At 44.8% G+C, this 144,179-nt stretch overlaps 1 protein-coding gene across 1 annotated transcript; it reads right to left on the bottom strand.

Annotated features, from left to right (window-relative positions):
* Positions 1-29,392: 29,392 nt before the first annotated feature.
* Positions 29,393-119,465, bottom strand: gfra2b (GDNF family receptor alpha 2b). The gene is made up of 10 exons (XM_076029776.1): positions 118,735-119,465; positions 111,031-111,330; positions 81,652-81,729; positions 62,968-63,167; positions 62,253-62,440; positions 46,005-46,114; positions 43,908-44,048; positions 40,579-40,763; positions 30,752-30,799; positions 29,393-29,914 (listed from the first exon to the last, which is right to left on the bottom strand). The coding sequence occupies exons 1-10, from the start codon at positions 118,772-118,774 to the stop codon at positions 29,753-29,755; spliced, it is 1,452 nt and encodes a 483-aa protein (XP_075885891.1). The 5' UTR covers positions 118,775-119,465; the 3' UTR covers positions 29,393-29,752.
* Positions 119,466-144,179: the final 24,714 nt, after the last annotated feature.

The following is a 144,179-nucleotide window of genomic DNA, read 5'->3' as shown; positions in this document are numbered from 1 at the left end:
GAGCAAAGCGTCGGCCGCAATCAGCCGCGGTGCCCTATTTTTGCTCGGGGCCCCACTAACTCAAAGCGGCCCGGCATCAAACGTCCCACGAGTCTGTACACAGCAGAAGAAAATATCAACGACGTCTAGAAAACAGTCTCGCCATGTTGATCCAAAGCTGCACGACTATGCAGACGACATACAACCATCCGCACGTCGATTTGGTCGTACAAATGGAATTATGAATGTGGTGCATGTGTGAGAGTGCCCTGTTGTACATTCACAGTGGCGCTCGTGCGCCTCGGATAACTACGGGCCTTTGTCTGTTTTTATGCTTTGTTTGGAACGAATGAAAAAGGCCTGAGTGAACAGAATGTGTGTAATAACTGTTTAGGTATTAGTCCGCTGGGACTCTCGGGTCAGGAGCAACATTCATCCCTCAGCCATTTTTTTTCTGCTGAGCCGTAACATCCTTGACACACACACATGCACGCACGCACACACATAACACACGCACACGCACACACACACACACACACACGCTAACAGACAAACAAGCTCTGTCTGGGCTTTAGCTTTGAAACGCTCGCCTTACACACTAAAATCCCACATTAAACAGCAACTGAAAAAGCTGCATTAATACACGCTGTCATCCGGAAGAAAGAGAAGCAGGGAGAATGTTCCGTTGCCTGAACATTCACCTCAGAAAGTCTGAAGAAGCAGAAAGATAACGTTTCCCAAGCTGCAGTTTTCCTTCATGTCACTCTTTGCCACCCCCCCCCGGCACAGATTTCCCTCATGCGGCTGTGAAGAGGAGTCACTGCGCTTGCAGCAGCGTTTTATCCACCTTTAAAAAAAAAAATGGACTCTTCGGACATGCGTTATTACAGCTTCATGTGTACACTCTGATCTGTTTATCTTTTGATTGAGAAAAAAAAAGTGGGAAAGTGTAAGACAGTCAAATCCACATCCTGAAGTGTTTTCTCTAACAATGGAAGTTCTTCAAAGACGGGGGTTACATCTGTATCAATCTCACCTATTGTAATTAACTAACATGATTTACATGTCGCGGGAAAGGAACCCCCGAGGACCAAAAGGTATCTCCTTGGGTTTGTTGTTTTTGCATACAGGGACTGTCTCGGCCATTTGTTTAGAACTTTCCTTTGAAATGTTGTAAGTGTCAGTGCGAGAGGTATGAAGGTCTTGGTGATTTATTGTTGCTGTGGAAAATTGCCCCTGATGACCAAAAGGTTCCCGAGTAGGAAGAGTTGATCTGATTTGAATCTTTTAAATATGCATTTTAGCAGTGTCTCTGTTCTGGGAGGATATTTAAGGGAAGGAACAAGAATCTGAAGCTCTCTTTTTCCTCTCCTTTTCTGGGACCCACTCTCTCTCTTGATTCTCTTTTTCACTCTCTCTCTTTCTCTCTCTCCCTCTCTCTCTTCTTCTTCTTTTTCTTTGACTTCTTGATTTGCTTACCATCATTTTTACACAACCGGTCTGTTACATTTTTGCTGCATTTTTACTCTGGACATCGCAATAAACTGGTATGTTATCCATTCCCCTTCAATATCAACTTGTTGAGACTTTTGTTCTGTGTTGAGAATAATCTGACATTAGATATTGATTAAGACTCCAGTTATATGGTAGATTTATCTGAGTAATGCTTGTACTCCTTACCTCTGAGTTGAATAGAAAAGATTGGGTATCATGTTCAATAACCTCTGAATACTCCAACCCAGACATCAAGGCTATTCTTCCATGTTTAATGAACAAACTGAATAGTTTTGTTAATGTATATAAGCTATCCCTGAGCTGAAGACTAATGTCGGATCACGAGAATTTAATTATTATTGAGTCTATATTGTTAATTGTTAATCAAGTCTTTCTCTCAATCAAGATATAAAAGTAAAGTTATTATTATCAAATGGAGTCAGATTAAATTCATTATTGTGTACTTTACTTTGAAATCCTCATCTTAACTCCGGAACGACGGAATACGTATTGGGGAGATATTACTATTTGTGTCTAGATATTTCCTCCCCTACAAAAGAAAGGAACTGGGAAAGATGCAAGAAGAGATTGTTTTGCAAAATCTTTCCAGTGGAAAAAAAGGAGGACAGGCCGACGTAATGGATGGATTTAAACACTGTCATTTCCAGGAAGCGCAGTTTACCATGTGATGTGTTTGCATATAAAAAAAAAAAAAAACTGAAAGAGAAGAAATTACACGTTTGCTGCCATTACCACGTCACACACGGCAGGTCTGCCTGAACCCATGTTGAGATTACGACTGTCATTCCAGAACTCATCCAATCGCGTTTCCCCCGCCCTGCACCATATCCATTTTAATACTTGGCTGTGTGACAGAAATAATGTGCAGGAGTTATTCATTTATTTATTTTTTTGGATGGCGGCGGGGGTGGGGGTGGGGGTGGGTGGTGGCTGAGGAAGCTATTCAGGTGCGCTGCAGGAAACTGAACAGTGGAGCTGATGTAACAGAGATTTAACACGGCGCATCCGGTCGATGCAGCGAACCGCTGATCAGATTTGGCAAACAACGCGCTGTGCACGCGACGGTGCCTAATGCGCGCAGATACGCCGGCGTCGCGCGGCATTTGTCCGTCGTTACATCTGCATTAAAGTCATGGACCCGTGGCCGCTTCCTCATTACGGCAGAAATGCCCAAACATGCAGTACACGTGGGCAAACTATTTCCCGCTCGCGAACATATTCAACTAATTAACGTTGTTTGCCCACCTAATTTCCCAGGGTGCCCTCCTTGCAGATGGTCAGCATAAAAGCGTTGTTGTCTCAGCTGTTCGCCATCGTTGGAACGCGCCGTGCACATCGATGCCGCCCTCCCCCTCCCCAACTCCCGCCTACTTCGGCTAAAGTTCCACACAACAATGAGGAATACCATGTGAGAAGTGTAGGTGTGTATGTCGGTATGGCTTTTTTATGGACAGACTACTACTCGGGTGTAATAACTGCCATCCTAAAGTCAGAGTCAGATGAAAAGAATAAAATAAATGAATAACACTTTGGGGATAAAAAAAAGTGCGAGACGTCTCCGGATTTGAAACTCTAGGAGGTGGCAACCCTACCTCAGCCCCAACGAAGGAGATCCTGTTACCCAATGGACCTCCAACAGCAAAGTGTCAAGCTGGTGAGAACATTTCTCTCTATGTATTGCCATTCCACAGCAGGAAGGAGGGGGAAAAAAAGAAGTAAGGTTTGTGGGTGTTAGTCCCACGCCACTCTATAATCATCTTAAAGAGCACAGTGGCACAGAAAGGCACGGTAAGTGCTGTTTGAATTGTCCACATGATAAGGGAAAGTGCTTTCCGCTTGAGATAAGATGGATCTGGGACCACCTCCACAAAGGGAGAAGAGGTAATCACGCTCTACTTCTTGCCTCGGCGAGGTACAGCACGCTTGCACAGCGCCCGTAAAGCCGATTCACTTTGAGGCACTTTAAAAGGCTCAAGTCTTGAAAATGCACGCAAGGCTGTTTACGAACCTGAAATGATACCGAATGGAATTCCTGGAAGGTGGACCGATCCAATGCTATTTTCACAGGTTCGTGCTCACCCACAGAAAATATTAACTTTTACCCATTTGTTTTGGTCTGTGTCACATATATTTGTTAACGTTTTAGCCCACTGGAGTAGTGTCGTGTTTCTTTAGCTGCATTTCCATTACCCCTAGAATTGCGCAAAACCTAAATATTGCAATAAAAAAACTGGTAATGGAAATACCTACATTTCGAGATGTATCAGTATAAAGGTATATCGCAAAAGTGTCATGGAAACACCTTTATCACATTTACGCGTTGCCGGACGTGACCAGTTCACTTCAAGTGAATATTGCGCGTTATAATTGGACGGAGGAGGAGACGAAATATTTTTTCTACAAGTAATCAAAGAGAAAAATATAACAACCATTCTTGACAGCAAAGAAACATAACAAACAAACAAAGAAAAGCAATCGTAATTGTCGTAAATCTCACGGGACAAGATTTTATGAGAATTGCGGCTAATGCGCTTCACACCGTTTAATGGAAACACCTGCAAATCGCAAATTGTACTTTGTCGAAATTTTGGAGATATCGTTTTTATATTTCGCAAAAAAAACTGTAATTGAAACGCAGCTAATGACTCCTCAGTCTCTGCCAAAAGGAAAAAGAGGGGAGCTACGTGTGCAAAATGGGTACACAACAACCACACAAGTCGTTGTTTGCCTTCCTCGCTCTCAACCAACGATACGGTTAGAAAACACGGCTTGTCAGGGAAAATAACATGTCGGATGTCAAAAACCAGAAGGTGCGCTGAGGTACGTGGGGTTTCGGATGGAACGGACCCCACCAAGAACCGCCTCCGTTTTGGTGCAAGGCCAAGCGCGGCAGCTGTACTCACACTGGCCCTAACACACCACGCTCAGTGCCCGGAGTTCATTTTGAACCGCTCCGGACGAGGCCAGTTTGAAAACGGGCAAACACAACCATTAGCAGAAGTGAGCCTCCATGAAGTTCTAGCATCTCGACTTTTTACCAGAGCGGATGGCAAATGACGGAAAAATCCAGTCACTTTAGGTCTGGGAAAGAAATGCAGGTTACACTCAACATGCTTCGGGAACCGTCACATGATCCATGGGGTGCGTGAATTAAATCAGCACACAGAAAAATATTCAGGACATACAGGAGTTTTTTTGTTTTTTTTTTACACCTGCACATTCCCTTCTGGTGAGTAATCTATTCGGAAATGCAAAGTGTCGAAAGAAGATGAGTAGATGTTCCCTCACATTGGAACCCACACGTCACTGCTAAAGCACAGGGGTCTTTTCCACCTTAAAATGCAATTGACATTCCTTGTAAGCCTGATAATATTTTGAAATGCTATTATTTTAATCATGATTTTGTTGGTGTCTGCGTGCGCTGTTCAAAGCTGTTTACTTCTCTTGTTTGCCACATGCTCCTTTTCCAGGTTAGAAACCAAAGACCATGCAACTTCAGTGTCCGGGCTTCAGTATAAAAGGTATAACAACAGATATCAGGTATGGGTCACCTTTTCAAAGAAAATGAGATAAGACCCCTTTAAAAAAAAAAAAAAGAAAAAAAGGATGTCAGCAATAAATCACAATTGGGCGTCCGGGTTCAAGTAATTCAAAGTTCAGAGTTACCAGTTCACCTAAATACTTTCCAGCAAACTGTGGATGGAAGTTGTAGTGGCCTCAGAGTAAGACAGGTGCTGGGAGAACAAACCCAGACCTCACAAACCGGCACCAGCAAGGAAGTAATTCCAAACCAAGGTCTCTCTTGCTGCCGAGTGTCAGAGCCGTCCTCGACAACACAGTTCCGACGTTACAGATGGTCTTTTTTTTTTTTTTTCAAATGCCTCAAAGACAATTTCTGACAGATGCTCACCTGCTCTTTTTCTTGTCCGTCCACCTGAGCTCTACATTTTCGAATCCTCTCGAATTGACAGGTGTAATCTCTTGACCTTACGCGTGCGCTAAACGCCCTTGATAAAGTCACGCGTTTCAGTGGCCTTTCCGAGCTCGAACGGCCCGCGTCAAACCACACATCAAGGGCAGATGGGACACGGCGTACGCAAGATGGGCCCTGGTCCAACCTCCCCCACGACGTAAAGGCCGCCGTGGTTCAGCAAATTCGTGGCGGGATTCGCTCAGTACTTTCTAAGAGCTTATAAATTCTACATCGCGTCTTCCCCTGACATCATGACATTTTTCATTCAGGGGTCAAAGAGAAGTCAGCTGCGATGGAATGTAACGTGATGTAATTTTATTTAACTATTTAACCGCAGCCTCTTCTCTCCAACCAGAGTGAAGATCCCCCCCCGGTGCTGCGCTGTTGACCACAGTCACGCCTTGTCTGCTGATTGCTGGAATTTCACTCCGGCAAAATTCCATTTGTGACTCACCGCGATGTGGATGGTGGCATTTTTCAGCACACGTAACTCTTCTGGAGTTTCACAGAGGGATAGAATTCCAGTCAGCGGGAAAACAGTGGAATGTGGTTATGTACTCAAACGAAAAAAAACAAGAAAAACAAAAAAAACATGTTTCCATGCGGCTTGCGTGTTGTCACCGTTTTTCTCGCCAGGTGGAATTCTTTTGGTTGACGTGGAACAGAAAATGTCACATTGACGAAACTCAATTTGGCCGTATTTCACTTCAAGCCTTGTTTTGCTTCTGCGTTTTGTGTTCAGACTTTGCTCCAAATCAGAAGAATCCCAGCTGAAAAAAAAACGCCTTAAACTACCATCTCATTAGTCAGTTTATTATCTTTTGCAAAAACATTTCAGACAGCTCTCACATTTGTTTGTTTTTTGTTTATCTGCCACTCGAGGACATCCTGACGCGTCGGCTCAAAGGCGGCGACACAATCGCTTGCAATTCAACCTTTACAAAGAAGGGGCTGTGCACCAAGGCCCAGATATTCAGAGATTCTTTTTTTTTTGCTTTTTTCTAAACTCCTCTAAATCCTCGGCTCTCCTTCCCACTAACAGCTCCCCTTCCCATCTTTGTCCTCTGGGTAACCGGAGGCATTACTGTTCTCTTTCTGGGCTATTTCTGGAGCGGCGGCGTCATGTTACTGAGCTTTTATATCCCAACAGCAGCCTTCAGTAAGACACATGCTTTATTTGAAGGCGCGCTGTGTATTTAATAGGACACCGGGTGCAGCCGGCTGGTAATCTAGCCCTGCAGCCCAGGCACCGCGGGCTCTGATCGCGATGATACGCCGTCGCCCTCTCCGGCGGGAGAGCCACGTCAACGGCCCTCGACGCAGTTCGCGGATTCATTTCACACTGATTATCGCAGAAGTGCGTTTTAAAACAACGCGGCCCGCGACGAATAAGTCGGAGTTCAGCCACGATTCAGCACGGGTCAGAGGCAGCGATGGAGACACGAACGCAGGCAGCACGAGCGCAGTTTCTTCTTCCCTTTTTTTTTTTTTTTTTTTTTGCACAACAAACTTACATTTAAAATGATTCACTGTTATGACTCAGAGCGGAGAATATACTGCTGCTGACTCACAGCAACACAAACGCAACACAATCTTCGTAACGAGAGCACGCACGCCGCTGTTTACGGCTCAAACTCTGCCAACGCAACACGTCACGAGCTTAAATCACGTCGCGTCGAGCGTCAAATGAAAGGTTTTTGGCTTTTGTTTTTTTCTCACCGAGACCAAAATTGCTTCCTTCTGCACGTTCACAAAACAAGTTTTTTACAAGTGAGTGTAATTTTGAAAAAAAAAAAAAAATCATTTGGGGAGAGAACATTGCACAGAGGGAAGCGAGTCGATAAAAGTGGAATCCAAAAAAAAAAACCCTTTCAGCAATGTTGAATGGGATGGACAGAAAATTATACCTCATCAATAACTTAAATATTTATTAAATGTATGTACACAAACAACGTAGCTGAGCTACGCACGCACACGCACAGAGCACTATATGTAAGGGAATCTTTTTTCATAGCAGCTAATTTCCTTGTTGTGACAATGCTGAACCCTCAATTTTCCTTCCAATGGTGCCACACTTGTAAGGAACACACATCTGCTGGATAAGCAGCACAGCAGAGGACGTAGATGTGCCCATTAAAAATTGACTGAAGCGTCACCGCCAGTGCCAAACAGCTGACTGTACCACTGCCAAGTTTGAATTGTATTATTCAATGTTGCGTCACATTTAAAATTGCGTCCTCATTGTCTATCAGGCATTTGTCGCTTGTCAGATTCAGCTCCTCTATTTATCCGACAAAACGTATGTTTCTTGAAAATGTGGCACCGCTTGAAAGGATAGCGAAACAGACTTTCCCACATTATAACATTCCTTGCCAAGAAGAAGAAATATTGTTTCTGACAACGAAATCTATCAAAGACAGATTTTCAAACTTTTTCTGCCAAGTAACCACAATGGCATCCAATCTGAACAGGAAGTCGTGTAGAATGTAAATTCAGTCAATGGGAGATACAGTAGAAACCTGCCTTGCTGCAGAGCGCTGTGTCATAAAATGACCTTAAAAAAAGGGCACGAGTAAAAGTTGTGTATTTTTTTCCCCAGTCCATTACACCCCCTGCCTGCGTGCGCCTGTGTGTACCTCCGCCAGGATACAAATAGCAACATCAGGCAAAAAAAACCAAAAGAGAACGTGTATAAGTGAAGGAAATAAATGACCAGAAGTAGAAACAAAGACAGTGGGTGAAGAGGGAGCTGACTCTAATCTGCACAAAATAAATTGCTCGTGTCTGGTACGCTGGCAAAGGCTGACACTCTGACACTGGTAAGTAGGTTGCTCTAAAACTGGTGGGCCCTGAAGGAAAGCGGCTCCACTCCCCGCTGCTCCCCGTCGGAAGGAGGAAATGAAGGAGAGTCCACCGAGATCGTCAATGAGCGACAGAACCTAATTGGCCGACTGGTAGTGTTTATTAGAGAAGTGAAAAGGCTCATGTGCGAACTGAGGCGGAACACATGCAGAAAAGATATAATGGGTGCCGTCAGTTGGAAGGAAAAAAAAATATATCTGTTATATTTCCTCTTTAACTGCCAGCCACTGGAGTTTACATTTGGAGGAGAGCACAAAAAGAAACCAACTTCCTCTGATAAAGTTGTGTTCAGAGGGCTGTGGGGGGCGAGGGGGATCCTTGTGTGGGCAACTTGGACGTATTATATTACATATATATGTGTGTGCGTTTATATTGTTTGTATTAGTTTATTACGGATCCCCATTAGTCACTGCCTTAACAGCGACTATTCTACCTGGGTTCCGAAATCACATGTTAAAAAGTTTCTCCACGTATGAACGTTCACACATAAATGCATGAATATACAAATACTCCACACATTATTCAAACATTTCACAAAGACAATTATCCAAAAGCAACAAACAACTACAAATACGCAACACACCAAGCAAACGAGAGAAAAAATAAATAAATAAATTTGGTCCGACAAAATCTCTTTCGGTTTGGCACTATTTTGTGACAGTTTCTTTTTCCCGGAAAGCAACTTTACTGGTGATAGAAACTAGGTTTTTTGAGTAAGTGATCACCCAAAACATCACAGTTTTTTTTTTTTAAAGCATCTAATCTCGGATTAGGGAGGCTTAAAACACCTCTCAAGGCCTGTCTAGTGCCATGGCTGTGACTGTCGCTAGCTAGCACCGACTGAGAATAAAGACAGGTAGGCTTCATGGATGTATAGATGTTAAAAAAACAAAACAAAACAAAAAAAAACATTTAGCAGTGAAATGCTAATCTGATTTAGCTGAATTTTGTTTAATATATGTTTATGGCAAAAAAATAAAATAAAAAGATTGTTCAGTGATTGCAATGTGGACCAATCCATCAAACTATGGACCTAATGCGTGTGTGTATGTTCATAATAGTGTACAAATGTCCCAAATTGAAGAAAAAAAAAGTCCTAAAAGCACAATTTCAAGGGTTTGTGGAAGTTTCCTCAATATTTTCTTGCAGGTTGTGGTTCTTCTAAGCATGTACAGTATGTCGGCCTGCTGCTGCGTTGGGTGATCCAAAATTAAAAACATAAATTAACCTGTGGTTGCCTTTGGAGAAATTTCATTAACCCATTACACCATCAACACACCAGTTGCACGTTTGCGAGCGAGCACCCGCCCTCAACCTTGGCTGCTCTTCCCCTTGGCGCACGCTGGCATGAAGGTCGCGCTGAATCGCCGCTCCTCCTCCTCCTCCTCCTCCTCCTCTTCCTCAGGAAAACGCCTCGCTCCGAGCCACACGGAGGATCTCTGTGACACACAAAGGAAGGATGGCGGAGGGGGATTTATAATCACCAGCTGTCTCGGTGGAAGCTCACTTCAAGCTCTTCCGGTGTGTGTCATCTTCAACTCCTCGGGCTCGGGGGACAACATCACAAGCAGTCATGTGAATGTGACAACCGAGTATTTATGTTGAGAAGATCTGCTCTGGCCACACGGAGTGATTTATTTGTGCGTGTGTGTGCATGTGAGCGTCCGCTTGTGTTAAAATGTATAGCCGTATATATATTCTTGTGACTGACTGTAAATGATCCCATTAAACTACTTACCGTTGGAAATAAAGTTCATGACGTGGTGTCCTGTTTTCCATAAGTCGCCTTTTCCTCAGAATGTCAGGGGTTAAAATTAGACCAATAAAAATGCAATTTTTAAGTGACGTCCACTTTGTATCACACGTGGACAAATCCTACACTCCATTATTAACTTATTAACATGAATGAATCAAGGGGTTATTGTGTGGGCCTCAATGAGTCATCAGCACTCAATGGTGTCCCCCGTGGAAACTTGTGATCACGAGCAGGAGCCCTACGCCATCCTTGATTTGATCCACATGAAAGGCCCAGAAATCAAAAAAATCAGGCCCAGAAATAAAAAAAAAAAAAAAATCTGTTGTCCTAAAATATTAGTCAGGTGGTATGGGGGTGTTGCGTATATGACAAGTGCAAAAACCAAATCTATTGCTGGTCGAATGATATGCGAACATGGGCTCATGTACAGCATGCAGCTTGAAGCTGTAAATTAAAAAAAAATCCCAGCTGTAAGGTTCTACGTTGTATGTCTGTGTATTTCTGTTACTATTTTTTTTTTTTTTATCTGTCTTCCTGTTCTTAGTGTTTTTATTTACTTCCTGTTCCCTAATGAGTTTCACTTGTTGATCCCTGTGGACTTGTTGTCCACCTGTGTCTTGTTTCCCTGCCCTAGTGTGTATAGTCTTATGTAACAACATTATTATATACAAATAAATGCTGTTAGTAGCCTGTTAAGCAAACAAAGTTAAATGCAACTTAACTTGCCAAGGGCAGAAGTCGAACAACAACAACAAAAAACACATTTCCCACTAACTTTTGTTCTGTTGTTTGTTTTAATACAAAAATGCGGCTATTGCCACAGAAATTAGTCTTTTTCATCTTTTTATCCAGCTGTACAAATAAGATCTGAAAACTAGCCACCTTCATACACACTGTTTAGACACGAACCTTAGATAATAACAATGACTAATGCAATCAAATATATTGATTCATGATATTGATACATCGGTAGCTATTCAAAGAAGGTAAAATATATTTTGTGGAACTTTTTTTGTGGAACAATTTTCTGGCCTGTGTGTCCGCATGTGTGTGCGTGCGTGCGTGTGTGTGTGTGTGTGTGGGGTGGGATCAGATAAAGCGGCTTGGTGGAATTGCTCTCTCTGTTCATTTCCGGAAACAGAAACAGGAGTGTAATGTGTTTACAGAGAGGGAACAATGTCAGAACTTCTCATTTCTCTTTACTCTCATTGTGATCTTCTGCTTCTTGCAACTTTTTTTTTTCCCCCCCTTGTAGCAAAGCACTCTGCTGTTACGTTGTTGAGAGGCAACGGAGCATAATGTCAGGTGGCCTGTTTGTTTATTTCAAGCAGAATCTAATGAGGTTAAAGCACAAAGGTTGAAGAGAAAAGATGCATCGTTTTAATGTATTATTAAAACTCAGCATAAATAATTGAATGAGATTAAAGAAAAGAATTGATGTGGTATCCACGTGGCTTCCCTCTGAAGTCTTTGTTTTCCTGTGGATTTTTTTCTTGGCATTTGAAATATCTTCAGAGCTAACGCGAGAGGACCACACAAAATAGTCTTCTTTTAACTGAATAGAAATGGAAAATCTGCTTATATTAATACAAAAATCAAAGAACTCAACCAAAAAGAAGGGCATGGTGCCAGATCAATCACAACACAAACCAGTACCAATAAGAGAAAACCTAAGACTGGTTTACAAGGGAGGGAAACACAGCAGTGGCAGGCAGTTCTTTTCACGCTTTGGCCCTCAGTGACGTCCAACTTAGTCCTACACAAATTAATACCCCTCGTAATGCCAAAAATATATGACACCTCAAGAATACATACAAATTTAAGCTGCAAGCAGCGTTTGTGGGACTGAGCCTATGTGGCGGCCGCCTGCCGACGATGTCCGCCAACGGCCTACAGCCCGCCAACGCCTGCTGATTCCCTCCGACACCTGCCGATGCCCCGATGTTTATGCCCCAATGTTGAGCCTATTTTGCGTGATTTTGAGTGTACTGTGACTTTAAAGGGCTATAAAATGAAAATGGTTGGAATCTCAAAAAGTTACTTGATAATCTTGTCTATGTCATACTCCATTTTCAAGCCAAAAGCACTTACAGTATCTTTGTAGAGGGTGCAAACGCAATTGAAGTTGTGTAGGGGACACTATAGAGCAGATTTGTACAGTGTTTTGATATATAAAATTTGTGGGCAGGTCAGACCTGCTCGCCAAATTTGGGGAGTTTTGGACTACGGGAAGGGGGTTAAAAAAGGGGCTCAAAGTTACCTAGTGGTCGATTTTGAGTGTACTGCGACTTTACAAGGCCGTAAAATGAAAAGAATTGGGATCTCAAAAGTTTCCTTGATAACTGTAGGTCATGAAGGTCTCGTCTACGTCATACTCCGATTTCAAGCTAGTCGCACTCACGGTTTCTGAGCCTTGTGTTTTAGATTTTTTCAAACAAGTGAAGTGCTTCATCACAAACTATTCATTCAAACTGAACAACAACAGTGGTGTTATACCACAACAGAAAGTTTAAGTTGGAATGCCAAGAAGGTCTTAGAGTTGCATTTGCGTTATTAAATTCAAAAGATGCTTGTCTAGTCATCCTCGCCATTCCAATTTTCTTACGACAAAATTTTCATACATAGATGTGTAAAATTAGATTTAGCTTTCATCCAATAACATCTGTGCAGACTTGAAGACGATCCACCCAGCACATGTTAAGTAGAAACCCTTTGCTTGCTCTCTGAGAGTTAAACACAAGTTCCGAGCAGTGACAGATGGTGTTGTAGTGAGAACAAAGACTTACTCGGGACAAATAATTCTTCCTTTCTAATTGATTTGTTCTTGTTGTTGCATTTTTGCCTCAGCCGTGGTGAAAACAAACATACAAAGTAGAATCTGTAGCGACGAGTGAGACAGAGAGACGAGTCTTTGTGAGAACGTCTTAATTGGAAAAATATACAAATTCAGTTTTGAGCTCTGGTGCCGTTGAGACAATGTTTGACTCACTCAGACAAACACACATTTTCCCCCGCTGTGGACTCCCCACCTCCCTCCCCCTGAGTTGCTCTGCCATTATCCGGTAGATATGTATCACAAGGGTGACGGATGCTCCCATTCTTCCTCTGCAATACCAGAGATGAGGCCGATACGGCACCTTTAACACAGCACTTATCGCCCGACAAAGCCACTCAAAGGGCAAGCAGCTGTGCTCTGAATGTACGAGGATGTGCGATTGCAAACCTGGCAACGCGAGATGAGCAAACCTGTCCCTTTGAACAATGGTGGAAAATGTCACCTTGTTTGGCCAAGTGGTGCTGAAGCACTGGCCTTGATGTTTGCAGCCGAGCCAAAAGCCAAACATGGGAAGATTGGAAGAATAAAGGGGAGCAAAATGAAACCTGTGTTGCTGTTTCCCAAGGAATGAGTACAGACTCAGCCCCACGCAAGCATCAGGTTTCCTGGATACACCGCACAGGGATTTTAGTGTGTCTGGAACAACTCGGGGAAAACATTGGATTTGGTGCGTCCACTTGCACTCGCAGTGCGGATGATGATCAACTGAAGATGAAAACGCACAAGGAAACCGACTGAGCACGACTGAGATTGACAAGAAGACAGAAAGAGCAAATCCACTGATGGTGGTGGTGGTGGGGGGGAAACAGTCACGTAAGCAGTCAATTTATCAGGATCCAAGAGCGTGTAGCCTCAGCCGCAATGAACTGATGGGATTAAAAAATGTTTCTGGAGGTGTTTCTGGATTCATCCTTTCAAATGTTTAAACCATCAGGCATGAACGCATGTAACATCAAACGCGTCGCGGTTCAGAACGTGCACTTTTCTTCTGGCCAACATTAAAAGCGTGCAGGTTCAGGGACTCGACGAGGCCTTTGCGATAATTCCTGTCGACCGATTAGACACAATTAGCAATTATCTGCATGTTTGATGTTGATTAGCCAAGGGGTCAACGACTGAAGCGACGCAAACTAGTAGTTTTATACATTGTATATATACAGAAATTATACTTTCAAAATAATCCATTGACTGTCCATTGACTTCTAACAGGCAGACATGCAGCTCTACCAGGATTTCTTTTCGTATATTGGCTGCCTGCTGAGATGTAATTTGTTTGTTTTTGCGTCATTTTTTTCTTTTTGTGGTCAGAGAAGCCAATCTAATAATAATACATCAAATTCTGACACATCTGTTTGATGTAAATCTGTTTTAATGGACGGAATCCTCCAACGTAGAGATTACCCATACCAAGGAGTTGCTAAAGTAACACTTCCGTTCAGTGGATGACGAAGATTTCCATTGTGAAATCTCTCACTTCTATCTTCAAAAGTTCCCATCTGAGGCATTTTCCATTGGCCTTTAAGTGTCCTTGGAGTTTTCACCAAAGCGAGCTGCCAAGGCAAGAAGAAGAACAAGAGCTCAGCCAAGATTAACGTGGAGTCTTCCTTCCTAAACTGATGGCATTTTCAGATTAAAAGAGTAACAAAGAACGACACAGAAGACCACTTGCTGGTAAAGATATTTTAGCCTTGATCCCCAGGAGTTCGGTCAAAACCGCTGTGAGTCCTTTGGACTTGACTCTATGTCAACCACCATGTCTTATGGCCAAAAGGAAGTATCAAACTGTTACTAACTAATTATGTCTTGTTTGCACTGCATGCAATGAACTGCGGTGTTATATTTCCTGCTGAGGGATTGGTCCCTCACTCCAAAGACATGCATGTCATTCTGTTTGAAAAAGCTTCAATTGTGTATTTTTGCGAGCGTGGCTATAAATGGTTATTGCCCTGCGATAAACTAGTGACTCACTCAGGATTTAACCCGGCTTCATCCAAAGACACTGTATGTATGCGTGATTGAATGAGCAGTCGCTGCCTACAGCAGGTTATTCTTTTATTGCAGCTTCGGTACTGGAGAACACGCCACACACTTCCGACTTCGCTAGCCTTAGCGTACCCGGCATTCCCCCGTGCCGCTGACGTCACACTGTAGCCGGAACTATGGCAACCGTCAACTTCGTCAACACGCCCACAGACACCGAGGATGGGTTTCAGCAACCGCACAACCTGGAGCGCAAGATGGTCGAAAGTGGATGGATGGATGGATGGATGGATAAATGGAGAGATTCTTTCTTCTTGCTTATTAGATTATTAGTACAGTTTGTTTTATTTGCAACTTTTTCATTATGTAAAGGACAACAGCTACTTGAATAATAAGACCTCCCACACTGTCTGGTCGTTAAAGTGAGGAAGAAAAAATAAAACTCCATAGTTAGTGACCTAGGCTGTCCGTGTTAATGCAAATCATCTCCTGATGGTCTCGGACCGTCTTGATGACGCCTGAGCAATTCTGTTGACCTTGCGTCCCACTCAGCGGTGATTACAGCTGGCCTCCCTCCAGCCTCGCCAACATACAACACATCAGCCTTTTTTAGCGCCCCCCTGTTGAATTTATAATTTTTCTTATTTTCTTTATTATTATATGACTATTTTTAGACGCCTCGCCCACACCTCTGTTCTCACTGGGGGAGCGAGCGTGCGCCGCTCCAACACGTACGTCCTTATTGCGCCGTTGCCAGACGCATAAATCACGACTCCTCGCGCTGCCACCCTCTTCCCTCCGCCGTGATCACTGTTGTTTCGGCTGAGCCTGAGAAACACATTAATGTTTCAGCTGTTTGTGTGTGCGCGCGCTCTCACATCTTCTGTCAGTGAATGCATCATGGATGAGGTGATTGCTGTTGAAATCGCCGCCGCCTTGTCACTTACTGTGTGCACGAGTCACATATGGCAGGATATCACAAAAAAGTCAAACCGCATCCCAATTAGCATCCCTCCCCAGTCTACCACGTCACCTCAGTCCCATATGTATGCATGTACATCCAAGTGTTGTTATTTGTTCTTGTTATTCCAGTCACTAGCTATGTTTACATTCGAAAATTTCTCCAATCCGATTTAAACCTTGGTTGATCGTACATTCCAAATCCACTGTTTACGTGGACACGAAATAAAATGACCCGATCATGCGTATACATGCACCAAGCGTTTAATCAGAATAAATCATTTGGGAATGCGCAGAGTTGTCTAATTTTCCGGAAATAGTAGTGTTGTGAACAAACACTGCGTTGTCTGCACGTTCTAGGCTTATTCACTCTTTGTGCCCCTCACATTTTATTTTCTTCCCCTCTGGGGAGGAAAACTACATTGTCTGTTAATGTAGTAATGTAGTTATTCATTTATTTTTATTATGGACCAGTTTTGCTTCCCTCCCGCCATGTTTTCTGCTCGCTGAAAAACAACCAGCTATCGCAAAGGCGGAAACGCGTCACGCTGACGCAGCACGCATGTGCAGTGGAGATAATTTGACCCCAACCAGAAAGACAGGATCCGAATGGACGTGAATATGGACACCATTCGGAATAATGATCGGCATAAACCACCTCTCTCTTTCAGAAACATATTGAAATTTCTTTCCAAATGGACCGGGTCGGATCAGAATCTTCCCATTGACGTGTTTACATTTTAATCTGATTGGGCCTTTAGCCCGTATATTTGTGTCCATGTAAACATAGCTAATGAGTCTATCCTGTGTGCTTGACAGTTCAGCTGAGCAATGTCTGTGTGGTTGCGCCATGTGTGTCCAGTTTTGGCTTCTGGTGCATAACGAACTGACAGCGAGAGCAAAATCCTCCGTCTAGTTCGCTATGAGCATAAATGAGTCTGATGGCAACGCATATAGCTCATATTATAACCCCTAACGACTCCACGCTGCATGCGGTGATTTGAGTGAAAGCACAAGTGATGAATTTTTTTTTTTTTTCGTGAGGGAAATACAAGTGCTTTAAAGTTCACACTATACCCGGCAAAGAAATAAAAAAGTTATGCACAAAGCATCTTAGCGCTTAAGAGAGCTCCGGAGGTGAAAAACTTTAAAGAGGCTTAAGAGTTTCTTCTGCAGTGACAAAATGGCAGCGAGACAAAGAGGTAGAAGGGACAGACTTCAAACTGAATTGTAATGAGTTCGTGGGGGGAAACAAAACAGAGTCCGCTCTTAATAACGGGTGTCGCGCAATGAACTTGGGGGGGGGGTGGCGTGACCCTCGCGCACGGCTACGCGTTTGGCGGCCTGCGCTGTGCGAGAACGCGGCGGCGCTGACCTGATTCTGTCCTCTCGCTAGCACGCGCGGCGATTATACAAACACTTCCATTCTCCCTTCATTAGATTGCAGCTCGTACATCCCTCCCCACCTTAGCTCACAACCAGAGGGAACGGGGCTTATCTGGTGCGCCGCGTTCTCCCACACCTGCCTCTTGGCTGACTTAAAACCGCGGCTGAGCGTTCCGCATAAAACGTCTCTCGGATTAAGTGCTAAAATTACCAACGCGCTGAATGGAATTACAACAAATGTGTGAAAATATTATTAATAATAGTAATCACGGGGAAATATAAATGAATGGAAAAATGATGTCTGTCTAACATCTTTGCGCCGCTCGCCTCGTTCGGCGTCAGTTCGGGCGAGTTAATTACACGCATCCGTCTGGCCCAAAGGTGACACTTGTAGTCACTTTCCTACTTTAAATAAAAACACAGAAGGTGACTGGATGACCCTTCCGGTTGTAACATTCAAAGCAAGCCAATCAGTTTTTTTTTTTTCCCCCAACTGTCAAGCCACGTAGCAACAGCTACAGGCTTTGCGTTGCTGCAAAACAGTAACAGCCTCCGGGCAACCGCCAAAGTCTTCAACTAAACTCAGGCCAAAGCCGGCGGGGAGTAAAGGGAAAACATCTTCTCGGCAGGGCGAAAACCTCCGGTGCCCTCCTTTGTTTCTCTTTTAATGAGAGAAAACCATCCAGTTTTGATGATACTCCCACCACTGCGGCGTCTGCGCTAATCTGTTTAGCCGCAGCTTTGGCTCGCGTGAGCCTCTTCTTCCTTTCTCAGCTGTGGCTCCGTGGCGTTCAAGGGCGGCTCGCAGCTCTTGCTGCCTGCTTGCGTCACGCCCGCGCCGATGTTGACTGGTGTCAGGGCACGACTGGTGACTGACCGAAGACCTTTAGGCGAGGTTCAATGATCAGATTCTATCGTGAAGTGACGTCATTCCAAGGCAAAGCTAAGACGGATGCCTGTCTTCCCTTTTTTCTCCTTTGGGCTCCTCCCAGAAGGATGGTCACAGCCAATCATGTGCCTCCATCTTACCTTGTCATCTGCATACTCCTCACTTTTACTCCTGTTTTTTTTTTTAAGTGATTTTCACCTCTGCTATATAATAATATAATAAGCTGCATTTCCCCCTTTATTTAGGAAATGATTTTGCCTGCCATCCTGTCCCATTCGATCTTCTTGTGCTTGAATTGCTGTGTTGATTTCGGCATCTGGCGACACAGATGTCCTGTGTGCTTTGACTTGATTCTGGTACATCGCAATATACGAGTATTTTACGGGTAAGACCGGGTGCGGAACAACTGGAACCGACGAAACATGTTCTCTGAGATGAAAAAGTTGCCGCCATCCCCCTTTCCGGGAGTTGCTCTGAATCACTTCTAAGCTCAGATTCCTTTAGGCTAATTTAGGAGCTGTTTGTTGACACGGCCCCCGGGCGAGTGAAGAGGAGCCTCTCTGCTCCGTGCTGGAAAAGGCAAGGCAAACGAGTGGCCAATTTTCTCCTGTGCACCCTTCAAACGGGACAAAAACCCCTTGGTTTAAACAGCCTTGGAATCCAACGCGCCTTCACCGCGGCTCTATATTTACATGTGTGCGCGAGAGCGGCGGGGAGGCTTTTCTTCATGCTGTCAATTTCTGCAAATTTGCATCCCCGGGCTTTTGATTGCCCGTGTGATTGGCACAATGCAGCCGCGCAGGGTGCAGGGGACGCCAAGCGCACAGACGGACGGACGGGCGACGCCAGACTGAGGATAAATGAGCGGGAGCCAGCGATGATGTTGGTTTCAATGCTTCAGATCTTCTCCTGGCTGCCTTATCAATTTACTTTTATTTTATTTTTCTATCACGTCAGTCTATTTAAGCGCCTCTGCCCTCGCTTTTTTGTCTCTCTTTTGAAAACGATAACCCCCGACACTTGTTGCTATAGTGACAGAAAGAGGCAGAGTGCCCCTTTAGTCATGGCCGTTATCCGTGCGGCACGCATGCCGTCAAGCGTTACCACACGCTGGAACGCGGCTCTCCATTGAACAACGCCACAGGTTCCAGTCCCCGATTTTATCTTTCGCAATTTCCTTTTTCCAACAAAATTCTCCGTCTTGTAGACACGTGTAATTGCGTCAGACTGTATTTTCAAATAATCCGTCACCACCGAGTGTGTTCCAACGTTTACATGTTCCGCCAGCCCCTGAGCCGAGGGATCGAGAGGGAGGACGTGTGGCAATTGTGCTCGCGGCACGCTCGCTTGGCGCCTCGCTTGTAAACGGCAGCTATTTGGCAAATATGCTTTGCTTTGATTTTTCTTATTCACCACTGTTTCCAAAGGATCAAAATGCATCCTTCACCCAAATAAAAGTGCGCCGCGCACGCCGAGACGGCGTGTCAGGTTTAGATGGGCGCGCGGCGCGGATGTCGCCGCTGCTCGCATCTTTCGGGACTATTCACAATCGTGAAACAACATCTTGAGAGTCATTCACATGATGCCCGCACCAAAAAGAAAAAAAAAAAAAAAGATTTGTTTACTCCTGTGATTTATAGGTAATATGAAAAACAATTCCAGGTTGTATTTGTACCATCACAGAGAGGTGGCCAAGGGGTAGGTGTAGACACAGATGTAATGATGACTTCCAGAGAGGAAAAACTTAAAGCTTGGATTGCCGTCACTGAAAGTTAACAGATTCGGAGTAATTCTTACTGTATTCATCGGGTAAATATCACGGGTCCATTTTGGAACTAAGACTGCAGACAACAATTTCAAAGGAAGGTCCTCTTTAAGGAAGAAAAAACAAAAACAATGGTGGGGATGATACCACTTTCCAGAAGGCTCAAGTGGCAATGCTAGATTCCTGTCATCATTCCACAATGTGCTGAGATGCATGTGACACCCTCTACTTTCATCGCCTTCTCATGATGGATCGTCAGCAGTTAGGTCTCAATATAGACACGACAGTTCACACGTCGAGCAGGGGACAGGGCAAGAGCAGGCCACGTGTCCGTGAAGACTGTTCTGATGTCATGCCTCAATTTGTCGTATACTGAGTGTATATCACGGTTGCTCTCGAGCCGTCAACACCCAACACGTGCTTTTTGACCTGAGTGACGTTGACTTGTAATGAAAACTCTTAGTGAGAGGTGGAAACAGGTAAAGCCGCGATTACAAAAACACTAATGTAAAGTAACAAACCCTACATAGAAGATGAAGACTCTTCAAGCCTTCAAGTGAAAGAAACAGCGAAGACACGTTAAAAAAAAAAAAAAAACCTCATGGAGATGTGAACAGGAATTGTTTATCTCCTTGGAAACCCGGGGGTGGACAACAGTCCAGTTGGGATTACGCCACAAAAGTACGACTGATAACTGATTACTCCTTTCAAAGTAATCTAATTACTTTGTTAACTACTTTGTTTAATAAGTAATCAATTACTAATGACTTTAGTTAAAAAAAAGATAAAGTAACAGCTGCGATCAGTGCTTTGGAATGAACTTTATGAAAGTGCAAATTTTGCAATTCCAAAAATTGGCTCTGTCCTCTTAACATGAATTAACACAATCTGCACATTTCACAGAACAAACCCATGTACAGCACTGTTGACTTTTGCACAGCCCATATTGGTAAAATAATTAGAAGCACAGAAGTTAAAAGATTTCTACTGTGCAGTGAGTGTGAGTACTGCTGACTTACTTGTAAACATGGCTTTCAACAATTGAGCAGGGCTGTTTAGTTCCATAACACAAACCTGTACATTTTATAAAACATGTACAGCTGCCTTCAGATTTAACTTTGGCACAGTCACTGACGTTAAGCTGCATCACCAGTCTGCGACATCGTTGTTTTAGTTTGTTTTTCTGAATTTCAGACATTTTGTGGATAATGAGACATTTTTAGCTTGCAAAATATGTCGGAAAAGTGACGCAATCATTAATTGATCAAGTAATTATGATATAATTACCAGTTTTGCCACAGTAATCCTGTACATTACTCCAAAGCAGTTTAATTACAGTAGTGGATTACTTAGTAATAGATTACTCACCAACACTTGTGGACAATATAGTGTCACTAGGCTAAAAACACTGAAAAGAAATCAACAACAACCAACCCCTAAGTGCATAAATAAAGTCAGATTAGGGGAGGTGGCCCCTGACATTGTTCTGGTTTGCCAAGTTTTACATTCCCACTGGTTATTAAAACAGGCCGGGTAGTTACTTGGTCCAAATTGATCTAAACTTCAACAGATCACTCTGAACTGAACCGACTATGCGACTGTGTAAGACTGGTACTGCAAGTGGGAAGCCCCACCTCTGTGTGCCGAGGTTGCTGAAGTGCGACTGCTGCTCCAGTTTTCAGGTATAAAGGAAGCCTCACGTCGCTGCACCAGCTGGATCCCCTGACGAGTTCAAGTCGGGGGCGGACCAACGGGGGTGGGGCCACAGTGAAATGCAAGGAGCTCGTATTGAAAAGAGGAAGGCGTTATTAATTTTTGTCGCTCCACTTTTAAAAAAAAAATATATAAATAAATCAAATAAAATGAATAAAAAAGCATCACTGCGCTCTTAGTCGCAACGGCACAAATTTAACCTTTGGACTGTCATGAATGCATGTCATATTCTGAGAAAGCGCTTTCAGTTGCGACGGCCCCGCAGTCTCGTAATCGCCTCCTCCCAGACGCATCCTCTCCCAAAAAGGAAGCGCGCTTTAATGTGCGAGCGCAAAAGGCTATCAGCCGAGCCGCGGGGCTCGGGTAGTCACTCACTACATGAGTCACTGATGAGGTCTTTACCGACGCAGGCTCTATTTTCACACGCATTTACACTTCATTATTCCGTTTGGAGGTGGGCCGTTCGGCGGGTGTGTCAGCTCTCATTAAGCAGCGGACCAGACTTCCTCCCTCCCCGGAGCCTCACCCGCACTCACCTAACCCCCGTCTGGTGGCTAAATTATGGCTCCCCTCCCCCCCGGTCGCCGCTCCCGCCTGCTCCTGTCCTGATGGAAATGAGGTGGAGCAGCAACACTGTCGCTGCAAGCCCAGCTGACATTAATCATTACAGTGAAATGTCCAACACAGTTAGGCTCTCACCTTGTGTGGCACCCAACCTGCTCGCCACGGCTGCTGTTGCTGCTGCTGCAGGAAGGGAGGGAATGCACAAGGAAGAGGGAAGGAAAAGAAAGACCCAACAAAATCCTTCTCAGCCACAAACCCCCCAGAGGGACATGGATTAAAAATTTGAGGTGAATTGAAAAAATGAGGACTAGCTTGTGCACTCCAAAAAAAAAAAAAAAAAAACTTGCCAAGTTCTGATGTGCTCTTATTTTTTTATGGATGCCAATGACAGCACACCGAACGTTGTAAAGACATGTATTTTTGGGCCCCCAAAAAAACAACTTTGTTCCATTTGAGGGAAATCATGTTGTCTCACAGTTTTAGAATGTTCATCTTGTTTTTTTGTTTTTTGTTTTTTTTTACCGGTAGCAAAACAGAACCAGCAGAAACAAAGATATCCTCAATACTAATGGCTGTTTTGACAGAGGGCAAATTAAATGCTCCGTCAGTGAGCTTTTAACAGGCGTATCCAGGGCTGCCGCCAACTGAAGCCTCGTTCAGCCGTGACACGAGCGCAACTGTGCGCCAGATGAATCTCCAAATGAGGCAGGAGCTGGTCCACAACACGTCGCGTCGCCGAGAGCACAAACCAAAGCCGACCAAACTCCGACGAGTGCGCAATCTCATCGCCAGGTGGTTATAGGGGAGGTCAGCCCGCGGAGAAACATTGTAATAACATAGAAACGGCAACATCTGTTAGCCCCTCTAATATTCTGTTGGAAAACAACAGTAACGTGTTACGGGGTACGACAGCTGCAGAGTAAATGATCTCCTGGTTGCGACACAGACAGCGGCAACGTATCCAAATGACGGCAGCTGTGCTGTTTTTTTGGTTTTTTTTGTTTTTTTTGTTTTTTTCAGAAGCTGTAATGACTTTTAAATTGACTTATTACAGGAAATAAGTTAGGTGTCTCTTCACCACCGTCGCCAGCTGCTGATCAGCCAACAAACCGCCTGCTCGGTGTTCACCTGCACCGAGGAGCGTAAACATGTCATGTGTTCACGTTAACAAGCGTTCATGGCGAGCGGCTCAGCCGATTAGATGAATGAATAAATCCTAGTTTGTGAGTCACGCCATTCCGTCAGCGGCGCTACTTAGGAGCCTATACCGACGTGTTTATTTAAAGAAATAAAATGAATCAAGAGAAATGAGAAATGAGAAATGAGTCTATAGTCCACTGAGGTTTGTCTCCTTCAACTAAAGACACGTTGAACAGCACCGACTAAAGAGTGATTCACTAAAAAGGCGAGTCATGTTTGGGTTTTTTTCATTCCAAATAGAACAAAGCAATACAAATACTTTTCGACTAACACTAAACTTGTTGATTAAGGCAATTTAAAAAAAAAATGTCAATTCCAAATCATAGCTGTACAATAAAACTTCATCACATATTAATATTTCTAATATTAATAAATTCTCACTGGCAAAAAAACAACAACAAAAAAAAAAAAACATGGAGGAGGATAACTGATACTTCATCACGAGAATCGATCCAGTCGCATACACCGATGCTGTCAGGTATCATATGCATCAATACTTGAGTATATGCACCTCTTGAGTAATGCTCTTCTTTCCGGGGATCCGTGGGACCATATGTTTCCCACTCCCATCTGTCAGCAGGCTGCCAGCTGGACCGGAGACTGACAAGTGACCTTGTTGTCTTCCATCAGTCAGTGCAACACGAGCCTCATTGATAAGACCAGGTATGTCCTTTACCCCCTCGGCTGTCGACCTGTGTTTTGAACAGGAAGGCTTGCAGCAGTCGTTTCCTACCATCGCCACTGGAATAGTGCTGATTGGTTACAAAATTCTAAGGATTTCACACCTTTTCAAAGTAGTGTTTTGCAAGATTTCAGAGCTGAAATTCCTTTTTCCTTTTGCATTGCAAGGTTGGGAATTACGCTTTCAGAATTTAAGCTAGTAGCGCAGCAGGAAGCATGAAAAAGACTGAAAATTGCAGTGAAACTGTATAATTTTTCTTAAACTCTGGATGCCTCTAAAGGAAATCCGGTTGCTGAGTGAGTCAGAATAGAATAATCAGTGTGGGGATAAGAGATGGCTCTTACAAAAGGGAGATGCTAAGAAGGATAAAGCAGATGTGACAGAGGGATTCGCCATGAGATGGGAGTAAAATAGAGATGGACGGATGGAGTTCCACCTGCTATAAGTATCGTCTGAAGAATGAGGATTTGGCGGAGGGAATGCCGGGGTGGGGACGTACAGGAATGATGGGTTGCGAAAGCCGTGAGAAACAGAAAGATAAGAGCCGCGGAAGGCAGACGCACGCCCACGCACACAAACATCTACGGTCAGGCTTATTCTTTCTCATTTAAACACTCTTTTGATGCAAGACTGTCAAAAAGGAAGGAAAAAAACAAAAAAAACAAAACAGCTGTGCCTGTCACAATTTCCAGTTTGCCCGTCTTTTCAGTCTCCCCGCTAATCTGCTTGAGGGTGATTCAGTGCGAGAGTGCATTGGTGTAAATACCACCTCATATTGATGGCAACAGTTCATGAATGACAGCATTATTTTTTTAATTATTATTAAGAGCTCTGTTTTTCTCATTCTGCGCAGGTGACGAGAATGTGTTTACAATTAATGAAACTTATTTACTGAATTAATGAGCTACTTTTTTTTTGTCTCGTATTTAAATGCTCTGCTTTTAATGGGATGATTAAGTTGTCAATTCAGGGAAAAAAGCAGAGTGGATTTTTTTTTTCTCTCCTTCAAGTAAATGCAATAGACTTCTGTACATGTTCAAAAAGACAATTTGTCTCCTCAGCTGACCACTGCTGCCTCTTTACCTCCATACTGCACAGCATTGTTGGCTTTGTTTAGACACAGGTGCCTAAACCCAGTGTCAGACAACACCAGCGTGTTCCTCGTGGCACTTAAAAAGATGCCCCTTTTTCTTGTTGAGGACCAGGTCTGTCAGGGTCTGTCGTAAAAGAAAAAAATAAATAAAATCTAATACAAATCTAAAATACCCACAAGGCTTGGAACTGGCCCTGAAACAACATTTGTAAGTACAGAGGCACAAATGCATCTGAGTTTAAACCCACAGAAATCCATAGTATCAGATAGTTTGTTCTTATAAAAGCATTACTACAATGTGTCTAGACTTAAAGATTGTACTTTCAAATGTTTTTAAATTACATTGATTTGTAACAACTGGTTGGAATGGCAGCCAATGCAACTGGCACGATGTGGCTGGTTGTCGTGATAGAGGATGATAGCATAGCCAGGACCTTCTCCTGAAAAGACCCCCTAGCTTAATGGTACATCACTCAACAGCGTAAATACTTTTGCATGTTAATGTCAGAAATTAAAAATTATAAAAAATATACACCTAAGTTCAGTTAATTGGCAAATTACATTACAAATTGACAGAATACCAATATATGTTTACACTGCAACCTGGCTCATTAAGCTAGCACAGGATATGAACGTGAGAGACAGAAAAGATGCAGCATTTTTTTTTTTGTTACAGTTATTACTTTTATTTAGATCTCCAGACACATATTTCACACTGCCGTAGCTGTTAAAGTTGACAAATATATCAGCAAATTTACAACCTCCTTCAAACCGCGGTCCGCAGCTGATCCACTTGTTTCTCAGTTCCCCCACGTGATCATTAAGTCTGACACCCCAGTAGAGGCCTCTGTGTTTGTTACAGCAAAAATACCAATCAAAATAATATTAATCATCATAGTAACGAGAATTGTGCTGAAAGAAAAATATATTGATGGCCTTTTCTGTAAAACATAAAACATTGGTGGGATGTGTAATGCTGCTTTTTAAAACTGTAGCTCTGTCCCATTCATCATAACACCATTTTATGTTAGAGCTTTCAAAAGAGTTACTTCTCTTGGTCAGAATTATTTCACTTCTGGATTATTTATTTGTACACACCTATCAGGGTTGGTCACTATTAACATCTCAATAAACCGATCAAGTCTAACCTAATTATGGTACATCCCTCATATTCTCTATGGCATTTGAGACTTTAAACTAGATTCTTTTGCCTGCTACTTTTTGCTGATGACACTGTGTTCTTTCTCGAAGAATTTTGTGTTCTACTCGCAGACCATGGCTTGCTTGTTAGAAGAATGTCCCTGTGCAAAAGCTAATCTTTGGATCTGTATTGTGTCATTCATGTTTAGCCCCTCCCCCCCGCCCAAGCAGCCAAAGACGGAGCCAGCAATTCTTATTTTTGCTAAAATTTGAAATTTTTTGCTGTGATAAAATTCTTTTGTGTTTTTGATGAATGAAATATGTATATGTATATATATTAAAAAAAAAACAAAAAACAGTCATGTGAGTTTAATGTCTTTCATCTCAGCAATTATAAAGTGACAAAACTGGGTCTATATTTTACTTAAATGTCTACATGATGCCCAGGGTGGATTTTGTTGTTTCCCTTTCAGGCCAGTGACCGCAGAACAAGACCTTCTCTCGGAACTTTCGTATGAAAAAAAAAAGCCACATCTTAGTCACAGACTTCCACCTATCATTTTTTCCAACTGATGGAGGGCGGGAGGTGAGAACTTCCTTGTGACGATGGCAATCACGTTTCTAAGCCTCGTTAGCCTCTACAAATTGTAAAAACAGCCCACAGAGAGTTCAAGGAAAAAGGAACATTGAAGATCTCACACACTCTGGCGAAACACACCGACGCAGTTATAAGGAGCTGTTTAAAATTTGGATACATGTAATCATTTAGAGTGCACAGAATACCAAATTCATATCCAATTCTTTGTTGTAAATTGACTCATCTTTCTAGTTGCCAGTCAGACACTTTTAGTTTCCATCAACCTAACAGAGATTTGAGTTGTGTTTGGTAATATCATTGTAATAAATCAAGTTTAAAGTTGGACTTTAGCAACTGAATTTCAGTTTGAAATAAACAAAGGTGAGAGGGGTTTTCTCTATGTTCTTTTTGGAAGTAAGAGTTCTTGGATAAGGAGTAAACACGTTTCGGTAAGTGCCAACTATTGGGAATTAGAAACTGAAGCCACACCTCTTAGACACCCCCAAAATTCAACACTATCAAGAAAGACCTTCTTGGATGTGATTGGACACAACTCCAACAGTTGGCTAACACTCATCTTGCATGTCCAAAACCTATAACCCCAAACTTCAAATTTAAATTTTGAAACTGCATTTAGAGCGATTCTAAACTAATGCAAATGTTATGCCTCACAGTGGTTAAACATTTGACCTGGTGAAATTGAAGCCTCATGAGGCATGGATTACCATGCTTTAAGGCCAACGCCAGTTTTGATTGGCCTTTTCATTTAAATATCTTCAACAAATAGAGACACTTTTCTTGACTTTTATCTGGTAGCTAAAAAGTGAGTCAGAAAACAATAAATTGTCAAAAACAAAAAATGTGTAAATGGAACCAAAGGATTAAAGAGAAATACATTTGAAATAAGCACATTCATTTACTAAGCACAGTATTATTCAACATTTAGAGGCAAGTCATAGTAGAAGTAGATGTTATGGTTGAAAAAATACCGATGATGTGTTTTCCCTCTTTGTACCAGGTTTCCTTTTTCTGCTTTTTATTCACCTTTCATCCTCCCCTGAGTGTTCTCTCATCCTGGTTGGTCAAACCAACTGCTGATCTGCTGTGGAAGCCCAAGTAGCTCAGCAGCACCTTGTGCAACACTCAGACCAGCAGCCCGCATGGTTCCAACAACCATGTCATGTTCAAAGTCACATCAATCCCCTTTTCTTCCCCATTCTGGTGCTGGCTTCCAGCTTTAGCAGGTCGTCTTCGCTGAGACTTGCCCAAATGCGTTCACATTCTGCCTCGCCATTGGCTGATTGGCCTTGAACAAATCCCCTAATAAAGTGGCCAGTGAATGTATTTCAATGTATTTGCAAGGTAACTTAAAGTTAGAGTGAAACCAAACAAACAAACAAACAAACAAACAAACAAAAAAAACCACCACCTGTTCAATCTCTGACTAGCTTTCAATTTCCGTGGAACATTCATCATTTGAAAACGATTTTCCCGGCAATTCCAGACGATCCCCTTTGCCAAAGTAACATGTCACGATTACACACAGGACAAAATTTCAGTTCCATCAATTTTGGTGATATTTCAAAATGCCGACACGCAAAGTACTCAGCAGTGTTTACAGGCTCACGCGGTGATATCCAGTTGCTTATGAGACCCAGACGTCGCGCTGCTCCTCGTCGCCCACGGGCGCACGCACGCGACGCGCACGTCCTAACGCAAAACGTACCGAAAGAGAGACGACAGAACGCACACGCACTTGCACTCACAAAACTATACACTTAACGGTAGGTGAACTGTACACTCTCCGTTGAGGTTCCGGTATTATATATATATATTTTTTTTCCCTCCATGATTCCACATTGACTGCAGTGTGTACAGAATGCCGACAACAAAACTGAGATGAGGGCCTGCAAAAAAAATAAAATGTAAAAGTAACAGTAATGGGAAAGCACACTGCCGCACAGCATAAGTGTTTGTGTCCGTGTGGGGACCCTGTTTGCCCGCTGACGAGTTGTAAGGGTGTGTGTGTGTGTGTGTGTGTGTGTGTGTTTGTGTGTGCGTGTGTTGGCGTATGTATGAAGTCTAGATTCCTTGCCACCAGAGACATCCAGGGGAGTTTACGCGAGCGAAGGATCTGGACAGGCTCTATCGCCGCGCTGTCGCGCTCTTCATTTTTTTTGTTTTCTTTTTTTCCGAATGGTCCGAGAGTGTGTTGTCCCTTTTTCTTTTGGAGGGGAAGGGGACGGGCGGGGGAGCTTTAGGGGAGGGGTGGGCCGGGCGAGGCGGTCTGTGTGTGGTGTCGCGCCAGTGCCAAAGTCTTCTGCCTTTTTAGCCCAGCTGTCTCAGTTCCATGAGAGGGCCGCGGGGAGGTAGGCAGCGCCGCGACAAAAGTGGCTCACAGAGTCCCCGCGAGGGAGGCGTCGGAAATGTAGTCGCTCTGATCCCAACTCCCCGAGAAAGCGTCTCTCCTCTCTCTATCTCTCTTTCTCTCTCTCTCTCTCTCTCTCTCTCTCTCTCTCTCTCTCTCTCTCTCTCTCTCTCTCTCTCTCCCTCGCCTCTGCCTTTCTTGGCTGCGCGGATTCTGTCTCTCGGTGAAGTGCGCGGCGGTCCTCGGCTCCTCCGGTTTCGGGATGAGCCGGAGTGAAACCTTCCTTTTGCGGAGGGAGCGTCTTCTTTCGGAAAAAGGCAGCTGCTGATGTGTGCGGTGTTGATGTGCGTCGTCGGCCGTCGTCCGTTCTGCTGGAGCCGTCTTCGGTGTCTCCACGTGTATGCGTTGTTTTGCGAGTGTCGGTGGGCGAGAAGGTTGTTTGTGTGTGTGTGTGCGCGCGTGTGTGTGTGTGCGCGTGTGTGCGTGTGGTATGTACTGTGTGCGCGCGTTGTTTTTAGACGAAGAGAAGAAGAAGCGTTGGAAGCAGGGACACACACACAGTCACAGAGAAGCGATGCAGGCGTGGGGCCCACTGCCGGCTGTTGATGCTGCTGCCGCCGCTGCTCTTCGGCCCCCCAGGGTCCTGAGAGTCTATTGACCCCTGGGCCAAAAGAGCCTGGAGAGGGAAAAGAGGAGGAGGAGGAAGAGGAAGAGGAACATGGGGAGAGGTGGGCAGAGAGGAGCGGAAATAAAAGTGTGTTAGTTACAGAGGAAGCGGACGGCAGGAGGGGAAACCGGTCTCGAAAAATGTCTTGCAGCACTCCGGTTTGGGAACCGAATGGGGAAAAAAAAAAAATAACTGGCACAAAATCAGACGTGAGCCGGACGTGAAAGCCGCGATTGGGTTGGAATTCCGAGAACCACGGGCTTTTATACCAAACGAGCCTCACACTGAGGGGAGCAGGGCAATTGCATTTAAAATTGTGTGACTGCACCGAAATGACCACACGCAGAAATCCTCGAGTCCTCAGAAAAAAATCATTCCTGGAATTGTGCAGAACTACGGAACTGTAGCATTCGCCCTCAAAAACCCGGCCGATGGGAGAGAAGCGGAAACTAAACGCACCTTATTGAACACTAGTGGGCCTTTCACCTTCTAAAAAAGAAGTAGAAATAACAAGGACCTGAGGTTGCATGCACGGCTGCATCATCAATCTGCGACATCGTTGTTTTTGGTTGTTTTTCAAAATTTCAGACATTTTGTGGATAATAAGACATTTTATTCTTGCAAAAAATTTTAGAAAAGTAACGGAATCATTACTTGATAGAGTAATTATGATATAATTACCAGTTTTGCCACAGTAATCCCATTACATTACTCTGTTACTCAAAAAGTACTTTAATTACAGTAGTGGATTGAAGTAATAGATTACTCTGCAACACTGGTCGGGTGCGTGCGATTGCACTGACTGAACCATGAACCACGTAGCATGCCATGTTGAAGGCTCCTCACCTCTTCGCACTCGAAGTCGTCAGAGGGGATGCACTTTTGGCCCCCGTCCTGGAAAGAAGAGGAGCGCAAGTAGGAAAAAGGTCTCACAAATGGTGCAGCCACATTTCCTCAGCATTCAGACACATATCACTATTGGTCAGATTGCAGTTCGTGTCCAGAGTCCTGCTTAAAATGTCAATTAGACCTACTAGCTTTCTGTGCGTGCTCCACATGCTAAGACAGCTGTTAAGATGATCATGATGATTATGGTGCAAGACACATTGGTATGAAATAGAAAGGGAACTCAATATTGAATGGCAGCGAAGATGCCCATGCAGGAATACTGGGATAATAAGTAATTTAATGAACAAACAATAAAAAAGGGGATCGGAGCTCCGAGGCACAAAACACAGTAAAATGGGAGTGCGAGTGCGAGGAGGAAAGGAGGAAGAAGGTCTCTTATACACTGGACTGGGAGGGGAAGAGATAAGGAAGGGAAGAAGAGGAAAACAAAGCACAGAGAATCAGCACAAGCTGACACTTTTACAGCCTCCTCTGGTGGACCACGAGGAGAATGTCTCGAGAAGGTTATACTATGAACGTCCTACTAGTGATCATATGACACAGAATACAACAGAATAAAGAATAACCCAAGAATACATATTTTCCATTACAGCAGTTAATAATAAAAACTAGAATGTGTTGAATTTCCTGGTCCAAGTAAGAGGCAACTAGTCAAAGGAAAGCGGCCACCTTCTATCTACTGCGGCCGAGGAATGAAACGCACAGCTTGTTCTCCTTCTGTTGCCCCCCCGCCCCCACCCGAGCTGATCTGAAACTACTCAGCAATTACACTGAAAGGGTCAAACATGCGACAGGAAGGCTAAAGCCAACAAGGCAAACTGCCCGTGCAGCCCCGACCGGCTAGCAAACTACCGCGAGAGCCCACATTTCAAAATAATCACGCTTTTAGTGGTGCCAGTCGTTGCATCACCCACAGGGTTCGAATTACCCCGTGATCTTTGCTGGAGACCATTTTGAAGCGCAGCCGCCTGAGCGTGCAAACCGTATCCCTGTGTGTCAATAACAGGGTTACGGCAAAAAAAGGAAAATAAATAAAAAATAAATAAAAAAAAAAAAACCTCTGCTGTTGCTGCTGTTGGCTGTTAATGCCTTTGGCAGCTTTTCCACGTGAGAAACACACAGAACAGTGTGCAAACGGCAAACGGGACACAAAGCGGAGGCACAACATGTACCCTTTTTCTCCTTCTCGTTAAAAAAGAAAAAAAAAATCTATTTCAAATGATCCCCCCCCCAAAAAAAGAAGGTTATTAAAGAGAAAACAAAGACACTCTAATTGTTGGAGAGGTTGATATCTAAGCACCGTACATTCAAACCCCACTCTTATTTTAACCTACAGCCAGGGCCATAAATATTGGGACATGGACACAATTCTCATCTTTTTGGCTCTAAACACCACCACAATGGATCTGAAATGAAACAAACAAGATGTGCTTCAACCGCAGACTGTCAGCTTTAATTTAAGGCTATTTACAAAAGCAGCAGGATGAGTTCTGAAGTATTTCAGGCAATATTATCTGCTCCTATTCAGCCAAATGCTTCAGAACTCATTGGACGGCGCTTCACAGTGCAGATGGACAATGACCCGAAGCATACTGCCAAAGCAACCAAAGAGTTTTTTCAGGCAAAGAAGTGGAAATGCTATGCAATCACCTGACCTGAATCTGATTGAGCGTGCATTTCACTTGCTGAAAACAAAACTGAAGGGAAAATGCCCCAAGAACAATCAGGAAGTGAAAATGGTTGCAGCAGAGGCCTGGCAGAGCATCTATGCCTTCCAATCTTCAGGCTGTAATTGACTGCAAAGGATTTGCAACCAAGCATTAAAAAGTAGAAGTTTGATTTATGTTTGTTAATTTGTCCCATCACTTTTGGTCCCTGGGAGGCACATATACAAACTGTTGTAATTCCTGCACCGTTCGCCTGATTTGGATGCAAATAACCTCAAATTAAAGCTGACAGTCTGCAGTTAAAGCACATCGTGTTCATTTCAAATCCATTGTGGTGGATTTTCTCTGTCGATGTCCCAATATTTATGGACCTGACTGTACATTGGAAAAACAAGTTTTCACTTGTTTTTTCACAGTCATAAAATTAATATTAAAGGTAATTGAACAGACTGACTGGGCAAACTTAATATTATGTAGAGGATTATTCTGTATATGTATAGAACATATAGACACACAAACACATGTATTTATTACACATTGGAGAAGATAGAGGAGGAAATCAGAAACAGCAGCAATGTGTCACAGTTTGTATGCAGAGTATGAGGAGTTTCTAGGCTGAAAGATGGACACACACACACACACACACACACACACAGGTCCTCTTATTTCCACCAGGCTCTTTGTCAGCGCCTTATTAGCATATCTCCTCCTGATACGTGGACAGGAGAGCCAATCAGATCTTATCGCTCGTCGGGGAGGAAGAGAGCCCTTTTGAGCGGCCGGGATTCATTGAGAGCAGCAAAGAAAAGACGGGACGCGCCTCACATTGAATCCTTATCGTCGCTCATACATTACATTACATTCTGCCGCTCATACGTAGCTGCAGATAGGCGTCCGCGGCGCGCGCGTGCGTGCTGCGAGAGTTGATAATTAAACCACAGGGGTGAATCGCGCTCGCATCGACTATTACTTCAGACAGCTCTGCTCGCCTCTTCTCCAACAAACTGGCGACGCGGCACCGCTGGCAGAAAAATGAATGTGCCACAGGGAGTGAGAGAGAGAGAGAGAGAGAGAGAGAAGGAGAGGAAGAGAGAAAACATGACACAACTCAGAGGAGATATTCCCAGCAGCATGTGCAGGTAATTCAGAGGGATCCAGAGGGACGCCGGTGTTGCTGCATCTTTGCTTTACGCCGTGTCTCCGCTTCCCATCTGTTTCCCATCTGCTTCGCTCCCTCTCTGTCTCTTCTCCGCTCCGTCCCCGGGGGGGGCAGGTGTGAGTGAATTAGCCGGAAATGAACACCGAGATATTAGGGAAACCACCTCCAAAGCGGATGCTTAGTGCACTGATATGTGCAGGTGTGTGTGAGAGGTGGACAAGCGGTAAACTGAAGCGTTAAAGGCGCTGTTTGAAACATTCGAAGGGAGCTGGTGGCATGAAAGAAAATTAAAATACACCCTGGATCATCTTCAGACACTGGGCTGCACTTGATCTTCCCGGGAAAGTTGTGTAAAGTCCCACATTCAACCGCAACCCCCCCACCCCCACCCTTTTTTATCTTCTTTTAAAATGCATGCACCCACTTTGAGTTGTTGATACTTTTGTCAATAAGTTTAATCTCAAGAATTAATGTGAGAGTCAGGATCCAGTCAATGTTTCTGCTTTTAAGAAAGTTTTCTTATTTGACTCACACTGTCGGCTCGGGGTTTGCTCTTGGTGGGAACAACTGGCTGCAAGAGTGTGATCAAACGGACTCAACATGGAGAGTGTTGGGATTCAGGTCTCCGAACTCTTTCGGTTTGTTTCAGGTCAGAGACAGGAGGGGGCGTGGCTTCACTCTGCTGCAGCGGCTGACAAGGCACACCTGATTCCTATTCTCCTGATTAGAACCCCTCGTTATACTCTGATTTCTCTTCACTCAATGCCAGAGTACAGAAGCGCATTGCTGCCATCCTACAAAAAAGTAAAATAGGGCTCAGTGTCACGTTATAACGTGATAGTTTCACGTTTTTACGTGATAATTTTCACGCTATAACATGAAACTATCACGTTTTTACGTGATCATTTTTCACGTTATAACGTGATACTGAGGGAACATCAAAAAACGCTTAAAGAGCTAAACGTAGCTTAATGACCGAAAACAGCGATCAATCAATGCCAAATTTCGTGTGGACATCTCTAGTCATGCCCACTTCCATCACTCCACCAAAAACCAAAAAAACAAAACAATAACTCCCATTTTATGGATACTCTCCATGTTAAGGCACTAAGCTACAATAAAGGCTTAACGTAGCTTAATGTCTGAAAACAGACATTACACAGAAAAAATCAACTATAACCAAATTTCACATGGGTTATACAGGATTTAAAAAAAAAAATGCAAATCCTAAATTTCCCAATATGGTGAAATATGTTGATGATTGATCGCTGTTTTCGGTCATTAAGCTACGTGAAGCTCTTTAAGCGTTTTTGAATGTCCCTTCAGTATCACGTTATAACGTGAAAATTAATACGTAAAAATGTGTTAGTTTCACATTTACAATGACAATCTATCACAAAATGTGACAGTTTCATGTTTTTACGTTGTAATTATTACAAAATAACGCGAAAACTATCGCTTTTAACGTGATGATTATCATGGAATAACGTGATTGATTCACGTTATAACGTGAAAATTATCACGAAAAAACGTGAATCGATCACGTTATTCGTTAATCAATCACGAAATAACGTGATAATTATCATGTAAAAAGTGATTATAACGTGATACTGAGTCTTTTTTTCCTAGGGTGGCAGCAATTTGTTTCCGTACCAGAGTGTTCCACGTGCTCCCCTATTATGTTGCTGCTGTCCGTGCAGCAATATTTTTTAGTTTGATACTTTGCCTTGAGGTTTTTCCCCCTGCCTCTTTGGACCTGTTTTTGCCAGAAAAAATATTATGACTTTTAATCAAGACTTTTATCGCACATTATTCTGTTGGAGGACCTCTTTCTTTGCTCCGAGATCATCCTTAACCGAAGGTTACCGACAAATAACTTACACCTATTCAAGTCAAGCTGAATTTGAATGTAATTGGATGGGACACTAAAATGCGCATAGCGATGCCAGCAATCTGCAATCATGTCACCCTGTAAAAGTTCATTTCTTCCCTCTACCAAAACATGGTTGTTTTTTCTGTCTTTGAAAGAGTGAGGGTAGAGAGAGGAGGAAAAGAAACTGCGAGTTTCTCTGAGTCATAACATAACAACATAACTCATTCGGATATGAAAATTATCTGGGGAATAATGCATGGATGTCTGGCTGCTCAGACTTGGCAGAGGTATTGCTCTTCCGAGTACCGGATGGCCGTTGGTCCGTCTGTGAATCCAGTGCAAACAGCAAAGAGCAAATTAATGCACTGAACTCATTGCCAGTGACGGCGCCGTTTAAAAAGGGACAGAACTCAAACAGGAGGGCACCATGGCAACGCACACTTCCTGGTTTAAGACTCCCTTCAGAGCGACAAGAAAAGGAATCATTTCCTTCCTGTATGCATGCAAAAAAAACTGATGCCCGTTGGGAAACGCTGAGGTGCACGGCTGCACTTTTTTTTTTTTTGCCTCTCCCTTCCCTCCCTGCTGTCTCCAGAGATTCTTGGACCGAAATGAAAGCCCGGCCGCTGCAGTCCTCGTTGAGCACACTCTCACTCTCTCTAGCTAATCTGCACTCCTGTCTCAGTGACATCTGCACCGGGCCCCCGCTGTGCCTTCTGAGTGGAGAGCGGCCAAATATCTCCTCCCCCACCCCAAAAAAAAAACGAAAGAAAAAAAGCCTGCGGTGTATTGACAGAGCCGCTGGCAAGCGCACATTGTGGCCCCGCTATGAGCGTGTCTGCGGGCTGGTCATAAAGGGGAAACAGGGTCCACCTCGAGGCTTGGCTGAGTTCAGGAAGGCATCACAATGAGCCGCAAGGAAACGTATCGGCTTCAGGGGGGGAAGGACACTGACTGCAGCATCAGACCTGCTTTGCGCAGCCAAAAGCAGTCGCCGCTGTAAATAAATATTGATGCGGAAACGGTCACTGGTCAAATCCCATGAGATGGGAAAGCGACAACAACGGAGACTTTAATTTGAATTTGGTTTAAAATGCAGACTTTACTCGCTGTAAAAGGTGGGAATATAGATGCCGGGTCTCCCTGCGTTAACATATGCAGACTTGTTTTTCCGCAGACTGTGAAATTTCCTCCCGTGGCCTTTTGTGCCTGAGGTTCTGCTGAGAGGGTTCTATAGAGTAAAGAAGTGAAATAAAAGAGTAATGCTTCCACTGCCAGTTGTACGTCAGTGGCTGCGTCTCAATTACAAGTACAATTGCGATTGGCAGGTGTTGCCATTGAATGGTGTGAATCACATAAGCCGTAATTCTCGTAAAATCACGTTTCCCGGGACACAATTCTAGTAAGATCTCGTCCCACGAGATTACCTAGAATTACGTTTGCTTTTGTTTGTTTACGTTTGTTTGCCGTCAAGAATGGTTGTTATATTTTTCTCTTTGATTACTTGCAAAAAATAATCCGTCTCCTCCTCCGTCCAAACATAACGCGCCATTTTCACTTGATGCATAATTGCGAAAAAAAAAAAAAAGTGTTTTCATTACACTTTTGCTATATACCTCGATGCGTCTGGAAAAACCACCTCATAAGAGGTAAAAAACGTGCAAAAACTATTAGCCATTTTTGAGAGGTTTTTCGAAATTTAGGTGTTTCCATTACCAGTTTTTATTGCGATATTTAGGTTTTTCCTAAATATCGCAATTGTAGGGGTAATGGAAATGCAGCTACTGTCTGAAGCAAAAATAAATTTAGCATAGGGACAGTGCTATGTAAAATAGTGTATTTTCCCATTTTTTATCCATCAGATTAAATGGAGACTACACATTCGAGTGTTTGAGGATGTCAGGAGAAGCATCCTCCTCCCACCTCGAGGAGGGTATAAGTGACACATTACTGCTTCGCTTATTCACTTATCAACGTTTCAGTCCTTAGTGGTGTCATCATCTCCTGACACCCTGGGTGCCATTTGGTGAAGCCGGGTGACGTGACTAAGACTCCCTGATTCAAGACGGCACCACGGTCGAGTCACTTGCTGAGGTCTATCCGGTCTGTTGTCAGGTGAAGGCATGGCTACGCCTTACACTTCACCAGCCATCCACAATCCCTAACTACATTACGTGCATGCATGTCTGTGGGACACAGGGAGAACATGCAAACGCCACACAGAGAAGTGGGAATCCAACCCGCAACCACGCTTGCCGTGACAACCGTGCAAACCACTGCTCTGCCAAGTTTACAAATAAAAAAATGTCCCGTGACATAATGTCTTCAGGTTCTCTCGTGGTATTGCAGACTAGGGGTGGGAAAAAAATGCCTCTTAGAATAATCGCAATTATGACATTGCCAAATTAAGAACTGATTCACAAATTGAAAAAAATATTATTTTTTAATGAGGCCGGAACTCATGTGCGACTGCACGGCAGCGTCGTACTGGACCGTTTAAGATGACGCACACTAGACACACGAGCAAGCAGATCCAAACCAACTCATGAGACGAGACTCCTACACACACGGCATAAAGATGATTGAAAAACGAATTTGACTGGTTCCTTCGGGATTTAAAGCCAGCACGTGGCAGCATTTTGGGTTTAATGAGGTTGAGGGGGAAAAAGAAACTCTGCAAAAGTCACACTGTTTGTAAGTTGTGTCAAGCTACAAACAAATATTGTGGGAACATGACGAACATGAGGAACCCTGTCGCCCGCTAGCACCCGGAGTTGGAAGGAAAATCCTCCAGTTGCTCCAAACCAGACGAGCATCCCCAACACCAGAACAAAGATGCCAATACGGGCGAGACCAATTACAAAGTCTATTGGGACTTTCTCGCTCCGCGGTATGTTGCATGCTTTGAATATACTGTATATACAGTATGAATCGTGATAACTCACAATTCTCGATTAATCACGATTAATTGCATTGTAGCCCTCTGAATCTGAATCGAATTGAATCGTCAGGTACATAGCGATTCCCACCCCTATTGCAGACTGCGTGATCGCGCGTATGCAACTCTCTTTGTAAACATCTTGAGATTTCATATTTAGATAGAACATAATGTTGAAAAAACCCACAATCCATGGGATTCATTTGATATCCATTTGCGAAAGAGCCCACTGAAAATCTTGGAAATCCCCTCTGTGTGTTAAAGTTAGACTGGACCCCATTAGGTTTATTTTATTTTATTTTTATTTTTTTTGTCAACAGCCAGATGGAGACGCGGCAAGACTTCCTACTTGCGGACATCTGATGACATTTTATCAAGATATGCAGCTGTGTCTCACTATAAAGTCTTGCCAAACCCAGTTGTAGTAGATGGGAGGGAAAAAGTTACGTGCTGCTCAAAAAGGTTTCCCAGGGTCTCATAAAGTTGTAAGTTACCAAGCAAGGTTGGTAAAAGCTTCCTGTTTCTACCACAAAACCCAAATCCTGTCCAGCTCTGACCCCTCATTGTCTTTCTGTGTGGAGTTTGCCTCCAGATATCCTGGCTTCCAAACATAAAGTTCACATAAAGACACAGTTACATTAGGCTCCACCCACAGTAGTCACTTCAGGTGTGCAGAGGTAAAGTAACAAGTCCAACACATCTGCAGCAGTTCAGCACAATATCTGAACAACACGTCTGGATATTAGGCCCAGGTCTTACATAATTCATGCCATGAATCTCTTACATAATGGGAAGCAATTTATGGTGGCCTCTCGCCTCCGGCCTCGCCCATGTAGGTAATGGATGGCTTCCCACTTTGGCTGGCAGTCTAATGCGTGTGAAGGTGAAGAGCGCGAACATATGCACAGTACGTATATGTTCTCAGTCGAGCAACCCCTTCCTCTGGATGTGTCTGTGCTGCTAATGTATGATTAAAAAAAACATCAACACTGCCAACTCTCTTCCTCCATCACCTCCTCTTAAACAACTTTGATTGATCCTCCATCATCACCGTGGCGGCGCAATGTTTCCTCTCTTTGAAGCAAGTGCACACCGATGACGGATTTCCCCCAGAACTGAGAGAATAACAGAGACGTGTAATCTTTTGTTTAATTTTTAACACTCAACTCAAAGACTAATGGCCTAATCCAGCTCGGGCAAATCTTTCAAAGCACTGAGAGCACACGGCGCTGTAGCCCGAGTGGGATGTAATTCACTGATACGGGAGCAGTTGATTGGTTTTGATACGGGAGCAACTGTTCCGCCTTGCTCTTATCATTGTCTAATGACCATATGTGGTGCCGTATAATCAATGGAAAACAAATCTGTGCATCAATCAGCGCAGTACAGGAGACGTGTGTTCAATGTTTTGTGAAACAGTTCTGGACATTTGCCATCATCGACTGCTTTGCAAATCATACCCACTTTACTCGGAGCCAAGCAACTTGGCTTTAAAAAGCTCTGTCATTTGAAATCTTTCAAGAGCTTATTGATGTAAACTAGGCACCGCAAGCTCTTGCAAGTGAGATGAATCAACAACTTTGCTGGCTAGAGATTAAAAAAAAAAAAATCTAAACAAATGCAGAACATGAAGGCTTTCTCAAAACTGATTCAAAATAAGGGACAGTTTTATTTCTAAACATTTTAAGACTAATGCCCCTCCCCTCACTAATACCAATTAATTAACGAGTTATACTAAAAAAAAAAAAAAAGGTTATCTTTGAAAAAGTTGATCAATGAATGTTAGGTGGAATTCATGGAAAATGTAAAAAAAAAAAAAAAAAAAAATGAAAATACGGCATTTTAGTAGAGACCCACAGTGGTCATGTCCTTATCTCATACAAGTGATTGAACCAAAAGCTAAGGGTACACATTTAATGACTTGTCATGTGACTTTGTTGTTAGGCGTCATCTTGGTCTCGTAGTGGCAAAATCAGATCAGACAGTTAATCACCGTAATAAATGACAGCATGTTAGAAAAGTAGCTCTGAAATGCTGAACCTACATGCATATTTAAACTCTAGAGAAGTTCAAATTAAGTTTAGTTAGCGTCTAAGTGTAAAATAAAAAAAACCAAAAATGTCTCACCTGCAGGTTGGCACAAGTGGAAAACATACAAGCACTGTCCATAGGTTTGATGGCGTTGCCGTGGAGGGACGGAGCCGGTTTGGAGATGATGGGCGGCTGGACGGGAGGCAGGAAGGAGGACGGCGGCTCGGTCACCAGAAGAGTCCCTCCCTCTGAGCCGTAGCCAAACGACTGGATGGCGTTTTCTGTCACGCAGGAGATTTGGAAAAAAAAAAGAAGGGAAACACAGGGCACAGAGGGACTTAATAAGAAATTACATAGAATTACAGATAGTTTATGATATCCTACTGTCTCTTACACACATTTTACATGTGTGTTCTTATATATATATATATATATATATATATATGTATATATATATATATATGTATATATATATATATATATATATATATATATACATATGTATATATATATATATATATATATATATATATATATATACATATATATACATATATATATATATGTATATATATATATATATATATATATATATATATATATATATATATATATATATATATGTATATATATATATATATATATATATATATATATATATATATATATATATATATATATATATATGAAGAAAAGTGTTGGGAGTAATCTATTACTAAGTAATCCACTACTGTAATTAAACTACTTTTTGATTGACTGAGTAATGTAACGGGATTACTGTGGCAAACATGTTAATCATATCATAATTACTTTATCAAGTAACGATTCCATTATTTTTCCGAAATATTTTTGCACGATAAAAATGTCTTATTTTCCACAAAAAGTCTGAAATTTAGAAAAACAACCGGAAACAACGACGTTGCATGGCAGCGGCAAAAGAAAAAACAGCAATTACGTTTGATAGCTGGAAATACAAACATTATTTTGAGTTCATCTCGTCTAAAGCAAAGAATATTGTGGTTTGCTGTAGATTATGTGCAGGAAACAAGATGTTGTCAACTTCAAAAATATCCACGCTGAACCTCATAAATTGTTGAAAACCATGTTTACAAGTAAGTCAGCAGTGTTCTGCGCAGTAGAGATCATTAAACTGCTGTGCTTCTAATTATTTGAACAACATGGGCTGTTCAAAAGGCACCAGTGCTGTACATGAGTTTGCTCTGTGAAATGTGCAGAAGACGTTCCTTCATGTTAAGACGACAGAGGCAATATTTGGAATTTCAAAATTTGCACTTTAATAAAGTTCATTCCAAAGCACTGAGCTTTACTTTATAATTTTTTTAAAATAAAGTAATATGTAATTAGTAATTGATTACTTGTGAAACAAAGTAGTTAAAGAAGTAATTAGATTACTTTTTCAGTAATCACTAGTTGCTGCTAATTACTTTTCTGGAGCAATGCTAACAACACTGAAAAAGAATGAATGTATCTTTGTATTTGTACAAAAAGAAGAACAAACCACTATGTTTTCAAGTCAATGAAAAAAGTTTGGTAACCTTTGCCTAGCTCAACTAAGTGTAGGGGAGTTTGAATGAAGTGTTTCGCTATAGAAATGCATCTGAGCAGTGTGGAAAAGGTGCACCAGGGATGTCAAGGGGAACGTGAAGCTGCCTTCAATCGCAGGACCGGAATAATAATTCCGGTAAAAAGTATAAGCTGTTAATAAAAGTCTGGAGAGCTCTCGTGGAGGTCGCACACTACCTGTAGCTGCGTTTTATTGGAAGCGATTGCTGGAAATACGGTTGCGTTGCCTGTACTTCATTCTGAAGCACACCGACGAGACGTCTTGTACAGCGTCGCGAGGCAAAATAGCAATGAGTGAATGAGTAAACTGATGGGAACGTGAAGGCGATTGAAAAATATATGTAAGGTGACCTTTAACTAAAGTGGATGGAATAAAGTTCTGCAGCCTTGAAAAGAAAAACATAAAGATTCACATTGAAACCGGTGAGATGGCCGACCACTAGTTAGACGTGATCAAAGAAAATAAAAGTAACACTTGATTAAAAGAAAACTAAAGATTATTTCTTATCTACTTTTCTGTTTGTTTGTTTGTTTGTTTGTTTTTTTAATGATGACTCAAGCTCTCTGGCCATCGACAGCCTCACACGCTGCATTGTGGCCACAAAAGGACTTAACTTTGCTTGAGCGTAAGCGACTTTACGCCAACACGTATCATGTCTCAGCGAGGGAATAAACATTAAATATATGAGGCTCATTTTTTTTTTGTGTGTGTGTGTGTGCGTTTTTCCTGCGGTGTTTTGCATTTTGCTTGGCCAACTGCAGCCAATGTTGTGATCATTTGCAGGCTAAATCTGAAGTGATTCACCACGTAGGCTCAGTGAACATATTAAACCAGCCTATTATTTGACCATCAGTTTCAATTTATCTCACAGTTGCCTTTGTCCTCAGTCGCAGCAGTTGGGTGAACCTTCAATTTGTCTGCCATATCAACACAATTGAGAGTCCAACGTTTATTTGTTTGTTTGTTTTTTTACTACCCCCGCTGCCGCTTAACAAGCACAAATAAAAAGACGTGTTTTCGTTCATCCGGGCGGTGAAAGAATTTGCTTCTGCTTGTGTAATGTTTTCTGCTTTTCTTTATCCAGTGCGTTCATGGTTGGTAATGCTTTCGGAGCACTCGTCGAAAGGAGTTTGAACAGAAGAAATTACCGTTAAATTGTTGGGAAGAAAAGTTGAAAGTGGAGAAAAAATAAAACATCAAGTGCAAACATGTAAAAAAATCCACTTGAACAGCAAGTTTTTTCCCCCCAATAAAGACTTTACCTGCTTAATCTGCTCCTCATCACCTGATACATTTTTCTTATAAATGAAAATGGAGGAAGGTGTTTTTATAAATTGCCTCATCTGAAAGTAAAAGCTGACAATTTCAGCGTTGTAGTTCACTGATATATTCCCTGACACAATTTCTCTGTTTCTATGTGAGATTTTTTTCTCAATTTGAGGAGTGAAAATTAAGTATAACCATTCATTTAAATTAACGCTTCAGGTGACGCGTGAATGTGTCGTCGCAGCTGGCGCAGCATCCAGCAACGACAAGGCGGAATAACAAGATTCAATCAAAAGTAAAGCGCATAAACTTTTAAAGTTGAGCTAATCATTCAGAGAGAAACCCGTCAACATATTGTATGCACAATTCTAAGCAATTTTTTTGAGAGAGAGAGAGAGAGAGAGGAAAGAATTTTCAGATTCCGTTTACATGAAGCGGGTAATTTCAGCCCGAATGAACACTTTTCGTCTGAAGACGCTGAAACGGCTGACACATGGAGCGGGGGTGGCAGCAATTCCCTCTTCCGTGTGTCTGTTGCGCGACGGAGTCGGCAGCGCAGGCCGAGGACACTCACTGAGGCAGGTGTTGTGCGTGAAGTCCCGGTGGAAAGCGTCGCACTCGGGCTCCTGACCGCCGGTGCCCCTGCAGGTGCACCACAGGCTGATGGTGATGTTGGAGGGACTGCTGTCGCTGTAGTTCGGCGTGACATCGGAGCCTGAGAGGAGGAGAAGGGGGAGGGCCAAGTGTCAGGGAGGAAGGAGAATTAGGGCGGAGATTATCCAGGGAGAAAGGTAAAGCCGATTTTTTAATTTTTTAATTTTTTTGCAAATTAGGAATTGAATCACATGGTTCTTGCGACGAAGGGTTGAGTCACGCTGCTTGCAGAATAACTGCACCTTTTGTCATTTCTTCACTAAAGGATGGACCTCAAGAAATGTTTGGCTTCTCTTTCTTTTTTTAAATCATGAACACAGTCATAGATTAAATCATCTGTACTGCAACAGTTTGCTGAATGAATAAACTCACTATTCCTGATTTCTCATAATCTCTAAAATCACTAATGCTCTCTCTCTCCTCTCTCTCTACATGTATATATATATATATATATATATATATATATATATATATATATACATATATATATATGTATATATATATATATATATAAATATATATATATATATATATGTATACACGCACATTCGGGCTGTCAGTCGATTAAAATGTTTAATCGCGATTAATAGCATGAGCGTCCTGAGTGAACTTGCGATTAATCGTGAATTAACCCTTTAAGCGCCAGAATTTTTTCAAGAAAATATTCAATTTTGACATCAAGATTTCAAATGGCTGTGACTTGAAACTGGTTAGAGATAAAGCCATATTGTAATTGAGAAAAACCTTCAGTCTGACCCAAACTTTGTGAAAGGAGTAATTTTTTGTTTGTTTGTTCTTGTATTATGTCAGCTGTCAGGGATCTGCATGTCAGATCCCTGTCTCCACAATACCCCACAGGCTCATCAAAAATGTTTCATCCACTTTTGATCATTTTCCACATATGTCAAACAGACTCAGCCATCATCACTGTAATTTACAGTAAAGACGCACCGGCAGGCTCGCTCTAGCGGGACGACTGAACATCATCGTCAGAGTGTGAATATTCCTCTTCGCTGTCTGAGTCAGACATTACTTGACGAAGTACTTCGTCAACGAACAAACCTCTCGGCGATGTATTCTCGGTGAAATTCGCTGTCTTTCTCTCTCCGCTCCCACTACAACCACTTCCTCGTCTCCTCGACTGAGGCTTTCTCTCTATTTATACTCCGAAATATGAATATAAACACCCCCACAAATGCTGCTCAGATTGAAGCCACAGGTGTCTGCCATATCCTGGTGTAAAGTAGTAACTACTTTCAGCACCATATTTACCACTGTGGCCTGTTTAATTCAGCAATGACGCTTGTCATTAAAGGGTTAAGTGCAACATTTTACCCTGCTCTGTATGTAACCTAACAAGATATTTATTGTGTTCCTTATACTCTAGGAAATATTGGAGAGGACAAGAATAATTCCTTTGTGGAAATATTCTATTTTTATTTTCAATGGAACATTCCGGAGCAGGTTTGTGGAATTGCTGTGGTCGCTGTCCATGGTGCTGAACTGGTGTGTAAGAAGAACGGTGGCAGAACGCACCTTTGTGCCAGTCAGGTACCTTTTGATGCCTTCTTTGTTGGTGTCCAACTGTCTCATCGGCCTGAAGATGAAAGTCTTAATGTGTTGCCTTGACGGAAGCATGAAGCGCAAGTGGCTTTTTCTCTTGGGGCTTCTTCTATCCACTCTAGTCACATAGGTTTTTCTAACAAGTGGACCTGGTTTGTACAGATGGAACAACATTTGTCCACTCTTATGTCTCAGTAAGATCCATTTTACTCATGTTTCCTGACAGTACCGTGTGTCAGTTCCATCAGCCAACTCCCAGAAATGAGAGAAGCCTTGTGCTTGGTCTGCCTTTTAGAGTGTGTGTGTGCCCTACAATTGTATTCATACCCAACTTGTTCTTTGAAAATCTTGGAAATTAGAATTTTTTTCTTTTTTCCTAAACTTGAGGAAACTAAGATTACTTTTCTTCTAGTTTGATCTCTGAAATCTTTCATCGAACGGGGAAAAAAGTTACCAAGGAGTCCGACGTAGGACATGAGGCAGCCGTGGTAGTTGTCGTGCGGGCAGCTGGTGACTGTGTGTGGCGTCATCTGGCAGTTCATGTGGAAATCAGCGAGTCGGGACCTGCGGCGACAGAAACAAGAACAATTTAGCGTCAAACTTGGCACCTGTAATTAGTCTGTTCCGCTTCCAGCCTGAGACTCAGTGATCAGCTCTAACAAGCCACTTTCAAGTGGCCTTTGTCCAACAAATACTTTTTACGCATTACAGCGCACTCTAATCGGTTTTCTGTTTATTGCACTTATGATTTAATCATGGCGCGACGCATGCCAGCACTTTGACGCCGCCTTAAAAATCCACGACGTCGCCCACCTCCCCCTGAAACTGCAACAAGGAAACTAATGAGACAGATGGCCGTAAAAACGCCGCCGAGTGCTGACAATCCTGGCGAGAAGAAAAGGGCCGATTCACACAGCAGTTTGGGAGATTATCCGCATGCTCGCCGCATCATGCATATGTTAATGCGTGAGGAACTGTCACGGGCAATAACCGCACAGCCCCCCTGAGCTTAATCCAGCGCCTGTCCTAGTTCTGGGCTCCTCCGTCTCCCCCCCCCTCACCCCACGCTCCCCCGTTGTCTCTGACCGCTCCTGGTAACGCCGCCGCTTCGCCTCTCTTGCGCGACTCCCTCTCCCCGTCTTGACGGATGCTTTGTTGCGCCACATCAGATGGGCAGACGAAGGTGACAAAAAAAAATAGATTGACGCCCCATGATGGAGGGAGTATCTGTTTGTGTGTGTGTGTGTGTGTGTGTGTGTGTGTGTGTGTGTGAACACATTAGCACTTGACACACAGCATACATGCATTTGTCAGTGTTGCTTACATTACAGTTTGCTGGCTGCAGAGAATAATTCATTATGAAGGAGCCAATATATTTGACTTTCACACAAACAATAATGTAAGCACATTGTGTGCATGTGTGTGTGTGTGTGTGTGTGTGTGTGTGTGTGTGTGTGTGTGTGTGAGTGAGTGTGTGTGAGAGAGAGAGAGAGATAAAGAGAGGGAGAGAAAGAGAATGTTTTCAGGCATTGCAGGGCAGTCAAAACGTTACAAAATAAAGAAAATTTTAAATTCAATCTTCAATTCAGCAATGTTTTCTAACTTCCCAAAAGTCTATCTTTTGCTGTTTTTGGTTTTCATTACTTTCTTTAAAAAAAAAAGCAAAAAAAAAAAGCACTAAACCGGTGGGCACTTCTAACTAATACACTTCCCAGGTCAGTGAAGAAACCTGCTACCAATCAAAATATGCAAAAGGTCCAACAAAAGAATCAGTGTCAGCGTGATACTAAACAAACAAAAGAATAAACAGTGCACGTGAAAGCTGAAAACAAAGGGCGTGAGGCTGCTCCACTGGAGTCCAGGATGACGACGCACGTTTAAACAACCACGAGTGAATAAAACAAACACTGCATGCAGCTGCAACACTGTATGTTTCTGGGGGAAATTGAAAAGTCAAGTGCGCAGAGATTAACCCCATTTTAGGCGAGCATTATGTTGTTGTTTTTTTATGCTTTAGGTTCTCACAACTTTGCAATTTGCCAATTCATTATTAATTACACGCCTCTTAATCGCTGAACTTCGAGAGCTCCCTGTTAGTTAGCGGTGACTATTGGTGAGTGGTTCACTTGCGTGTCCCGCCTCCCCGCCAACAAACCTAAAGTGCGATGGGACTTCTGTACAAGTCATTTGCCAGGTTTTAAATTTTTATTCCGTTCATCCAGTATTAAAACAGCTGCGGCTGCTCGCATTTGCTCAGTCGCGACCATTCAAATATGGAAATAAACAGACGCTATTCACTAGGGGTGTGAATCTTTCACTCACAAAACGATCCGATTCAAATCTCGATTCACAAGCTACGATCCGATTCCGGGACGATTCATAAAAAAATTGTTAATAATTTGGTATGATTCGATCCGATTCGGGTCAGTGCGATTCAATACAAATGGACAATTTAACCCCAAGTGCTTATTTTTACTTTACCGATCTTTACCGATCCAGGGCTCCATCAACCGATGCACTCGGATCTCAGACGTCACAGACCGATAACCGATTCAAATCGCTTTATCTTTACACCACCACTATTTACCCTAAATACGCACATATTGCATTACTTTGCACGTACACACAGATCCACGACTTTTCAGAGCAGATTGCAGCGTGAAGGGATGACCTATGGCTCTTATATAAGCACCCACTTATTTGAAGGGAACACAGGAAGTGTCATAACACTCATAAGGACAGAAAAAATATTTTGAAGACTTTTTGTTCTTTCCAAAGCATACAGAGCAATTTTTCAATAATGCTCAAGCCTTCAAAACATACAGTCACTCATTGACTCCTCTTTAGTTTTATTTTCAATTTCCAGGGACACATTTCTCGTCGTGGCAGCAAACTCGATGAAAGCCCGCACTGTGTCTCATCTCTTAGTGCCTCTGGCTTTGAAACGCCTTTTGCCACAGCCGAGTGCCTGAAGGTCAAACTATCGAGAGAACAGCATTTAAGTGTTATGAAACGCGGCAGGTTAAGGTTCAAGAACGGCCGCCGGCGACGTAACTTGGCTCGTCGCCGCGCACTTGGCCGTCCCGTATTAACCTGCGACACCGAGTCCTGATCTGGCTCATGATTACCAGCTGTCTCAGTTTAGTCATGGCGTCATTTGAGGAGGACATCCAGCATTTTGAATGGACCCATTTGGATGGAGGTCCAAGTTGTTATTGGTTATTTTTATCATACATTTACAATTTCCCCTGCTGTGATGCCCACCTGTATTTTGTAATCAACTCACGGTTGGATGTGGGATTGAGCCTGCAGGCTTGCAGGGAGGTTTTGAATTCTTGCTCATGCAAAGTCAAGTGAAACATATTTGTCAAATGCTATTTAAGAACTGGCGAACGCTCAGGAAGCAACAGACATTTTCCCTGGATTCCTTCGAGTGAAACTAAACCCAACTTTTAAGGTTAAACTGCCAAAAACCTGTGTTTCCTTCACCAGTCTTGTGTGCTTGTGTCTGCCAGATGTGTCTCCACAATAAGGGAATAAGGCCAAGCGGCATTTTCTATAGTCTGATGCTGTCTGAAGTGTAAAATGTGATGATGTGCAGGCAGTGTTGTAATTTCATTGATGTATTTGCATACATTTGGCGCAAAATGACACTAAAAAGCGTCATTGGAAATAGCACCTTATCAAAGACCACTGGTAAAATGGACTGCACTTATATAGCGCTTTCCAGCACCCCAAAGCGCTTTACAATGGCCTCTCATTCACACACCAACGGGTGGCGGCTGCCATGCAAGGCGCTGTCAGCCCCATTGGGAGCAATTTTAGGGGTTAAGTGTCTTGCACAAGGACACAACAACAGACTGGGATGGAGCCGGATTTGAACCGACAACCTTTTGGTCATCGGGCAACCCGCTCTACCTCTTGAGCTACAGTCACCCACAGATCAGTATTTCTGTCGTAGCCAGACTCTCACTACTATGGACTCTCTCCTCCCTGCAGAGTTTATGAGGAGTGGATGATATTGAAATATACTAGATGATGTGAAGGGCCCAAAATATGTTTGTTATGAATAAATAAGAGTGCTGACAGAGCTCATATCCTAAGAAGGAGATGCATTGTTCAAAAACTGCTGCTTTTTTTTTTTACACTGTTTATCACTGTTTTTCTACAGATGCTATTTTTATACCGTGGTTGTATACTTTACTTTATTGTTATGTTCTTTTTATACCTTGCTGACATTTTTATATTGTCTGTATTTGTCTCTTTATTGTTGTGTGTCTAACAGGCTGAGGAATTGAGGAGAATTATGTCACGCAATGACAAAAATATCTATCTATCTATCTATCTATCTATCTATCATTTTACCACATCAACCTGAAAATATGTACCATGCACTTACTCGACCCACTTAGGGTTTTGGATGTGACATCCCATGTGTTTTCCTCTCACTTTAGCTCAGTTTTTCTTTTTTAATTGTAATTTGGCTGCATGCCTTTAAATCTCGGCAGTACGGAAGAGGATTAGGGCCACAAGTAGAGAAAAAAAAATTAAGATTGATTTTTTTTTTTCAAGTTTCCAATTCTAGAATAAAGCTGAAATTTCGAGAATAAAATTGACGTAAAAAAAACAAACAAAAAAAAACCAGACAAAATTTCATGAATAAAATCAAAATAATAGCGGCTAAAACCATCAATGCAGCCACTGATGGCAAAGCCGTATGGACTTAGTTTGTCCTCGCCATCCATGTGCCAGAGCGCATTGTGTCCTTGGCTTTAGTAAAGCCTACGCCTAAGACGCCGGGCTCGTCTGTGGTCCACACCGTCACGGTCAATTCACTGGATCAGTTGTCTTATTGTATTTTGCAATACAACATAGCCTCGCTGTATAGAACGCAGGTGCAACCAGCGATATCCTTGCATCTGCCCATTTCCAGCTATCTCGTTCTTCATGAAGGCGGCAACTTCCTCCAAGACATAAAGTTCTTCTTCTTCTGAACAGACGTAAAGTTTGACAGTATTTTCAATGTCCTAATACTTATAACCACACTGTTTGTGTGCTAGAAGAGCAAGGATTGCCTTGTTACGAAGCCTAATTTTTTCCAAAGTTTTTCCACAGAAGACATGCGAAGAAGAAGGTGCGTGAATGCCATAAATTTATTGACGAAATTTCGACTTAAAACTCAAAATAAAAATCTAGTTCCTGTATTATTATTTTTTCCTCTTCTTGTGGCCTCAATCTTCTTTGGTACAGCAGTGAGGATGGCCCATGTTCTGAGAAATGTATTTGCAAAGGGGAGCTGAACTGGGGAAGATGAATGATTTATCTTTCTGCCTATCACATTTACACTTACTTGTTATATTTGCCCATTGGCAGTTTGCTAGAGTTAAAGAGGACTGTAAAGTGATGTACTAATTTTAAAGTGAACATGCCAGTCACTTTTTATTGGACTGTGGCTGTTGCAAGATAAGCTCATTTATTTAGCTGCGCGACCGACTCCTTATGGCATCCCCTGCAATCTTACAACTGAGAACTCAACCTTTCCAAAATCTGAGCGATCCAGCCGCTGCGATGCTGTCACATTTTCCCCTTACATTATTTCTGCCCTGTCATCTCCTAAATTGGTCAAGCCTACTACAGCTGAGCCAACGGTGACTGGCACATTCAGAGGCATCGTGGCCACGCACACACGTAAGCAGACAAAGGTGCCGCCGCTACGGCCCTTAAAAAAAACGATCCTGCGGCTCCTTGAGCTCGTCAAGGCCCAATCCAAACATGCACTTTTACAACCTCTGAGTCACTGGACTAGATTTGAAATGCAAGTCATTAAAATGTTTCCTCTTCGCTCCTCTGTCCTAAGTCCTCTGATCATGAGAGTCTAGAGCCTCATTCTCAGGTCAGAGAAAGTACATTAAAGTTTCCATTTCTCCCGGTTGATCATTAGTTGAGACGACTCCCTAACGAGCCCTGTAGGAAGAAGGAGGAAGCTCAGACGGGATTTGATCAAGTGCTTTCAAAGGCAGGAAATCTGTGCTGCGGCTCTTCCCGCTGCTCTCTTTCTCCCCCCCTAACCTTCATTCGTCACCGCTGCTAACTGCTTCTCAGACAATCCAAGTACATTGTTTAATGATCAATTAGAGTCTCATTAGCAGCGAGATTAGCTGATAGATTAGCCTCTGTCACAACTTTTTTTTCCCCCCTCATCTTTTTTTAGTGCGGCCCAAAAATACACAAGAAAACACAGCAGAGCTTTTTGAATCGGAACCAAAAGTTTGCAGAGTCTGGTGGGGGAGAGGTTGGGGTGCGGTGGGGAAGCTTATGAAAGCCAAGAAATGCTTTTATCCAGGATGTCTGCAGTTCTAAAAGCCAGTCTGTCACTCCTTCACTTTGCCTTCACGGTAAATACACACAAGCACATGCTTTTTGTAGGTTCCCTCATGCAAGTCAAGCTAAATGTACTAGTTAAATGCTCGCTAAGAACGAACAGATTCTCTAGAATCAACATTATAAGGAACTCTTTAGGCGGGAAACTGAACCCCTTTTGGAAGTACAAGAAAGCCTAACAACAGCCTTAGATTCATGTCAAATAAAAAAAATGTGTTTGGCTGTTAAGACGTGATCAATGTCACGTTTGTGGATGGCACTTCGCAATGAGAACAGCAAGGACACACGGTTGACAGTCAACTGAAAAACAAAGGCAGGAGCGTCGTGCTCAGGTTTAAACGCGCGTTTAAATGTCACGACGCGCTTTGTTTGCCCCTATTTTTTGACGCGCGAGCGTGCACGAGGGTGGGAGGAGCTGTCAGGGGAGCGTTTTGCTCTCCTCCTGTGACCCTGACTTGTCAGCGGATGTAAGAAACTCGTGGAGTCTTGCACTATCATCGCGCTTGCATTAACTTTCCCCGGAGAAAACAGACGCTTCTCTCGAGACACCCGCCGCGCAAATACTTTTTTTTTTGTTTAAATAACGAGCTGCTTTTTATCGACACACACCATAGCAAGAAGCTTTGCAAACTAATCAGCCAATCAGCATTTTGAATGTCAACGTTCTGTCCTTACATTGATGCTGTGTATAGAAAGAAAACCAGTAGTACTTTTTCTTTTTCTTTTTTTTTTTTTACTGACTTTGCAAATAAATTTACTTTTACATTCACTCTCCAGTACACATGGACATAGACAAAAGGCTTAAGAGCGCCCACTGTTGGTGGTCGCTTCACTCTTCAGTTCTGGCACTTAACACCGGAGCCCCGCAGGGATGCGTCTTGAGTCCTGCTGCTTTTGTCCTTGTGTGACTGAACACCAATCCGCAACACAAACACAATGCTGAAGTGCCCGGATGACGCAAGAAACCAATGCCAAACCAAACAGCCGAATAAATTTGCTCTCACTGGTGCAATGACAATGACGCACTTCACTTGATTTGATGTTTGTTTTTACCCGTTAACAATAGCGTTTATAGTCACTTTAGACTCTGACAGACCACCCAAGTCACCCACTTCACTTGTCCATTCAGCACAATGTTATTTTCCCTATTTCACAAAGCCAAGTTCTTCCGTCATGGCACAGCAAAAGCAGACCTTGAGTAGCGAACAGTTCAGGAGCCTTGAGGTTAAGGAAATTCATTCTACCACTCTCCTTGACCACGGTCAAGTCTTTTGAAAGCACTCTGTGTTCTCCAAAGTTTTGCCTTTCGGGTGTCAGCATGTTGCAACAGTCTACCTACTGTTGTCGACCACTGGTTGATTTTTTTCCCCCTGCTACTCCAGTCCAAGCCCAAACTGGCTAATCAGCCACAAGGAAAAATCAGCGGTTCAATCAAACAGCCCACTGGCAGTGTGATGACATATTCCCTTTCAGTGACTGACTAAGCAGAGTGGCCAATCAGGGGTTAGTAGGGGCAGGTCTTGCTGATCTCCATTGCAGAAAATGAAAAATAACGCACAATGACCACAGCAAAAGAGCACCCAGGTGGTAGACACATACCCGTGGTGTGTTTGAGGACAGCTCGTAATAACGTGTTGCAACAGATGAAAAATGTGCAGGGCACAGATTCCAGAAGTGGAATATTACCGTAAACACTCTGCTCAACAGTGCAAAAGCAATCCAAAGTGAATGTGTCCATTAAGAAACCTTCTGTTTGGGTGGGACTGGGTTGCAGGAGGTTGGGGGCCACGCCCACTGTGGCCCATTTACAGCTAAAACATGACGGTTGAAATTGATCTTGGTTTTGTGCTAATCATAAGCAAATTAAGAAACCTTCAAATTAAGCCTTCAAATTAAAAAAGCATTTTAAGAAACCTTCTGATTGGGTGGGACTGGGTTCCAGGAGGTTGGGGGCCACGCCCACCGAGGCCCATCTACAGCTAAAACATGACGGTTCAAATAGATCTTGCTTTTGTGCTGATCACAAGCAAACAGTTTGGCCTAAAAATGGACATCACTGACATGATTTATACGTTCATTACGCCGCTAATTATGAGGCACCTCGCCACTATATTGTTACCACAAAGGCATTTGTTGGAACATCTCCCATCTTCTCATTTTGCTTTGTGTTCAAGCAAGCGTGCGCGTGTTATGTGCCTGTCTATACATCGCTGTGTTTGGTGATTAGCCACTCTGTTTTTGTCTTGATGTCCTCTGTAATTACCAGTCCCTTAGTGGGACTGCTCATTTACATATTTACATATTTGCATAGCTTATTAGTCGCCGCTTGCCTCTCTCCATCAGCATCAGGAGAGACTGCCTCCGGTCGCACCTCCGGTTATGTCATTTTCCGCTCCATCTCCCCATCTCCTGAGGTTTGAGCCTGCCTTATTTCGGCTCAAACACTCACCAGTCGGCCCTCGCCGTAAAGCGGCTGGACGCATTCAAAAGAGCGCAGAGAGGAAAATGAGACGAGGCCTTTGTGCGTTGAGAAAAAACAAAACAAAAAACCTGCGTGGGTGGTGGGCTCCCCGGTGTCCCCTGTGACCTCCAGGAAAGCGGCAGCTATTTCCATCACGCCGGCACCTCACCTCACTGACCGTGTAATGGAGCGACACACTTGCTAGATTGGCTCCCTCGCCTTAAAACACCACCCCGTTCCTGAAGTCGACTTTGGGAAAGCAGTTTAGCCGGCCACGCCTCGGCGAGCTGCTGTGCGTTTGCATACATACCAGAGTCATTAGCGGAGAAGGGGGGGGGTGTTGCCGGTTTGATGGGGGTCATGAGGAAGCGGATATATATTTATAAATCTTCCCCCTGCCACCAGATGTGTCCTGATGAAAATCTGCAACAAGTCCATTAAAGGCCAAGATGTGTTTTCTTAGTTTGACCCCGAGGCTGCAAACATCAGAGATGTGTATGGTGGCAATTTGTGCAATGCCATAAACTTGAGCATCATAATTGCAGTAAAGGCAGCCGTTTTAACAGGGACGCACAAGCTACACAACTGCAGTGAATTCTTAGTGTAAAGACAAACGTATATACGTATATATATATAAAGACAGCAAAGACTAGTGATTAACGTACATATGTATATATGTATGTATGTATGTATACACACAAGCGCGCATATATATACATATATATATATATATACACACAGTATATATATATACACACAGTATATATATATATGGTGAGTCCCAAATGCTGAGCTAAATTGTTGTAGTATATACACACACACACACACACACGCACGCACACACACACACATATATAGATATATATTGGTGAGTCCCAAATGCTGAGCTAAATTATATATAATATAATATAATATCTCATTGAACTACATTGCCCTTGGAGTAAAATACAACATATTTTCAGTGGAGCATAATATTCATCTTAATAATACCACAGTATAATACTGTCACCGCATAATTAAAAAAGTCAATCAAGCAAAAATCCTTATTGGAATTTTAGGTCGTAACAAGCCAAACAGTCACAGACTTTTTTCAGCCTTCCACCATAGCGGTGCTAAAGTTTTATTCTAGCAGATGGGATTTTTTTTTTGAATATTATCTTTTTTATTTTCTGGAGGACATCGAACAAGGTCCCGCTAAAAGAAATGAGAAAATGCAGCTGTCGTCCTGGAATCCACAGACGGGTAACATATTGTCTGAACCCGCTGAGTGAAGCTGATGAAGAGTCCTTTCACACTTCCACTGCTTTGTTTGTACTCGGTCCATTATTATGTCCTTTGCTGATGACGTGGTTTGAACTGCAAGACTGTCAAGCATCCCTGGTGTGCGGCGTACTGGTTGGCACTGGCACCTAAAAGCAAGAAGGTTGCGGGTTTGATTCCTAAGGGTTTTGCATGGCCTCCTTGTCCCTCTGTGGGCTCTTTCCAGATTGTGGTCTGTCAAAACAGGCACGGCACGTGAGGGTGAGTGCGGATGGTTGTTTGTTCTCCCTGTGTGGCGTCGTGACAAACTGCTGACTCCAGCAAGCTGGGACCCTGAATGCAGCGGAAGCAGTGGCAGAACATGGATGAATGTCAACGTTTTGTGCCCAAACATCTCATTGTCAAGCTCATGCGAGACACTGGTGGCTGGGTTCTTCTTGCAGGAGCAGGAAAACCGAGAATGCTGTTGAATGGGACAAATGTTGTGGAATTACCTGATCCTGGTCTACTGATTACAAAACGGGCACCTAAAAGCATTGACCTCACTGTGCCACACCGCTGATAAAATAAAGAACGGGAACGCAGCAGAACTCGCCCTCCTTGGTCAATTATTAGGTGCCTAATTCCATAAATGACCGCCAATACTGACTGAGGGCAAAATTTTCCCTTCAAACAAGCACCGTGGTATTAAATGCGTCCTTAGAACTCTCTGTGGATTTCTCACGCATTACCACTGGCAAAAGACCATAATTAATTACCCCTTCTGTCAACCCCTGAGCCACCATCGTTCTCCCCTGCGTGCTCCCGCCGCAGCGGGAGATAAGACTTCCTTCGAGGCTATGGAGACCTGGACAACCTGCAGGAACTGGGCGATTATGCACCTCCGTTCTCTCCGTCGGAGGTGAAAGAGGCTAAAATGAGGGAATGCTGGAGGACTTCTGTGTATAGATTTTTTTCTTTTCTTTTTCACCTTTTTGGTCGGTTTTCGGCGGTCTGAGGACTGCTGACAGCCGTCCACAGCATTGGATTTTTCCATATTCATAATGAATTTGCAACTGTGAAAGTCCACAAGCTTCTGGATAAGAGTGTGTCCTTGAGTTTGGAAAATAATCCTGAGTTACTTCTTTGTGTTTAAAGGTATTTTTAACAAGCATGTTTAAGTTTTCTAGTTTAGGTCATCTTTTTACGTGATTATTATTCCTAATCACAGCTGAGCGCTCCAGTTGGCTACACATAACGATCTTTGCCAGTTTTCAGAGCACGAGTTACTGAGTTTCCAAGCAAAAAAAAAAAAAGAGAAAAAAAATCTCACCCTGACCTTGCCTTAAAGTCATTTTCCCTGAGTCAGAGGCTGGGATTTCCAAATTTCATGAACTCAGTGTTATTCCCGGTGGCGGAAATCGATTATCCACGCTGCACCTCCCCCTGCTCTGTGATGCTCCCTCAGAGAGACGCCTACTCACAGCGAGAAACGTGACACCGGCGCGGATGCACACCGTCAGCAGCGAAACCACAAACAGAGGAATGCAGATGCCTCTCAAACGCAGGTCTGTGAATCTTCCCAAATGTAAAACTCTTCCCCAAAAGCCTCGGGCTCTGCAGGACCGTCACATGTACTGCGAATGGAGCTCGGCTGCGTCTTTGATACGTCGGGCACACCCACAAACACTGGGAGACTCGCAGTATTTGGAAAGCAGATTATTTCTTTCCCCCTCTTCATGTGTAAATGGATGAAAGTGAAATCGGCCACCACAGATGGCTTCACAGGTATTCATACGGTCAACCTCCAGGAGAACTTTAATGTGTCTGTGAAGGTTCTCAGTCATCCAGGTCATCTTAGAATAGAAGGGTTGAGTCAGGGCAACGGAACTTCAATGTGACGCAATGGCATGCATACATTTTTTTGCTTGTGAAATAGCGGAAGAAACCAGAATGTTTGTATTGTTTGTTTTGTTTGACAGTGGTGTTGTTGTGTGGATGATCTTTTGAATACAAAAATAAAAATCACAATAGTTAAAAAAAAAAAATATGGTGAACTTTTCGGTAACACAGACATTTATAAGCTATTAGTCGATATTAGTGGATGTTCACTAATCATGAACAAATTGCTGATATACATATGTAAATGATCATTAGTGTGCTGTACAAAAAAATTGTGGCAAAAAAAAGTAAATACATAAATAAGCTAATGAATGAAGCTGTTCTGATAAGAAGCCTGTTTATTTTCACTGTTATGTCGTTACTCCTTATTCCGTCATCAGGTGGGGCACTCACTTATGTTTGAGCGGGAAGTAAAACAACAGGTCGAATATGTGAAAGAAGGTCAGCCCTTATTTGCAAATGTTACGAGCCGTTTTCCGAGGGAATGTGTAAATAATGGGCCTGTACTTTGCTCATTAAAAGTGCGGAAGAGACACTATGGTGCAGCTCCAGCAGACAGTCAACAGTCAAACTCAGCGACAAGAGAGAGCCGCCTAAACAGAAGAACCCCTGTGTCCAGGCTTCACTTCAGTCTCCCTGCCTCCATCCCTGTATGAGTTGTGTGTAGCCAACGCTCGGCTCACACGGGGAGGGGGGGCTCGCTGTTTACTCGCAGCGCCTGTTTACAAGTCGATTAAAATGGACGGGGAGAGACATGAAAGAGTGCGGAATCAGACGCCGCAGGTGATGTGGGCTCACGCAAGACGGTCGACGTGTTGCGAAACCGCAAAGTCATCCGAGAGATGAGGAACATTGCGGATAACGAGCCAAACGGCGGCGCGGCAAAGGTAAAGTTGTAACCGAAGGTAAGTCTTCTGATTGCCTGCCACGCTCGCCAGTTCTTCATCTACTTTTTGGAGGGGAAAAAAGCACTTTGGTCATTTTTCTATCGGGTTTCCCCATGGACCAACCAACCTGTCCCACTGGCCAGCTTGACAAACTGCTTCAAAGCTCCCTTGTGCCAGCAATGTGCATCTGTGCACAACAACAGCGTTGTAAAAAGCTCCCAATGCTGGCATATCTTCCAAGGTGGTCAGATTTGTTAAATGTTAAAAAAGAAAAACGCTTTTGGCCGTTGGTCATTTCCTGATCCTGATCTGACATCTTGGATCCTAAACTTCAACAAACATCCCAAAATGTGCCAGTGTAGAAACAATAACGGAGACATGGACATCAGGAGTTTTCTTTTCTTCAAAAGTATCCGACATTAAAAAGAAGGGTTACGTACTCCAGGTGCAAAGCTTCCCGTCAAGTTTCAGTGAATTGATTCATTTTTTGAGAAACTGTCTTGTGATGTGTTGACGACAGCTCATTAATCTGCATGATTAGCATTTAAGGGTTGCATCCGAGTCCAAGATGGCGGCCCAATCATTTCAATGAAGTTGCTCACCCAGCGCATGTCCCGAAAAAGTTTTTGACTTCCGCACTAATGGGTAAATAGAGCATGCGGAGTAGCGTCACTTTCCATCGTGCCTCTATAACTCACATGATCTTTGGCCAATCAGAACGATCCTGGAGAACGTCACTTACAGATACGTCAGGATGCAGCCAATGAGAACGAGCTGAGACACAGCCCATGTTTTTTTTTTGTTTTTTTGCTGCAGTACCTCGAGTGGCCACTGGACAAAAGAAAATTGGCCGCAGCTATATTACTAATCTGGTATCCAGTTCTAATAGTATATCCATGGTTGCAACTATGTCGAACTTGCTCATGAAATGAAATACACTCCACCTTGATATTTTATTCATTGTTGATAAACAGTGGCAGCCGCATTACACCGTAACCTTCGGGTGCTACACGTTCACCAAGCTAAAACTCTGACTTGAGGCGGGTGTTTGTAATGACGTCTTACGCGGTCGCCTGATAAATCGAACGTCCCTGTAAGTGGCAGACACCCCAGGTGTTAATACGTCTTTAAGGAGGGTCGAAGGTTGAATCAGACCAAATCCACCGCTGTGACAAAACCCTGGAGGTCTGCGCAATGGTTGTGCTGCAGGGGGAGAGTCAATTAATTGATGCAATAGTGCCAACTGTGCCACGCCAAGTGCGCAGTTTTGCCGTGTTTGCGTCGGGGTCGGCGACGTGATTGGCAGCCTGCAGCGGTCATCGAGTTGAGCTGATCTGCACTCGGCTTGCCGCCAGAGTCTGCAGGGGGCTCATTAGGAAGGAAGGAGGGAAACGCTGCTTTTTACTTTTTCTTTGTGGCGGCGTCTGGATTTGGGAGTGTGACCTAAAACCCAGACCGGGCCCAAGTTCTGATTGCCAGGATTTACATGTAAATTATGCCACAATCACAAGTTTTAATCTCCTTATTACTATTCTTGGAGACGCCGCGCAAGAAAAGAAAAAAAAAAAAAAAAGAAAGAAAGAAAATGAGAAACTAATTTGCAAAATCCAGAATGTAGTCTTTCACTCTCCGCGAGCAACAGGAGCTCAATTATCACCTGCTCACTTTTAGCGTAGCAGCAGATAGGCATTTATGAATACATAAATCATTAAAGTGCAGAGAAATAGCTGATTTGCTGTTATCTCCGTGCCGAAGACTGCTGATTATGACCTGCAGGGTTATCGCTGAGAGCAGGCTTCGTAAACATCCCAACCCCCACCCCCTCCACCCGCTCCTACTTTCAAAATTAACTTGAACTACACGCAGGATGCGCCGCCTGACCCCAACAGCTACGCGGGCCAAGAGCACACGGGTAGGAAGCGACCTTTGATGCTTAAGTACAATTATAAACATGGGCCTAAAGCAGCTTATCATCTGCTAAGGTTAGAGTAAATTCTCAAAAGAATTATCTTGGCCAGGGTGGGAAAAAAAAAAACAAAAAAACATGATGATGATTTAAAACTGAAGAACACCCTCACAGAGCAACGCCGGAGAAGTTTTGGACCAAACAGAAGGAAAATACTTTCAAAGGAATAATTGATTACAGACCAAATGACTAAGTTTGCTTCATAATGATCAGATTCATGTCTAATGGAGTCATTAGAAAAGGTTTTGGAAAGGGGAGTCAGTTTTTATGATTATTTGGCAGGCCCGTATCTGATTTCTGACCAATCTGATTTGCATCTAGACACATCAGTCGGTGTCCTGTGTCTCACTGCTATGTGCTGCACTCTTTAGTGGAACTCTTGCCAAAGCCAGTTGGGGGGCAAAGCAAGAAAAAAAAAGTTGTTGTTCATGGAGAGAAAGCTGTTACTTCAATTTCTATGAAAATGTTTTAAAAAATCCAATTTTGATAAAAGTGCCACTTTAGAAGCACCCATGCGGACCATCACAGCCCGTATTAACTTATTCCTCGGTGGCTTTTGCAGGAAAAATTTGGAACGGAATCTTCCCACTTGCCTCTTATCGATAAAGGAAGCTGGTTGGTTAGAGTTGCTATATACCGTGAATATTTTACCACAAAATGTTGTTTTTCTTAGTGCAGCACGTTCACCAAAACAAACCGGCTACTCACACTTACACAGTTGCCTGTGACGTAGCCGGCTTTGAATCTCTACCAAGCAAAATGAGTGACGCTACCATTATGGTTCGCGCTTTCCGGCAACATTGCTATTGTTTCTTCGACTCTTGCTAGCATTTTAGCTGGCTATGGTACGGTTAGCATCAATCCACTCAATGCTATGTGTTGTTTGCAGGCAAAGCGCCAGGATATCCAGGCACCATCGGGAGCGTACCTATCGGGCCATGACAATAATATGCGGTTGGCTTGCCCTGTACACAAGAGCGCTAGAGAACACTATCAACTATGGCGGTCATGACTCCGCACAGCAAAATGTGTTTTTCCTGAAAAAAAAAAAGAAAAGAAAAAAGAAGTTGAGCTGCAATTTTAAAGAACGTTTGAAATTGCCGTCTGCTGGAGGCTGGCCGGGTGCATGCGCTGGAATTCAGAGAGGGTATTCCGAGTGATCCTGCTGTCGCGAAGGGTTATGCTTGTCCCCCGGCCCCCAACGGCAGAGGAAACCGCGAGGGGTCGAGGCTCACTCTCACACATGGCTCGACGGTGAGAACCGTCTGCGATGGCCCCCTCGGATCTCGAGCAGGCTCTCATCAGCATAGAAATGAGGTGGTTAAATGCAGCGGGGCTTCGAATATAGATCAATGGGAAATTAATTTGGACTCCCACTGAGATGGGATTTTCAGGTTTCCAGGGAGGATCCAGGTGTTAATTAAACTTCCCCCTTTTTTCACGTATTCTTGCTCCATCCCTCCCGAGTCTCCTTGCTCTCGCCGTGCTGCCAGTAACCTCGGCTTGAACTTCCTTCTCCTCCCCATCTGGAGCCCTCCTTCCCTCCCGTTCTGCCCCATTAGAAATCCCTGCCTGACTGCCTTCACACCCAGGAAAAGTCAACCATCCCCACCGTGCAGTTCTGACCCAAGTGTGCCCGGCGCCATTTCTGAATATACGCTTGAGCGACTCCTTCTGATTCGCTCAAGCCGCTGATTCCTTCCTCCAAAATCCCGCACGTGAAAACAAACAGGCTGAAGAGATGTGCAGCCTCGAGCTTAAAGTACAAACACTTTCAGAGACTCCACAAGAAGGGAGAGAAAAAAAAAAAAGCCAGCGTGTCACCGTGACACCTGATTGGCTGCCCCAACGGGAGCCGCGTCTCACCTGCAGAGAGCGTCGGAGCGGCAGATGTGCCGGAGCTCCAGGCAGCTGGGCTTGTGCCTCTCCTGGTGGGAGCAGGAGGGGACGATGGTGCGGCGGCGACGCTCGGCACACGCCTGGTCCGGGCACGAGCAGAACAGCAGCGGGTAGCTCAGCTCCCATGAGACCCTCTCGAAGAACTGACGCAGGGCCTGCGGTGCGCACACACAACACATCACAACGGAACTTCTGTTAGCCCTCTGTTTGCAGCCTTTCCCCAAAAAGACTGTTTTAGCGTACTGCTGACTTGTTTTCGCTTCCACACTTTGAGCAGGAGTCATACAGGTTGCCTGAAGGGTGGTTGAATCGATCCTTTGCAAGGAGAGTCAACAACCTGGGCAAGGTGTCGGGGCCCTTTATGACATCACAAAGGGCCAATTCCCAGAGCTGCGTGACACGTTCTGAACAGTACAGCGATCAAAAGAAGCAAACAGACTTTCTTCTTTTGTCTGGTGCTCAATGATGCATATAGACACATATAATATAGAAAAAATACAACCTTTGCACAAGGAAGGATACAAAAAAAGAGCACAATCACAATTAATCATAGGTTTATGCCGAAGACCAGATGGCAAAATCAGGCATATTGCAAAAGCAAATAAATGATAAATAAGAGTATTAGTAGTAATAGTGGTAAATAAATGTGCATGTTTATTATGTGGCTGTAAATTGTTCACACCTTCTGACATCTCTTCCGGCTACACGGCTCCTGATTGGCAAGGGAGGGCTGAGGGGGCGTGGCCTTGCTGCAGATGGAGTTGTACGCGGACCTCAGGCGCTTACACGTCTCGTTGAGGTTGCAGGCCTTGGCCGCATCCAGACAGGGGTTACAGGGTTTCCCCGCCTCAGAGCAGGGGCTCACCTTCGACAGAGACGAGTCTAAGAGGGGCAGAGAGATAAATACTTAAAACCCAGCGTACGGAGGGAAAGTGCAAGTGAGTCACAGACTCGGTGTTCAATTGTTATTCTTGGGCTTTTGCCGTACACTTTATTCAAAAAAGGCCAAAAAGAACAGCAAGGAAATGGAAAACATTTGAACAATTCTGACAACAACTTTGCGAAACGTGTTGAAGTTTGAGACCAACAGGTGTTAAACATTCTGCAGACTGAAGTAATTGTCTTCTGGCTTTAAACACCTCTCTCCCTTTGCTGCTGCTCGCACTTGCATCCCCTTGCAAATGCAATCTCCACTTGCTTTTATTAGCAAGCTACGTCGTTTACAGACGATGTAATATACGTTTCTTCGTGAGCCTCTGCACGGGGACCTCAGTTTAAACGCCTCTCACACACACACGCACACACACACACACCTCACGCAGCGGGCTCCGTTCGAGCCTCGGACCATGCGTGTCATGTGCGCCCTTCCCCTCCCCCATTCGCAAAGGCACACTTGATGTGTCCGATCCCATGTCAGCTTTCAAAGTCGCCCGTCTGAACAGCACATTCTAAATGACCAATTAGCCACGCCGTACGCTAATGGGTGAAAGTTAGGGATGATAAAGCAGCGTGACTTTAGACACAACCACCAACCAGTGGCTGAATGATAAAATGTTCATTAGAGGCAAAGAAGCCTCAAGACTTCAATTTGTACTGGGTGGGGGGGCGGGGGGGGGAAGTCGCGAGCTTCATTAGGGCCCCCCAGAACTCAGTTTTGTTCGCTTACAAAGTGTGTTTTTCCTCTAATTTGACCTACTTGCTGCAAGTTTGAGATGAAAAAAAAACACACAAAACAAAACAAAAAAATGAACCCAAACATATTTGGGTGGTTGCTGTCGGACGCGAGCGGATGAAAAAGGAGCAACAAATGTCTCCAATCAATCGAGGTGTCGTCGGCGTAGAGCACATCGTCCATTCGTAAGTGAATCACGTTTTGGCATCTCATCACATTCCCATCGCAGCTGACTGCCTGGCCCGCCCGCTCGGTGGCTCCATTAACCTGAATGAACCCAGTGTCTGCCTGCATTAGCGGGCCGAGCGGACACACTGCCAGGCGCGTCGCCCACGTAGTTCAGCCGCCGTTCGAGGTTCCTCGTGTGGAATTTGACGACCTGCATTCCTTAGTGCGATGAAGCGGGCGAGTTTTCGTTGGCATGCGACCTTGTTTTGCCACCAGAGTTGAAGGAGAGAAAGGAGCAAAAAAAAAAGAAGAAAAAAGAAATGAAACCACCACGCCGGACCAAGTCGATCGACTCGGCGGAGCTGTGGACACGTGATAGCAGTGTTTACTGATAACGTGCTGGCGATAAAAATCTTACGGGCGGCTTAAGTGGGCTGTAATAAACCGACAGCGGGCGGGCGGGATGAAAAGTGCGCCGGCGGCTCCGCCGGCTGTGCAATAATGTGCGTCGCGGGGGCAGATGGTCAAATAAAGAGTCAAGGCCTCTCCCGTCGACGAGTTCGCGTCCTTTATGTAATTGACTTACAACACGAAGTGTGAACATCTCGTGGCCAGAGCGAGCACGCAGTCAAACCATTAAAAACAAAAAAACTTTTTAATTGGAGGTTCTACCATAAAAAAAAAAAAAAAAGTTGGTGGAACTTCTCTGGTGGACTTTTCTCTTCAGTGTTAACTTCTTAATGCCTTAAAACGTTAACGTTAACGTCTTCATGTTTGCGCGACAGAAAGTCATGCTAAACACACGCAACCGCATGCGTTGGAGGTTCTCAGTGGTCTCACACCCACTCGGTCGTGTGAGAATTCAGTGACACACCGGGCTTCGAGGCGGCCCAGTCAATATTTCTTCTTTCTATTTGCTATTTTCTGTTGCCGCACCTGCGCACGAGGACGGGCTGCGTCCCCCCCGAAGCCAGTTCCCGTGACATTTTTATTTCCTGTCTTTGGATTTATTGATCGACTGAGCCTTCTGTCTTTCCATCCTTGACACACATTGAGACATGAGCGCAGGACCACAGTCGCAGCACGGCTGAGGCAGCGCCGTCATGTACGAGGCGCGCACCAAAACGAGAAAATTAGAAAAATAAAAATGACGACGGTTGCGTATTTTACATAAAACCTGCTCGGAAATGCTGTGATATGTTGCTCAAGCTGGCCTACTTGTGTGCAGGTACGCGTTTGAGCAGATTTTATTTCATGGCGCAGCAACATTTCCTCTACGATAAGGCGACATGAAAGAGATGATATCTGTCACCTTCACAGGTGGCTCGAAAACAGCAGGGGAGACGAAGCGCTGCGCCTGGGCGCGCCGTTCTGGCCAGTGGCGGGTGAGGGGGGGGGGGGGGGGGGGGGGGGGGGGGGCAGGTGGAGTTGTGGGGGGTGGGGGGGATTGGGGACGGCAGTGTTACGGCGCGATGGGGTCACACGTGTGAATGTCACATCACAGCGGCGGGCGTCGCATCGGCGGACGGCGCTAAATTCCAATTCAACACATCCAATTACAGGAGCTTAATGGGAGAGACAACTGTAACAGTGGCCCGGAGGAGGACGGAAGGAGGACGGGAGGAGGACGGGGAGCCGCGCTGACATTTGGCCGTGTCAGAGCGCCGGCTTCGCCCGGCCGTCATTACGTATTCTAATTAAAAAAGAAAGAGCAGCCGCTTCGGAGGAGGGGAGAGCAGGGGGCAAAGGAGTCGCCGCCATTCCTCAGCCAGAAACTCTGCGTCAAAAATTCACCTTTTTCTTGCAAATATTTTAAGGGTTGCGCGTTTGTTACGTTCTCGCGCGCGTGTGTGTGTGTGTGTGTGTGAAAGAAGCAACGTGTCGACCCTCTGCGTGTGCCGTGCCCGGCTTGAAAACTATTCATCCGTTGTCGTTTCCATGGAGTCAAAAATGCAATAAAAGAAGGCATCTGGGCTAAGATTTCCAACAGAGAATCATAAATGTGCTGCAATTGAGCATGAACAACATGAATTATTCAACCGCTATTGCTTCCAAATCATATTTCTTCTTCATAAATAGCCATTTGTTTTTTGTTTTGTTTTTTTTTGTTTCCCCCTCTCGCTATTTGTAATGATGACAAATACCTCAATGAATAAATCGACTGCACTTTTTCATGGAGTCCAAGGACACGTTTCAGCACGACTGAAATGTGAAACAGATCGAGGTGGGCTGCGGCTGAACAGATGGCGCCGGAGAGGTTGTCTGGGAATGAGGCTTATGGACGGATTCTGCATCTTTAAAACAACGGGGAAGAGAGTCGCCGCTCTTTGCAAACTCTCTCCGCATTTGCTTCGCCAGACCGGCTGTTCCTTCCACAGGCTTTGCCCTTTGCAGTCATACGCCATTATTTTCAGGCCGAATTTAGGGCGCATTCACACCAGGCCTGCCGAATTAAGTTGCAGTTTGTTTGCTCCACTTTGTTTGAGTGCACAATCGATGCAGATCAAAGAGGCTCCCGCCTCAAAACACCGGTTTTCGGTCCGCTTCAAGTGAACCAAGTGTAGGGGACGGGCACGAGATAAACACGTGTAGCGAGCTAACCCCGCATTCACCGGCAGATGAGCCAAGTTTTATTAGGTCTTTATTCATTGTTTGTCTTGTCTTCCGCTTCGGCGATTCCTGAATGCAGGCGAGTCGGCGAACGCGTTAAGGAAACTAACTGCGGTGCGAAAGCACCAGGCAAAATGTTGCAATCTCGAGTGTAGCGAGTCCACCGGACTATTCGGTGAAAAAGAAAAACGACCTTCGAAACGTTCTTATTTTGGAGTTCTTGCAGTTATTGAAGTGGTGAGGAAAATTCAAGAGCAGAGTTTATTCATTTATTTATTTATTTTTTCTGAACCTCCCTCACTTGCACATAAATGACTGTTTATCCCTGGGTTTGAGGTCCGGCGCCAACGTCATCCTCTTCCATCAGAATAAATCTTTTTCCATTTGCACATCACATTTTTCTTAAAACCAGCGCGCGCAACATTTCCTTCATTCTCCAGTTCCACTTGCAGCTCAGCGTCTCTGTGCCAAATCAGACCGACAGAGGTGGCAAAAGTATTTGACTTTCGTCCTGAAGTAAAACTATTGATACCTGTGGAAAAGAAAGAAAAAAAAAAAAAAAACATACTCTGGTGAAAGAAAAAGCAGTAATTCAACTTCATTACTCAAGTAAAAGTAAAAAAAAAAATTTAAAAAAAAATGTTTTCAGCTAATGAAAGAATAAATTCATTGTTACATACACGTTAACACTTTTAATAATGATGGCAATTTTAAACAACAGTTTCTCTGTACTGTAAACATAGCCAGAGGCTCACACTCCCCAGGTGAAGAACAGAGAGCTTCAGGCTCCCTTCTCCCCACACACAGCCATCAGACTGTTCACCAGTGCCGAGTTACTGTAAATTCATGGAACGTGCACGTACACACACACACACACACACACACACACACACACACACAAAGCTCTAGAGTCCTAAAACATAGGTTTTTACCTTATCCTATTCGTTTGTTTTTTTTTTTTTTATTTACTGTCATATTTTATTGTTGATGGTGTAACAGAACAATAAAGTTTATTCTATTCTATTACATTCAATACTGAACGGTGACCCCAAAGCCGAGAAAATAATCTCCCTCTAAAATATGACCAACTGTTGTATTGAACTGCACTAGTTCAAATTGCTCCCCTTCAAGCAACAACCACTCAAAATCAACTAGCATGTTTTTCCAATGTAAGGGAGTAGAAAGTACAGATATTTCTGTACAAATGTACGGAGTAACAGAAAAAAAAAAGTCATCAGAAAAAGATACTCAAGTACAGAAACAATTCATCCGCACGTCATTTCTTCCCACCTCTTCAGACCGATCGCGGTGAGGTGCCACAAACTGAAGGGGGGAGCTGGTGACGGGGCTGATGGGAAGGCGGGGCCAGAGGTGAGAGGGAGGCCAGCGCTGCGAGCTGTCATCGCCTCGGACGTCAGACGGATGTAATTAAACGTGGCCGCCGCGGTTTCAGCGTTGCAATTTGCGGACATCACACCCCGAGCTTCACGTGTTGCTTTCCCCCCCTGCAGGTAACATTGACAGAGGCCACGCACGCACGCACGCACGCACGCACGCACTTTGTCTCGACCCACTGAGCTGCATGCACAAACAGCGCATGGTTGTGTTTCCAGGAAATGAGGGAGGCGTGGAGCAGAATCGTAGGGGAATCATCAGGCAGCTTGGTGTAAGGAAAAACAACGCAAACTACGTTAGGAAAACGCAAAGATGACCAGACCACAGATGCCGGATGTTAACTGAACGACCCGACGGTGTTTAAAAGCAGTGAAGAGGAGCCGATACGCGGCGATTTACTGAACCAAGCGATAAGGCCGCTCGTTGGCCTCCATTTGGAGGGGGGGGGGGGTCTGAGCGATATTTGCACTCGCACAGTTTATTGTTTTTAATTAGTCTTTTATGTTGGCTGCAGCAATGTTTCACGTGCTGCTGGCTCGCTTGCAGCACATCCACGCTCGGGCTAATTGGACGCACGCAGCCCCTTTAAAGTCTTTCGTTCCTTGTTCGCGTGTCGAGGCACAAGACCCCCATTGCAGCAAAGCAACAATCTGACTTGAGTGCGAAGAATGTTCTAATACTCACTGGAGTGCACGTTATAATATAGAATTTAATGTATATTTGAAGGACGGTAGACAATAAAGGCATTTCATTGCAGATTCAAGGCTTCCAAACATGCCTGATTATCAAAATAATTGGTGAATATAAAACAGTTCATAACAATAATAATAATAATAAAGAGGAGGTCCCATGTCATGCTCCACAGGTTTTTCTAATAAAGCGCATGTTCAGCTTTCTTTTGCATGAAGACCATGATATTCACCCAGGCTTTCATTTCCACGGGGAGGCCATGACAGGAAGGTGCAGGAGGTGAGGTTCACCAGGCATTCAATGTATATTGCAGGAAGAAAACAGCCTTGACTGACAGCTCGTCAGGGACGAGCAGATATCGACTGGGGTTGAGGCAAGAGCGGAGTCGCCGCGGCGGGGAGTTGAACACCGACTGTAATTTGCATCGGTCGCCAAACGTTAAACTTCAATCCAATCAAGTCCAAGTCAAGGGCAGCTTTGTGTCACCTCAGAAGGCTGAAGTCATTTATTTTGGAGAGCTGTTGTTGATTCGAAAACTTATTAATTAAATTTTTTTGGTTTTGAGAGGAAAAAAAAACAACAACAATCTTGTAAACTTGTAAATCTGGAGGCCACAGTGAAGTCGTTGCCGCGGTTTCACCGCCGCTGGAAATGACTACTTCTGGCAGAGCGCGGGGCGTCGACGAACAAAAAGTGCCGGCGCCTCGTAACAACACTGCCGTGGCGCCGTTACCAGCTGGCTTAGCCAGCGGTAACAGAGTCAGATTTTTTTTTTTACATCTGACAGGCAGAAGGTCTCTTCCAGTTTCGTGTTCCAAAAAGGCCTCCCCTGTCAAAATGTTCTGCGGGCTCCGTCCCAGGCGGACGCGGAATTAACGGCCTTTCCAAAACATTTGGGAGGCGTGACATTTGGTGCGCCGGGTTAGCCAGAGTTAGCCAGGTGCGTCCACTCTCATAATTCACTTGGCGGATGTGTTCGGTTTCCCACATGAGTCCGGCCATTTGTGAGGTGGTTTGCAGGACTGGAAAAAAAAAAAAAAAAATCACTAGCCCGTCAGCTCAGGGGCTTCAGGGAATTCTAGGCCCTCCGTTTGTTTGTTGAAACAAGGCGAAAGCATCAATTTACTCTTCGTGGCTGTGCCAGAGAACATGTTACTTACTTTAGCATCAATCAAATCGATGCTACTGGAGAACAACTGTCTGGATCTTTTCACACACACACACACACACAGACACACACACACACACACACACACACACACACACACACACAGAGACACACACACACACACAAAAAGAGTTGACTGAAGCCAAAGTAAAAGGGATTCAACTTGATGCATCCATTAAACTGAATGGAGACGCTTAGCTCTGAGGTTTATGTCTACTTGCAATACAGAACATTTGGCGTTGCGTTCTGGGGCAAACAGTATAATATGCCAAAAAAAACAAACAAACAACGAAACTCTGCGTCCAGCCTCACAAGCAAATGAGAGCAGGAAACCATCAAAAGAGCATTTTTGGCCTCAGCCGCGCCTCCTTCTTCTCCTCCTCACATCCACTCGGCTTAATGCTGGCAGCTAAGCACAGATACGGCTGGAAGTAAGTACTCTTGACAAAAAAGAAAGAAAAAAAAAACACGCAAGACACGTCTGAAAATGTGACGCTGGAGATGGAGAGAGGGGAATTATGTTATAAATATGAATAAGCACGGTTGAGTGTAAGCAAAGGAGGGGGGGAAAGTGTGTGTACGTGAGAGATCAGGATATTACTGATGCACCGTAACTGTTTAAAATGGAGAGAAGTAACGCAAATTGGAACGGCAAATACATTTCTTCTTATGTAGTTTGAAAAAAACATTCTCATCTGGCTTTTTCCAAATGTTTCGACACATTCCATCTGCATTTCTCATCTGTGCCGCGGTGCCTGATCAGAGCTCGTGTCGCAGTTTGATTGAAGCGGCATTATGTACCTATGAGAGGTACTGGTTTTGGTGACATTTGCGGACACTTGCTGCGATCCATGGACCACCGGTGCACCGCGCTGTACACCGATGATACCGTCATCTCGCACAAGGAGGCACAAGCGATGCAAAGGATCCTGAGCATCAACAAACGTGACTGAAACAAAAGGAGTAGCTTTTTTTGTTTTTTTTTCTTTCAGCGTTTAAAATGATTGTAGCCGCAGAAAATGATGCCTCGCTCGCAAATCGTGAACAGAGATCAAAGTGAATCAAAATGAACGACTTCTAACCCAAACAGAGCACTTACTCTTTGGTTTTAACCTCAAGCTGTAATTTCTGCCATTTGGAAACGGCACTCGACTCCGGTCGATTTGACTGGAGATGCGGGCGACGCAAACGGCACACTCACATTGCGATGCCGTGGCATTTAGGCCGTCGCTATTTTGCATTCGTGTGCAACGGCGTTCGATAAAAGCGGCTAAATCTCTCTTTAAAACAACAATAAACGTGCTCTCACCTCGGCTGCAAGCTCACACTTTGAAAGGTCCCGGGATCAATACCCAGGGGAGTAAAATGAATTTACTTTTTCTGTGGCGTTTGCACTTCTTGTCCTTCCTTGTCCTAGTCATTAAAACGGCATAGGGCCAAAGCAGCACAACACAATTCTGAGCTGCAACCAACACATTTGCGCGTCATTTTTATTTCAAAAGCTGGTTAGCGCTGAACGCAGATGCAGTCACTGGCTGAAATCTTGCACATATACACAGAAGGGTTCCTTTCTTCAGGGTTCCCAGGGATCAACGGCTTGAATGAGACAAAAGCCGCTGCAGCAAAGTGTGTCTTAAACAACCCAAGAGAAGAGAAAGAGGAAGTGATCAGAAGTTTGCCAGCGACGACCGCCGCCAAGTGGGGTTTGTTCCATGCAGAATGGAAAGTATTTACGCATTGAAAGAGGAACAAAATAAAAAAAATAAAAAAAGAGGGGAGGGGATCACAATCTTTGATACGTGTCAAGAGTCAACTGTGGTACCAATAGGAAGCCACGCGCCGTTACCAGCTGCTGGAGAAATCCGATTGGTCCACTTTGAAAGAAAGTGACAGCGGGTTGGTTCAGTGACATTCTCAGGTTGCTCAGCCTCAGGCTCTCCAGTGCTCCTTTGAACTCACGCTACCTCGCCGCAGAGAGAGGAGGGGATGGAGGCGAGGAGGAAATGTGGAGTGGAGTGTTCTGTATTGAAAGAGATATGCAGACACACACACACACACACACACACACACACACATATATATATATATATGTATATATATATGTATACATAGACATATGTCTGTGTAGTGAGGGAGGGAGCAAGTATCCGGGGCAGGAGTGCGGGCCAATTAGAGAGTGGCCTAAGGTTGTTCCGTTATCTTCCTCACACACAACCTCTACAGGATCAGTGCACAAAGCCCTGCCCTGAGGTGCACACACACACACTTATATATATTATTATATATATGTATATATATATATATATATATATATATAGAGGTAGATATGGAAAACACACTCAGTCGCTTAATGTTTTATTAAAACGCTGTGTTCTCAGCAAACAGTCTCCAGCACACACAGACATACTGTATATAGGCAAGTGAAACATGATCTAACAAGGTCAGCAGCAAGACTGGGAGGGAGAGATGGGGGAGGCGGGGTGGGAAGCAGAAAGGGGGCATGAGAGGGGCCTATTGCAGAGCAGAGCGGCTGTGACAGAGTCAAAGAAAACAGGGAGAACAAAAGCGGACATGGAGAAGGCGCCGAGGCCGAGGCGGACGCTCGCTCTCGTTAGCCACAAACTGAGGGGCGGCCGCAGCTACGCTCCACAAGGACGGGCAGACAAGTCAGGCTTCACTTCCTGAAGAGCCCCAAATGCGAAGACAAAGGGACGGAACTCAGAGCAGAACTCCGCGGCGATTTCCTCAGGGAGCTGGAACTGTGCAGTTCGAGGACCTCACGCCGCGGCTGTGCAGGGCCGTTTCCGCGGCTAACGTGGTCACGCTCGTTTTCAGACTGGAGCAGAGTTGTTCCACTTTTCCCTTGATTACATGACCAAAGAGTTCTGGAATAAGCTGACTTCTGTCAGCATATTGCCAAATCCAAAAATTCCATTTCAGATAAAGGGTCTATTTTGCTAAACCTCAACCAAATTAGGAGCTCTTGGACATTCAGAATATCGACTGACTGCCCGACTGACTGTGTCTACTGAAAGAAAATGTCACGTGATAAGACTTCCTTCAGAGTTAAAGGAAGGTTTCCATGTTTCCATTTCCGGCAGTGTTTCCATGTTTGTGTGGAAAAAGTGCACAAACAGACAGACAGGGAAGTGTGACAGTTGAGATGTGTGTGGCGAATGATAGTAGTTAAGCTTTGCCCGAAGATCACAGTCGTGGAAAACTGCAAAATCCCAAATCTTTGGTTCGCATGGGGGATATTTCATGAGGAAGGGTTTTTTCTTTCCCTAGAACTTTATTGAGAACGTGGAAATGGACAACAAAATGGTGAAGCATCGACCAGGAGACAGAGGGTGGCTTGTTTGTTCCATAAAGAATTAACCCCAGACACTTTTAACGGACCTTTAGCTGTTTAGTTGACCTTTTTTTCTTTCGTTCTTTCAGCGGGGATTTGCTGGGTCACCACTTGTTCAGAAGGACGCTGAACACACTGAACACACTGAACACAAAAGTGGCAGCGACTTGCGTCACCCATCAGAGGCTTCCACACACAAAGGTACTTTCACAGTTGGATTTTGCAGTCCCTTCAAACTCAACTTGTGATTTTTTTGTGGGGGGGAAAAAAAAAAACACCCCCCTCACCCTCCCAACATAATTGCAATAAAGCTGAAACGGAACTCTAACTACATTATGTGGCACCAGGCTAATCCTAATCCAAATACTAATCCAAATCCTAATCCACGCATTAATCCTAATCTAGCCCATTAAATTCAAAATCAAAAGACTTTTAATATACTTTGCATAAGTTTCCCATCCCAACTCCATTTTGCCCTCTGCATCTTTAAGGCCAAGCCCTTTGCAAACACCCAACATGGCAAAACAGAAAAGTGGCTTTAAAGGTCCAATGTTGTGTAAAATTTGGTTTACCAACATTTTAGAACAATATTACATGGCTCTATCCTGCCAGTAAAGCTGCAGAAATTGCTTACTTCTGCTTGTTGCACTTCAGACGAGTGCTGAAACACCCAAATCGGTCTTCTCGTCCCTCAGCAGGAGGCTGTAAGCAGAGGGCTAAATCTGCTGTATTCTGGAGGTCAATAGAGCTTTTGGATAAGTGAAAAATAACATAATGTGGATTTTTAAATCTTCTTAGAATGTGTTAATTCGAGCAGGGACTCACACCTCTGCAGCATTTCTAACACTTTAATGCTGTGAAGTTACTTTTCACACTCAACATGAGCAAGAACAAAAGAAATATTCAAACGTTCACTTGAACCTGCAAAAAGAGCAGCATCTAAATGCATCTAAAAGACTGTTTTACACTCCAAAACCGGAGAGGACTGTTTAGGACATTGTGTTGGATTGATCTCATCTGTGTTGTCACCCAGTGTTGGTGAGTAATCTATTACTAAGTAATCCACTACTGCAATTAAACTACTTTTTGAGTAACGTAGTGATGTAACGGGATTACTGTGGCAAAACTGGTAATTATACTTTCCGAAATATTTTGCAGGTTAAAAATGTCTTATCATCCACAAAATGTCTGGAATGTACAACAACCGGAAACAACGACGTCGCAGATTGATGATGCAGCCGTGCATGCAACGTCGTTGATATGCACCAAAACAAGCGTGGCGGCGGCAAAAGAAGAAACAGGGATTGCGTTTGACAGCTGGAAATACAAACGTTATTTTGAGTTCATCTCGTCTAAATCAAAGAATATCGTGGTTCGTTGTGCGTTATGTGCAGGAAACAAGACGTTCTCCACCACGAAAATATCCACGTTTGTTACTTTATCTTTTTTTTTTTTTTTTTTAACTAAAGTAATTAGTAATTTAATACCTACGAAAAAAAAAAAATCAGTGGTTGGATTACTTTTATGGAGTAATCCCAACAACACTGTTGTGACTTTATGAACTTCAACTACACTGTAGTTTGAAGATGTTGGGGGGGTAATCATTTTTAACACCCGACTGGAAAGACTCGTGAGAGACAAAAAAGACCTCCTTAATGTTTCAACTTGTCAAAATGAGATTCCTCAGCCAGCGTCAAACAGCGACCACCACGCCCCAAAATCAGGGGAGAACTACAAACTGCCACTAAATCCCAGATGTAAACACAAGTTTACTTTGACATTGCTCGTCTGCATTGCCAATATTACTTTGAGACCTTGAAATGCTAATCAGTAGATTTGCTAATTATCCCCAAAACTCCTTCAATTTCACCTCAAGGCATCTCATTTCTTTGAGGGTGGCTCGAAGAGGGATGTGCAGAAAGATTAAATAAACAAGCATAAAAAAGCTCGGATGTTTAGAGCGCCCAAATAAAAACTGAATAGACGACAACTCTTCTTTTTTGAGGCTGCCTCTGCGGAAAAAAAATGAAATTAATTCAACAAACCAATGTCGGTCAGGAGTTAAAAATGTCAGGTTGGCGAACGACGCTGAAATTTCTATTTCAGTGGAAAAATTGGAAGCCTGGAACGGATAAAGGTGAAAAGAGCAGTGGTTGAGCTGCTGTCGTCGTAAAAGTGAAAGTAAATGATGCCGCTTAAACAGAACTAGCAGGCCTACGAGGTTTGCTCAGCGCCGCCAAAAATGAAGGAGTGAAGTGTCCAATTTACGCCCTCAAAGTTTACACTCGCAAACGCCCTGACAGCCGCAGAGCGAGAGATGAAAAACAGCCGGAAGCGGCGGAGGAGTCGAAAGAGACGAACGCGCCCGGCGCCGATACAGGGAGTCGCTCGGCGACGGAGGAGATAAAAAGCAGCGGAGCTGTCGGCCTGACGCGCGGAGAGCAGGAGCGCGGTTCGCGGGACGAGCGACGCGCGTGTCAACTTCAAATCTCTTATTTAGAACGCCTTTAAAAAATAGATGTGACGCAAGCGCCGTCGTCGAAAAAATAGCATCTCGGCGCGGTGAAATCGAACCCGGGGGCTCAGACGCTCCTCCTTCGTTCACGGGACCCGGCCTCGGGCTCCGACCGCGAGACGGGACAGAGGCGAACTCAGGCGCCGGGCCGACGCCTCGGCGTGACAACTTGAGCGCGCGGTGCGGAGCGACGGCTCGCGAAACCGCGGCAGACAGCTTCCCGGCGAGTGAAACGGGATCATCTCGGAGCCGGCGACGGTACGAAGGGAGCGTTGAAAAATGAAGAGCTTAGGATAAAGACGGAGGAGGACGAGGCCTTTATTTGGCACTCGGTGACGAGTCGTATTACCGCCCGACGTGGCCAGCCGAGCGACTTCTTCAGCGAGTGGCGTCTGACGCTGGGTTTTTGCTTGATTCCATCACGCCAGGGACGATGATGGTGGTGACGCCACGGCTGCAGCGCAAACGCCGTAGCTCACATTGCATCCTGTGCAATAGTCCTACACATAAAGTCAAAAGTCTCATCACACCAGCTTCATTTGTTCGGTGCCATATCAGAACAGCTGTTCCCAAACTTCTCCATGCTACGGCCCCCCCAGCATTAGTCTCCGACTGGGGACCCCCTTCACAAACAACGCTACAAAATATGTAGAGGAACATCAACGACAATTTCTTTCAAAAATATTTTTATTTCTTACTTTTATTTGCTATTCAATAACTCTTACATTTGTTAAGAATAAGAACGCTATCAGCTAAAATGTTGGCCTTTTTTCTTAACGTAAGCTGCCTCACATGTTCTTACTTCAGTTGGCCAATTTGTAGGTTTTTTTGCAGCAGTGTCTTCCACAGCTGGACTGTCTGTCAGTTCCTTTGGGCTCTTTGTCACAAACCTGTTGTCCATTTTGTACAACCTAAAGTAGCTTAAGGAGCAAATCACCTCGAACTGGCGCAAACATCACACACACAACTTTGAGACTGGTAGGCGATCGTATGATAGATTCTTATACATTATATTCAATAATAATGATTGAACAATGATTACATTATATTTGAAAATAATAATTAAAATATCATTCGATTATATTACTTATTTATTATTTGTGATTTTCTTTGTTTCTTATCTTCTCCTCTCCTTTCTGTGGCCCCTCTAGCGCTCCCTGGTGGCCGCTACTTTCAAATCCACTGATTTAGAAGGCCCTCCCTCTGATAGTCAGCTGTTCCCACCAAGAGCAAACGCCGAGGTGAGAGTGTCAAGGGAAAACTGGCTTTTAGAGGGCAGAAACCTTGAGCGGATCCCGACTCTCAAATTGAAGACGCATGGTGACCTGTTGCAACCAGAGTCAAGAGGTCCAATGAAAGTTTCCTACTCACGTGAGACATATTTTTTACTCGTCATTGTCTTCTGCAGGTTTTCGGGGGCCAGTTTGTAGCGGTAGCTTCCTACTTCCTCACCAAAATGAAAGTATCGGGGGGGTGGTTTGAGAACGTCAGGGGCAGCTTAGAAACTTCAGACAGGAGCTTTTCAGGGTGCGTCAGCGAAATTTTACCCTTGAAATTTCAGCGATCCGGACGAACTGCAAAATTGGTGTGACGCAGGAAAACAAGCTGAGTTCAGTTCAGAGCAGCCTTCGCTGGGAGAGGCTGATCTCTTCAGACGGCAGACGGGCAACCAAGATAGTTGGCACGTCTAACATGTAGCCTGATTTTTTTTCTTTTTTCTGACTGTTTGTGCATGACTGTGTGAGAGTGTATAACCTCAACAACTCACCTCCCAACAGAAGCCATTGCTTTCTTTTCCTCGAGCAGTTTGCTCAATCGGGGGGGGAAAGGAATTTTGAAATAATATGATTCAAGTCATGACCAAACCCAGTACATTGGCGTATATTTGTTGGCAAATAAGTGATTAAGCGGAATCAAACATTCATTCCCGACAAAATGACTGATGCTAAAATTTGAAATTAGTTCCTAGCGTCTCATGACGCTCCTGGACCATTTTGAAATGTCAGTGAAATATATGCTGGGAGTCCCGGTTTACGCTTCTTCTTTGTCTACTGATCTCTTGCGGGTTACAATTCTTGTGTCACACCTCAAGCATTTCACAGTTTTGACTTTTTTTAAACATCCTTACGAGACCCTTGTCGCATCATTAGCGTCGCCGTTTGCGCGGCACCGTCGCTGGAACCTGAAGCTTTTTGGCATCTGACACTAAACGGGATGATGTGAAATGGAATTGCGAAGGGGGCCCTTGAATCCTGCGGGGATTCTTCTGGGTGTGTGAATGTGTTTGTGGCGGGAGCGCGCATCTTTAACATACATTCGCTTTAAATGCGGAGATGTTAAACACGCCGGTAAACGGCACGTTATTTCCCCAGCCGGCACTTACATGGCAACATGAACATTCATTAAGTCTTATTCACTCTGCTTTAGTTCTGTTTTTGGTCCCCAGCTTTACCTCCTGAGGGAAATAACAGCCTCCTTAGCAGGTCCCTTCCGCTTGTAAGCTAACTGTTTGTCTGCTGCTCTGCGGCGGAGCAGCTTTTACGACTTATTTCTGGAATGGTCTGTCTTAGTGTTGAGCTGATCTCTGCGTAGTGTTGCTGCAGCTAGCCAAAAAAATAATAATAATAATAAAAAATGTAAGGCCAGTAGGTGAGGATTCATGTGAAGCTAGCTGCTAGCCTACTGGCTTCCCCCCTAAATTAAAAGCTGGACAACACTTGACAACCGTGAAATTGCTACCATCTGATTCACAGCAATTCACAAATCCTTGTCTGACGTCCTGATGTCGCGCAAATATTGACTGCTCCGAAGGGCAGGCCGGGTTAAAATGTTTGGAAGTAGTTAAAAAAGAAAAAGAAAAAAGAAAAAACGGAAATCAATCTGGTTACAGTCAGATTAACGCAATCATTTATAGTTTCCTGCATCACGTAAACTCGCGGAGTGTATTTGCAACCGTGACGCTAACAACAATAGCAGTTAAATAACCTCTGCGGGGGGGGGGATACACACACATCAACATCTCTCATGCCTCTAAATATTCGAAAAATACTGATGTGACTTTGAGCTTTGCATCGTCCATTAACTTTTGGAAGGCCCTCTGTCATAAACACACACACACACACACACACACACACACACACACACACACACACACGCACTCACAATTTCTGGATTCACAAACACGCCGTCACGCCTCGCCTTTCCCCCTCCCAATCAATTTGCGACACTGTTGTCTGAAACACTCTTTAATGTTCCGCAGCTCTTTCTTCTGCCACTGCTATTTAACACACTTCTATATTATCCTCTTATCTCTCCCTCCCTCTCCCCCGTCTCCCCCCCCGCACCCCTTTATCTGCTTTGAGCAGTCGGCGGCTCGGCGACTTTGGATCTTCACATCACGCCTTGCAGATTCCAGCGGACAGGTGATTTGAGCGACACGGACACAGTGCAAACAGCCTTAGCGAGGCGGCAGCGCGGCCGGAAAAAGGCGGCCGCGCGCGTTAGCATACGCACGCAGACGGACGAGGCGCCCCCCCCCCCTCCCCCCTCTCCTGCCGGCTGACGTTATAGGTCGCGCATTGGAAATAATTGAAATGTTACACACCACCTGCACGCGCTTTCATGCAAAAAATGAAAAAAAAAACAGTAAGCTGGGGGAGACGGGAGAAGGGGCGAGAGAAAGAGGGCCGCTTTTGAAGTTGCACCGGCTGCTGTTTGACCATGTTTTGCACTTGTGTTGTGTTAATCTCGGAGAGCAGAACCCAATTTACAGAGCTGCGAGTCTATTTCACAGCTGTTTGGCCACACGCACGCACGTACACGCACGCACCCAGCGAGAGTATAAATGACGATGTATAGCTGGAGGCTCGTGACATTTAGACGCCCCTCAGATTGGCGTCCCAGGGCCGAGGCGCAGTCCGGGGGAGGGAGCGCCGTCGTGGTGCCGGACAAACCTTGAGCCAGTCGAGCTTGGGGGGCCGCCGGTGGAACGCCGAGGTTTGCGCGGGACGATGTTGTTAAAGGTTATTTTGTGTTTGGTTTGGTTTTTCTCCCCCTTCTTGAGCACGACAGGTTGTAAGACGCTTCCAACCTGTTGTGTCTTTCTGGTCCCAGTGATGCAACAGAGTTGAATAGCAAATAAATGCTAATATGAAATGTACTGTGGTATCTACTTTTACTGGGTACAGTGGGCCTTGGGGACTGAAGTGTGGGTTGGTTAGTATGTGAGAGCCTTATGTATGTTGTATGTGACCGTTTTGTATTGTGGTGTATGTTTTATGTGGGACCCCCTTGAAAACGAGATGGTGCATCTCAAGGGGCGATCAGTCTCAATACATGTGTACTTGAATCTGTACGTTGGGTTTTTAGCCCTCACCGTTCGAGATAAATAAAAACGATAAGAATCATAATCTGATTATGATTTAGACGTAGCTTCTTGCTAAATTTGATGCTTTGTTGAAGCCTCCGCAGATTTGAAAGGCATCGATAGCAAAGAGTCGATGGGGCAACATCTGTCACCAGCCTCGGAAGGGTTTCAGTGACATCACAAGGGGCTGACTTGAAGAACTTAATGCTTTAGCTAAATAAAAAAGGGATGGACTTCTGTTATTTCTTTGGAGTTCGGAGACGCTTCTAACAGAAACCATCCATCCATTAATTTTCTACTACAGCTTCTCCTGCACTCTCCTGGTCTCTTGTCTTTGTCATTTCCTCTTTTATTTTGATAGTCTCGTACTCCCTAGTTTTTCTTCCTGTCCTTTTTTTCCTGCCTTTTCTGTCCCATTTTTTTTTTTTTTTTTTTCTTACCTGTGTCCCGTTCTCAGCCCATCCCCTGATCTCCTGATTCTTCTCACTTGCGTTCCTTGTCCTTGTCTCCCTTTCTCACACCTCCGCCTGTCGCCAGTCTTTGATTTGTTTGCCTTTGAACCGTCAGGACACTTTCAGTTGGGTCTGAAACAAACAGCCTTTTTTTTCTGCAACCTGGAGTTTGTCGGGTCTCGCCGCAAAGACCAATTTGCCTCGGGTGCATGTTTTTTGGACTGTAGGCGGAGGGCGGAGAACGCTGAGAGAACCCATGCAGACGCAGTAGAACACGCAACGCCTGCACAGGGGATCCAACGCACAGAAGAAAACTTGACACTCAAGACAACATGACGACATGAGATCTTTTAAGCTCTTCACACAACTTGGTTTGGCGCCACCAACATATCTGACATTTTGACGATCCAGCCCTTTGTTCTGCACTTCATTGTGTCATTCCAAACTCTTTGGACTTGCACCATTTTGCCCCACAATTCAACTCTGGTTCAACTTCCCACTACAGGCAGCGCATCTCCTTAACTCTCTCCTTACCCGACACTCCTAAAAGAGGATGCAGAGTTAAAAAAATAAAATAAAATAAAATAAAAATACCAATGAAAACTAAAACTGACAGTTTTACATTTACATCTTAGACTAAAATCAATTAATCATGTGCAGCTTTTTTTTAATTGAATAATGAGACATTTTTGTAAGCACTGACATGCAGGTTTGGGCTTCAGAGCGTGCATCTCTCTTTCTCACACACACACACACACACACACACACATGAATACAAAGACACGCATTCACTTGCGCTCGCACAGACGGGGGAGGGGCAGAGGGAGCCGTCGACTTCATCTTAATCAGCGGCCGAGGATTTGTATTCCTGTGGAATTTTCCCGCCCCGGCTCTCTCCAGACGACGCTCGGAGCGGGGGAGGTGGGCAGTTGGGCGGTGGTGGGGCGTGGGAAGAGAGCACAAGGGGAGGCGGCTTACCTGAGATGATGGAGGCGTGTCGGAATTCCTCGGAAAAATGGATTGGCTCGTAGGGAGACGTCTCATAAAAGGCCTCGCCTGGAAAACAGCAGCACAACGGAGAGAGGCATTGAGCTCGCGGCTGCCAAACCCGCAAACATCCCACTGTACCTCGCAGACAGATGAATGAAAAGTTTCTGTCGGGAGTTGGAGCAGCAAACAAGGGGTGGGATGAACTGATAAAATAAATAAAAATTTTTAAAAAAATCAAGCAACTACTCACACCAGATGTGTCGCAGTGAGGGAAGGAAGCAACGCACAGAGAGCGATTCAGGGTAAATAGCAATTATGGGTCTTTTCTTTTTCTTTTGTCTTTTTTTTCTTTTTTTCCTTTTTTTCTTTTCTTTTTTTTCTTTTGATGGGGAATTATGGGTAAAAAGGAGGTGACAGCGGACGAAGCATAGACGGGTTCCATAAACAGGAAGTCATTTTTATTTTTTTTTAAATCACAAGCTCGAGTCAAAAAAACAAAAACCCAAATGGAATCCGAGCGCACAAAGATAACACACATCCTTATTTTACTTTCCGTAGGAGTTTTCAGCTGCCGGGAATCGTTGTCTTTGGAGCGTGGGGGGAAAAAAAACAACAGCAGAGATACTGATTCTGATTACTTCCTAACCTGCCTTCGTGTTATTTACAACTTTTCTTCCCAAATCACACTTCCAAAACCCGAGAGATGACAGTTTCATGACTAGAAGGCAGACCAAGCGGCCAACTTGGAGAGTTTTTCCTGGAGCGTCTTGGCACCGTGATTAAAAAAAATAAATAAATAAATACTTTACAGCAAATCATTCGGAATTCTGATGATGAGACCGCAGTTAACATCGACGAGGATGTGTTTATTTCATTGTACGTCATCTGCATATTTGGTCATTTAAACCTGCTTTGTATTTTTCTTAAAATTAAACCTTATGTGACTTCATCTCCTGGAACTCCTGGATCATCATCATCATCATCATCATCATGATCATCATCAAAAAAAACCTTCAATTTAAGGTCCTTCCATTATGAGACCTGCCAGCGATGTTCCCATGCAACGCCTTACAGATAAAGTCTTTGAAAGACACTGAAAAAGAAATTCCGAAAGTTTTCGGGGGGGGGGCGGGGGAACGTAAATAAATGTGAACCGTCCCTCGACAACATCATCACGTCGGGCCGAAGCCTGCGAGACTCCCAGCTGTCAGCGGAGACGCCGTGTGCTCCCCTCTGCGCGCGCCAAGGACAAACAAACCAAAGTGCCCGAACTTGGCGACAGTAAACCGCAGGTAGAAACTGAGCGGAGCGCGGCGAGTCGGCGTGAATTAAACGAGCAGCACTTTGGCTGATTGCAGCTCCCGCTGGAACGGCCTGTGCCGAGCAGGCTCTGAATGGACTCCGGGGGGAGAGAATTAACTCGGAGCGTTTTTGCACGTTTTGGAGCAGGAAGAAATGTCGCCGCGTGTTTGTCCTCGCTGGGATTGCTCTGACATGTTGAACACAACATGTCAGAGCATGAGTTTGACACAGGTGAGGTGGAGATTAAAAGTGGAATTAAACGCTGCAAAATGAAGAACTGGGTACCGGGGTAATGGCTAGATGGTGTCAAAGATTCGTAAGGAAGTGACCTAGATTCTTTCCGACTCTCGTCGGAAGTAGCTCTGAGTAGCTGAGGGTCCACTGCAAGCATGAATTAAATAAAAATCAATGAATCAACGGTTAGGTTTAGGAACAGGACTCGGGTGACGGTTAGGGTTAGGATTGGGGTCCAAGTCAGTGGTTAGGTTTAGGATAAGGCCCCAAAGTAGCCAAAAAAACCTATCTGGCCCTGAAAGCATTTTTCCCATAGACCGCAACACAAAAAGAAAGGCCTCTGAAACAGATGAAGGAACGACTGTGACCTGAAACGAGGTTCGGAACAAATCTATTTACTGCACATTTTTCAGTCATTGTTTTAAAAAGGCGAGAAAGTTTCTCCATGGCAACTGCACATCCTTCAGTCTTGACGAGATAAGTGGACGTTGCACGTTGCTGATCATAGACGTGGTCTTGGAGATATCGAGTAGACATTGAAACCTCAGCGCCGCAACCCTCCTCGTCTCCACTCAAGTAATTTTTTTTTGCTTTTTTTGTGCAGGAGAGACCAAACCAAACTGATGAAAAAACATTTTTTCTTTTTTATGAACACTGGATTTTTCAATAGTATTTTTTCCACGATTCTGATGAAATGATGGCGAAGGTGCTGGAGTGGTCCTCCAGCGTCCCTGAGGCTGCTGGTACATCTGCTGTCTGCAAACCAAAGTGGCGTCAGGTAGAGTGGGTGGCCCGCGTGAATGAGACAAGGTCTGCCAACGGCTGCTCAATGTGAACTCCAGGACATGTTAAAAAAAAAAAAAAAAACTTCCTTCGACAGACTATAATATTTTCTGTGTGCTTTTTTTTTTTTTTTTTTACACCGACATGTATGCACCCATTTTGGACGTTCTCAGGGGACCAGGGGCCAATCACACACCCTTGTACATCCTGGGCCAGACTTCACTTTCTCATGACCCAACCACCGACTAAAGGGACCAGATTTTTTTTTTTTTTGAACAGTTTTGTCCTGGTTGGGGGCTGAACTCTTGGAACAACATCTTACTGGATTGTGAACGTGCTTGCTGTTGCAGCTCAATTGTTTCGTAATCTATTGTAAGAGCCCTCCGTACTCAAAAGCGATATATATTTTTTAAAAGTTCATTTCAATACAAACAAAAGTGTCTGCACATTTCTGGTTCCATACCGAAAGTCCTGAATCACTCGATCTTGTCAACAGTTGCAGAAAAATTCTGAAGTATTATCTGGCACAATGATTAAGGAAGTTAGGGTTAAAAAAAAGAAAAATGAGAGAAATTTCAGAATGTGGGACCTGAATAAGGAAAATAGGTTGCTACTTTTTTGCCAACAAAGTTATTTTTCGAAATGTTTCCTCTGAACCCTGAAATAACTGTGGATTGCAACAATGGATAAACTCGGGACTGTATAGAAGAAAGGAGAGCAGCCTTATGGCGAGATCATGAAAATGGCAGGTTGTTAAGGCGGCCCCGCACATTATTTCTGCATGCGCTGCTTTTGTTGTCACGGACTGCGTGCGTCTGCAGTAGCTATGCTCTCTCTCTCTCTCTCTCTCTCTCTCTCACTCTCTCCCTCTCTCTCTCTCTTTCCCACACATTTCAGGATTACGAAATGCATCGAGTCGGCTCGAAAGATGGGACGGGAGGCCGTCTGACTTTCTTTTCATGTTTCGCCAGCGTGCAGAAGATTCTGTTTGTTTGTTCTTCAGTGTCGGAGGAACGGGGAGGAAACGCTTGAGCCTTTTTATTGCTCTATTATAAAAATAATAGCATTTATTGCACTCTGCGCCCGGCGGATGTGTGTGTGTGTGTGTGTGTGTGCGCGTAACCTCAGCACTAGCCTGTTGCCTTTGACTGATTGCGTGGCGTTTACATCATGGGGCTTAGAAACGAGTTTGCCGCTCGTCTCGCTTCAAAGCCGCATGAATTTTGCCACAAAAGCAGCCACATGTGCTCATCTTTAATGTTACCTGGTCATGTCGCCTTTCTCTCCCCCAACGCCCCCCCCCCCCTCCGCCCCCCCTTTTGCTACGTGTCACATCGACTCCAGAGGCACAGCTTTTTTCCTTCCTAAACTTCCTTTGTAACATCACAGTGCGCCACTGACTTTGAACCAGTAGGTGGGAAAAAAGCTGCGTAGCGCAAGCTAACGTTTGCTCCACCCGTCAGACTGCTGTCGCGGAACCGTCTGCTAACGAGGTGATAGCGTGGGACGCAAAACTTGCAATTGAGTCGACGTGTCGCTATTCAATATAGTATGAAAGCCGGCTATTTGCATGCAGTTTGCATGTTCTTTTAGTGCAATAATAGGCAACTCTAAAGTGATTGTTGGCAGATGTTTGTTCCCCTTTGTTGACCCTCAGATGAACCGGTGACTTATTTATCTTAGCTGCATTGAGCACCTGGCCAAGATGCAGCAAAAGAGCAAGACACAATAGTCCGCACATATAAATGTGCTTCTCTGATCAAAAAAGAATAAAATAATGTAACATATTTACCATACTCTACAATACATACATACATACATACATACCATAGAATTCAAATCCCATTTTGATTCAATGTGCAGATGATTTGTGTCCCACTTTTCTCTCTCGAAAGAACAACACGTGATCCAGTGACCTATTCCTCATGCAAGAAGTTGGCCTCCATTTTCGACCCTGTACTGTTTCACACCGGGCCGGAACGTCGGGCGACGGCGGCGGCGGCGGCGGCGGCGACTCAGCAAACAGCAGAGAGCGCCGCGGCGACGGACGCATGAGCCAAGCGTCGCCTCGGTTGATCAAACAGCCTGTTTTCCTTTTCACTCCTAACAGGAAATGGTCTGAGGATTAGGGGCTAGATTGCTTCCAACAAGCTACATTTCCTTTATCCTTCAGGTAAACAGCCCGCAGGGAGACTGGCTTATTCACGCCGCATTCGCAGGCAGCTTTACATTTTCACTGACATCTCCTGGAACGCGGCAGGGTTTTTTTTTTTCCGCCGTGCCAGAGTCTCGGCAGCAAAGCGACAAGGTTGTTTCCTTCTCTTTTTTTTCCCCCTGCTCACTTGGGTGGTTTGTTTTTAATCTTGTTGCGCGACACGTTACCGTGCCACTGATTTCTTGCGGTCTCGCCCTATTTTTCATTTTTGTTTATTTGTTTTATTTATTTATCTGTTTATTTATTTATTTATTTATTTTCCTCAGCAGTCATTTGCCACCCGGGAGCATTTGTCTGCCATTTAGCGGTGACGTGGCCTCCCACTATGCTCGACTGGCACGGCTCCCTGCCTACAGTTACAGAGCTGAGATCATCATGTCCTGAGAGCCTTGGCTAATTTAGTCCCGCAGTAAAACAGTGTACTGCGCGAGAGACAAACAAGTCTGACGCAGACTACTGGAGCTACAAATAAAGCTACAAATAAACAGAACAAGGGGAGAATAAAAGGAGGTGATATGTCACGGTGGGCGTATTTTCTCTGGGAAAAAACGTTTCTTAGGATAATAAAGGGGTCGACAGTGGCGACGGCGCCCCTGTAAATAAACACTGGGTGTGCGCGCGGAATGGCTGTGACTTTTTTTTTTTTTTTTTTTACTCAAGGGTAATGCGTATAGATTATTGCTGATGGCAGATGAAAGGAGCTCGAAAAGAAGGAGGGGAGAAAAAAAAATCAGGTGGAAGCGCTGACTGAAGTGCAGCTCGCAGTCTCCAATTACAGGCGGGCAGATGCTTTTTGCACCGTTAACAGGGAGGAGACGCAGTCCCGGGATTTTCACACCCATATTGGGCGATTTCAGCTGACAGCACTCGTTCTGGAGCGGTGCGAACTTTACACAAAGGCGAGGAGAGCGCGGAGGAGCGGTGGGCGGACGGGCGTCTGGGCCGTGGCGATGGGCGCCGGGCGTTTCAGAGCCACTCATTCTTGCGATGTTGGTGGCAGTGTGGTCGCAGAACTGCGCTCGGGATTATAGAAATGTCTCTCACTGAAGACCTGCGTCTCTGACAGGGTCTTTGGCTAATAAAGTTTCAGCTCCCAAAGCAGGGTTTCCGCCTAATACGAATCACCTGAGTACAGAAGAGCATCCACAGGCGCAACGTTCTACCGACAGCTGTGGCAAACATGACACATCACAATGACGTTTGGACGGGGAAGTGGGTGATTCCAACCTGTTCGAACCTCTGAGGACGAGTCCAGGTTGACTGTAGCAAAGCATGACGTGGACCCCAAACTGTCTCTGCCTACAGGACACGCCCGCAAAACTCCCATTTTGGTAGAATGTTCAGTGGGTCGCTCAGTTCCTGCAGGGCCTGATGACATCTGCGGCATGTGGCTTAAAATTCTGTTTTCTACGTCCATGTGTCTGCCCAAAGAAGCCAGCAAGGAAAAAACATCTCAACAAAAACTTGTTACCCAAACACACAGGGCCAAAATGTCTGCAAATGATTAGGTGAAATGCCATACTAAATATGTTAATGCATGGAAAAAAAAAACCCACTTGCAGTCTAAAGTCAATGCACAAAAAAAGCCAAAAAAGCACACAGTACGAACTTTCTTGGTGAAAGAAGTAAACAAGTAAAGAATTCCAGTCGATTAAAAAGAAAAAATGGGGCAGAGAATAAAATGGAGAAAAGTTCCCTTCTGCTTTTCTGTCCTTTCTACATTGAAACCCAGCTTTAAACCAAGCCCTGGCTTTTATGCTGATGACACACCGTGGAAGCGCTTAATCGGGCAAACTGATCTCGAGCAAGAACAATGGCCGGTGGGAGTGTGATATTACTGTCTGCAGTGACTTTGTTGTGTTCTAAATGGAAACGGCAGGAGGTAAACTGGAAGGTGAGCTGTTGGATAAACGATGATATCACCATCTGGTCTAGAAAATTTGATCAGATGGTGACAAAAAGACACTTTTATTCACCGTATAAGTCAAACATTTTCAACTGGTTCTGGCGCTATAGCCTTATTAGGCTGTTTGACTGCTTGTTAAAGTTCTTTGTGATGAGGCTTTTAGTCTCCTCACACAGTCCCCATTCAGACAGACAGGCAGTAAAAAAAAAATTTTTTAAAAAAAAGCTCCCTATTGTGGTTATTAACGATAAGAAGGTTTCCACCGAACTGCCACACACGTTCTCTAAAATATGTTCCGCTTGGAGCAGCAGACCCCTGCCGGGCCGGTTTAATTGGGCACTATGTGTTTACTGCAATCCAGCAGTTTGATTTGAAAGCCTTAAAATGAAATACAATAAAAAAAAAATAACTTGCATATATTCTTTAAAGGGTCACCTTCTTGCTGAGGCATGCTCCACTTTCGCCTCTAAATCCCCAGGACTGTTTCGCTGGGCGACTCTCGGTACATTACACCATACTTGACGGTGGCTCCCTCTCTGCTCTAATACATGCACCGTGTCGCACTGTGTGTAAGACATGGAGTCTTACGGCAGAAGCCTCCTTCTTATCTATAATGTAGCGTGTAGCCTCTAATGCCCGCCTGCAAAGTGAGTGAGTGGATGGATGGGTGGGTGGGTGAGCGAGTGAGCAAACTTATTAAGGTAAACTTTATGGTCCCGAATGGGAAATTGTGTATTCGACTCGCACTGCAACATAGCTGCAAAGCTGCCGCATTGCTGGTAAAGTAAGCAACATGATTTCTTGCTTGTGCAGCCCCAACTGTACAAGACATACTGTAAGCGACCAGATGATACAACGGCATACCCATGCACTGTTGGACGAATGATTGAGTGAATCAGCTTTTGCAAAAAAAAAAAACTAACACAGCTTACCTTGAAAATGAGCACAAAACTAACCAAATTATAAAGACAAGTCTAACATAAGTGTCATCATAGGACGCTTATAGGACTCATGTCCCAAATTTGAAGAAACGTCACAATAGCAGCCGAGCTCCGCCGTCGAGACGCAACATCTACTTATGCATTTTCGCAGGACGCTTGTGCCAGTAGATCGGCAGCAGACTGTGAAATGCTCAGTCCGTCTGGCACCATCAAACCATCTTGCATTCAAAGTCACTTAAATCTGATGCTTGAACTTCAGCGAGTCGTCTTCACAGCGGCCACATCCGAGGAATGCAGCTGCTGCCGTGCAACATGGCGATTGAGCCATATGTGTTCCCGAGCGTTCGAACTCAATAAATGATGGCCGTCGTGTCAGACTGCTGGTATGAATCTCTAAAAATGAACGCTGTGCATTAATACAGAAACTAATTTCAATTTGTCTGAGGGATTTTTTTTTTTTCTTCTTCTTTTTTTTTTTTCTTTTCAAATAAAAGCAAATGAGATTGTCAAGAACCGCCGGCAATCGCTGTGGAGAATGCGCCACTTACGTCATCTCGCTTAGTCCTGGATTAGACCCTCATTGTTTTATTTTAAGCTTCACTACCGCAGATGTGCGCCCGCGCCGCGCGAGGCACCTTCAAGTCCCGCCGAGTGAGACGCTGCGCCGCCAGCGGACCGCTAATCCGGCCCGGGGACGAGGCGGAGGAGTTGGGGGTGGAGGTGGAGGTGAAGGTGAGGCGGCAGCGACGATAAACAGGGCCGGATGTTTATGCATGAGGCTGCAGCGGGCGCGGCTGACACGCACTGATCGGGTCGCACGGGGAGAAGGGCTGTCGTCGCTGCGCGCCGAGCATTTTCACACGCTTCGCACGAGCGCATTTGTGTTTTTAGGGCCTTGCGATGTCACAGGAAGGCGTTTGCGTGTCCCATTCAGAGCCCTCCACTCAAACAGAGACAATATGCTTGATCTGGTTTTGTACGAGCTTCAATAAATAAACATGTTCTCTCAAGTCTTGTTTTGCGATAAACAAAAGCCACAACCTTGCGAGATAAACTTTTCATTTTTTGCTTTTCTGAATAAAACCAGCGTTTGAATGGAGTCGAAAGTGCGCCGAGCATCCTCGAGCGGTTTTCCTTGAAAAACAAAAACAAACAAAAAAATACCTTGCGAACCATAAAACCGAATGGTGGGAAACAAAGCTCGGGCAAGCTCCAGAACATCCCGTGAAATATTATTCTTATTCAATGAGGGCAAAAACACACACTGGCCCACTCGCCTGTAGCCTCCAACCCATCTTTTAAACATGTGCTCCAGATCTAATGCGCCTTTTAAATACAAACTATCCTCATATTCACATGTTCTGTGCTCCATCCCAAGTTCAGTCTTTGAAACGGGGCCCCAAATATTTTACACACGTTTCATTGACATTCTCCTTAAAGTTTGGGGTCACTGACTTATTTGTTGCAATGGACTCCGTTCCAACCAACCTCATGAAATAATCTACTGGAAAGCTCTAAGAACATTACTGGTGCAGGGAAATCAGTATGGATGTGCTGAACACATACGGGATGGCTTTGACAGCTGCAGCCTAATTAATTCCGTGTGATTGTAGAGAATGAATATCAAGTGTGCAATATGCGGCCGTCATTACAGAGGTTGAATGCTTTACAATTGCTTAAAAAAAAAAAAAAAATGGAAATATTTCTAAAGCAAAGCTTTGTATTATGATCACACTTAGTTGTGTTTGCTAAACCACAGAAGAGTAAACAAAGCATCACGGTTTATATTTTAGGCTCTTTAAATCAGCCTTGGTTGATTCTGTTGGTACAGACTTTTGCACACTTGGAATTCTCTCAATCACTTTCAATCAGACAACGGAAATGGTTTTCATCAAACACTACCCACACCTTGACTGATTTCCGTGAACTCGTAATGATTGCAGAGCACTCAAGATCATCATTTGAAAAAAAAAAACCCTGGTTATTATGGCATTCAATGCAGAAATGAGTCGGTGACTCCAAATGAACGAATGAGCGGTGTGTTGTGTCCACTTTTAGTCGCTTTAGGGAAACGTGGCTGGTAAGATATTCGTGGCAGCAGATGTTTGGACCACTTCAGCGTGTGTTGGGTTCCTCGAGGATGCTTTTCGAATTTGGACTGATTGCCAAGCAAAGCCTGTCAAAGAAAGCACCCCACCCTCGAACTGCCACTGCGGCGCCAGTTTACTTATTTATTTTTTTTCCCCTCAAAATGGCAGTGAGAGCGACAACTTGAGGGGAAGTTTCCCTCTGCTCTCGGCTCGGAAAATCTTCGCCCGCCGCCAGCCTTGTTGAGCGCCGCTCGTGTTCGCGTGTCAAGGAGGGTCTGACGAGCTGGATTTTGAGGGGCTTGTAAAGCCGAGGCCACTCCCCCCTCTCCCCTTTCCCTCCTCTTTTAATTATTCCTGACAAAACAGGCGAGAGTGGATAACCTTTCGGAAAACGCCTCCGCCTAAACACGTGTCTCCGCTAGTTATTTAACTTCCTGTCAAAACCGCCCTTTGTCGTCTGACTGCGTGCCGCTAAATCAGTGTCCCACCTCTTTGTCTCTTTGGCTTCATCTTCATTTAAGTGAAGGGGCCATTATCCGCGCCTGACAGCGGCACGGCTCCGAGCGCGGCGCATGATACGAGCCGATTGTTCCCACTTCTTGTCGCGCTCGCTAGTTATTTTGTTTTATTTATTTATTTATTTATTTATTTATTTATTTTTTCGTTTTGTTTTGGTTTTTTTTTGGGGGGGGGATGTTTGGGAGATGGGGGTTCAGAAGCAACGGAAAGTCCTGCTGACTGCCTCCTCGGCAACAAAAACTAGTGACGTCCGATATTGACTTTTTTACTGATATCCGATATCCCGATATTGTCCAACTCCTAATTTCCGATACCGATATCAACCGATACCGATATATCCGGTCATGCAATTAAAACATTATGGCTAATTTGTATTATGATGTCCCGCAAGATGTAGAGATAATGATAAATGTAACAACTTTAACAGAGATTTTCCAAATAAAAATAAACATTCTGGTCAAAATAATAATCGTTAGTTACGAACAAGCTATTTTGTTAGCAGCCAGCCACCACTGAAACCACTCTGCTGGAACACGTGCGCCGCTTGCTGTTACGCTTTGATGCAGTTTGATGACATCATCAAGCGTAGTTGAGACAAGCAGAGTAAAGTATTGTTATTTACTATTTAGTAATACCAGGAAATTAGAAGAATTCATTCTTTGGCATGACTACTAAATTTCCCAATAACGATATCTTCCGACATTAATTTTTAATGCCATTATCGGCCCATAATATCGGACTTCCCTAACAAAAACACGCCAGATGTCCCATCCACCCGCCTGATCCTCAACTCATTCTGGATCTTAGCCAAAACAATCTGTTGACAACTTGCCAGCTGTTTGGATTCACTCCATAATCTACTCACTCATCTTAGAGTTTTTTCCATCTTCCAACGCTTAGAAAATTAACCCCTGATTTTTTTTTTTTTAAACACAGAATTCAAAGGCCTTTTTTTTCCAGAACGTCATCTGACTGCCTCCCATTCCAAGGCGCCTATTAGTGCGTTTTCCGCAGAAATGTCAAGCCAATATTAAGTGACCTTCTGGAGAATTCACTTTTAAAGATGAACATGAATAAATTAATAAAAGAGGCATTGTGTTGCTATTAAGCAATGTAATGCAAATTAGCGCGGCTACATAAAGTGCTGTCACGTCGTGGGATGCCGACACTACTTGGCGTCGTCATCCCAAGCGGAGGCAAAAAACACACGCAGCATGGTCACCATTTACCCAGCAAAGCTGTTTTACATGTGCAACACTCGCAAGTTTTTCTTTAAAAACTTGAAAAAATGCTACACGATCGGGAATTAAGTTAGGTGCATAAATTTAAAAAAATGGTAAAAATAAAACCTCTAATTTCTATTCTAGTAATTAAAAGCTGGCCCGGTAGGAGAATGTGACCAAATGTTAACACTCAGGGAGGGCGAAAAAAGCACAGCGACACCGGCACTTTGGTTTGTGCCGTAGCTGAGTCATTAGCTCTGATTTGAAACAGACAAAAAAAAAAAAACCTTCAGTGTAAATTCCAGTACTCTAATTCCATTCAATTGCACATGAAAATGTTTAATGGAAACTCACTTTCCATCCATCGCTACATACTCACTTAATGTCTATGTGTGCCGTATCCATTGCACGCTAAAAAAAAAAAAAAAAAAGTAATGACACGACTCCAGAACTGATAAGTCACCGTTTAAAAGATTCTGGAAGCATTAAAGGTTTTTTGTTTGTTTTGTTTTTGTTTTTTTTATTGTCGTCAACCGACATAATCAGCAGTCCTTGGGGGGGTTTTTAACTCAGGGCTCCTCAGCTCTTACCTGCTTTACAGACCCTAATGCACGGCCCTGGCAGCAAACAAAGACATGATTGCGAGCCAAATGACTTTAAACGGCTCATTTTGGTCGCAAATCTTTGACGAAAATCGACTCTTTCCAACGCGCAATACTTAATCATCCACCCGTGACGTGAAGCAGATGAGGACCAAAGGGTTTGTTTATTGTTTCGTTTTTTTTTCTATGCCGGTTCAATTATTTGTATTGATGATGTAACTCCTCGAGGTCCGCACGCAGAGCTTTCTCTCTGCCAGCGGCTGGCGTTCAAAGGATCCAGGATGGGCTCGGCGTTGAAGTTCAGCGCCGCTGATTTGGGAGATGAAACACTTTTGTGGGCGGAAATGTGTCTTAAGCAGAGGCTAAATCTGTCATTATTTCTGTCAAACGCACATCAGTGTGTGTGTGTGTGTGTGTGTGTGTGTGTGTATGTGGTTGTATATGTTTGTGTGTGAGTGCTAACAGAGCACTGAGAGGGGGAGGGAGAAACATATTTGTTTTGGTTCCTTAATGAGAGAGCGCGCGCACTCAGCTGAGCTTTGCCGAGAAAGTAACTGAGAATGATTTCAGCCCTAATCACTTTAATTAGCGTGCGTGCGCTCGCCTTGTGTACTCGAGAGGGCTCATTACATAAAAGGTGCTCACCAGCACAAATCTAATAGAGGAGATATCCATCATTTCCTTTCCGGCTTTGTAGCGGCACACTGCAAATCCTTTTAAACTGAAGGCTAATTGTAAAACGTTTTCACTGCCAACGGGTCGGTGATTGACGTTATAATTTGTCGTAATTCCGTCGACTCCCGGTCGGAGATAGAAATTTGGCATTTTTCTGAGGCCGTGGCACTTGAAATCTGAGTGTCAGCCTGTGCCAGATGTTTCCAGTCTGAGTCATTGGTGTCTCACGGCCTGAGCGATAAGGTCCTAAAGCCGACTTCCTCTCCTCGGGGGACTGCGGAAACAAACATTAATAGCAAAAGCAAACTTCCCCGTGAGGCCACTGTGGCCATTTCAATTTACTCAAAGGGCTTTAATAACCCTGCGAGGCAGCGATAGATTGAGCTGAATTTCAAGCCTGAGTTCTGACGGATCTTCAAAAGCTCCCACAGAGTTGTTTCCGTCTGAACAGTCACAAATCACATCAAATCCGTTTTTTTTTGCAAGACAGATTGAAACCGCCTTCGGAAGGTAGTTCCAAACCGCATTTGGACAGATGTGTCTCAGTGTGAACCGCTCCAAACACACCGATGGGTTTTGACTCCACGCGACGCAAGACCCAATGCGCCACCAGAGGGCGCCATTCCAGGTGCGGAGCTGCAACGCAGTGGAGCGGACAGAAGAAGTAGAAAACAGCAGTCCCTGGACAGAGGAGGAAGCTCATTGGCTCATCAGTGTGTGGGGAGATACTGTAGCTCCATTCAAGCCAAGCTCCAGGCCATGTATGGCAACAAGTGCCGCTGTCGCAATGATATGATGTCACACACTGCACGCTACGCTGGACGACGCCTCCGCTCCGACGTCGTTGCTGCAGTAACCTGTCAGATGGGTCAATAATGTGGCCCAGTCTGAACAGAGCCAGACCCCATTTGGACACTTGCTATAAACAGTGGACAGTCAGCCCCTAAAAATTGGATTTGAGAAAGAATCTGATTGGAATCTGATTTGCCTGCAGTTTGAACGCAGCCTAAGATGTTTCTGTAATTTGCCTTCAGTTTGAACGCAGTCAAACGATGTTTCTGTAGCTATGGTCGGAAAGTCAGTAAGTCACAAATGTACATTCACATGGATGCAAACCTTTATTTGTCAGCAGCTGATGACGCAAAGACGCGCAGCGGATGGAAAAGTCACCACACTGCGTTGGCTGCGCATTATGTGTGAACAGATGCTGACAATGCTGCTGCTGTTTAGTTTCATGAAAGCAGTTGCTTCTGCTTTCCGTTCAGCTAATAGTCGCTAATGCGACTCGACCGTTCATTATGCGCGGAGGGACCTGCAGCATGAATTGATCAATTATCAAGGCCTTTCTGGGTGCTTCTTATGCATATAGGTTGGCGAATGGCATTTCAAAAAAAAAAAAAACAGACCTTTTGCTCATTTGAAAAGCAAATAGAGTCTCCCAGTGACTTTTAAAGATAGGAAGTGAATCACAATGTCTCACCATGAAACATAAAGATGCCTGTTCCGGTTTGAGTGAGCTCGGACTCCGAGGGGCGGGGGAGGGGATAGTTTTGGACTGACGTCCATCTCCCGAAGTGAAATTTTTTTTCCAGGAAGCAGCGGTAAATATTAAATTGCCAACTTCCTGCCTGAATTTCAATCAGCACTGCAGCAGGAGATGTGCGTGTTCCTGGACTCTCCCTGACAGATCCCGACGCGTCTCCACCCGCCACGGACAGCTATGAGCAGATTCATTATGCCGGGATCCTGCACGTCTGAAATGTGCCATCAGACATTGTGGCTCATATATACCCATCAGACCGGAGCCTTGCTGTGCTGGCCATCACAGAACTAAACTGAGCGAGAGAGGGAAGATGGGGTGAGTGAAAGGCCATTGCTGCGAGCTGTCATCACCCCGCCTCTGTGATGTCAGATGTAATTAAGCAGTAATAACGACCACAATTACTCTGCGCTTTCGCAGTGTGAATGCGGCGCAGCTGCAACTCACGGAGCGGTTTGCGTGTTGTTTCCTGACGCACTTCGGACTCCCCGCGCTCTCCGTCAAAGAACATTCTAAAATGACCCACAGGCAATTACTGTCCCTGCGGGAAAATTATTTATTTTTATTATTCTGAAAGCATAATGTACTTTCCATACATTAACAATTGCATGTTTGTGACTTTGTGACCTGCGCCGAACAGACTGTCTGGGACAGTGCGTTCAAATTCAGCATCTAATTGCGCCAAGTTATTCCATTCTAAATGCATACACACACACACACACACACACACACACACACACACACAAACCGACCGTGGTTTAAAAAGTGTTGTTAGATTATCAGTATTTGCTGGCATGTGAAAGGCTTTCACTTTTGAAATGTTCCAGCAACATAACACTCTTCTTTGTACCACCATTTACACATTCTTGCAAATATTTTAATCAGAGTACATGCACTCATCAACAGAGGGGCGAGGGAACATTTTCTAGCTTTCGAATTTCTATTTGAGAACCAAAACAGGGAGTTGACTATTAGGAGACCAAAAAACAACTCTTTTCTCCGCGTGTTAACACAGCTACTCCCGCTTGTTCAGGTGAAAATAAATGAATAAACAAATGTTTCTAAAAAAATAAATAAATAAATAAATAAATAAAAAAAGCTGTAGACAATCACATGCACTCCCTGCTGACACTCAGCAGGCTCCCGGTGACTGTGTTCATCCGTCAGGCCGCTGACAATGAGATGAGTAAACAGTGAACAGCGGTGTCTCTCCGTGGAGCAATACTCATCAGCCTCCAGCTCGCTCATTAGCCTGCATGCTAAATAACTCACTCATTAGCCTGCATGCTAAACACATCAGTCATTAGTCGGGCTTGTAAATTAGCCATTTACCCGACTGCATGCTAAATGTCAATGTCACTGTTAAATGTGCAATTTAGCAGGCTGAACTCTAAGCACCTCTGCGATTAGGTGCCGGACAGAATACTTAAAGCCTGAAATATTAGCATGCAGCGCTAAAGAGCTCCGGTCAATACCATGTGCCCTGAGCTATTAGCTAAAAGATTTGAGCATCCAGTCAGAGCAATTAGTTCAAGGCGGGCAGGGCAGCGTGTGCCTCAACTGCACTTTATAAATCCTGCACATTCAGCAGCTCGGCTCGATGCTGTGGGAGGTACGAGGGTTGGGGTCCTTCGCTATCCCGCAATAGCTGTGTTTTTATTGTTGCAAGATGGCTCTTGCTGGCGAATTACACCATGGGCCTCCCACAGGGCTCCCGGGAACACGGCGAGATCTTTCAGTTTTCGAGCCCAGTGGGGGTGTGAGGGGTTATGAAGCAGAATTGGCAAAATTATCAGAGACACAGAGAGAAATGGCGTCGTAAATAACGCAATTTTTTTTTTTTTTTTTTTTAAATGTGGATGTCTCACCCCTAATGCTCATTACGTAAGTGCTGCTTTTCCTCATTGTAAAATTGTTTTCCTGACTTGATGCTCCCGAAAATGTGATTCCAAGTCTCGTGTGGACCGCACACTGTGTTGCCCGATGATACATTCGGCACCAGGTCCAGAATATAATGTAAACATGTGTTTATACTTATTTTTTCCTCCTACTGTCAAAAGCACAATATCCCCTGCTGGGAACACACTCCAGCTAGCACTGCAGGGCTTGTGTACTTTTTTTTTTTTTTTTTTTTCAGTTTTCTATGTCTGTGCATCTGTTTCCAGTGATGTTCATAGCTGAACACAATTTCCAGAGAAAAGAAGAGAGAGTTCTCTCCGTCGGTGCGTTCGTCAATTTGGCCTGAAAGAGTCCTTTTTATCTTTACGTGACACACGTTGGCTGGCAAACGGCAGCAGGAGGTAACCAGGAGGTTTTAGCCCGAGATGACAAGCAAGTAGTGACAGGTGAGCACAGATGATACACTGCTGCTACACTAGGGCGTCTAGCCTAATACATTAGCGAAACATGACACAGTGGGGGCGCAATATTAGCTTTTTTTCTCCAGATGGGTACTCCAGTCATGGTTTAACCCTCTCTTAATCTATCGCAGGCTCCAACATCTTCCAAGTCCTCGCCTATTATTTTTAGGTACCGTATTTTGCTACAAAAGACAAGGGGATTACTCTACCGGCAGCAGACTACCCAGTCCAGACTCAGCATCAGCAAAGTTATGTATTCGCTGTTTCTAGCCCCGTTTGTGGAACAGAGGGCGGCTGGATTATTTTGAGTCCGAGTGTGATTATTTCAATAAATCCGTGATTGAATCATTTCAATAAAATTTTGGAAAAATGATCACACAGGACCTATCAATGCTCTTCAGTGTGCAAGGGGAAGTATCTTGAACCAGGGTTTGATTGTGATTGTGTGTTTGACCAAACTGGACAGCGCAGCCGCATAAGAGAGAGTAGATAAAAAATAAAAACACAACAAATGAGTTCCTTTTTAATTTAGGCTGACTGCAGTTTGAGTTTGAGTTTATTGGGATTCACATTAGCATGGCAAAACCAGCTATTCCTCCTGGGGTTGTCAGTGGGGTTCCGTTGGTTCATGTATTTTTTTTAGCTGCTGTCAGCGAAGCGTTTTGAATAATTGGCCGACGTTGAATGAGATCAACCCAATGATCAACCCAAAGATCCTTTCTGTTTTCCAAGGTGTCTATCCAAGGGTCTCCCCTTGGACTCCCATCTGTATGGACTTTTCTCGAGACTAAGAAGAGACATTATGATTGTGGACTTGTGAATCAATCCAGCTGCCGTCTTTGCCAGTATAACAGGTACACCCACAATAAGCTGCAGCGGTTTCATTTCTTTTCACCTCCCAGACATAACAAACCTGCCTCAGCTTCTGGGTGCACTCGTACAATCCCCTGATTCTTCTGTGCAAACACAGAAAATATGTAAATTGAAATATTGAACCGGGACTAAAGGAGATTTTTTTTTTCCCATGCAAAGCTGCAACTTGTTGTCTTCAGAGGCTCCCCCCTTGCGCCTCCTGTTTTGTCAGCTATCGAGAGCAGCAGACGTAGCGGAGGGTGGAGTCGTATCCCTGTCCCGCCCGTCGGCGTGCTTTGGTCCCACCAGGCGCTCGGCTCCGAGCAGAGGTGAAGAAATGAGCTCTCCGTGCAGAGAGCAAGCTGTGACTAATGGCGGCCGCCTGCAGCCTGGCCTCCCAAGCACGACTCCCTCCGGGGACAGCTTAGACCAATCCCTGCGCCATTCCATCCTCCCTCCAGTCCTCATCCGGACTCCTCACGCAGATAAAGGCAATAATTATACATTCCGTGTTGTCTACATATTGCCTTTGCTTTTTGTTTTTTCTCTCTCTCTCGCTCTCTTTCTTCTCGTACAGAGGCGCGCCACCTGATTGCCTGTCACGCTTTGATGTCGTGAACAGTTATGTTTTTTTTGTGTGTGTGTGCGTGTCCCAGCTGTTCAAAACACCACATCTCAGAGGGATTAAAATCAATGCAAACTAGTTTGCCTTTCATCAAAGCTTTTCAGGAGCGCGTCAAATTGATTTAAGACGGCGATGAATTATCTTTTCCTCCTTCTTCTTCCCGCCCACCCCCTCACCTGGATCCCCGAAAATGCCAGCCTTGATTTTAACGCAATCTGCTTTTTGATCTGGCGTGTGGCGATAAGGAGAGAGCTGCTGATTCACACCTTGAACGGCTTACGCGTCTAAAGTCACACGTTCATCCCTCTGGCTTCTTTGAGGTGGTTTGATATCATTCCACGCCAACAGTTGGGCCTTGAGTGCATTTATTTTCAGGAAAATCAATTTTTTTCGGGTTAATATTCTTTCATTTTCTCCTCTTTTATCTCGTATCTATATATCTATGTGCGTCCTTTCAAAATTTCGAAGAATTTACCCGCAGCAGAAGTCTCGCCTCTTCTCCCTCGGCTGACTTGAGCAAAAGGTGTGTGCCAAAAACATTCTCAAATTGCCAATCATTTAAGAACAATAGTGTTGCAAGGGGTAGAAGATTAGAGTTTAATGTACCACAAGCAGATTGAACCCCAAGTGTTCAATATGGCAAAAACAAACAAAAGAGAAGCTTGATAAGATTGTGTAAAATCCCTGCAAGGCAGCTGGATTGCTGCAATTTGGCAACAAAGACGTGCAATTGGTCCACTTCGAATGAGACAGCGGACGTTTTGTCCAGTCGTCTTCCAAGCCCATGGACACACGCACTGTCTATGGACCCTTTTCCCAAAGAATTAGTAGTAGTAGTAACAGGTTGATAATTAAGGTTACTACTATATCTAGTTTTTGACCAAACAATAGTTAGCGGCGTGTCAATAACCCAAGATATTGATTTGTTTTAATGAAATAGTGCCAAGTGCGTAATGACTACAACCAATAACCCGGAGAGTCACACGTGGCAGTGTGAGCAGGTGGAAACGCTAACGAGCACTACTTAGAGCCAGAGCCCTCTGGAAAAGTTCAAAGCCTATTTCATGTAACTGTACACAAGGGTTTCCCTTTTAAGTTAATTTCATTTTATTTAAATTAAAGAGCCCTCGAGTGACTCAATGGAAAGCAATACTTTAAAGGCGCCTCGTACAGATTATTGGTCCGGAGGAAAAACAAATTTTGCAATGCGTGTGATGAGTGGAAAGTGACGCTACACCCTCGTGTTCTCCCTGTGTCTGCGTGGGTTCTCTCCGGGTTCTCCGGCTTCCTCCCACACTCCAAAAACATGCATGTGAGGTCAATTGAACACTCTAAATTGTCCGTACGTGTGCATGTGAGTGTGAATGGTTGTCTGTCTCTATGTGGCCCTGCGATGAGCAGGCGACTCGTCCAGGGTGTCCCCCTGCCTTTGCCCTAAGACAGCTGGGAGAGGCTCCAGCAGACCCCCGTGACCCTGAATAGGAATAAGCGGGTATAGAAGATGAATGAATGAATGAATGAATGTATTCTGCCCTACAAATCCTAGAAATCCCAATGTTTAAGTGTTAGAGAAAATTTATACCAGTCTGCCTGAGTCCTGTCCCAGTTATGTGTAAATAAATTAAAAAAAATAAAATAAAAAAGTAAAAGGCTTCTAATCTCAGTTTATGAAATGTTCTTCATTTTGTTTTATCTAGACCATTTGATCGCAAGGATGATTTTTACACTCTTGGACTCAGCAACAACACCATTGAAGCTAAAACAAATTGCAAATCCAAAACTTTTAGGGCTGAAAGAAAAATGGAGGTCTTCATATTCTATCAACTCAAACACTTTTAGAATTACCATGATGGGTCATAATTTGGGAGTCAGTAAGTCACACATTCATTACTCCACTGCTAGAGGCTCATCAGAGTTTAACGAGCAAATAGTATCCAGTAAGTAGTAGCTTTGAACTTGCCTTTCAAACTGGGACTTGCTGATTCAGCAGCCATTCAGACGCCATCGCGTGCCTTTTGATTCACATGCAGTATTTAAGATAAATGGAGCTCTTACCCTAATCAAAGCCTTGTCCCCTCACCAAATTATTTCATCGTGTGCAGACTTTTGCTTTGGCGCAATCGAAAAAGAAATTTTGCTACAAGAAATACAACTTTTAGGTTGAATAGAAACATAATATTCTTTTTTTAAAAATTTCGCTTTTGAAAATTAAAAACATTTCATGCAAAAAATTAAATATTTAAGCTTCTTGGCTCAACGAAAACGCAAGGTCAGTAGCGTGTTTCCTGAGGCGTTCGAAAAGAGTCACAACATTGTACATGTCCCAACAGCCCATAAACAAAGCATTCAATTAGCTTAGACAGAGTCTGAAGGTTATCATGAAAAGTTTTATATTCATTAAAAATCAATCAGTAAATAAAACAAAACATCATAAGTACAATAATGACGACTGAATCCAACACAAAAAGCCTCCGGTGTGCCGCATGCTGAACACTTAGAACATTCATCCGAATGCTATCAGCCACTCTAGCTCCCTATGTACACTGCCTTCAAAGCCTCGCGTCGCTGTAAGTAAGGCATGAAGCTGCAGCTTGTCGAGATGAGACTGTGTTTTTGTCAGCGCTGCTCCTGACGGCCAAACTTCCAACTTTGGCCGCACAACATTGCTGGAAGACAATAATAGTCATAATGATGATAATAATTTAAATAAATACATAAATAAATAAATCACTGAGACATGTGGACCATCTCGTTTTGTGCTCTCCGCGGCCTCTATCTTATCTGACAAATTGTCTCTTTAGATCAGCCTCGGGTGACACTTGAAAACACGGCGACACAAAATGCGACAGCAACGAGCGCAGCTGGCGAGCTTCCCCCACCGCCGGAGCATCAGGCAGCTTGAGAGGAGGTTTATTTTTAACGGGTCTTATGCCGGGGTAAACTTTTAAAGTAGGGCAGCGTAGGGGAGAGCCAGGATTCTCTTCCGCCTCCTCATTCAGACGCCGTCGATTCACCCCATCCGCCGAGAGGAAAGTCGGCTGACGTGGATGTTAAAACCCCGGCGGAACATCGCGCTGGCAACGCGAGGTGATGACTCACGGCGAGAGTTGCCAACCGTCCCTTAAAATACAGAACTGTCCCGTATTTGACGAGGAATTGGTGCCTCCCGTTTTGAATCGATATGTACGGGACGGGGTTTGCCCCGTATTTCTGAGTTGTCTTGAACGTAACTTTCTTTTCGACGGAAACTCGCGGCCGTTTCCAGAGAGTTTGCGTCCAATACCGTCATCTACGTCTCTGCAAGCAAAGCCATCGCGAGCAACCCGCTCACAACTCCTGCGTTCTTCTGGCTGCGCGGCTTGCGTAGAGCTGGCTATGAATCAGGATCGCTTGTTCGTTTCAGCAGCAAACGGAAATGGCTGAGGCTCCTCTCGCTGATGAGGAGTGAGCTCTTGAGCACTCTCAACTTTGAGCACTCCTGTTCAGAGTTTTGCTGCAATGTTCTGAGTGAGAAACAGCTACTCAGTGCTACAAGAAGTGAGAAGCAATACACCTGAAAAGGAAGTAACATGGTGGAAAAAGAGAGGACTTTAAAAAATTGACATGAAGCGATGTGTGGTTTTTTTGAAATCCTATTCAAGTTATGATTTACCACTGCTGGCGAGCCACTGGCCTGTGATGGTCCTTTATTTTTCGGAATGAAAGTTGTCAACACTAATCACGACAGTGTTTTTAGGATTCTTGCGTGGCTATTCTGCGGGAAAATTCCAGCCGGTGATGCTCAATGCTTCTCGTGGTCCTCAGGCGCCCGAGCTCCACCCACTCCCAGTGGCAACCGAGTGATTTGTTTGTTTGCAGCGTTGCAGGCAAGGAGCGTGAGGAAGACCCTGCTGGTTGTCCCACCGCACTAAAGTAGCCGCCAGCCTCGCGTATTTATCAAAATGGGGTTGAACTTGCTGACGCATGACAGTCTCGTGTCATGTCCATGGACAGCGAACACAGATGAGGAATCCGGACTCATGAGACCAAGATGACTCTTAAGTTTTTCAACGATTCAAATAGGATCTCCACTCTGGAAATAGCTTGCATTTAGCTTTCCGATAAATGCAATATTGTGAAGATAAGGCTAGTTTTCACTAATGTGGCGGTGTCACGGTCTCCAAGCCAACGCCCCTTTGATATTGATAGCCAACAATCTTCCCCTATTATCTTGATAGCCAACAATCTTCGCCTTTGATCTGCGCCGCCTTTATTAACCAGTCTCCCGTGTTCCCCCGTTGCCAGATTATCTGTTTTGCTTTGCACCAGTAGTCCGGCGCCTGTGTCCTTGTTGTGCTCCTTCGTTCCCCGGTTGACAACAGTCCGCCTCCGACCCTGCCTCCGCCTCCGCCTCGTCCTCGGACCGACTCCCCGGTAACGACCCTGCTCGGCTCTCCAGCGCCTGTCTCCTTGTTGTGCTCCTTCGTTCCCCGGTTGACAACAGCCCGCCTCCGACCTTGCCCCCGCCTCGTCCTCGGACCGATTCCCTGTCCGGCTCTGACTACGTTCCTCGTCTGCCCCGTCTGGATCCTGTCGCTGTCATCGACCTCCACACATCCCCGACGCCGATCTCGTGTCCCTCCTCCTCCCGCTCCTCCTCCTCCTTCACCACCTCGGGAGCGCAGCCCGGAGTCGCACCAGCCATTATCCCGTCTTACTTTCTCCGGTCTGTAGAAATTGTAAGCGCCGGAAGTTGGCGCTTCGCCGCCAATAATTTTGTGTTTAGTCATGTGACGAAATAGCTACGTGTGATTGGTTAAATCGGTCATGTGGCAGAGACTTTTGCGGAAGTCTGCGGCAAAATAAAGATCCGTCGAATTTTCTTCGATGAAAATAGAAGTAACGAGCCGCGGAGTGCGATGTAGCGGAGTAAGAGTAGCGTTTCTTCTTACCAAATACACTCAAGTAAAAGTAAAAAGTATTGCGAATTAAATTTACCCATAGAAGTACAATTTCTCCAAAAATACACTCAAGTAAATGTAACGGAGTAAATGTAACTTGTTACTACGCACCTCTGCCTTTGTGACATCACAAAGGGTGGATTTCAAGGATGGGTTTGTTCATAAAAGGGAAATTTGCGTAGTCTCAGTTCCGTTTGCAGTGCCCGCCAAATATTCAAATGTGACTTTGTTTTTGTCATTATGTTAAAACCGCTGCTTCGGCTGACGTTTTGCCAAACACTCATTCTATCCCAGGACGTCCTTAAAATACTAATACTAATAAAACGAATGCGCAGCAGATTTCTACCAAAAAAAAAAAAAAAAAAACTTGAAAGTGCTACATAAAAGTACTGGAGGTGAAGGGAAAATTAATGAGTTTGACTGGTTCCTTCTGTGTGATTATTTCCTCCGCCGTGTTCTCAGGCTGAGAATCCTCAAAGAAGCGACAAAAAAAAAGACAAAGTGAAGAAAAGGTTTGCAAAGAGAGAGAGGGGGGGGAAAAAAGACAACGCTCTCCATCTCAGGACTCAGCTCTTTCTCCACCCACAACCAATTTCCTGTCCCTCAGCTCATTAGTAATCTCAGACGCTCTCTGTGGATCTGCTAATCACAGATTGAGTGGAAACTCCATGGTGGAAATAAAAAACGAAAAAGAAAACTGGTAGGTGCTGTCAATCAGGACCACCTTAATTAACCTGATGATTCACAAAAAATATGAAATATGACATCACACAAATTGTAGCCGCAAAGCATTTGTCACTTGGGTAGCTGCCAGCCAGGTGCGCTGCGACCAGTAGGGGAGTTTCCCCATTAAAATGCAAAGTTCCAGCTGGAGGAGGAAACACAAGTGTCAGGAATATCTGAAGGTCTGTGTAATTTTAGGGGCCATTCCGAGACACAAGCTGCTGTGTCATAGACTTTTGGTTGGATTTGTTTCTAGTTGAACGTGGATTGACAAATGATCACTTCATGAATTTATCACAGGACGTAGAGGACGTTTATTCTGCCTTGGGCTCCGTCGCAGCAGGTTGGAGGCTGAAAAAATTCAATTGCAGAATTGTTTGACGGCAATACGAGCGTCTTGGAATTGGCGACGACCATCTGGCGAAATGGCAGCACGAGTTCTACATCCTCTCTCTCTCTCTCTCTCTCTGGTCTGAAACTTATAATATATATAATATATTACCGATAAATCAACTCTCAATAGTTTATGTCGTTCTTTGAAGTAATGGATGCGAGGAGGATTTAATTGATAAATACAAGGGCTGTCAGTCGATTAAAATTTTTAATTACGATTAATCGCACAGTATCCTGGGTTAACTTACGATTAATCGCAAATTAATTGCATTTTTTTTTTTTACCCTGCTCGTTATGTAACTTAATAAGATATTTATTGTGTTTCTTATACTCTAGGAAAATTGGAGAGGACAATAATTATTCCTTTGTGGAAATATTCTATTTCTATTTTTCATTGCCATGATCAGCAATTGTCAATTTTTGATCGCATTTGTCATTCACGGTCATTTATTTTGAAAACTAACCATGTTTCTTTGAGTGACTTCCTGTCCAGCCTGGACTTCGAGTTTGGCGTGAACGACGCCATTGGTTAACAAGGGCGCCGAAAGGAAGCGGGCTCCGTTCCGCGGCGCTTCCGCCTCTGGTGTGAACCAGGCGTTAATCGCGTGTTAAAATATATAATTGCCATTAAAAGGGGTTTGAGTTAACGCGTTAACTTCAACAGCCCTAATAAATACACACCTAATTCAGATCAGTTATTAAAACTTTTGGGTGTTTTTTTTTTTTTATATTCCTCGCCAGTTCACGTTTAACTCATTTTCCATATTTGGAAGGCCCTTCACCAGGTTGCTCTTCATCACCCCGCTGGCAAATTGACTCAAGCAATTGATTTGACAAATTAGGCACACAAAAAACTTTTTTTTCTACCCGGCCCATCGCTCCCCATCAGCATCTGATTATCATCGCCGTAAGGAGCGCTCCTCTTTCTCCTCCTCCTCTTCCTTCCTCAGCTCCTCCTCCTCCTCTTCCTCCGTGAATCCGTCCAAAACGTATCCAGTGGTCCGTGATGGCCGAGCGCACTCATTCCACCAAAGCTTGTGGCCCACCTACTGTTCTCCTCATGAGTTATTCCAACTGAAAGGTGTTCAGGTGCGGAGCAGCTCCGACTCAAAGGAAATCATTTCCCTCCAGCGACTTTTTGGCAAAGACTGGCTGGACCGATGGATTTACACTCGGCTGAAGAGGCCGGCAGTGCAGTCAGGGGTGAAATCCTGCCACAAACACGCACACCAATAAAGTCCAATCCGTTTTGAAATAATCTCTGTTTTTTTTGTTGTTTTGTTTTTTTTTTTTGCTCTGAGTGCGGACCTCGGGACAAGTTGCATTTGATCAGGCTGGATGCGCGATTGCATCAAGTAGCATTAAATGCAGACTGTTTGGTGTAATGCCTCATAGCCTTTGGCAGACTGGCCGCTTATTCCTTCCCTGGGTCATGTAATCCACGTGCAGTGGCAATGACTTTGGATTTCGCAGCGGTGGCCTTTAAATTCGGCAACTCACATTCAATTAATAAACGCAGCAACTGCACAGGCAAGAGCTGAGCCGCCCAAAACACCCAGCAGCTAAATATTGATGTGAACACAGTCGTAGAAGGCTTCTATTTTCTGCAGAGCTCCTCTGGACTTTGACCTCCTTTTGCAGCATTAATATCAGTGATTACATAAAGTTGCAGCATTGGACTTGCACCTCACTGATACAGAACAGTGCGGCGTTTGGTACAATTGTTAGTCAGCCAATCACATGGTAGCAACTCATTTAGGAGTGTATACATTGTAAAGACAACTTGCTGGAGTTCAAAGCGAGCCATGGAATGGGATGGATTCCAGTTCACAGTCTTGTCATCAGGCCTGTTTTGTTTGCTACTTTGTGCTCATTTTGTATTTTTCCTCTTTGGGGTGATTTTGTATTTTGTTTGAACTTTACCTCCCAATTGATTTAGTATTATTCATCGAAAGATTTTGGGGTTAGATTTTTGTTTTCTGCCTTTTTTTTTGAAAATTAAAGGTTTCTTAATGTGATACTTTTGTTCGAGTTGTGCATTTGGATTCAGTTCCGTAAGTGCAGTCCTGACAGGTTCTTGGTGGCAGTCACTCAGGCTGGCCTGAGTATTTCAGTTTTTATTTTTGAGTTTTACCCTCACTTTCCAAATTTTTCTTTACAGGCCTCCACTTTACGAAAGTTTTGCACTGAAACTTTACCAGACGGATGCGCAAAATGTTCCATTTGGATTGTTTCATTTGGATTTGTCATCAAGTCCATCCCCCGCTCCGACTCTGACCAGTGTGCGCTACTCTTTCCTCACAAGAATGAGCACTGGTGGCAATTCACAACCAATTAACCGCGGTTGGTTAATTTGTCCACAAAAATTGGCCAATTGGTCTGTCAGTTCAATCGTGGCCCCCAAACTGAGTAATTGCTTGTTTATATAAATACAGATTGTGTTTATATTTCTGCACGCTGTCTGTACCCACAGCAGTGACGCTAATACGTTTGTCCTCTGGTAAAATTGGTCTGCACGCCTCCTACGGTGATTAAGCTTTAAGGAAAAAAAATAAAAATAAAAAATGGCCGAGAAGAAAAAAAAAACTAAAAGTAAAACAAAACTCACAACAGAGCAAAGTCGCATCGGGAGGTCCTTCGCAAAGTGTTGTGTACCGAGTTAATGAGCCACTGAGCGTTCAGAAAGCTGCTTTAAATGTTTAATGGCACATCGTTGTAAAGTCCTTAAACAAAGCAGATCCACTCTTCCTGTCTTAATGCCGGGACCAAAGAACTGACACACACAGGGGGAAAAAAGAACGTGAGGGAGGAGGAGAGAGAGCGCCCATTAGCAAGTCGCACAAATACGACGCAGAGAGTCCTCAGCCCGGCCACACAAACAAAAACATGCACTAAGACGCACAAAAGGAAGCAGTGTTTTGCGTGTGTGTGTGTGTGTGTGTGTAGGTGCATGCGCGCGCAAGCGTGTGTGTGTGTGTGTGTGTGTGTGTGCGTGCGTGTGAAATGCAGTGGCTTTGCGAGCACTGCTGGCACTACACTGACATCCTTAGTGGAATGGAGAACAAAGAGAGCGGCTCTTAATGAGCTCTGTCGCTGCTGAGACCCAAACTAGGCCAGCCAACAACTGGTGTGCTTTTGCCAGTGTGTGTGTGTGTGTGTGTGTGTGGGTGTGCTTTGCGCAGTCCTTCTTGCTGGTGCTGACACACACAGCAGTGCGCAGTGCGAGGGTCCGGCGCTGGGACCTGCACCAAGTGAAGACATGAAGCCAGGTGAGTCCAAAGCGAGAGAACGTTTGACGCGACTCGTGCGGCTTGTTTGTTTTATTAAAAACCCCACAGCACATTGCAACGGCGGGTGCAGAAGGGTTGTTATTAGAAAGAGCTGAGACCCCCAAACGCCATCCCCACCCCCCCCAGCTGATTTATCGGCACGTTCTCATAACATCTTTAGCCTCGGTTTAATAAAAAGCACGGGCTCGGCCCCAGAACGTCGTAATTGTTTTTTAATGGGACCAAATCGTGTTCGCCGAAAAAGTACGAGTCGGACAAAAAAAAAAAAAAAAAGTGCGTTTGGCTCCTTGGGCAGCATTAGCCATGGCGGGATCCGGGCCCGCCGGACTCATTAACCCGACACTGCACCTCAGCGGCAGGACCGGCGAAAATTAAAGTCAACATTAACCCCAATTCCACAAGCGATGACGCCACAAATCAAACGCCGCGCGTCGTCTTCCAAGGACCTGCGCAACCTCGCCGCAACACATCCCAGTTAATCTGGGCCCCGGCCGTGCGCGCCAAAGCTAAGTACCTCTCACGGGAATACGGCAGCAGTTTGCCACCGTAAGCCGTTTCTTCTTCCAGGCAGGGACACAGCGGAATTGGATATGGAGCCGATCCAGGGCCCTGTGTGAAGAACTGGGACTCGGATTGTTCAGGTTGGCCGGATGCTGCGGCTCATGGTCTCCCTTCAGAGCCCAACACACACTCACTATTTCAACAGGGTTGAAATCGCCACACAGGTGGTCTAAAAGATTAACTTCGTCTTCGTCGTTTTTTTTTTTTGTGGCGATAAAGTGAAAACGAACAAAACAGCTTGACAGCTTGCACCTTTGGAGCCTGGAGCCCCGGCCACTAGGGGGCCACATAGGGCTCCCGAAATGTGCTCCCCAGCAATGTGACAACAATGCGCAATTTTGCAATGACATGACACCGCAGTAGCAGAGCCCCCCTTGTAGGACTCCGCCCCATCTGCCTTCAGCCTGCACCTGACCCTGTACTGTGCGAAAAGTGACACTGGTCACATGACACGTGAGTTTCGAAACTTGCCAAAACTTGCGTGATGTGGGTCAACCCCCCCCCCCGACATCCCATGCTGAATGCAGACTATTACCGCTATTACCAGACCACTATTTAATTGTTTTATATTGTGGACATTTTATATTTCTTTTGATTTTCTATTTACTCAGGTTTGTATTTTTTTTTATATTTACAGTTTGAATAATTTGCAGTGCAAGTTTGGGATAAAGACAAGTTCATATTTTACATGGCTTGGTTGTTGTCAGATTATTTACAACCACCATTATTGATAGGCCTGGGCTTTCAGGAACCACTGTTGGTCCCTGGACCTCACTTTGAGGACAACTAATCTATTTTTACGGTATTCATCTCAAATGTCCCGGAAATTGTGCATTTATGTGTAAAAAAAAACCCATTTGTTGGCATGCACCGTTGGGGTGGGGGCCCCGGGGACTTCTTGCTCGGAGCCCCAAGGCAGTGCTGGCTCACATGACTTGACGGACTCATCACTTCAGTGATGCAGAAACGCCGACTCAGTCTGAAAGCTGGTCAGACAAAACAATGAGAGGCAAGAAGTGGAGCGTATTTTCCCACATTTTAGGGGATTCATCACTTAGTGCGGGTCAAATCCAAAATAATCCCCCTGTACTTCCGCAGCGTAAGGGGTTAGCATCACCCTGCATTCCAAACTCCTAAAGGTTTCATTTATGTCCTTACTCAGAACTGTGTTTCCCAGCCCAAATTCTCCCAAAAACTCTCTAGATTGCCAGAAAAAGAGCATATTTAGCTCTCTGTTTACAGCCAACAGAAAAAAAAAAAAGACAACAACCAAAAACTTCTTCTTCCACTAGTTCATATTGGCAAATTTCCCAACAGACTTTATACACCCGGTGTGGGAACTCAAGATTGAGTTCATGAAAAACAAGCTAACCCTCATGGTACATGTAACCCCCTTTGGCCCTTTTTTACACTTGAACTGAAACCCAAACTTAAACCTATATGAGCACTAATCAGGATCTTTCATCCACTGGGGTAATTCCCTTTATAAGAAAAAAAAGAAGAAATTCATCCGCCAGCGCAGTGAGAAAAAAACAGGCAGCTGGAGGAGACTTAATTAGCCCTCAACACGGCGGCATGTTGGCTTTGGCTTACCCTCAGTCAGACCCATGTGGATGCTCCAGTAGTTCTGCAGACACTGCAGCTCCTTCTTCATGGCCCTCTTGCAGCGGCAGTCGTACAGCGGCGAGTCCTGCAGCACCTCCAGCGCCCCCTGGCACTCCTTGGAGGCCAGCATGGCGCTGCGCTCCTTGTCTCCGCCGGAGAGACACTGGCGCATGATCCGGTAACGTGAGCTGCACTGGCTGTTCTGGTTGCACAGTTCCGAGGCGCGGACGCAGTCCAGGGGTTCCCTCCAACCGGGGGAACCCAGCTCCGAGTCACACACACACACATCTGGGGGGGAAAAAAAAATAAAATAAAAACAAAATCAGTGTGAAACTTTGTTATGTCAAAGAAAAATGGCCTGGGTCTCTTATTCTGGCTCATCTTGCAAGAGCAGTGGTGCACGTCAGAGAATTAACACTGTATGCTTTCCATTTCCCCCCAAGAAATAAAAAAGAAAAGGCTGGATGAATTAAGACGGTGCAAAACACACAGTTGTTAAAGCAATTTAGCTCTTCCACTGCAACAGGATTATTGAGATTTCAGCTCTGAAATCTTGCTCGTGCATCTTGCGTACACAGAAAATGTTCCCAGTCAGTCTTAATTGTCCATAGATAAGAATTGACTTCCTTTACAAGAATAAGGTGAGGGCGGGTGGAGACTAGAGATGTAACGGTATGAAAAATTCACATAAAAGAGCAAGCAATTCTTCTAGGATTTCTTTTTTTTTTTGACACATATACGCTGTTTTCCGTTTGGAGTTGAGGTAAACATGGAGTCAGATAAAACAACTTAACGGACGACTGGTTGGGGTTCGGGATAAGAGGATCACATGTCAACGGGTGAACAGATTTCGACATAACACCAGCATCCTGAGCTACGAAGGCGTTTATAACTTTAGCAGTGGAGCTCGTGTTGTGCTGGAGCAGAGACGGACCGAACGTACATCGCTAGTATAAATCATTTTATAATTCTGAAGCAGCGTCTGCAGTGAATGAGTAGCAGCGACCGAACCGAAACACAAGATTCCGTATTGCTGCTGTATGTGCCGTGTGCAGGGACCTGCATGCTTGCTAATCGCACCACTAATATGTTGTAATTCTAAAGGAGTGACGTTGGCTAACACTTAAAATGTCAGTTTACTTTATTGACGACCAGTTTCTCCTTTTAATAGCAACAATACGCCCAGACTTCAGACTTTTTGACGTCCGCTGAACTTCCTTCCGCAACCAAAGATTGTATACTGTGCATGCCCGCTGCTGCTTTTCTGAGCAATGAGGCGTAGGTTTTCAAACTGCGGTAATCGAACACGATTTTAACGAGAATTAAAATTTGAAACGGTATAACAAACCCTCTGACTTTTCACCGCGGTTCATCCTTTTACCGGTAATCGTTACATCCCTAGTGGGGAGATTAAACAAAAGGCTTACCAGCACAGTAGCTGCTGGAGCAGGGACTTTTTTTTTTTTTCTTCCGCAAATCGTGACAACATTAAAAATGGCCTTGAGCTGGCGAGAGCGACCAGCAGCACCGTAACACCTGGGGAGGCGGCGTCGGCACGACGTGTCAGTATCCCTCTGAGGGGCATCGCACACTTCCAACACCTGTCAGTCCCATCATGACGTGATAATCAATAAAAGTCAATACAGCTCAACGCTTTGGCTCCAGCGTTTCCATCAGCCAGAGGCAGCAACTGACTTTTTGTTCCGGTTAGAAGAACAAGCTGGAAGTCTCGTGTAGTTATTGTTTTTTGTTTTGTTTTTTTTCGTCACGGGACTCTGCCGCTGTCTGTCTGTTGTTGTGGATCACGTGTGCAGGGTTAAATCCATTTTTAGATGATGGAATATTGACTATTTTCAACAGAATGCAAATAACCTAATTCCAAAAAAAAATAAATATTATTTTACCAACTGAGGTTGACTTTTATGCGCTTTCACAATATGAGGAAATGCATCTGCCAATCACGGCGGGGGGGATGGGGGGGGGATTCCATCTCCTGCAACAACAACATCAGCAGTCAGCCTGCCGAGCAGTCAGACATTGCCCTGGGGTTATAACCTCCCGGTAGCGGCTGCTCCGTCTTCTCAGATGAGATACGAACAATTCCAACGATCCAGGCGACATCTCAAAATAGTTCTTGGTGAGGTAGAGTTTCAGCTCTTCCTCCACCGCAGCTTCCCTCCTCTTTTGCGAGGAAAGCGTGACAAGGACAAGTGCTCCATCGGAGTCATTTTTTCCCCCAGATTTCTCTTCTCCGGCACTTTATCGGAAATTTTGCATTTTGCCTTCCCGTATTTCCGCGGCAAATGGTCATTGGAGCCGACGTGATGTGGCAGACTTAATTAAAACATTCCTCGTCTGAACATCTCGAAAGTTCCACGAGTGTCGTCCTCACTACCCATCCAAAAGTGTAACAGCCTTTGGATGTGCTGCAGCACTGCGGAGATATTGGAGAAGACAACTTGTGCAAACTTTCTAAAAAAAAATAAAAAAAAAATGAAAGAAGGAAAAAAAAGAAGAGGAAAAATAGGTCCCCCCCCCTCAAAATGAAATAATCTCTGAGCATAACACAACATGCATACGGGATGAAGCCGATATCGTTGGCGGCTGTTGGATTATCTGGGCAAAAAAAAAAAAAAAACTCTTCATGCGTAATTATCATATGAATCTGACGATCTGTTGTTTGTCGGCTGTGGAAAATATAACACGCTGTGGAGGGAGAAAAATAAATACGCAATACCAAAATGTATTTTCCATCTTAAAGATTCTTCTTCTACTCTTGCCGCTGTGAGATAAGGGCTTTCGCTGCTGATAAATTTGTGTGTGTGCGTGTGTGCGTGCGTGTGTGCGTGTGTGTGTGTGGTTGTTGAAATGCAGAACAGGCCGGCTCCCGGCGGCCGCACAAAGTGTCAGACTCTGCAAAAGCTTCCATTTGCTCCATTTGTAAACTCTCAGGGAAGCCGTCAGTCAGTCCGTTCAGCTTCCGGTTGGAGCGCATTTAATGGACGCCTATCAGGGGCCCCCGTTTGCTGGGATCGACAATGGGGGCTCTGTCACCAGCCGCGTTGTCACTCAGGGATGCGCGAGCGCGCGCTGGGGACACAGACAGCCGCAAACGCTTCCCTTATCGACGAAGCTCCGATGGACGTTTCTGCTCCGTCCTCCTGCTCCAGCCGAGACGTTGGGGGGGTTGGGGTGGAGTGGGGGCGGGGGGGGGGGGGGGGGGGGGATGAGGCAGCGGCGACAGGTGCAGGAATCAGGTCTACTTGCAGGCTCTTGGAATATCACGATGAGCCAAGACGAGAGGGGAGTCGGCCGCTCCAGCGCAAACAGATCCAGTTAATTATGCGAGAACGGCGCAAAGTAAAGAACGTAAATGGGAGACGGAAAAGAAGCCGCAATTATCACGGCGCTCTGACATGACCCACATGCAGACCTTGTTTGTTTTTTTCAGTTTTTTTTTTTTGTTTGTTTTTTTTGACTGGAGGAGGTGACGGGTAAAAAAATAAATAAATAAATAAATAAATAAAAATCAGCCCACTCCAGATAGGAGATCAGTCTCCGAGAGGCACAGATTACATCTGCTTCACGGCTCATTTACGCCTCGGCGCGCCGAAAAACACCGACCGTCGTGTGTTTGCGCCTCAAATCAGTGGAGGATTCATTCTTTACAACAACAAAAAAAAACAACAACACTCTTTAATTTTCTTGATTATATGTTCAAAGAGGGCTGCTGGGGTTGACTGACGTGTATCGTATACGTTTCATGTAATTCGGGCCTCTGCTGCTAAACATTGGAATATTTGGAAGGGTGTAGGTGTGTGTTGAGGTTTTGCAGTTGTCAGATGTGAAAACGCCACGTGCTCTCGGATGCAGCTGCAAAAGAAAAACCGTTAAAATGAATGTGAAACAATGCAGTGACGATTGTGTGATCATTTTAGAGATGCTTTCACAATGTTTTGTTTGATTAGTAATGATTCGGTAATATTGTGAGGCACCTCCATGATAGCTAGCTTTAAATGCACACTTCATTTTGTGGGCTAATTCATTGTTGCGCCGTGCACCTTTGTGTAATAATAAACTGGTCGGAGTGGATAAGATAGGGCAGGATCACTTTGGTTGTGATATCTTGTATTTTAAATAGCACGTATGCACCTTCGCGTACGCGCTTGGCTGTTCTTCGCAACAACAAAAAAAAAAATGATTGCCGCTCGGAGACACGAATAAAAAGTTGAAAGTTGAGATTGTCATTTTTTACTGTGGAAATGTTTTATAATCAGTGTTTTTTGGATTACTCCATAAAAGTAATCCAACTCCTGATTACAATTACTCCTCAAAAAAGTAATCTAATTACTTCTTCAACTACTTTGCTTCATAAGAATTCAATTACTAATTGTTAATTAAATACTTTAATTAAAAAAAGATAAAGTAGCAGTTAAGAATGTCTTGTTTTGTGCGCATAACGTACAACAAACCACAACATTATTTCATTTAGACGAGATAAACTCAAAATAATGTTCGAATTTCCAGCTATCAAGCGCAATTGCTGTTTTTTTCTTTTGCCGCCACCAGGCTTGTTTTGTTGCGTCGTCGCATATTAATGCCGTCACATGTACGGCTGCGTCATCAATCTGCGACATTGTTGTTTTCAGTCGTTTTTCTAAATTTCGGACATTTTCTGGATAATAAGGTATTTTCAGCTTGCAAAATATTTCAGAAAAGTAATGGAATCGTTACTTGATAAACTAATTATTACAGAGTTACCATTTTTGCCAGAGTAATCCGTTACATAACTCTGTCACTAAAAAAAAAAAGTAGTTTAATTACAGTAGTGGATTACTTAGTAATAGATTACTTGCCAGTTTATGATCATTGCTCACCACCTGTTTGCAACCACCGTACTTTGTACAAAATGTACAAATAGAAGATGGCAGTTTTGTTTTTTGTTTTTTGGGGGGGGGTTGCTGTGTGTGTATGTGTGTGTGTGTGTGTGTGGGAAGCGTTGGGGTTGGAGGGGGTTTCCTGTCGTCACCTCCAGTGAGTCCAGACCGCCGGCAGCACAATCCTGCCGACGCGAGCAGCGCCGCGCCTCACCAAAGTAGAATAGCGGGAGGCCGCCATGCGGAACGCCTCATGCGTCTTTCATGGCGACGAGTCATCACCGAGTGAGAGAAAGCTGCTGCCCCTGACAGCAACACAGCTCTGCCCACAGTAATCACCGTGCAGGATGAATATTTCATTTAAGCAGCTGTCAGCAGGTACAGATTTCTTCAAATTCAAAGCACACACACACACATCGCTCCCCCACCCACCTTTATATAAAATGGCGTTGCGGTCGTGTTTCTCCTTTTTGTTATTATAATGAATATTACAGTGTGCCTGGCGCCTGGAAGCTGATGACCAATAAAAACAAATGTCATGTAAGCCGGCGGTGAATCAGCTGTGGTCTGGGCGTGCGGGGCTGGCCTTTGGCAAAACGGTTCAACAGCTTCCATTAGGGCTGTGACAGTAACACGGCAGCTCTGTCTAATTAACTGGGCGTCAGTGGCACAAGATAACTTTTGCTGGGTTTAATGTGAGAGTGTTTACTGCCTGGTGTGCGTCTCTCTCTCTCTCTCTCTCTCTCTCTCCATCTCTCTCTCTCTCTCTCTCCCTATCTCCATCTCTCTCTCTCTCTCACTCTCTCTCTCTCTCTGTCTTTCTGTCTGTCTGTCTGTGTGGGTCGCTTCACATTTAAAAAGCTACATTCCATTATTAAAGAGAAGCACACTGGCAGAGTGTCATCAATTAGTTAGTCGGGGAATAATTGCCAAGAAATAAAATAAACTTGCAACCTCAATAAATCTTGGGACAATTTCAGTTAAATCAGATGTAGGCCGTCCTTAAATTTTGAATGGGTGTGAGGTGACTGATGAGCACGTGGTTGCAGGTAACGATTCTATTTTGAAAGATATATATCGCATTCGGAATGGCAGACGTGTCTGTTGCTGCCTCACAGCGTAGGGTTAATGAGTTTGTTGGGTTGCCAGCAAAACCAGGAGTTAGTCATGTTGCTTATTCTCGCCCATAAATAGCACTCAATGGGATTGCGCTTCTGGGCTTGCGGGGTTCAAAGCCACCAGCATGTGCGAAACGCATTCACCAGAAGTCCCCAACAAAGTACACAAGAGGAAGGTTCCGAAACTATTCAAAAACTGCTGTGAATGATGCACTTAAGTCAGGCTTCAAAAGCGGCTTTGTTTAGTTGCTTGGAGCCGATTTGAACAACACAATATTGTCTGACTGGCTTCTTTTTGTCCTCGCTGGTTTAGCTCGAACTCGTCCCACTTGCCTGGATCAGGAGGGTTTCTGGCGTGAAGCTGCTCACTGTCATCAGTTCAATATTGCTGAGCAAGGCAGGCGGGAAAGGAGGAAAGAGTAATGCTGATTTTCTTTTTTGTTTCTTAATGATGCTAAATGTGGGAGGAGTGCTTCTGTCATTCTGTCACACCACAGATGCTTCCTGCTGCGGCGCGGTGCCTTTTTCAGGACCAAGGACAGCGACAGAGCAGCGCAGAGCCGCTGGTGCTGAAGCCTCGCTGGTGGAAACGACTCGAGGACCTCTGCGGCAGCCCTGCACGGTCAAAGTGAAACTGGCAGGGATGCAAACCCCCCACCCCCCTCCCTTTTAAAACGGTATTCAATGTAATTCCACTTAAATCTTTTTCAAGTCCACATTTTATAAGAAAAAAACACAGGGGCGCTGGAACCATCCCAGCTGTCAAGGGGGCGAAGGCGGGGTTGAATTCCTGGACAAGGTCAACAGTTGATGATGGGGCTTGAGTCTAACAGACATTCACGTTCGCTCAGTCCACCTGACGTGAAACACTGCGAACTCCACGCAGAAGGACCCCCGCAATTCTCCTCCTCGAGGAGACAGCCAGCGCAAACCACTACACTGCACTTGGGTGTCGTCTTACGCGAACATCAGCGCCGCTAAAAGGTAAACTGGACACGATTGATATCATGTTAAAACTCTAAAACTCTCCCCACACAGTCACCCAGAAAGACTTCCTACACGCACACGTGCCGGGACTTCATTTTGAGCCTGTGTTGCACTTTGTAAAGGGAAACCAGTCTGCAAAGAGTTGACTCGTGCAAATATTCACTGACTCATTTGTCATCTCACCGACGGTCGTCACGAGCCCGACAACGAACGCTTCACCTAAACATTGACGGCGACGTTTCCCGCTCCGAGGGTTTAAGATCCACCGACATCTCCGAGCTCAAACACCTCCCTCTTAAGTTGCAGTGAAGATCTTGAGTTGAGATCTCCCGCATTTTGTACACCGCTCACCTTGAGGAGCCAAGTGTAACTTCTTTTAGGGGGCACTCCAATTGGCAACTGATTGCTCCCTTGACAAGAGGGCAAAGAAGGGGGTGGGGGGGGTGGGGGGGGTCGAGTGCGTGTCAATGTTGGGGCAGAGAATTGAGGGGGGGATGTGTGACGTCACTCCAGTGTATAGTAATAATTATTATTTTAGTCTGACTTGTCATTGATGGTGGGGTGAGGAGGGGGCGCTGGGAGGGTCTGTGGGATCTCCGAGGCGACTTGGCGCGCGCGTGTGTGTGTGTGTGTGTGTGTGTGTGTGTGTGTGTGTGTGCACCTGCTACGGGTGAGTCCGCGAGACGCCGCCTGGGTGGCTTTTTACTCACCTAAGACAAACGCCAGAGTGATGATGTTAATCAGGATCATCTCGCGTCCGGTTGTAATCCAGCAATTACAAGAAAAAGAAAGAAAAGTCCTGAAGACGGTGGTAGAGAAATTTTGAAAAAGGAAAAAAAAAAAGAAGAAGAAGAAGCGAGGCTCCCCCCGGTCGCCGCTGTCCGCTCCGGTCACCCTCCTCCTCCTCCTCCTCCTCCTCGCCGGTGCCCTTCACTCACTCTCCCTCTCCTTCCAGGCTGAAAACCGGCACAACTGCCGCCGACATGCTGACAAAAAAATAAAGTGACGACCCCCGTCCTTCTGGAAGACTGGCTCACCGTGGGGGGGGGGGGGGAGAGCTTCGATCAGCCAGCCCTCAGAGGACCCCGGGCAGCGCGGCTGATGGAGAGGCGCTCACGCGGCGCGCCAAGAGAATCATATTCCGGTGGGAGGCTCCGGAGAATCCGAGGATGCTGGTCCGTCAAAAGCCAAATAAACAAAATGAAATAAAGATAATGACGTGAGGGGGGGGTGGGGGAGGTGGTGGAGAGAAATGCAGCTTCCTTCGCTCTGGACTCGCGTAATGAGAAGATCCCGGGTGCTCCGTCTGTCGGCGTCCGTCCGCGTCGCTCCAAACTTTCCCGGCGGTGCTTCGCTGCGCGGTGCGTCGTCACCGCGGTGACCTCTTCCCCCCCCACCTCCTCCTGCGGGCGCTCAAATTAACAGCACGGGGGGTCCGGAGTGTGGGTGGGTGGGTGGTTGGGTGCTGATAGATGGGATTAAGACGGTAACGCACCTTGGTGGTGTGACGACGCGACTCGCTCCACGCCAGTGCGGCTTCTTTTTTTTTTTTTTTTTTTTTTTTTTTTTTCCTCTCTCTCTCAGTGCGTAATGGCACGCGCGTCTCCCTGTTCGTTCCCGCCCGCTCGCCGTCAAGCGCACGCGCGCGACCGCTGAGGGGAAAAACCTCGAAACCCCCGCCCCCGCCCCGTTTACACACACAAACACACACACACACACACACACACGGGGCGCACACACTCGCCCCCGCCTCCTCCCTAGCGCTCGTAACTTGCACGGTCAAAGCGCGTGCCAGATCCGGATGGGGAACCATGACACCCCCCCACCCACCCATATTTCTGTCTTCCTAATGCCTTCCCACCTATAAGAAGGGCTTGGCGCGCGCACCTGCTCCCGACCAGGAATTTTGGAGGCGGCCCTCGTGCACGCGCTTTCCCACGATGCGACTTCCCAAGGGCCTCGCAGTCTCGTTGCCACATTAAAATAACATTTCCCGGTCATGAGTTCAGCATGTAGTTGTTTTGCTCTCTTCATTCTAAAGTTTTTAAAATGAGCTCCTCCTCAGTCAAGAACAGAGCAAATTCTTACAGGCTGAGACGCTGAATTAATATTTTTGTTCTTGCCTAAAACTACCTGCAGGTTAATTTATCTGACAATTTGCAGGGCTGACACTGAGATGCGATTTCAATTCCAAGAGATTGATGTAAAATAGAAAAAGCAATTACGGTGTGCAGGACAGAACCAAACACAAATGTGGACGTTGACAAATACCATTATAAAAATGATGTGATCCATTCCAAACGATGATGATGACGATGATGATGATGATGATCCCATTGTGTGTGCGTTTAAATATAGTTTTGCGGTGGAAGGCTAAGAAAACCGAGGCGGCTGCTCCCTCAAACATGACAATGAAGTAGCCGCGAGCGTCTGAATTTGTACGGGAAAACCTTCACAAACATATTTGTGAGGGAAGTGATGAATTCATTTAGCCCCTGTTTTTCAAACCCCTAATACAAATGCACAGAGGCTGTTATGGGAAGCTTACAGTGTCATTACCTGTGGCTAAGCATGGATGCATTTCGCAGAATGCAAAATGACGGGCTTGTGAACCAGCGTGCCGTTCCGCCACATCCTGATAAGCTTGCAAAATGTTTATCAGTTGTTTTCATTCAGGCAGCTGACTGCAACAAAGGCCAACGCAGAGTCTACCTCATTATGGGGATTTTGCCAACAGGGAACAAAGTGGTTGAAGTTGGTCCTCGCAGTGCTTGTGTGTGAAAGAAATCGACTCATTAAAAGGGAGAACCAGACGGGCAACAATTCTTGAAGGGGTCCTCAAGAGTAGAAAAGAAAAAGACTGCCTGTCTATTGATATAGTGGAGCAAGTGTTTTTTTTTGTTTTGTTTTGTTTTTTTGTTTATTTAATTAGGGTGTATATTATAGCAACTATCTATTTCACAATGTAGTATGCATTTTTTTTCTCCATAGGATATAATGCAGTAAAGTTGTTCCAAGCCATAATGAAAACATCTGCCTGTAATATTAATAATTAAATGCAGTAAAGTTGGAACGTCAACTTGCTAAATACTAAACATCAGTGTCAATGGTTCGATGAGAGGACAGCGCTGCTGAGGAGTGAGTCAGTCACCATTAGGGCTCAACGCTCTCCCTGCCGTGTCAAAACTGGCAACGGAGGCTGTGCCAGTTTAGAATGAGTGACATTTCTAAGGGTGCGAGACAGAAAGCTTTGGCTGACTAGCTGAGACAGGACAGATGGGCAAAGTGACGCGGCCCTCAGTCCTTATTTGGCACATAGGACCAGTGTTGTTGGGATTACGCCATAAAAGTAATCCAACTAATGAGTACACCCTTAAAAGTAATCTAATTACTTATTTAACTATTTTGTTTCATACGTAATCAATTACTTATTACGAATCACTTTAGTTAAAAAAAAAAAAAAATAGATAAAGTAACAGTTGATTTTTAAGTTGCCCTATTGTGCATTTTCATATTGAATGACTGAGTTATTCTGGTCCACTTCCAACAGTAAGCATGGTTTGTTTAGTGGGGGAAAAAAAAAACAAAAATGCTAGTTTGAGGTGTACTGGCCTCACAAAACAAGGGTTTCTCTCACTCTCTGAACACTGAAGGGGTTATTTTAGATTTCTCCCCGCCTCCTCATCCACTCCATCCATGGCGCCGCCTTTGAACAGCCTCCTCCCTCGTGATTGGCCAGAGGCTCACTGCTAGCGCTAGCTCGCCAGGACGATTGCTAGTAGCTCTCTTGCAGTGGCACGTTAAAAAAAAAAAAAAAAAAAAAAAGTCTACAGAGGCATTACTATGACAGCTCGACTCGTGACGCAGAAAGTCGAGCGAAAACTCGTTTCAGCGCAGGAACACAAAAAAATAAATAATAAAACATGCACAAGTTGTCATTTTTTTCCGCATTTGGCGCGTTGAATGCCAGTAGCGCAAAAAAAACGCCTTCAAAAGCTGAAGGCGTTTTTTTTTCTTAATTGCAACCCTTTAAAACAGGCCTCCCTTTTGGCAGTCGTGCAGTCATAATGTGCTTTTAGTAGATGTGAGACACGTATGGCAGAACATTTTAAACAAAGCCTGATTTGAATGTGACAGAGGTGAATTCTGTCACTTTGATCATGACTCTTTTAAGCCCTGGAGGAAGATTTAGTGTCGAACTGTTTTCTTCCTTTTTGATCTTCTTTTTTCTTTTTTGATATCGACTCGTCTCTCCCATCAAAAGATACCAACCGCGGGGGGGGGGAGCGATTTATCATGCAGCCATACAAAGTCAAACCCCGGCCGACTGCTGAAAGTGAGACATTTCCTCCCTATAAAAGAGGGGTTGGGGAAGAGAGTGATTATCTCTGAGGGTGGTCCGCTCGTGGGAGTTTAAGCTGGAAATACAGAGAGATAAGACGGCCACAGTTTTATACTAGGTTCATATTCACATCCTAAGAGGGTTTGAACACATCTGCGGAAAACAATAGAAACCACATTGAGGTCCCCCCAGAGTTTCCTATTTATTTTGTTTTTTCTTTTCAGAGAACACATAACTCTCATTTCATGCCTTCACTGGCTCAATCCCACTTGCGTGTGCAGCCATCTTCTACTACCGGCCTATTTCTACTACTTCTTAGTTGCCGGGCTCACATCTATACAATACTTGCATCTTTAAAAATGTCACAGCTGCTGTTGTCGTCTGTCAATAAGCCATTTTCCTCTCGCCATGGTGCCACGTCACCCGCTCTGCGGCAGAGGAGTGTGAGTCGTTTGTTGTTTGACCTCAGTTGTTTGATAAAGACTTATATACTGACTATAGCATATATAACATATATAGACTATATATGTGTTTATATATATATTTATGTATGTATGTATGTATATATGTATATATATATATACATATATATATATATATATATAGAGAGAGAGAGAGAGTGAGAGAGAGTGAGAGAGAGAGAGAGAGAGATGGATATATCATAAATGAAAAGATATAAATACCCAATCTCAAATAAATGAAAGCATTTTCCAACCATGTGTGTTAAACAAACCGACAAGGAATCGAAAATCACACCAATTTAAATGCCCCCCAAAAAGCTTATCATTACATATGTGTGTGTGTGTGTGTGTGTGTGTTATATATACATATATATATATATATATATATATATATATATATATATATATACATACATATATATATACACACATATATGTACTTCTGTACATATGTACTTCTGGCAGTTAAAGAAGTTTTTTTGGTTGTTTTTTTTATGGTTTATTCTTTCCAAAAGATGTGCTGTTTCCAACTTAATAGAATGCTGCCAGTCTGGTTTACATTTCCCAAGAAAATGTGCCGTGATTACCGACTTAATAGAATGCAGCCAGTCTATTTCCGCCGAATCTTTCAGAAGTTACACATTTTTAGTCTCAATGCCTCCCGCCTCCCCCAACCCTCCCACTCTCCCAGACTGATCAGTATCACTCAAGATTTTTTTTTTTCCCCCTCCTCGCCTCCACTCTGTCTCCAACAACTTGGCATCGAGGGAGGCGGCCGCGCAGACGACTGGCACGGCCAGTCGCCAGGGTTTGATTCTAATTTATGAAGGGAGTCTTAGGTGTCCGTCTTGAAATCGCTTGCAGCCGCCAGATCCCAATCCCAGACACGGGTTTGAGTGGAACAGCGGCAGCGGTTGTTGGCTGCGAAACAGCCGTCTTCACATCACGAGGCACCTCCAGCTGCAGGAGATAAGAGCTTTGCCACGCTGGTCTGCGGTGACTCAGACAGACGCTGAGCTGCTATGCTAAACCAAGGAACACCCTCCTACCACCACCACCTTCACACACACACACACACACACACACACACTCCCAAGGCAGATGCTCCACCACCAGGCCACTGTCACACTCGCTTGGGGAGGAAAAAAAAGAAGACTCTTGCTAATGCAGGTTCAGTTGGAAACAATCAGTGGTTGGAATACTGCTCACTTTGCTTGCTTCTTTTCTGCTATTTTCTCTCTTTTTTTTTTGGAGTATGTTGTTATAGTGTCAATTTCGCCAAGTTACGGAATTTTCCATGTGTGAATACAAATCATAACCAGACTTTTCTGGTTGAAAACCTGAAAACGAACAATTGATGTAGAAGATGCTTCCCGCCGCAGACACCCAATGTCCTGCTGTCGCTAATGGCCGTGAAATGAAAGCAATTCAGCGCATTTTGAATAATGAATCCACCCCACCTCCCACCACAAGACCCCCCCCCCCCCAAAAAAAACAAAAAAAAACAGAAACTATTTTCAAGTCATCTCTGTTGCTTAACAAAATAGAATGTTTTTGGCGAGGGGGGGAAGAGGGAGTTCAACCGAGCGAGTGCGAGGGTGAAATACGCAAAAGGGGGACGGTCTTTTGTTTTGCTAAAAAGGGGACGAAAATAATGTTCCTGTAGTGGGAAAATTAAGCGGATAGAGGCTGACAACCCAAACCAGATTCAGTCTGCTGGGAAATCACTTTCACAACACAATGAACAGCAGACTGTCAGACAGCTCCCGGATTAAACTGTCATGATTTTCTTCTCCCCCCCCCTCTCGTTGTCTTCCCCGCTGCAGGCCTTCCACTCATCCACTCGTGCCGCGATTCCTCACGCAGCCCTCATTTCCCGCTCGGCTTCTTCCTTGCTGTGCCGCCGCCGCCGCCGCCAACTCGCCAAACCTGAACTTCCAGCGACACCGAGCTCCCTTACCTTGGTCTCTTGGCGCTAATTCAATTTTCAGGCACCACTAGAAAAAGGCAATTACAATTAACGCTGATTAACGGGGTGAAGTCAAAGGAAACATCAGCGTTACAGTGATTGGACAACATTAGGTGGGGACAATTACGCCGGGGCCGCCGGACGAAGCGAGAGATGGCTGCCGCCGGCGCCGCTAGAGGAGAAATCACCTGTGGCGAAAGAAATTAGGCTGGAGGTTAATTTTTTCCCCACTACACGGTGGCCCAAATCAAATCAAAATCGCTTCTCCACATATCTGAAAAAAGGTGTGTGTGTATGAGTGCCTGTGTGTGTCCAACGGCCTTCTCAAATAAATGAAAGTATTTCCCGACCACATGTGTTCAACAAATCTACAAGAAATTAAAATAACAAATTAACATCACGCCAATTAAAATTTCCCAAAAAATGTTATCATTTCAGAAAAAGTTCTGGCCTACACCGGATGAGCATCTACAGGGCTACGTCCGAGACGTTTCTGAGCCGGGTTAGGGTTAGGCTTATTTTATGATTGGAAGTTGAAACTTGGACTCGATGTTCTCGTTTAGTCTAATTGCATCAGCCATGAAATGAAAATAGTGAAGGGGAGAGTGGGCAGCCGTGTCTGGTGCCTTGCTGCAGATCAAACCTCTGGGAGGTCTGGCTATTTGTCCCTAACTGAGGCACATGGTGAGGTATATAGTGTTCGTGACCAGAATATGAACGGATTTCCGAAACAGAATTTTTGTGGTGTGGCAAACAGGAAAGTCCAATTGACCCTGTCAAATGCGTTTCCTGCATCTCACGAGACGATTGTTGAGGACGCTGCTAATAAAGTTCCAAACATGTACACAGTGGATTCACCTTTATTATTATCTTTGGAAAATACCACAGCTTTCAAGCTGGTCCGTGAAGATGCTGTCTCACATTAAACCAGGCCGTGGTGCAAAAAAGGTTTAGTAATATGTAGATCCGATAGAAGAGGAAGCCATCTGGTCGTGCGGCCTCATTTGTTTTTTGTTTTTTTTGATCAAGGTCTTTTTATTTTGGTTTTGTCGTTTACAGTTCACAGTTTAACATGAATTCAGTGAAACAGAAAACAGAAATAGAAACAGAACAGTAAGTTTCTTCCATCCCTCCCCCCTCCCCAACTCTATACCAGACAGGAATCATAAGTACAGAGCAAAAAAAATCCAAGTACAGGATTGACAAAGCCAAATATGACAAATTAAAAAAAAAAAAAGGGAAGGGGAAAAAATGGTAAAGGGATAACAGCCGGTAACAGCTGAGGATTACAATACAATGTTATCTGCCTCCACATCCTCAACAAATAGTAAAAAAGGCTGCCAGATATTATAAAATTTTCTAGTACATCCCCTGATTGTGTATCTGATCTTCTCCAATTTGATATGATACATGACTTCCCTAATCCAGCGACTGTGTGTTGGAGGTGTTGGGTCTTTCCATTTTAATAATATCAATCTCCTGGCTAATAGAGAAAAGAAAGCCAGTACAGTATTTTCTTTTGTTCCCCGTTTGGAGTTTGCTTGAGCTACACCAAAGAGTGCAATCAATGGAGATTATTTCCTTTCCGAAAATGGATTGCCAGAAGGTCCAAAGCTTTGGACATGTCCAAAACATATGTAAAAGAGTGGCTGGGTCTCTTCGGCATCAATCACAAGTGGGATCTAAATCAGGTTTGATCTCGGCACTGCGGCCTTATCTAATGGCATTTGTATCAAGGCTTCATCAAACTCCGCCAAGGTGACATCTGCGTCCATTGTGGTTGCCTGTTCCTTATTTAATTTTGGTAGCTCCATTAAGAAAGCTATCAATAGAGGCTTGTGAAGGATTATTATTGTTCATTTCTCCTGGATTATGGGTTAGAGTGCCGTCCGGATTTTTGATGGAGGAGATTGTTGCTCTTCCTCAGTTTGACTTGAGTCGGTTGGCTAAAAATTGCAATTGTCATTGCATTTGAAGATCTTTAGGCTTAATCGTTTTTTGGAATTCAATCTTTTTATTTGTGAGTTTAGCTAATTCAGTTTGAGTTGAGGCGGCTCTTCTGGGTAAACTGAGCCAAAAAACTCCTCAAGAGGAATCACGACTCTTATCGCGAATCTGAGAGTCTTTTTTTTAAGAGGCTCGTTTTAGCCTTGCTAGCATAGCTGCTTGCAAAAAAAAAAAAAAGAAGAAGAAGAAGAGGCAGGAGCCGACAGTCCTTTTTAACACGTACTGCGTGAGGCACTCAGGTTGTGGCTTCACAATCGGACCGCACAGCAAGAACACATTAATCTTGAGCTGTGGATTCGTAAACAATTGACTCGCACAGCGTGAGTTGGAATTCAACCAAAAGGCTTCTCAAGCCGCACGCCGTCCAGACTAACAAAACTGAGTTTGCCCTCCCCCCCCTCCCGTTTTTCTTTTTTTTGCCGTCACCTCAGTACTTCAACCAATCCCAATGCCGTCCAACAAAATGCTTATAAACACCGATCAACTAATTGACATTCTGTCCATCTGTCAGTGCAAGTCTATCAGAGCGCTGCCAGTGGGCTGGAACCTATCGCAGCTGTCATTGTTCAGAGGGCTCTTTCTTGACAGGCTGTCACTTCATAACAGAGTCGACATGGGGGCGACCAGCAAACCGCACACATACAATTTCGAGTCATCTTGACCTAACCCTGCACGACTTTTCTTAACTTTGCCGTGCGGCTGGATCGCTTCGGATCTCAAGTGTGAAATCTCGTTCCTCAGCTTGCATTGAAACTCTGGAGCCTCCGGCGGTAATGCCACACTGCTGACTGCTGCTGTTTCTTGTGAGGGGAAGGGACATTGTTACTCAACCTGGCATAACTATACCCCGAGAGAGAGAGACCTTTCCTTTCGATGAGTAGCCCAAACCAGATGCTGCCTTTTTTTTTTCTTTCTTTCTTTCTCGTTTTAATATCTTCGCGATCTTTGCCTGCTTTCTTTTCATTCTAGATGCTGCCTCCTCACCATTTACCTTCGAAAAGCCGCTCGGCAGTGAGGGCAGAAATGAGTTTGGCCTCGCAAGGCAGCTAGCTGGATGGCTCACATTTCAACCGTGAAATCAAGCTCATTGTCAGGGAGCAGGCAAGTGGAGCGACGGTAACACAACACAATACTCTACCCACCATTGACACGTTAGAATGAAATGGTTGCATCGGGGGAAACAAGCTAGCTAATGGCCAGAGCTATGGGCCAGATAAATCATTCCTTTAAACAGAAAGAGATTTTGAATGTGTGAATTATGCTAATAAGATGAAGCAAGATTAGGACTTGGTGCGGGGAGCTGAACTGATGAACCCCTTCGTCTCTGCGAGCCGTCATGTTTCGAAGCCGTGACTTAAAGTTTAAGAGGTTGCGTACAGTCACTGCAACCGGAACAAGGCTGCTGCAGTTTTCTTTTCTTTTTTTTAATGTATAAATGAGCCCGGGGGCTTGGTGGGGGCTTGCTGCCATGGAGAAAGCCTTTTCATTACGACAGTTCTTCATCTAACTGTCACCTGAAGGCAGCATGTGCCAAAGACGCTTTTGTCTCATCGTACTTCATTGACTCGCCGGCTTGTACCACTTTCACATGTCACAGACTTAAAAGAGAACAGTCGAGCGTGCATTGGACTAGTTGCACACGGTAGCGGTGTCCTTTTTATTCAACAGCCGCTGTCATTTTCAGTTTCACAGCGCTTTATTCATCTCATAAAGATGTGATCATATCTGAGAACGCAGACATCTGTTTGGGGGAAGTTCTCCTCAGGTCCCATCGCACGGGCGGAATTAAATCCAGTAAATCGCATCTAAAATTAAATCTCAGATCCAGTAAAATCCAATTTGGATACTGAATCTGTGCCACTTTTGAGGTAATTTGAAATTTGGAAGTTTGTTGATTTTAGACTAATGCTGTCTAATCCCCGCTGTGGCTGCTTATCCAGGTTGATTGAGTGGAACTTGCAAATTAATATTGATGTTTACATTTTTGGCTTAAAAAAAAAAACCTTGTCCTCGAAAGTTCTTCATTTTTAACGATAAATACCAACATCTCTTAAATCTTGGACTTGTGCTGGTTTCTCAAAAACTATTTAAATGAATACAACAGATTGGGTCTGGCTTACAGTATGTGAGAATACTGGTACATATTTAGCAAAAGAAAAAAAAAGTTTAAAATCATTTGAATCATTCATGATCCAGCCACTGTTCCCCGATAACAACTGCCAGACCACAGGGCTTCAAAACGGGTGTTTGGTTCCCAGCTCCACTTTTAAATCCAACACCAGCTTCCTTTAAATTGCTGTTCCATGACTACCGTGCAGTGGGATGCACTCAAGGAGGATATGAGTGGGGAATACATAGGGCACAGTGATGGACTGATGTCACCGTGACCACCCGAATGCCTCACTGTCTGCCGAAACGAGTCTTTCTTTTCGAGCCAGGCCCAGTCTCCCGTTCAGGAGGCGGACCTGCTCTCCAGTGTCTCCGGGAACATGGGAGTGCAGCTGGATAACAATCCCGATTGGTCAGGCCACGCTGAGCCGGTACAAACGAACAGTCACAGTGCACTGTATTTTCTTTGAGCCTTACATTCTTTCAAGACTCAATCGGCTGCAAAGGTTTTAAAGCGCGCGCGGTATGATTGCCACCGCTCAAGACTGGAGCGAGCGGGTCGCTGAAGTGGGGATGCTTTGGGAAATTAATAGCGTCCGTCCAACCATCTATCTTACTGCCTATTCATTTGGAAGGACACTATTCATTTTGAATGTGATTTGCCATTATTCTTCAATAAGCTTCTGACCAGAGGCCAACTTTGTGTTAAAAACTCACTGCTCTGCTCTACCAACACTGAACAACTCCCCCCCTCACGCCATTAATAAAAAAAAAAAAATCCAATTTAAATAGACTCTTCCCTTACTGTGTAGTCCTTTCTCATGTTGTTAGGTGCTGCCATGAATCTTTGTGCATTGTTATTCCCTGGAGGAGGAAGTCTATTAGCCAATGATATAGTTCCCTGTTTCCTGCCTCCTCTACTGGTTAAAGTTTCAGTACCAGGGATTGTGCAAACATCCGTGACTTCCGTCAAGCACCGAATGGATTATCACGAAACGTAGTTCAAACATTTATATTCCTCTTGGGTTCGGAGCCACTTTAATCAAGGAAAAATTGACTCACCATTAGCCCAAGCCGTATGGCATATATATATATATACACTTCTAAATATTAAATGCTGCGATGTGATGTGGAAAGCAAGATGCTCAGATCAGTAACAACAACTTGGACTCAAAGCGCATCTGTGTCATTGGTGCTGCAGCTGCTGGTGTGGTGGCCTCTTGTTACAGAATGCGTCGCAATTTCTGGGCACACTCCAGTTCAGTCAGGACACAGTTTGCATTTACGACAGAAGAAAAATTTGATCAAAAATTTAAAAGTAGCTGCCTGACGTCAAGTAAAATCATGGACCAGCAACCAGATGAAACACTTGGAGGGCTCTGAGTTTTAGACCGATTACAGGGAGGGTAGGACTCTAAAAACGTGTTACAGTCACAAAAAGAGCAACACATTGGCAATAAAAGCAGAACAAAAGGACATTTTTAACAACTCTGGGAGAGAGTTACCGGTACCGGTCCGTGGGTCATTTGGTACTGGGGCCGCACAGAAAGAATAATCAACTTTTTCAATTTTATTTTGAAAAATTACTGGATTCTCTCCGTTAAATCCATCTACGGTTCAACTCTTGACGCCTGTCAAAGCGCTTGTCTCGGTCACGTGATACGTTACTGCTAGATTAAACCCACCAGCAAGCAAGCTAGCTAGCAACACGAGTGAAAACAAACGTCTTTGGAAAGAGGAAAAAGCCCAGCGAGGAGGCAGAAGAGCAAACGACTTCCAAGAAAAATAAAGTTTAACAGAAAATACCGGGAGTCCTACCGCTAACTTTACCTCGACAGAAGAATCCTAGGCAACAAGCTAACTCTGCTTAACATGCGGCGAGACCAAGCATCCTGCATTAAAAGACCAGCAGCATTTGGAGTATTGAGAAAGAAAAAAAAAATCATATGTCACTCATCATGTTATTTTGTTGTCGCCATGTTAAGAGGACGCTGCTAATAAAGTTCCAAACATGTACACAGTGGATTCACCTTTATTATTATCTTTGGAAAATACCACAGCTTTCATGCTGGTCCGTGAAGATGCTGTCTCACATTAAACCAGGCCGTGGTGCAAAAAAGGTTGGGGACCGCTGTTGTAGACAACCTCACAGACGGGCCCCTTCACTCCTCTTTTGTACCATCTGCCCCCCAAAAAATGAACATCTGTAGAGTCTCCTGGCGCAGTCAACCCAACGTTATCCCTGAGAAGCTGACTCCGCGTAGAAAACAAGACAAAACATTTCGGTTGCCTCTGGTGAGGCTGCTTCTCTCAGCGTGCACGGAATCATCGGCCAGGCGGGCAGTTCGCAACCTGGGGTCGCTCGGCTTTATGGTGAAAAAGAAAAAAAATCGATGCCTAAACGCTCTCATTGTTACCTACGCAGCAGTAGCATTGAGGCAAGGCAGCGGGCGGGATGGTGACTGAGGGTGGGGAGGTGAGCCAGGGGACGGGGGAAGGGGCACGAGGGGGGGGGGGCCACCCACAGTGATGGAAGGCCGCGGGCGGTTTGGTTTGATCTGCTGGCAATCACCACGCCTGATGAGGATTGACCGGCTCATCATAGACTCACCAGAGGCTCGCGACGTGAAGCGCTGCTTCCCTGAGAAAAGGGGGGGAGGAAAAAAAAAAAACAAGACATCAAGAACGCAGTGGTGCACTTACACGACGCCTTTCAACCCCCCCCCCACACACACACACACACACACCCACCCACCTCGCCATAATTACGTGTGAGAAATGGCAAGTTTTAAATGCAGCACTTCTCTCGCTTGACGGGCCGGCTGATTTTTTTTTTTCTTCCTCCTCCTCCTCCACCTCCGTCCTACCGTTTCATGATATCCACGCACCCACAGCAACACCTGTGAGGCGCCGTCGACGTCGAGCCGGGCCCGCGAAGCTCCCAGCTGCACAAGCGCGACAGCGATTTAATTTAATTTAATTTCGACTCCCCCCTCCGCGGGGACGCTCCGATAACATTAATTAGGTTTTCTCTTTTAACTTCTCCGACGCCACCCCTCGCGTTCCCGAGGCTTTTTATGCAAAGCGGGAGGGCAGGGAAGGGGGGGAGGGGGGGGGGGGCTGCGAGGGCTGACTACCTTCCGCTGCCTCCCACCTCCTATCCATCCATCCATCTGCGGCCCCCGCCCAGGGTCCGATATTGACGCCGGTCCGGCCCACCTGGCCCCTGAGTGCGCATTACTTCTCACCTTTATCGGGACCCTCGCCCCTGACAGGAGCCATTTCTCTCATGCGCGCAAATATTTCCTGACGCAGGCAGCCTGAGCGGTAGTTACTGATACAGTCGGGGGCCCTTAAAAGGGTTTCTGAGAGTCCAGGAGTGATGCAGTGACTGCTGTGTAATTACAGTCGGCTGAAACGGGGGGAGGGGGGGGGTTGGGGGGGGATGCGGGAGCGAGGCGGAGGATGACGGCAACTCCTTGCTTTTATCCATAAATACCAGAAATGCATTAACTAGACAGGATGAGAGACAGTTGTTCTGGATTTGGAGAGAGAGAGAGAGAGAGAGAGAGAGAGTGATGGAGAGTTTTTCTCCAAATTGTGTCCAGGTTCACTGAGAATTCACTTCCCTAAGAGACAGAAGGCAGGCGGCAAATTCTTTGTTCCATGTTCCCAAAGCTGATGACGAAGACCATGACGAGGACGGATACTTTCTTCACGGCCAGAGGGAAATTTCAGTGACTTCAAAATAACTATTAAACATTCTTAAGGGAAAAAAAAAAAAAAAAGATTATTCCCTAATTTTATCCCCTTTACCAGTGTTGGCGGGTAATCTATTACTAAGTAATCCACTACTCTAATTAAACCACTGTTTGAGTAACGGAGTAATGTAACGGGATTACTGTGGCAAAACTGGTAATTGCATCATAATTACTTTGTCAAGTAACGATTCCATTACTTTTCCAAAATATTTTGCAAGATAAAAATATCTTATAATCCACAAAATGTCTCAAATTTAGAAAAACAGCCAAAAACGACAATGTTGCAGATGGACGGTGCAGCCGTGCGTGCAACGTCATTGATGTGTGACGATGCGCCAAAACAAGCACGGCGGCAGCAAAAGAAAAAACAGTGTTTCTGTTTGATAGCCGGAAACAGCAAACAAACATTATTTTTGACTTCATCTCATCTAAATCAGAGAATATTATGGTTATGTGCAGGAAACAAGACGTTCACAACTTCGAAAATATCCGCGTCGAACCTCATAGATTGTTGAAAGCCATGTTTACAGGTAAGTCAGCAGTGCTCTGGCGCAGTAGAGATCTTCTAACTACTGTGTTTCTAATTACTTTAACAATATATGGCTGTGCTAAAGGCACCAGTGCTGCGCATGAGTTTGTTCTGGGAAATGTACAGAAAACATTCATTCATGTTAAGAGGACAGAGGCAACATCTGGAATTGCAAAATTTGCACTTTGAAAAAGTTCATTCCAAAGCACTGAGCAACTGTTTTTTTTTTAACTAAAATATTTAGTAATTAGTCATTAATTACAAGTAATCATATTACTTTTTCGAGGAGTAATCAGTAATCAGTAGTTGGATTGCTTTTATGGAGTAATCACAACAACACTGCCCCTTCCTGCTGTTGAATAACTATACTACCCACAATGACGATCTGGAGCCCACGGATGAGGTCATCTTTTGAAGAAAGGCCCTCCATGCCCGTCCATGTGACCCTCACTGAATGACAAACCCTTTAGGCCAAGGTAGAAGATGATGATCACTGACGTTGCACTGTTTCTTACGCGTGCTTTGCATAATCACTCCGACTTAAGTTGCATTTCCGTGTGAACGGGCTCTGAGCGGCGGATCCCTCCACCAGAAGCCAAGAAGTCATCAGCTGTCTCCCCCCGTTGCAGCCATTAGAAAATTATTAGCAGTTACTTTTATAGCAGGGGGAGGATTCTTTCTCCCCAGAGGGCAGGACTTTTCCGTATTGATCAAGATCGCTTTGGGAACGGGCTGATATTTGCCCAGGAATTCACTCGCTCGCTCAGAAGAAATTTGGTCTCAGCGGCAGGATGGAATTACCAGCTTCAGGCCAGAGCGTTTAGAGTGATAAGCATTTATTCACTTTCTGTCACCGCTCATTCTGCACTCACGGGTGCCGGAGCCTATCCCAGATGTCTTCAGGGCGAATGTGGGGACGAGGGGTGGGGGGTTCACACCCAAGGCAACTCGCCGAATCAGAAATAAGAGAGAAGCCACGCGTCTACGCGGAGGGGAAAGTACAACGTGTCCACACCCAACGCAAAATGTTTTACTCAATTGCAATTTTCCTCCTTTCAGTTTGTTCTGTGTCTGAGTGTTACATAATAAAGCAACTCAACGGTAAGTTGTGCAGGCTTACCAGTTCCCCTCCCGGCCCCCTCCACTGCGTCGCCAACGGTCCGTTCACAAGCTTCTTTAAATTGCCCTTAAATGTAAACGTGAGCGTGAACGTCTGCTCGTCTCAAGGGACACGCTTCCTCCGAGGCCCATTGCTGACTCTAGTCTCACAACCCGGCAAAAAAGGGGAAGAGGTCATGCATGATGGATGCACAACCTACTTGAGTAGCTTTAATTGCCAAAAATGTAAAAATTTTCCCCCAGCTGTCTTGACTTTTATCTTCCGACATGGAGAGGTTCCTGAGACACCGTGATAAGTCGCCACATTGTTACACCAAGAACATTAATTAGCCTGAAGCAATTAAAAAAAAAAAATGTTTTTTTCATTGCCAGACGGGACAGTCGCTGTGTTTGCATTCAACTATGGGCGCGGGCATTGCGAGCCATTAGAGAGCATGTCTGTTTATTTTATCGACAACGTGTAGGGGGGCTGGTTGTGCCGCTGCAAGCAAAAACCACATATTGATTCCCCCTGACTTCATATGAATCCCAGGGGGTTTCAAGCTCCAGTGACGCACATTAATTCATGCAATCAGCGTCACATCGGCAACAATGGCAAGAATTTAATTGGGCTCATTTAAGATGGTGGGACTGTCCACCTTTAGGGTGCAAAACAAAGAAAGTTAACCAGACAAACGCAATTAAGTCACAGATTCCTTTCGCGAAAACCTTTTCATGAACGGAGATCACTTTCAGACTGGAGAGATAAGGTATGTTATGCTTCTGGAAATGGAAGGGTCTTCAATGAATGCCGCGCAAGATGTTCCACCGCGAACAAGCGGGACAAAAATCATCCGTCGGTGTTCGTTTAGGCAGTTTTCACAACTAGTAGAAGAGGTTTACACCATGAAAAGATTTCCATCTGGAACCTGTTGTGCAGTTTCGCAGCAGCGAGGACCCTGCTGCCAATATAATGTGGCACTTTTTGCCATTTGATTTCACAGTAAGACGTGACAAGTAATTAAGTCACAGATTCCTTTTTTTAAAAAAAAAAAACTTTTAATAAATGGAGAACACTTTTAGACGGGAGAGGTAAGGTATGTTATGCTACTGACAATGGAATGCATCAATGAATTCAATGAATGCCATGCAAGATGTTCTTTTCAGTTTTCACAGCTAGTAAAAGGTTTACACCATGAAAAGATTTCCATCTGGGACCTGTTGTGCAGTTTCACAGCTGAGAGGATCCCGCTGCCATCATAATGTGGCACTTTTTGCTGTGTAATTTCACCATAAGATGTGACACTTTGCCACTGGACGCGCGCCAAAACAAACCAGCGCCCTGCACATCCCGGGCAGCGTTCAGTGTGCAGAGCATCGAACCTTCACTTAGCAAACAAGAACGGACGCAAGGTGACCGACCGTACACCGCGGCATCACTTTCTCCTCTACATGTCGTGATGCTGCTCGTTCGATACGCGGAACAAGAGAGAGCAGTGGGGGGGGGGGGATGCTGCCATTGCAGCATCCACGCTGTGGCCGCCGCGGTTAACAGTCTTGCCACAGCTTCCTGTTTTACGTCAAGTACTAAAGCCCTCCAGCACCTGCTGGCTGCTCCTCCTCAATGGTGCAGTTGGATCCATGTTGGATTTTTTTTTTCGAGACAGATCTGCGAGAATTGGAAATGGAGATCGCCGGTGATTCAGATGCTTTACAAGGTCAGGTTGCAGCACTGTCAGAAATAATCGTACGGTAACGGTATCACCCTGAGAGTGAGGTACAATCATCAGAAGCCAATCATATTGATCAAGGAGAATGAATCATTTTGACAAAATAATTCTCACAAGACAAACAAAAAGAGGACAGACACCGCCGAGAGACTCATTTCAAAAGTTTGTTGTGCCCCCATGATCCTCCATTCAAATTGACTCCATTGAAAATTTAGATTCCCCAGTGGGTGCGAAATTACATTTTACTTGGCGGGAGTTGCAAAGTGCCTTATGCTGACGTATAGCAGGCAATTACTATTACACATAGCGCACCATATGGGATTTGACTCATGGATGTAGACAAGAAACTGTATAATCAGCTTTGGGTGGGTTACTTGAAACTCTGCTGATTTGCTGCCTGCTGCCTGCCAGATAGGAAGCAATTCTCAAATTCTTTAGTGATTTATGTATTCAGTTTTGGCACGGGGTGAGAAATTCATCAAGCGCAGCGCGGCAAACGACTGTAACACCCATCTCACCCACTGACTGAGGCTTCCTTAAGAATACACGGTGCCCCCACTGATTGATGGTGAGCCTAATTCTTTAGTCAGTGCCATCAAACCGACAGAGGGGAGGAAGACGCAGCATTAAAGTGTCGACATAAATCTGATCAATGTTCCCGAGGGAGGGACGCTTACATAAAAAAAAAAAAAAACCCTAAGAACTGCACTGCTCCAGTGTCTCCACCTGCCTCACTGTCATCGCACATGCACGCACACGCGCGCACACAACTGCTGTAGGAAAAAAAAACAAAAAACTGCATGGCTTTCTACCCCCCGCCGCGGTAGCGGCGCTCGCTGCGCGTCAAACACCGAGCCTGCTGTCACATCCAAACACACGCAGCCAATGAAAACAACGCCGTGTGTTTCCGCTGCGCGTTTCCTCGCACCGCCTGCGAATGTAATAGGTGCCTGCGCGGCCGGCGCTCCCCGAAAAAAATCCTTGCAGCTGAAATGATGGCGGCTTCCAACCTGGCAATCCCGTACCCCCTAACCCCCCCCAAAAAAAAGGAAAAAACTTGCGACAATGCTACGATGGCGTCGGAATACCAAAGATATGTTCCCACAGGCTCTGAACACAGAGGCATGGCGGGGGCCGTGGCACATTACGCCGCCGCCGCCGCCTGCTATAAACACATCCGAAGGCTCTCAGATTGCGAGAGCAAAAAAAAAAGCATCTGCGAGGAGATAATCGAGCAGATGACGCGAGAGGAGGAAATATGGAGAGAGCGGAGCGGCAGGGTGAGGCTTAGGGCGGTGGGAGAGCGCCAGGAAGGCAGGAGTGTGAAGGACTTCAGAGGCTCCGAAGGGTTGCTGCGAGCGCTCTAATAGCCTCACCGCAGGACTACAACCTGAAAGGGAGCCGCCACTAAACTCTATCAGCCTCCCTCTGTCTGCCTTTATACATTAGACACGGTGTCACAACCTCGGGCGGAGGAACCACTGGCTTGCAAATAAAGGCATCACTCCACTTCAGTGGACAGTTCGACCCGAAATCAGAGTCTGTTTTCCGGGTATCTTTTCTTTCCTGTGACGGCAAGAAGGGGAACTCTTCAAAGGAGGAAAGATTTGTAATTTATAAATGTTTGGATGTGGCTGCAAGGTGGGGCAGGGGTACTCGTTCTTCACAGCTGGTTGCTGGAAGAGCAACAGACCTGTGGTTGAGGGCAGGGTGCATGTCCACAGTTTTCTTACACGTCCCAGTGTCAGGGTCAGGACCCACAGGCAGACACTGGCGGCAATCAGATTTCTTTATTTCATGTCGTTCGTTCAATTCCAGCAGGCAGAAGGAGAATCCAAAACAGGCGGGGGTCAGACACAAGCAGGCAGACTAAGCCAAATCATCTGGTGAGTTTTAGGGTCAAAAATAGGCAGAGGTCAAAACAGGCAGGATCCACAAACGTGGCGAAATACAGAATAAGTGGCTTTACGACAGGTCAGGCGCATGCAAGGACTTGAGCTGACGATCAGACAAAGCAGGGTTGTCTTGGCTGGGCTTAAATAGTTTGATTGCTCAAGATGAGAAACAGGTGAGTCACTGAAATGGCGGGAAAACTCACAAACAGGAAGTTGCCCAAATAAGGAGATGGCAAGTCACATGGGACAGAGCAACAAAAGACAGTGGAAATCGCTGACAGGTAGGGGGAGACAAAGACGCCGGTCCAGGTGGGAACCATGGATGTATTATAAGAACTGGATACCGGACTGGCAATATGGCGGCGGTCCGATTTTCTCCAGTGAAAAATCCCATGGGCTGTGTTTCAGCTCGTTCTGATTGGCTGCGTCCTGACTTGTCCTTAAAGTGACGTTGTCCAGGATCGTTCTGATTGGCAAAAAAAAAAAATCATGTGAGTTACAGAAGCACGATGGAAAGCGACAAAACCCATTAATGCGGAAGTCAAAAACTTATTCGGGACATGCGCTGGGTGATCAACTTCATTGAAATGAATGGGCCAGCCATCTTGGACTCTGGGGGTCTGGTGGGAACACTGACGCCCAGAGAGATTATTGCCCAAGACTTTGCGCGTGTCTCCTTTATATTCAGGATTTCTACGGCGGCTGTGTGCACCCTGAAAACAGGGAATACGGTCTTTTGTTAACGGCAATCACTAATCAGCCAATCGGGCTCCAGCAACTCAGGTAAAGACGACTCTCTGAAGGTCAAAGCGAGCATCAGAACAGGGGATTAAAGTCACTCTGACACGGGTGTTGGTGCCAGGCAAGCTGTTGGTCAGTGGACGGTTCCAAAAAAAAAAAACTACCAAGTGGTAATAAGCGACGATGTCAGAGGTGTCGGAGGTCAGAATGGACAGACTGGTTGGAGACCACAGGCGCGCGACAGGAACTCAAAAATATCAGAATGTGACGATTCCGAATGCGCGACACGTCCAACGTCCGGCGCCCTGTACGCTCGCTGGCGATGCGTACACCGAACAAAGCGGCCCGTGGACAGAAGGACAGAGGGAAAAAAAAAAAAAAAAAATCAATGACCTTCCGAGAAAGCCGTTGACCAAACGGGGGGGCGCCGCGCTCGGCGGCGCCGTGGAGCAACTCCAGCTCCTGGGCGCAGTCAGAGCGGCGAATCCTCCCGAGCGAGCGCGCGACGGGAGCAGATGTCGACAGATAGTGTGATAGCGAGCCCGGGAACGGGCGGCGCCGCGGGCCCTTTGCCAGCAGCGCGCACTGGAAAAGACGGATCATTTGCGCGGACGGGAGCGGCGGCGCGTGAGAGATTCACTGGCATGTCGCGGAATTGATTCGCCTTAACGGCGGCGCGTCACACGCCTGGTCTAATCACTGCACTCCGGCTCATTAAAGGACCTCGGGGGGGCGTCGTTGCGGATCCTCGGCTCAATGGCCTCTTTGGACATCGGTTTATCGGCCGGGGCGCCTAAACATGCTTCCCATTTGAATAAATTTCGAGCAGCTCTGCAAGGACGCGCGCACGCTCCACGGCAGTCGGCAGCAGCCTCTGATGAGCGCTTAGTTTTATGCGGCGTGCGTCGTAACGTTAAATGCTTAAGCGTGCAGTCAGCAGGCGAGGGGGTCTCAGTCAATATCTTGCTACCGCCGAACGGGGAACACGCGCAGCAGCGATAAAGTGCAGGCTGGGAAAAAGGTGTTGTTATTTTGTCAGTGTACTGATCTGTGGAGGTACATGTCGTTAGCCGAGCGGTTACATCCTGGTTCTATCGCTTTCAACCGTCTGCCATTCCGCTGTCAGCAGAGCAGCAGGGAAGTCTCGGTTGCTTCCTGCTGTTGCACAGAGGAGGGAACTTGGGATTTGGAAAACGCGCACGTTTACTGTCGCCGCATAGAGCTCTGGCCGATGGATTTACGCTGCGTGTTATTTGTTTACAACTTTAATTTATATTTGGTTGTTTTGAATCATGAATTGTCAGCACTTTAAAAGTGTTTCTTCAGTGTGAGATTTCGTGGGTGTCAAGATCTCCTTTTTTTTCCCTTCATTTGATTTGGTTTTGGTTTACAAAATCCTCCTTTAAAAAAAGAAAGAAGAAAAAAAACACCATGTATGTCATTTCCCCCCAAAAAAAAATTTCCATTCCAGTGCAACTCAAGAAACTCACCTCAGTCGGGCTTGTTGTGCAAGTTCAACAGCCTTGCACAACAGTTGCAATTCAGCTGCAGTACATTCATTCTGCTCTAACTAACTGACTTGATTCAGCATCATGATTCCTTTTTACTCTCTTTGGTTCTTATTGTTGAGTGGGGGAGAGAACACACCAGGAAGCACCTGGCTGAAATACAGGAAGTGCCCATTGAGACGTACCAAAAGCGTTTCATAAGGGCAATGAGGTGAGACCATTTCTTTGTTTATTTTTGGACAAAAAAAAAAATCTAGAATATATCAGGATTGATATTTTTTATTATTGTGGATGACTTCAAGCAAGACTGAGATTTTTTTTTTTTTGTAGTTAGATGTACCTGTTTTTTTTTTGGTGGGATTTAAAGTCAAGATTCTTGACCTATCCAGGTTCTCGACGGGGGGGGAAAAAATAGCAAAAGAAATTCACTTAATGTACAAATAAGTCTATTAAATAATAAATTGAGCCGAGAGGACTTGATTTCAAATGGAAGCAGCACATCATTCAAAATGGGTCAACAGCCCCTCTTAACTCTGCCAGGTACTCTCTGACTGTGACTGCGTTCACGCCCGAACCCAGCTGAACCATCTCAAACAACTCCACGCTGACATTTTGATTTCAGAGAGCCTTTCGACAGCTCTCACATTTATCAGGCGGAGAGCCATTTTTCATGCGTGTGGGCCCCTAGCATCAAAAAAAAAAAAAAAAAATGAATGCTCTTATTATGACAGGAGATATGGAGATAAATGCACTGAGCCATTCCGTGCACATCTGTGCAGTGAGCCGGAGTCGGCTGGAGTTTTATGAATGCCCTCGCTCCACATTAAACTACACATGATGACTAGTTCTGGAGGTGTGAGGCAAAACGAAATTCATTCAAATGCGCCGTTGTTTTAATATGCAAATCAATAATGCACAAACTTTCCTTCTCCAACAGTGGTGTTGAAAATAATGGCACAGTGGCTTTCATCAAGAAAAAAAAAAAAAAAAAGAGAGACTGAACATTAGGCTGTGTGCTCGTGTATCGAAAGTGCACAGCAACCAGCAGAGCTCCACTTGTTTAAAAAAAAAAAAGGAGAAGAAGAAGAAGGCAACAAGGACAAGAACCTGAGTCTGAGTGTGATTCATGAAACGCAAATATATTTAGCCAATTGCAGTTTGGAAGTGAGGGCATGTTGATAAATGTGGTAACTGAAAACAGAGCGATCTTTTAAATAACATGCCCTTTGAAACGCATTATTCATGGTTTAGTCCACCTCGCCCCCAGGACACTACGGGGGAGGTACGCAATCCGGCATGAAGACGGAACCTCCGGAAACAATTAACGAAACCAGAGAAGAACGAGGAAGAATGTGGTGGATTGGCAGATTAAAAGGTTCAATTAAAGCAGCACATCTGGAAGGAAGGGAGGAAATCGCCGCTGCAGCCAACACTGATGTTCTGACGATCCAGCTGATGTTTATGGTAATTGATTTACACCGTTGTGGTATTAATCCCACGTAGCAGAGGCTATACTTATTGAACATAACATGGATAGAGCAAGATTTTTTTTCTTTTTTTCTTTTTTTTGACTGAGCTTGTTGGCAGTTTTACCACCAAAATCCATCCATCCATCTTCTACACCCGCTTATTCCTATTCAGGGTCACGGGGCTCTGCTGGAGCCTATCCCAGCTGTCTTAGGGCGAAGGCAGGGTGACACCCTGGACAAGTCGCCAGTTCATCGCAGGGCCACATAGAAACAGACAACCATTCACACTCTCATGCACACCTACGGACAATTTAGAGTCTTCAATTGACCTCACATGCATGTTTTTGAAGCGTGGGAGGAAGCCGGAGAACCCGGAGAGAACCCACGCAGACACAGGGAGAACATGCAAACTCCATACAGAAAGGTCCCAGGACCGGAATCGAACCCACGACCTTCTTGCAGTGAGGCGGGCAATGTCTTTTTTGAGGCTTTTTCTGGAAAAAGGACAGTGATCCACTGACCGGACCTAAACTAAGACAATGCATCGGGTGTCGTACTTAAAAAAAATCTTTATTAACGAAAGAGAAAAACAATGCTTGCATTTGATCACCGACAACATGCATACTGTGACTTGTCGCGACCCCTTACTTCCACTGTCTGCGTCTGTTTTTCCATCCAAGTCCTCAGCGTTAGCTTGCAGCGTGGCAACTGTGCACACGCGGGACCTGTGCGATAACCCAAGGCAGCTCCGCTAACCTTTTAGATTAGTCAGGAAAACCTTTCATCAAGACAAAAAGCTAACGCAGAGCAACACAAAAGCCGAAATAAACGCAGTCTTATTAATTCGAAATAAAAATTGTCCACGCTAATTTCGTGCGCGCGGCCAACCTTCCAGTGTACATTAAAACGAACAAGGGCTCCTGATTGAAAGCAGTCCAACGTGTCAAGGTGAAATGGAGCGTGACAGTGATTGAGCCGAGCGCCGCGCCTAACTCCATCCAGATCAGCTGATCAAGGCCAGCCAACACACTTTAATTGCTCTCTTCATTTGGCTCTGCGCTGGTCTTTTTCAAACAGGAAGGGCTTTCAAGTCGCTCCAGCTGGCTGCTGTTCCCGTTGCCCCTGTGAGGTGTTTGGCAACTGTTTTTTTTTTTTTTTTTTGGTAGCTGTTTTTTTCTAATTCAACAAAAAGAAAACTGATATGTTCAGTCTGGATCTCGTCGCGGTTGCTCTTTCTCCTGCCAGCTTTTCGTCCGGGGGAAGTGAGACAGTGGGGGTCCAACACCGAGCTTCCCTTGGAAGTGAATGAACAGCGCCGCACTCCAGAAATGAATGACCCGACATGATTTTGCACGAGCAGATGAGCCCCCGTTCGTAAAAAGGTCAAGGGCAGCAGATTACTTGCTAGGATAACCGCCGGCGCCGTGTGTTGCACCATCTCAGGAAGACAAACAATGAACAAGAACGTCGCTCATCCGTAGGTCATGACGATTGACCACGTGTCAGGTGGGGGGAGGAGGCATTTTTTTTTGTAAACACTGATTTTGAAGCCTAGAGATTGGGTTCACCATCAGCACCATCTTGAGCTTCCGATCCGTTTTGAAACCGGAGGAAGTGTGGCTGGTTACCCAACTCAACCCCCACATTTTTATTTTTTTTTTTACTGGTGACTCATGCCAACAAAAACATCAGTCATCAGTCTGTAACACTGTGAATTTAGGGCTCCTTTCCATATTGACAGCCACTCCTTTTTAGTCTTTTTGCTATTATTCTTGGCAGTCCCTGCTGGCCAAAAGATAGAATGCAGGTTTCTGGCCGCCGTTTTTTATTATTATTTCTTTTTAACTGGAAGCTCCATCCATTTATTTATATAGTTCATAGTCAATACAGGGCAACTTGCTACTCAGTTTTATTTTTGGATGTGTGTACCCACAATGCCCTGCGGTGTCGTCCTCATCCCACTGTCGCAATCTGCGCCTGGCAGTCACCCTAGTTTTAGTACCTTCTCACAGCTCACGCCATACCTGCCCTCGCTTGATCAGCCCAGCTGTAGCCCATCCGCTGCAATCAGCCCCACTATCTATTCACCAGCCTCTCTCTCTCTCTCTCTCTCTCTCTCTCGGATTACTTTTTTGCGATTCAAGACTTCCTGGCACTCTTCTGCCCGGTGCCTGTCTCTGACTCCCCCACTTTGTCTGCGTCCCCGTGAATCGTCTCATTATTCCTTTCCACGACCGTTGGTTCTCCATGCTCCACCATCTCCAGCGTTGGATGCTTAAGCCGTTTGCCTCCACGCTACTGAAGTTTTCATTCTCCTGCCACCGTGCTGTGAAGTGTGGCAGAAACATTCAAATAGAAATGAAATTAAAATCAGGTTCCTGTTGTACTGCATTCAAGTTCTATACAGAGATGCCCAAAAGCCTTCACATTGTCTGCTTCAGTAAAAGTATGAATACTTGGGTGTAAAATATTCAAGTAAAAGTAAGGAAGTAGAAGGTTCTGAACGTACGTTAAAATGTTTTTTTTTTTTTGTTTT

This window comes from Nelusetta ayraudi, unplaced genomic scaffold (genome assembly GCF_046127955.1).
Source record: "Nelusetta ayraudi isolate G7.1 ecotype Tasmania unplaced genomic scaffold, CSIRO-AGI_Nayr_v1 ptg000026l, whole genome shotgun sequence".
Taxonomy (NCBI): Eukaryota; Metazoa; Chordata; class Actinopteri; order Tetraodontiformes; family Monacanthidae; genus Nelusetta; species Nelusetta ayraudi.
This window is presented reverse-complemented; position numbering and strand designations above follow the sequence as displayed.

Bases quoted from the DNA above. Each gene is read 5' to 3' on its own strand.
- gfra2b (XM_076029776.1), bottom strand. From the start codon at position 118,774: ATGATCCTGATTAACATCATCACTCTGGCGTTTGTCTTAG. The intron at 62,441-62,967 runs GTGTGAACAATT...TGCGCACCGCAG, and splicing joins GCCGGAAGAGATGTCAGAAG to GCCCTGCGTCAGTTCTTCGA. The intron at 44,049-46,004 runs GTAACTTTTTTC...TCCTCCTCTCAG, and splicing joins GTCCTACGTCGGACTCCTTG to GCTCCGATGTCACGCCGAAC.